The 115,107-nt window shown below is 53.7% G+C and overlaps 9 protein-coding genes across 15 annotated transcripts; 5 read left to right on the forward strand and 4 right to left on the reverse strand.

Annotated features, from left to right (window-relative positions):
* Positions 1–5,816: 5,816 nt before the first annotated feature.
* On the forward strand, positions 5,817–11,099 carry LOC117436961 (zinc finger and BTB domain-containing protein 8A-like). Of its 2 annotated transcripts, none has more exons than XM_034069140.1 (4): positions 5,817–6,074; positions 6,885–7,852; positions 8,792–8,964; positions 9,271–11,099. In XM_034069140.1, the coding sequence occupies exons 2-4, from the start codon at positions 6,913–6,915 to the stop codon at positions 9,601–9,603; spliced, it is 1,446 nt and encodes a 481-aa protein (XP_033925031.1). In that variant the 5' UTR covers positions 5,817–6,074; positions 6,885–6,912; the 3' UTR covers positions 9,604–11,099. The 2 variants fall into 2 exon arrangements, with proteins under 2 accessions (XP_033925031.1, XP_033925032.1); XM_034069141.1 differs by having other exon boundaries at positions 8,795–8,964.
* A 4,067-nt stretch (positions 11,100–15,166) lies between these two features.
* LOC117436960 (zinc finger and BTB domain-containing protein 8A-like) lies at positions 15,167–19,068 on the forward strand. Its single transcript, XM_034069138.1, has 3 exons — positions 15,167–16,138; positions 17,337–17,506; positions 18,709–19,068. Exons 1-3 carry the CDS (start codon positions 15,184–15,186, stop codon positions 19,030–19,032), a joined length of 1,449 nt encoding a protein of 482 aa, XP_033925029.1. The 5' UTR covers positions 15,167–15,183; the 3' UTR covers positions 19,033–19,068.
* An 8,807-nt stretch (positions 19,069–27,875) lies between these two features.
* ZBTB8OS (zinc finger and BTB domain containing 8 opposite strand) lies at positions 27,876–33,704 on the reverse strand. Of its 4 annotated transcripts, none has more exons than XM_031042628.2 (8): positions 33,507–33,704; positions 32,236–32,418; positions 30,841–30,865; positions 30,159–30,280; positions 29,862–29,944; positions 29,425–29,477; positions 29,139–29,175; positions 27,876–28,716 (listed from the first exon to the last, which is right to left on the reverse strand). In XM_031042628.2, exons 2-8 carry the CDS (start codon positions 32,321–32,323, stop codon positions 28,630–28,632), a joined length of 495 nt encoding a protein of 164 aa, XP_030898488.1. In that variant the 5' UTR covers positions 32,324–32,418; positions 33,507–33,704; the 3' UTR covers positions 27,876–28,629. The 4 variants fall into 4 exon arrangements, with proteins under 4 accessions (XP_030898488.1, XP_030898487.1, XP_005141964.1 ...); XM_031042627.2 differs by having other exon boundaries at positions 32,236–32,421; positions 33,418–33,704; XM_005141907.4 differs by having other exon boundaries at positions 33,418–33,573.
* Positions 33,705–33,873: 169 nt separating this feature from the next.
* Positions 33,874–41,296, forward strand: RBBP4 (RB binding protein 4, chromatin remodeling factor). Its single transcript, XM_005141905.3, has 12 exons — positions 33,874–34,026; positions 34,692–34,839; positions 35,386–35,531; positions 36,666–36,839; positions 37,252–37,367; positions 37,515–37,675; positions 37,794–37,920; positions 38,044–38,121; positions 39,219–39,295; positions 39,410–39,467; positions 39,564–39,674; positions 40,208–41,296. The coding sequence occupies exons 1-12, from the start codon at positions 34,011–34,013 to the stop codon at positions 40,271–40,273; spliced, it is 1,278 nt and encodes a 425-aa protein (XP_005141962.1). The 5' UTR covers positions 33,874–34,010; the 3' UTR covers positions 40,274–41,296.
* A 484-nt stretch (positions 41,297–41,780) lies between these two features.
* Positions 41,781–48,167, reverse strand: SYNC (syncoilin, intermediate filament protein). The gene is made up of 4 exons (XM_034069400.1): positions 48,128–48,167; positions 44,562–46,041; positions 43,388–43,512; positions 41,781–42,264 (listed from the first exon to the last, which is right to left on the reverse strand). Exons 2-4 carry the CDS (start codon positions 46,032–46,034, stop codon positions 42,195–42,197), a joined length of 1,668 nt encoding a protein of 555 aa, XP_033925291.1. The 5' UTR covers positions 46,035–46,041; positions 48,128–48,167; the 3' UTR covers positions 41,781–42,194.
* A 4,336-nt stretch (positions 48,168–52,503) lies between these two features.
* NHSL3 (NHS like 3) lies at positions 52,504–74,297 on the forward strand. 2 transcript variants are annotated; one of them, XM_034069121.1, is made up of 7 exons: positions 52,504–52,691; positions 68,326–68,481; positions 68,914–68,969; positions 69,945–70,062; positions 70,422–70,538; positions 70,641–73,472; positions 73,629–74,297. In XM_034069121.1, the coding sequence occupies exons 1-7, from the start codon at positions 52,511–52,513 to the stop codon at positions 73,649–73,651; spliced, it is 3,483 nt and encodes a 1,160-aa protein (XP_033925012.1). In that variant the 5' UTR covers positions 52,504–52,510; the 3' UTR covers positions 73,652–74,297. The 2 variants fall into 2 exon arrangements, with proteins under 2 accessions (XP_033925012.1, XP_033925013.1); XM_034069122.1 differs by lacking the exon at positions 52,504–52,691 and adding an exon at positions 59,042–59,287.
* A 558-nt stretch (positions 74,298–74,855) lies between these two features.
* YARS1 (tyrosyl-tRNA synthetase 1) lies at positions 74,856–79,069 on the reverse strand. Its single transcript, XM_005140302.3, has 14 exons — positions 79,039–79,069; positions 78,901–78,965; positions 78,478–78,624; positions 78,237–78,412; positions 77,961–78,090; positions 77,603–77,683; positions 77,180–77,272; positions 76,865–77,000; positions 76,616–76,701; positions 76,035–76,170; positions 75,785–75,879; positions 75,485–75,678; positions 75,233–75,374; positions 74,856–75,129 (listed from the first exon to the last, which is right to left on the reverse strand). Exons 1-14 carry the CDS (start codon positions 79,052–79,054, stop codon positions 75,019–75,021), a joined length of 1,608 nt encoding a protein of 535 aa, XP_005140359.2. The 5' UTR covers positions 79,055–79,069; the 3' UTR covers positions 74,856–75,018.
* A 105-nt stretch (positions 79,070–79,174) lies between these two features.
* Positions 79,175–106,108, forward strand: S100PBP (S100P binding protein). Of its 2 annotated transcripts, none has more exons than XM_034069135.1 (6): positions 79,175–79,195; positions 81,603–82,875; positions 83,082–83,179; positions 83,886–83,981; positions 84,392–84,448; positions 105,971–106,108. In XM_034069135.1, exons 2-6 carry the CDS (start codon positions 81,733–81,735, stop codon positions 106,020–106,022), a joined length of 1,446 nt encoding a protein of 481 aa, XP_033925026.1. In that variant the 5' UTR covers positions 79,175–79,195; positions 81,603–81,732; the 3' UTR covers positions 106,023–106,108. The 2 variants fall into 2 exon arrangements, with proteins under 2 accessions (XP_033925026.1, XP_033925025.1); XM_034069134.1 differs by lacking the exon at positions 105,971–106,108 and adding an exon at positions 89,308–89,731.
* Positions 94,552–110,276, reverse strand: FNDC5 (fibronectin type III domain containing 5). Its single transcript, XM_034069146.1, has 6 exons — positions 110,087–110,276; positions 102,654–102,769; positions 102,175–102,373; positions 100,582–100,674; positions 97,224–97,357; positions 94,552–96,273 (listed from the first exon to the last, which is right to left on the reverse strand). Exons 1-6 carry the CDS (start codon positions 110,163–110,165, stop codon positions 96,232–96,234), a joined length of 663 nt encoding a protein of 220 aa, XP_033925037.1. The 5' UTR covers positions 110,166–110,276; the 3' UTR covers positions 94,552–96,231.
* Positions 110,277–115,107: the final 4,831 nt, after the last annotated feature.

Here is a 115,107-nt window from a genome sequence, read left to right on the forward strand (position 1 = left end):
TGTAGTAGGATGGTATTCTCTATATTGTAAAGGTTAAGGGTTGATTTAGAGTGGATTTGACCTGGAAACCAGGGCAGACACCCAGGAGAACAAAACCATGCTGCTGCTGAGAGCGTAGCCAGTAAGAGTAAATCCATTTCATCTGACCTTAACTTTGCAGGTATTTAGACAAGAAGCTTCTCCTTCTCAATTGTTTTTACTGCAGCTTCATCTCTCAAAGAGCTCAGACTCCAGAGCTTCAGATGTGTGTCTGATGTCGTTTAGACTTTGGTAGTCTTGGCTTAAGCACACGTTATGGTGTTGTGTGTCCTGGTCTCTCCATTTAGACTGAGTGAACTGCCCAGTTCTCTTCAGCTTTTCATGGTAGCAGTGGAAAGCTGTCAGTCAGGTCCTATGGGAATTGTGGTGGTGGCAGATGAAGTAGCCACATTCACCACTGGTGTAGCTGAGGAGTAGTTGAATATAAACGTCTGAGCTGTGTGTATAAAAGAGCTCTGATGACCCATTTTGAAGCTATTGGGTAGGAAACCCTCAGAGTTTTTTACTAGTCTCTTTGTATGTAAATCCTTTTCTTCTTCTTTTACTCTATTTTCTTTCAGTCCTTCTCATGGTTTACGTTATTGTGTGAATTTACCCAAGTATTTGTGTTGTTTTGTTGTGTTCTACAAAACCCTCTGGTGTGGACCTCCTGCTTCTTTGCTGGGATAGATAAAGGTTGGTTTCCAAAGGAGGTGAGATCTTTTTTACCTTTCCAGTAGCAAACTGATAGAAGCTCTCCAAGATCAAGCTGGGTAGCTTTAGAAGAAAACACTCCACCACCAGAAAGCCTGTTTGCTTATGGATAACCTCCTGTTTCCTAATGAAGAGGCAAAACTGAAATATACTGTGAAATAAGACTGTTAATGCTTCTTTACTGTGGTGTTCATAAGTGTTTCCATGAAAAGGCAAGTTGTAGGAGTCTTTCTGGCTGGAGTAAGTGCTAGATCAGAAGCCTGTGGTTGACTAAGAGTGAGCAGTTCCTCCCACTTAACACAGCAGTGAGTGCTTCCTTAGGTTTTAGTGTAAAGACTTTACACTTGCCAAATGTTAGACAGAACCCAAACCCCAAAGAGTCCTCTGATTTAACTAGTTGGCTTCTTTTTGCCTATCTTGTGCTTTTATTTGACATACTGAAAACGAGCAACTCAGCTTCTCTGTCTGCTCCATCCTGCAGTGATGTTGTCATTTGCTCGAGGGCACTGATTCTGGTCTCACAAATGCAGTTGGGAATCCATTGCCAGATGGGGTAGGGTGAGGAGAGAAGAAACAAGCTGCTTTTGAAACAGTCACTTCCCTGGTGATTCCTGAAAACAGCAGAAGGTAACAAGACTCGATTTGAAAGGGTCTGGTCTTGAGTGTCACCTTCACAAGGAGATCCTGGTATCACAGGCTGTAGTTTCAGTTGCATGAGCTTTCAGTAGCCCCTACTCCAGGTCTTCTGTAGATCGGAGTTTGTAACAGCTGAACAGTGTCATAGTGACACAAATCATCATAGAAAATCACTGGGACATCATCTTTGAAACCTGAGGGCTCTGTACCCCTATTTTAGTCATCTAAATCAAGACCATCAATTACCAGCTCATGCAGATGCCAAAGTTGGAGCCACCCCTCTGGTTTTGGGTCCTTGGGGGTTTTGAATATGTGGGCTGTAAGTCCTGGTGGCACATTGCAGACCCCTCTGCAGCTGACCAGGGCTAAGCCTTTGGGGTACTACTAGATCTTTGTTGAGTCCATCCAACAGCAGAGGGTATTTTGGGGGTTATCTGCTTAAGGGTGAACTTCTGCATGTGAGAACACCTGGAAAGAGTCACAGATTATCTGTGCTGGGAGACAAACTTGCTAATGGAAGTGGGTAAGAATGTAAGTAGGGATCCAAACTGGTATTTGGTGGCCAAGCATCCCTGTTTCTGTTCATTCTAGCATGAAGGTGCCACCTCATTGTAAATATTGGTAGAAGCCACTAGACATGGACTATTGGTTCTGGCTGGTGCAGCACAAACTGGTGGGAGATTCAGCTTCTCCCATGGCTGACTCTGAAAGTGAAGACACTCAGAGTAGGGCAAACAAACCTCTTGTGCAAGTCTGTGTTGTAAGAGCTGCAGGAAGAGACCTTCAGCCCTTTTACTTGAGCTTTCCTTGGTCTTAGAGATTGTTCTTGTGTGTCTTGTGCGTAGGGAATGGCGCTGTGCTGAGGTGTGTGTACCACGGGGAAGGGGTGCGGGTGGGGGGTTCCCGTGCGGGGCTGAAGGTGACCACCACAATGGTGTTTCCTGTTGAACTGTCATGTTGTGCTGCTTGGTTTTCAGTGGAGTCCTTCAGCATTGTACTTAGGATGTAGTTTAGCCCTGTTCTGGTGACCGGGTGTTCATGTAAAGCTGTTTGCTGTGCTTTCCACTTAGGTTTTTGAATGTGTTTCCTCCAGTCTTTCACTGTAGATGCAACCTCCACAAGCTTTGAGAAGAGGATGTGTTTGGTTTACACTGTTCATATGGTGCTTGATGAAGAATCAAAAAGAAGGGGTTTAGGGAAGTTATTTCTAATATCATCTTTTTCTCAAAGGTTTTTAAAGGCCCTGCAGTCCTGGTCGCTTGAAGTCTTGGCTCGGCCTCACTGACTTTGTTTGGGATTATGTGTTTGAATGGACTTTTGCACATAATTGCACTGTATTTCATGAAAGGGATACATGCTGCACTGGTATTTGTGGTGCATTAAACATCTTGGTGCAAGACCTTGTAAATCCTCCAAATGTGGTCGTTGAATTCCCTGCTGTTTTGTAAGGCAGTTTCATAACTGAGGTCCTTTGGTCCAGATGAACTGAGGAATTCTTAGAAACCAACCCTTGTTTGTGGAAGTGACTTAACTATTCTGTGGATCTTGGGGCTTTTGGTTGTCTAGAAATAAACCTCTCCATGAGGGTTGCTTTGATTTATTATTTTACCATTCAGAAGCTGCCTGAGCAAACCTGGGAGCGTCTGGAAGAAGGCTCCAGTCTGAGTTCTGGCGATGAGAAGTGAATATATCCATTTCTGGTGACTGCAAGCAAGCAAGAGGTGGAGTCTTGGTAGGAAAGGATGAAAAGGAAGCTGCCAAATTGCAAAGGAGGGGGTGGGTTAAAATATCTTTTCTAGTAAGAGCCCTGGTGCCCTCAGTGCCCTCAGCAGTTGTAGTTTTATAATGACCTAAACTTTTCAAACCCTTTAAACCTTTTACTTTTTCATGTTGGGTGAGCAAAGCCACCCAAATGGGCAGCAGCCACTGGTCCTGGCTGGAAGAAAACGCTGTCCAAGACCTACAATACAATGGGTGAAGGAAGGGGAGCAGCCTCCCCAATATTCTCTCTAGGTCATTTGGAACCATATTGGCTATTTCACAAATGATGCTATTTAAAACCTGGATTTACCCATTGGTTTGGAATGTCCTGAATCAAAGAAAACCAGAATAATCCCTTCTTCCTTTCCACTGTTTTCATTCAAGCAGTGAAATCTGTTCACTTTTATCTTCCTGGGATCTGTAGGTTTAGACTTTTGGGTTCAGAAGTGCCTGGGAATTCTTCCTTTGGTAGTATTAAAGGGTTTTGGATCCAGCTGAAGTTGCCCATGAAACACCCCTTCAGGTGTTCACACAGCAGCTTCTTTGGGGTTTGGTGGTTGTTATAGGAGGGTGTTTGGATACTGGTAAACGAAAAAGAAAGAATTAAACCAAACCAAACCCCCAAAAAAGCCTCTCAAAATAATGTGCCATACACAGGAACTGTAAATGCTGGCCCCAAACACCCCAGGGCAATATACTGGAGCCCAGCTCTATGTTCTCATCTGTCCCATCTGAATCTGATGCATCCAACTCAGGTTTGCTTTCAGGCTTTCTCTGAATGTCCATCCTTGACATTTTGTTCCTGTTTTCACTCCCCTTTTGCTGTTTACTGAACTTTAAAATGTAGCAGATGATGATCATGAGCAAAAAGTGCTCCAGTACAAGCAAAATAAGGGTACTTCTAAAAACCAGCCAAGGTAATGCAGTATCCAGTGTGAAGCAGGTTGGATGAGAAAGCAGAGTACCAGCAGAAGGGGCTGACAGCCTCACTCTGCTTCCACAGGGATTTGGGATCAATAGTTCTATGTGGGAAGGAGCTGCTCTGAGCTGTGGCTCTCAGTGGTGTCAGCTTTGCAGCACTCACCATCAGTCTGGGACACGCTCTGGGGCTGTGTGACTGCAGCAGCCTTTCCAGGTTTAATAACTGATGTTTTCCATGGCTCAATAACAGAGGTGCTGATGTTTTCTCACGAGTGTACCTGCCCCCTTGCAGGATGTGTGTGAGGGTGGCAGAGGAAACCAAACTGAACCAAAGCTGGGAATCCCTGTGCATCACCCCCACACGTTTACCCTTTGTAAGGGGTGGGGATCACATCTTCAAAGTGCTTTTTGTAATGGTGTTTTTTCTACAGTGGGGCATTACTGAGTTCACCTTTATGTTGTGTGTATGCTATGTATGTTTATATTGTTGTATGTAGTCTGGTTCTTTTCTAGGTAAAGAACAGAAAACATTAAATAAATACTAATCTCGCAGTAAATCTACTTCCCCCCCTTTTTTCCATGGAAAATGAGTATTTTCCCATGTCCCTCTTGGTACAGGGTTAAGATTTGGGTTTCTGGTGAAGCTGCTCCCAGGTGATGCTTGTGCTGCCTCTGCTAATGCCACATCAAACCTCACATTACCCCCAGCTCTGTGCTCTGTTGAAGGTGGGCTGCTGGGTGTGCTGGCAGAGGGAGGATTCCTCCATGTGCTCAGTGCTTTGGGACAGGGAATTACCATTTCCTTTCCATCTTGAAAAGTGATCTCCTGGTGACCTGGAGGCCAAACAGGTTTGTATTTGTGCCAGAAGCAAGAAGGATGCAGCTGGGGATCTTCACGCAGAAATGACATTTGGTTACCAACCCCCAGGTCAGATGATGCAGAATGTGGGTACACCCCATGGAAGTGGCTTCAGTTGATAATTAACACCATTGCCCAGTGGACTGCAAAGATCCATGTGAAGTACTATGTAAATTCCAAGTGGTTTTGTGTTCAAGGATGATCCATCCAGCTGGTCAGGTACAGAGCAGGATCTGTTGGGGTCTTGCGCAAGAACAGGGCTCAGGGAAGATTTTAAAGCCCATTTAAAGGGAGACAGAATCTCCAAACCCACAGCTTCAGATGGTTTAAGAAAGGATGTTCATTAAACAATAGGAATTAGGCTGGTGGAAAACGTTGTTCAGAGAGCTGGATACAAGTTGAATATGAATAACTGTGTATGATACACTGGCAGGACGCTTGTAGCAGGGGAAAGAGTGTTTAGATGTCTTTTGCTACAGTGGGGAAAGGAACAATTGTTTCAAGACAGAATGACTTGAGTTATGGAAAAGAAGGCTGAAAAGGACACAAAAGATAAGGGAGGCAGAATGGCTCCCATGGGAAAACAAGTATTTGTGAGAAATAACTTAAGAGTGTCAAGAGCACCAAAAAGAGAAGATCTTGGGGGTAAGAAGAGGAAGGAGAAAGAAACCAAACTTCGACTGCGGGAAGGTGAGAGGCTCAGTGCTGGGTTTGCTCAGATCACAGACACGCACATGGAGGAGCCAATGCCGCATCTCGTGTGGAGGAAGCTGAGAAAGGCTTTGGGTGACCGAGGCTCCTGCTGCCCGTGGGGTGTGAGCAGGGCTCGCCTGGGGCACCGCCTGCCTCCGGGGCGCCGAGTGGGTGCGGGGCGGGCGGAGGCAGCCCCGGCTGCGGGCGGGCGGGCGGAGGCAGCGCTGGGCTGCGCCTGCAATCGGTGCGTTGCCCCTTTAACTGTGTCCCCGGCCCTCGGGCGGCTCTGTCCAACGCCCACGTCAGCAAATACCTTTTGTTTCTCTCCCGGTCGGGCTCTCGGGGCTGCGGGAGCGGCGCCTCTCCTGCAGCAGCGCCAGCCCCGCCGGGGGCCGGGATCCCGCACCCACCGCCCGCTCCGTCGGATCAGCGCCCGCAGCACCCGCCCGGGGAGCGGCGGCTCCGCACGCCGGTAAGGCCGCGCCGGGCGGTGCGATCGGGGGGCGGAATCGACGGCGGAGCGAGCCCCGGTGCGAGGGCGGCTCCGGGCTCGGCTCGCTCCGGTTCCCGTGCGCTGCGCGCTCCGGGCGCGGCTCCCCCGCGGAGCCCATCGCGGTTTGCGCTGCGCCTTGTCCTCGGCGGGCGCCATTTGCAGCCCCGGGCGCGGTAACAAAGGGGTGCGCGGGAGGGGCGGCGGGAGGGGCGGCGGGAGGGGCGGCTCCGGTCCCGGCGGAGCTCCGGGGATCCCTCTGGAGCCGCATCCGGGGCTCCGGTCCCGCGGGCGGCTCCGCGCCCGGCGCAGCCCTGCCCGGCGGACCGCAGCGCAGCGCTCCCTGCCCGCAGCAGCGGCGGCGCCGGGCGGCCGAGGGCTGAGCGGCCAATGACGGCTGAGTGACGGCGGCCTCCGCCAATGCCGGCCGAGCCCGGGCCGGGAGGGCTGCGCCCGTCGGGCGCCGCTCCGGGGCCCGGTTCTGGTCCGGTTGGTAGCCATGCGGTCCCGCTCCGGGGCAGCTGCAGCGCTCATCACCTTCCATATAGCGTGTGCGGCCTCGGAGCCCAGCGGGCGGCACCTCCGGCCCTGCGGCCTCGGAAGGAGGCGGTGTGGGTGCTGCACACGCGGCCCTGCCGCACTCGGCTGCTCCATCGCGGTTCTCTCCAGGGACCGCCCGTCTGTGCATGCTGTGATTCATATAAATCAGATTCCTCATAATCAGACCTGACACCGGTGTGTGAGTTGCAAACGCTGAAGCCGAGAGACTTGATGGTTTTCTTTATTTTTCAGAGCAACGCTTCGTTTCAGCTGCTCTGGAATGGAGATTTCTTCTCACCAGTTTCACCTCTTGCAGCAACTGAATGAGCAGCGCAGGCAGGATTTGTTCTGCGACTGCAATATCCTGGTGGAGGGGAAGGTCTTCAAAGCACATCGCAATGTGCTCTTTGCCAGCAGCGGCTACTTCAAGATGCTGCTCTCTCAGAGCTCAAAGGAGACCAGCCAGTCAACAACAGCCACATTCCAGGCGTTTTCTCCCGACACATTCACAGTCATCCTGGACTTTGTGTATTCAGGGAAGCTGTCTCTGACAGGTCAGAACGTGATCGAGGTCATGTCTGCTGCCAGCTACCTGCAGATGACCGACGTTATCAGCGTGTGTAAAACCTTCATCAAGTCCTCCCTGGACATCAGTGAGAAGGAGAAGGATCGTTACTTCAGTCTATCAGATAAAGATGGCAGTTCCAATGGTGTGGACCGGTCCTGCTTGTACGGCTCAGGCTGGAGGGCAGAGGGCAGCCCCCCACAATCCCACTTGAGTCCAGAGCAAGGGACGTGTATGATGGGTGGGAATGCATGGAGTGGTTTCAGCTACTACCCAACCCCTCCGAGGAACACCTCCCAGCAGCTGTCCAAGCACGAGCAGCGGCAGGACCCCGGGAAGAAGCCCCGACACCCGGGGCCACAGCCGCCCTCGGACATCCTGCACTATAAGCCCAGTAAGCTGGAGGAGAGGGCAGCTGAGCCCAGCGGACACAGTGCTCCGGCCGAGGAGCAAGTTCAGATTGAAGCAGAGCCTGAGTCTCCTCATGTGGGCTACCAGTACGGGCAGGGCTCTGATGTGATGCCGAGGAGCTTGGCTGTGCCGCAGCCGGAGCACGAATCACCCCGTTCCTCCAGTAAAGTCAAGGCTTCGAAGGCAGAGGAGCAGTACACGAACATGCCCACCATCCTGGGAGTCATGGGCAACTGGGCTGAAGGTGAGTGACCCTAAATGCTGCAGGGGCACGGTCACCCCTCAGCATAGGTTCTATCTGCAAGTAAATGTGCTTTACTGAGTGCACAGGATCCACAAAGCCAGCTGGTTGTCCCAGAATCTAAGTTTGGAAAGTTTAAGTACTAATTTTGACATTTTGAAGTCCCCCCTCAGGCATTGGAACTGCTCTGAGGTCTCCACACAGTTTCTCCTCTCCAGGCTGAACAGCCCCAATGTTCTCAGCCTGGCTCCATACAGGAGCTGCTCCAGCCCCTGAGCATCCTCGTGGCCTCCTCTGGACTTGTTCCAACAGTTCCATGTCCTTATGCTGAGGACACCAGAACTGCACACAATGCTCCAGGTGAGGTCTGACGAGAGCAGAGCAGAGGGGCAGGATCACCTCCTTTGACCTGCTGGTCACACTCCTTTGGATGCAGCCCAGGATACAGTTGGTTTCTGGGCTGTGAGCACACACTGCAGCTGCTCATGTTCAGTTTCTCATTGACCAACACCCCCAAGTCCTTCTCCTTGGGCTGCTCTGAATCTCTTCTCTGCCCAACCTGCAGCTGTGCCTGGGATTGCTCCGACCCAGGTGTAAGACCTTGCACTTGGTATGGTTAAACTCCATGAGGTTGGCATCAGCACACCTCACAAGCGTGTCTAGGTCCCTCTGTATGGCATTCCTTCCCTCCAGCATTGTCATAGAATCAGACTGGCTTGGGTTAGAAAGGACCTTAAAGCTCATCCAGTTCCAGCCCCTTCTGTGGGCCTCCCACTAGACCATGTTGCCCAAGGCTCTGTCCAGCCTGGTCATGAACACTTATTTAAGTTTAGACCCATTCCCCCTTGCCCTATCGCTGCAGTCCCTGATGGGGAGTCCCTCTCCAGCATCCTTGTAGCCCCTTCAGATCTAAATCTCTCTTTTCCAATCCCCTGTTCCCAGCAGATGAACTGCCCAGGATGAGGTTCAAGTGCCCGTTCTGCACTCACGTGGTGAAGAGGAAAGCTGACCTGAAGCGGCACCTGCGGTGCCACACGGGGGAGCGGCCGTACCCCTGCGAGGCCTGCGGGAAGAGGTTCAGCCGCCTGGATCACCTCAGCAGCCACTTCCGAACGGTACGTACCGAACAGCAGCGTGTGCTTAACGTGTCATTAGCCACAGTATGGATGGGTCTGGGTGATCTGGTTACTCCTGTAAAGAGGTAGGAGGGAGTTTGGGTTTGCAGAAGTCAGTTTGAGGCATATTTTGTGTGAAAGTGGATGAATTCGTTAACTGATGCTCACAAAGGTGCAGAGCTGAAGGAGGCAGTTACTGCCTCTCAAAACGCTGCCATTTCACACTACTCCAACCCTACTTTTGTCATCTGAAGCCCCACTTCTTTGTGGATACGTTATCAAATCCATTCCTTTCCATTTCCCCAGATCCATCAGGCTTGCAAGCCCATCTGCAGGAAGTGTAAGCGCCACGTGACGGAGCTGACGGGACAAGTGGTCCAAGAGGGGACAAGGCGTTACAGACTCTGTAACGAGTGCTTGGCTGAAGCTGGCATAGACAGTATCCGCATTGACTTGGAGGCGGAAGCACCCCTGGAATTCCCACCAGATGGAGAGAAGGATTCCAGGTGGCACTATGGGGAAGATAACAGATCGGATGTGGAGATCGTGGAGGATGGCTCAACCGACTTGGTTATTCAGCAAGTTGATGACAGTGAGGAAGAAGCAGACGAAAAGGAAGTAAAACCAAACATTAGGTAGCTGCAAGACAAGAACTAGGAATTCCCTGTCAGAGGGAGAAGGCACTGTCTTGACAATACAGCCTCCACCAGCCTGTTGTTAACCATATGGAGACAGTGGTTCCTCCTGAGCAGGTCCAGACTTGCATGTATCTGCGAACATGCTGTTGCATCTGTCCTGAGTTCTGTGATCAAAAGACCCATATTTGCTTCACCAGAGATGATCCATCCTTAAATCCTTACAAATGGATGAAGAAGAGAACTGAAGTACTACATGGATAACTGTACAGGAGACAATGGGTCACTTCTCAAACCCTCTTTCAAGACAGTGAGGTCTAAATACTTCACAAAGTCACACACCACGAGATTGCCCATTCTTTAAACTAGCAGCGATGTGGGGTTTCAATGTAACATCATCTGGTGATGCCATGAGTATAAATACCCTGACACCAGAATACAAAGACAACCTCTCTTCAGTGTTCAGAAATGACGATGATCTTCCATGAAGTCTTCAGATTATGATAAGGATAAAAAGGCAGCTAATTGACAAAAAGCATATCAAAATGTTCTAGCACATTTGTCTGGAAACACACTTTCTTGTAACCTTTCTTAGAGTCTGGAGATTCTTTAGCAGATGGTTCGTTCAAGACCTATTTACATACAAGAGAATAAACACATGAATGTTAGTCCTAGTCAGCACATCAGAGAGCAAGTGGTCACAGATGAGGATCATTACTTGATGCCAGTAGATGTTCTGTTCATTCTGGAAATTGGGAACTCAGACTGGGCTCTCTTTTAATAAGGACCAGTAAAATACTGTCTGGTTTTTAAACACCTCTCAGAAGTGCCAGACTGCCATGGCTGGTAACCCTGTGCTTGCTGATGGCAGTGTCAGCCTCTCCATGCCGCCGTGAAGGAAACAGTCCTTCAAGGTTACTTTAGTTGGTGTTTTCCCTTTGTCCCCTCTTTTATTTGCCAGTCCTGGTGGCAGAGCAATTTGTACAGTATATACCATAACACCAGACATGGAACCGAGGAGACCCATCTGAAACCATTGACAGCTCTTGTTTGTATTGACCTGTGCTCAGGTTAAACTGGTGAGTTTTAAGATGGAATCATTATCAGTTTCTATATCCCCAGTGTCATTCACTCACCAGGAGAATATACTTTAACCTTTCCCAGTCTGTACCATATGCCAATGAGAATGAGATGTACCAGGAGCTCTAGACATGATATTTGTGTCATTTCACCTACAATTAGACTCCAAGAAATGACTAAAGGTGAAGAAAGTTTACGTCTATAATGAAACCAGCCACTTGGGTTTGGTACTTGGGGAGTTTACGGTATAAATGGGAGAGGAGCAGAACAATGCTCCTGGGTGCTGCTACTCTGTGTTTGCTTGGGCAGACCCGAGCATGAGCACAGCCTTCATCCTGCAACCATTGAACTCATGCCTATAGGCTTAGAAAACTTTAATTCTTTTCCTTTATACAAGTTTGTAAGCATGTTTGGCTGAAAACTGGGGTTGATTACAGACAATCCCATATATACACTATATAATCTCTTTGCCAGGGACTGCTCAAAAGTCACTAGTTTATTTGTGTAAAAACTGTATGGCTTTATCACTATCATCCTTAGCAGAGAGCAGCATTTCCATGCCAAGCTGCAGATGGCAGCTTGTGGGTCTCGCACAGCAGATCGAGTGTGGCCTGCTAAGTTCAGTGGAAGCGTTGAGCACTCTTCCCTTGGAGAAGCATCTGCTTCATCTGCTCCATGGAGATGAGATAGGGTATTTTGAGTGTTCCTACAGGAATTATCTGTTGGCTTAGATTTGGGATGAGGGTAAAGTGTGGGGGCTTGGAAATCTTTCTGGTGACCCATATGGAAGCATCTTTTCCACAGAAGGCTTACAGTTGTTTTGATTCTCTGTTCCACATGGGTCAGGAGTCCATAGAGTGGACTGGATGGGACACCAGCAGGGTGATTCCTTGGAGCTAATTACTCCCCAAATACATATTAATAAATGGCTGAGAAACATTCCTGAGCAACCTCAACTAAATCAAATATAGAGCAAAGAAATATATGAGCGAATGTGGAATGACTTTTAGCAAATTTCAAGAGAGAATGCTTGCTGATACCAAGTTTAATAGATCTTTCCATTTCCCTTTACATGAAACACAATAAACTGAAGGTATCTGTACCTGCTGTCCCACGGGGGGGGGGCTGGGATTAGTCTCTGTGTGTGTTTGGGGATGGATTAAGGGGAGGGGAAAAGAAAGTGCTGCTGTAGGTGTGAAATCTGAGCTGCCAGCTATAAAGATGAGGCTGCTCCTGAACAGTGGGAGCATTCATAGGAGCAAAGGGATTTTGAGATCAATACTCGAGCTAATTGGGTACCATAAATCTAAGGATACTGAGGACCAAATGCTTCAGAAAATGATGTGAAGTGGCTATTAAGTGGGCAGATGGAACAATCTATCCATATGAAGGCATTTCCTTCTGAAATACAGGCAGATTAATCTGGCAAATAAGGGGGTTACAGCTCTGATACGTTATTTGCATTCTCAGCAGCATAACTAGATGGCTGTAGTAATGTTTAAAGTATCTTGCTAAGCTGTAGCTCCAGACTGCCATTCCCACAGGTCAGCTGTGGCTTGTGTTTTAAAGAGGTTACCAGTTTTACATTTGTTGCCTTCATTTCAGTTGTTGGTCCCTTATTTTTGTATTGCAAGACAAGATAAATGTTAAGTGCCTTCTGTTCTTGATGTCCTTCATTGTACATAGCCAGTCATATATTTTACTTGTCTTTCTCTTACATGAAAGTAAATCCTCTCTGTTTTCTGCTCATCTCACATCTGCTGACTGTCTCCATCGTGTTCCCGTGAGGATCATACACTACTCCTTTTCAAAGAGGAAAGTAAAGCTCTTCCAGAGCTGTTCCCACAGGGCTAATTTCCCTGGCAATAACTGATTTGAATGTGTGGCTTTTAGACCTTTGTCAGGTCTGAGGTAGGACCCCTGGTTTTATCTTTAAATGCTAGAGAAGGGTGGACAGAACTGCACTGGTTTCTGGTACTGGATGATCACTCAGAGTGTTTCTGTTCTGCTCTGCAGAGCCAAATAACACTGGGGAGGTTTAAGTTGTAGTGCAGTGCTGGGGCAGCAGCATCCACAACTTGGCTTGACAAAGCCATGGCTGATGGGATCTTGGCGCTGGCCTTTCTCCTCTGGAAGGTGGGATAGAGACACCCAGAGCTCCCCCACGGCCACAGGTCTGATCCCTCTCCAGTTGCTTTTGCTTATGTTTTCCTTGTACTTCTTTCATCTTCCTGTTGCTTTGAATGCTCTTGAATACCACTTTGTAATGCATGTTTTGATTCCTCGCTGGTTTTCAATACATCATTCTCCTGAAATTTGCTTTTCCATTCCCTGTTTCATCTAACATCGCAGGGATATCTGCTTCACATGACATTCCTTTTGGATACCTTGACTCCTTGTGCAATTCTGGTGTCTTTGTCCTTTTCTCCCCTCTCTCTGTCCTTTGTCACTACCAGGTGGCCTCTTGGGGACAAGGCATAGCTGTGGACTTGGCAGTGCTGCAGTTCATTGTTGGACTTGATGATCTTAAAGGTCTTTTCCAACCTAGACAATTCCATGATTCTTTTTGCTTGGCTTGTGTTTATTGCTGTGTTCATAAAACCACAGTCCAGAGTGAAGACACAGATTTATGGTCCTCTGGTTAGTGTCTCACCTTCAGCTATCTTACTTCCTGACAACTATCTTGCCATCCTTTTAAAAGCTGAATTCAAAACCTTTTCTCTTTCCCCTTTTTCAGGTATTCTACCTGCCACATAAACCTCTGGCTGTGGGGTGATGGTGTAATTCAATAAGCTACTAAGAAAAGCTGATAATACTGTTTAGTTACATCTTTTATATGTTGTTTAACTTAAAAGTACTCCCACACTGGAGTTAGTGTAACCTTTTGTCATGTCAGACTCCTGAAGCATGAGTCTCATTTAGTGCATCAAGATCTTTAAACACAGTAGCAACACAGAACAAATAACTTTGTAAGGAAAAACTTAGGGAGGAGCAACAGGAACAAGATTTCTGTATCTTGGCTTTGCTGTTGTAGTGAATGAACCCTTAGCGAGGTTCTCTGCTGCACTCCGACCTGGCACTTTTTATTGTGCAAGTGGGAAATGTGCTTTCCGTGTTCTGAGCAGGCATTGAGGAGAGGACTGAGCTGCAGAGGTTCCTTCTCAAAGTCATTCAGAGATCTCGAGGAGCACAATGTGCTCCATCTTTTAACAGGCACAAGATGCAAAGTGTCTTGTTGTCTAACGAGCATTCTGATTTGATTTTCCACACAGAAGAAACAGAAAGGACAAACTGTCACTGCACTCCCATTTGCAGTACTTTGCTTTAGGATTAGCTCAACTGCTTGAATACAGAACTTCCCGTTATAAACCTGCTCCTTTACTGAATCATGTACCATATCCAACACAAGGACAGAGGTTTCCCATTCAGGTCGTACCTTCCTTCCCCATACACAGATATCTGGACTGGGCTTTCCCAGCATTGTCTGCGGGAGGCAACGGTTTCCCGGGCGCCGGGTGGGTGCGGGGCGGGCGGAGGCAGCCCCGGCTGCGGGCGGGCGGGCGGAGGCAGCGCTGGGCTGCGCCTGCAATCGGTGCGTTGCCCCTTTAACTGTGTCCCCGGCCCTCGGGCGGCTCTGTCCAACGCCCACGTCAGCAAATACCTTTTGTTTCTCTCCCGGTCGGGCTCTCGGGGCTGCGGGAGCGGCGCCTCTCCTGCAGCAGCGCCAGCCCCGCCGGGGGCCGGGATCCCGCACCCACCGCCCGCTCCGTCGGATCAGCGGCACCCGGTGAGTGCCCGTTGTGCCGTGCACCGCCCGGTGGGAGCGGGCTGAGGGCGGCGGGGAGCGAGCCCCGGTGCGAGGGCGGCTCCGGGCTCGGCTCGCTCCGGTTCCCGTGCGCTGCGCGCTCCGGGCGCGGCTCCCCCGCGGAGCCCATCGCGGTTTGCGCTGCGCGTTGTCCTCGGCGGGCGCCATTTGCAGCCCCGGGCACGGTAACAAAGGGGTGCGCGGGAGGGGCGGCGGGAGGGGCGGCTCCGGTCCCGGCGTAGCTCCGGGGATCCCTTTGGAGCCGCATCCGGGGCTCCGGTCCCGCGGGCGGCTCCGCGCCCGGCGCAGCCCTGCCCGGCGGAGCGCAGCGCAGCGCTCCCTGCCCGCAGCAGCGGCGGCGCCGGGCGGCCGAGGGCTGAGCGGCCAATGACGGCTGAGTGACGGCGGCCTCCGCCAATGCCGGCCGAGCCCGGGCCGGGAGGGCTGCGCCCGTCGGGCGCCGCTGCCGCCGCCGCCGCGATGCGCTGGGGCAGAGGCTGCGCCCGCAGCGCCCAGTGCCGGCCCCGGGGCTCCGGTAGGCGCCCGGCTGCTGAGGCGGCTTTTACCGGTAACACGTACGATATCCACGTTTTTAAACATAGACCCATTTCTTTAATAACAGTACTGAGCGCAGCAGGTCTAGCTTGTCACGGGTCCCCTTGTTTTTCCTCTAGGACAAGGCTTTAGCTCCCTGCGGGCATGGAGATTTCTTCCCATCAGTTTCACCTCCTGGAGCAGCTCAACGAACAGCGGAAGCAGGACTTGTTCTGTGACTGCGATATCCTGGTGGAGGGGAAGGTCTTCAAAGCACATCGCAATGTGCTCTTTGCCAGCAGCGGCTATTTCAAGATGCTGCTGTCTCAGAGCTCAAAGGAGACGAGCCAGCCGACTGTAGCCACATTTGAGGTCTTCTCCCCAGAGACGTTTATGGTCATCCTGGACTTTGTGTACTCAGGCATATTGGCATTAACTGGTCAGAACGTGATCGAGGTCATGTCTGCTGCCAGCTATCTGCAGATGACTGATATCCTGAATGTGTGTAAGACATTCATTAAGTCATCCCTAGACATTAATGAGAAGGAGAAGGATCGGTACCTCGGCCTTTCAGCCAAAAGCACAAACAGTGACCCTGCCCATCCCACCCTCTATCGCTCCAGGAGGAAAGCAAAGAGCAGCCCCCGGCGCTCCTACTCCCCCCCGGATGAAAAGGCTGCTGGGACAAATGAGAACTCGTGGAGCAGCTACAGCAGCTGCCTGTCCTCACAGGTGATCCTGCAGCAGACAGAAACACAGCTCTCCAAGGGGGGCAGGAAGCCAGGCTCGGCCAGGAGACGCCGCAAGCACCTCGGCCTGGCCCAGAGCCGTGACTTTGCGCAGTGTAAACCCATCAAGGCCGAGAGGGCCGGTGGCACCGGCAGCGCCTCGGACACCAGCCACATCTCTCGTGTGAGAGAGGAGGCTGAATGTGATGCTGAGAATGATGGTGACCGTGATTATGGGTGTCAGGATGGATCGGACACGGTGCCGAAGAGGTGGTCTGTTGCTCATCTTGAACAAGAACTGTCCAGGACGCCTGAGTTTGCGGAGTTTAAGGCAGATGAACTATATACCTCAATGCCCAAGATTTTAGGAGTGATGAGTACTTGGAATGAAGGTAAAAATACAGTTTTGCAAAGTTTGTCTTTACTTGGAAGAATTCAAATCTTTGGAAGAGAATTTGTATGGCTGCATGAAAACCCAAACCATGCCTAGACTCACAGATTGTTTTATCTCCTCGATTGTAGCACCGGAGGCTTTAGAGCCAGAGCAGAGCATGAGAATTGCAACCAGAGAGTCTGACCCAGGTGTTCCATGAAATGAGAGCAATGTGTGGCACATTATCTGAACACACATGGTGGTTAATGAAGCTTCATAAGCTGTAGCTGACCTGGGGACCTGAATTTCTCCCGTGAGATCCCCAGTGCCTGGCAGAGATGGAGGCATTCACCCTAAACACAGCCCCAGGCTGTCAGAGCAGCAGGTCCTGTTCTTGACAGGATGCTGCATTCCCTCACAGACCAAAGCAGCTCACATTTCACAACCATTTGGCCATGCTACATAAAGCACCTGACTGACAGCATATGCCCAAATTAGATGTACCTGTAATTCATTACAATTGTGTAGTTTTAAGACTCTGTGCATCCTACTATATTGATTAGAGGTTAGAATGTTCAAGCTGTGAATGGTTAGCTGATGGGACAGTCAGATATGATTACTGTAGGTAATAGCTGTGTAGTTATGATCATGTGTATCTCTAAAGAATACCTGACTAAGGAAACCCTCTGAAATAGCCATTTAACAAGCTCTGTAAGAAATACTGGGGGATGATATTTGGGGGTGTTTCCTATTTAGTGACAAACCAAAGGGAAAATTAATGAGAGAATCATAGAATTATTTGGGTTGGACCTTAAAGCTCCTCCAGTTCCAACCCCTGCCACGGGCAGGGACCCCTTGCACTGGAGCAGCTGCTCCAAGCCCCTGTGTCCAACCTGGCCTTGAGCACTGCCAGGGATGGGGCAGCCACAGCTTCTCTGGGCACCCTGTGCCAGCGCCTCAGCACCCTCACAGGGAACAGCTTCTGCCTAAGAGCTCAGCTCAGTCTCCTCTCTGGCAGGTTAAAGCCATTCTGCTTGTCCTGTCCCTGCAGGCCCTTGTCCAAAGCCCCTCTTCAGCTTTCTTACAGCTTTCTTTAGGCACTGGAAGCTACTCTAAGGTCTCCCTGGAGTCTTCTCCAGGCTGAACATGAATCACTTATTTAAACTGAAAAGCAACCAAATTACTACACAGAATGACTCCGTGTTTCTCTGTCCCAGGTGACCTACCTCGGATGCGCTTCAAGTGCCCGTTCTGCACGCACACGGTGAAGCGCCGTGCGGACCTGAAGCGGCACCTTCGGTGTCACACGGGGGAGCGTCCGTATCCTTGTGATGTGTGTGGGAAAAGGTTCACCCGACTGGAGCATTTACGGAACCACTTCCAAACGGTACGGCACCTCTGTGGGAATCTGGCCTGGAAAACACACAAGGTTTCATTGCTACCGGCTGCTCAGCCATAGAATCATAGAATCATAGACTAGTTAAAATTGGAAAGGACCTTAAGATCATCCAGTTCCAACCCCCTGCCATGGGCAGGGACACCTCACACTAAACCAGGTCACCCAGGACTCTGTCCAACCTGGGCTTGAACACTGCCAGGGATGGAGCATTCACAACCTCCCTGGGCAACCCATTCCAGTGCCTCAGCACCCTCACAGGAAAGAGTTTCTTCCTTAGATCCAATCTAAACCTCCCCTGTTTCAGTTTTAACCCGTTACTCCTTGTCCTGTCACTACAGTCCCTAATGAAGAGTCCATCCCCAGCATCCTTGTAGCCCCTTCAGACACTGGAAGCTGCTCTGAGGTCTCCATGCAGCTTCTCTTCTCCAGGCTGAACAGCCCCAATGTTCTCATCCTGGCTCCATACAGGAGCTGCTCCAGCCCCTGAGCATCCTCGTGGCCTCCTCTGGACTTGTTCCAACAGTTCCATGTCCTTATGTTGAGGGCACCAGAACTGCACACAATGCTCCAGGTGAGGTCTGACGAGAGCAGAGTAGAGGGGCAGGATCACCTCCTTCACCTGCTGGTCACACTGCTGTTGATGCAGCCCAGGACACGGTTGGTTTCTGGGCTGTGAGCACACACTGCAGCTCCTCATGTTCATTTTCTCATTGACCAACACCCCCAAGTCCTTCTCCTTGGGCTGCTCTGAATCTCTTCTCTGCCCAACCTGCAGCTGTGCCTGGGATTGCTCCGACCCAGATGTAGGACCTTGCCCTTGGTATCGTTAAACTGTGTTAGGTTGGCATCAGCCCACCTCACAAGCGTGTCCAGGTCCCTCTGGATGGCATTCCTTCCCTCCAGCGGATCAACAGAACCACACAGCTTGGTGTCATCGGCAAACTTGCTGAGGGCACACTCAATCCCACTGTCCATGGCACCGACAAAGATGTTGAACAAGAAAGTTTCCAGACCTAATCCCAGGAAAACTGCAGCTCAACTTTAATGATTTGGTGTTTAAATTGGCAAATTCCATTTTCAATTTAATTAAAAAAAAATAACCTATTGGATGCATTTTCTAAAAATCACATTAAAAAAATAAACTTTTTTTTAGCTAATTGCTGACATTTTCCCATTTTCCATCTCTTTAGATACATCAAGCTGGCAAACTGATCTGCAGGAAGTGCAAGCGTCAGGTAACTGAGCTGACAGGGTGCGTGGTTCAGCAGGGAACAAGGCGCTACAGACTGTGCCACAAGTGTCTGGCAGAGGCCAGTTTTGACAGCATTCCCAAGGATTTAGATGCAGGACATTCCCCTGTCTCCTCCGGGAACAAACGTCCCAAGTGGGCTCTGGAGGAGGAACAGAAATCGGATGCAGGGACAATGGAGGAACCATATAATCTGGTTGTTCGCCATGTTAATGATGATGGTCCAGGGGAGGAAGATGAAAAGGTGAAACCAAATCTGAGGTAGATCTGTTTGTTCCTGTTGTAGTCAAGATTAAATTACTTGTGTCCTACCAACTAATGCTGGGTTATTGCTTCCATTGATGCGCGGATAGACTCCACAACTAGTTAAAGTTGTAAAGTAGGTATGCTTTTATTCAGCGCTGAGGTGCATGGGGATAGCTCCTCCAAAGCATGCACCCCTCAGGGTTGTTGTCCCTTTACACTTATTCTCTTAAGGTATACATAGACATGAGGTTGCTCAATCCGCCTATACATATTTATTATCTATCCCCGCTTCGTATTATAATGAGCCGGAAGGTCCTTTGCACTTGCGCAGTGCCCCTTCTGATCATGGGCAGGGGTCTCAGGATGAAGTAAATGAGTCTTCCTCCTGTGGGCAGGGGTCTTCAAGATGAAGTAAATGAGTCTTCCTCTTCTTAACCTTTTCACCTTTTAATCTTCAGACATGGACTTAGGGTTAGTTGGCGCCCAGTCTGCTTCTCCTGCCACTTATCAGTAGGAACAAACATCTGTGTTTTTGTCATGGTCTTAAGGCTTGATCGCCCAGTCTGCTTCTCCCTGGCTTATCAGCAGGACATTTCATCTGCTTTTGTCAGCAGAACTAGCATCTGCTTCTTCCCCTCCAGCAGTAATCAATGCCTTGGCAAGGTGGCAATGGCAGATACTTAGGACAGACAATACTTTTGTTTAAGCAAAGGAATTCCTTTAACTCCCTTGTACAATTTCTCTGTATTACCCCCCTGTACATTGGTTACCCGTGTATCAGTCCCCCCTTTTTCTATAAAGTGAGTAAATTCTTTTACTCTATTATTTAGGACAGACCTATCCATGTTCCTTCTATTGATTTAAAATTATACCTGGAGAAGGCCTTGGTTAAGTATATCTCTGAACCATCCAGTAACTCCTCATCCAATCCACTTCCAACAATTTTAAGCTTTTGCATACTCTCCTGCAGTTTTCCCAGCTTAGCATGGATTGGTTCAGAATGGTCAGATTACGTTCATGCAGCACATACCTTTGAAATCCTCAAAACCTTTTCTACAAGACACCCACTGTATCTTGCAGGACTCAAACCACCAGATGCCTGCTGCCTAAAAACCAAAACTTTTTCTACAAGACACCCACTGTGTCTTGCAGGACCCTAACTGCAAGATGCCCACTGCCTCCTGTGATTGTAAACCATAGGACGCCCGCTGCCTCTTGTTTTACACCTAAAACCTTTTGTACAAGACACCCACTGTGTCTTGCAGGACCCTAACCACAAGATGCCCACTGCCTCCTGTGATTTTAAACCATAGGACGCCCGCTGCCTCTTGTTTTACACCTTTACCCAAACCACAAGATGCCCACTGCCCCCTGTGTCTGTAAACCACAGGATGCCTGTTGCCTCTTGTGGGTGTACACCAAACTGACACTAGCAGTCGGGTATACACCTAATTAGGCCAAGCTTCATGTAGTATGTGCAGCACTTGTACTGCCCTTATCTCATTCAGGTAGTAAGTGATACCTGGATTTATATTCTGAATACAATTGCAACATTGTGTTAACACTCATGGATCACTCTATCTTTCACAAATTTGTCTGTTATTACCGCTCGATGTGACTTTCCAGGGAGCTTTTGGAGCCTTTTTGAATCCAGACGCTTTGTTCTCTAATTTTGATAGTAGTGAAAGTTGTGAGTAATACTTGGAACGGCCCCTTCCACCTTGGTTCGAGATCTTCTTCCTCTGTGGGTCTGAAAGATTTAATCTCCAGATTGTATATTATGTACTGGACTCTCCAGTCCTCTTCTTCGAGTTCCAGCCACATGGTTTCTTCTCCCACTTGGAGAGGCACTCCCTGTTGGACCCCATATGGTCTTCCATATAAAATTTTACATGGTCTAGCCTTTTCTTTCGACCGAGGTTTAGTTCAAAGCCTTAATAGAGCCAGTGGTAAGGCTTGGTACCAATATTAATTTATTTCCTGACATATTTTACCAGTCTGATGTTTTGATCAGATGAATCATCTTTTCTACTTGCCCACTGACCTGGGGCCTGTATGGTACATGTAGTTGCCAATCAGCTTCTAATTTTTGCTAGTTTCTTGTAACTATTTTGCTCTAAAGTGCGAGCCTCGGTCGGAAGAAATTGCCTCTGGTACTCCAAAACAAGGTATATCATACAACGATGTTCCAATTACTTGTCTTACATTATTTATTCTACAAGGGAATGCTTCTGACCACCCTGAAAAAGTATCCGTTAACACCAACAAATATTGGTAACCTGTTCTCGGTAACTCAGGAAAATTTATTTGCCCTCCTGAAGTATCTTCCAGAGTTGATTACAGGGAATTACAATTCGCCCATCATGTATCTGATCCCAACCCCCTTTTTTCCTGTCCTTTGAGATCTTCAATCAATTTTCTATCCTCCTTTGAATATCTAGGTTTAGATTTCTCAATTGTTAGTTTGCCATCAGGGATTAAAAAAATGATTTTAGATTGTTCAGCTTCTTGTTTGGCTTCAATATTGGCCAAATTATTTCCAGTTTCCTGATCAGAGTCACCAGCTTAAATTTAAAAACCAAAAAAAAACCATGAAGGAGATAACCAGTGGGCTTCTTTCTGTTCCAGAACTGCTAATACAACATGAGACACTAGTACAGTAATCTTTTGTCCCAAGGTAAATTTGCAAGCCTCTTCAATGTTCATGACAACTGCAGCCACAGCCCTTGGGCATCTGGGCTATCCTTTGCTTGCTTCATCCAGCTGTTTTGAAAAATGCACCACTGTCTTCTTATAGGGTCCTAGTTTCTGAGCAAGGACCAAAGCTATTCCCTGCTCTTCATAGGAATATAGCCAAAATGATTTAGTCACATCCGGAAGTCACAGAGCTGCAGTTCTCATTAGCTCTGTTTTAAAGCCCTCCTCTACAGGATCAGTCTATTCCAAAGAGAGAGGTTTCTTTTAACAGTTCATATAGTGGTCTTACCAGAACACCATAATCATGTATCCATGTCTGCATCATCCAGTCATTCCCAGGTACATACTCCTTGATGGCTGATGGTCGTGGTGTTTGATAAATGGCTTCTTTTCTAGCAGTTCCAACTTCTATGTTCTCCTGTTGTTTCATGTCCTAGGTAGGAAACTCAGGTTTGAATTAGTTTGGCCTTTTGTCTGGATACCTGATAATCATTCAGTCACAGAAAATTCAACAATCCCACCATTAACGAGACATATTCTTCCTTTGTTCCTGTAGCAATTAATAGGTCATTCACATATTGTAAGAGAGTCCCTCTGAGTGGTGGATTCCATGTTTCTAGTTCCAGTGTTAACTGATTTCAAAACTCGTCGGACTGGTTTTAAACCCTTCAGGTAATATTGTCCAAATTAGTTGAGTTTTCCTTACAGTGCCAGGATTTTCCTTATTCGAAAGCCAATAAATTCTGGTTTTCTTTGGCCAATATTAAGCAAAGAAAGAGTCCTTTAAATCCAAGACAGCGAACCATTTGATTATTATTCAATTTAGTAACAAATGCCTATACCCCCCTTCCTTGGCAGTTCTGTAAAGTCAATCTGCCATTGTTGGCCTGGTCCATTTGTTCCCTTTTAGATTTTTCCAGACTGCAGGGTCACTTATATTACTCTCCATTGCCTCCCAGGGCCATCTCTCTCCCTGGTTAGTTCCCCCAAAAACACAACAGTTACATTCAATGCTTTACAAAGAGATTTTTTTAGCAACTGTGGGAATTTCATATTGGACTCCAGTTTAATACATGATGTTGTATTGACTCTTTATATTTTTCTTTGATAATCACATTTGGGTCTTCTCCAGTTTAAGTCCAATTTTAGTTACTTTTTTTTTTCTGTTTCCAATTTTTCAGTTAAATTTCAGTTAAATTTACTGGCTTGCAGGCACGGGTTGTACAGTTAGTCATATCTCCAGCCTGCAGTATTCCAGCATACACAAGACCATCCTTTTCTTCCACAGAGGTGTGATGACTGATATCTAGCCGTTTGACTAGGTACATCACCAGGATTTATGTGACATTGGTATCCACCTGGGCAAATATATTTTGGTTGGCTACTATAGTACCACCTCCACTCTAAACTTCCACAATTAGTATCTAAATTATCATCTATAATATCACATGGCTCAAAAATTATTGACAGTGAGGTACTCGAATTGGTTATAACTTCATTATAACTTATTCCAATTAATCTTCCTTCTTCTGAATTTGTCCTCACTGAGTTTGATTATATATGCAACTGCCTGTCTTTGTTCCTTTGCATTCATAAAAGGTGTGGTAGATCAGCATTTGAGAGGTTACTCTCCCTTGTCTAGTTGTGGTAATGCATTCACTACAGTTGTTGTGAATGATTTTAGAAGCCACAGCATTTTCCCATATGGTTCCTATCAGAACCGACACCAAAAGAGGTCCGGTCAGGATCATAGTGCTCAGCGGTCACAGCCCCAGGGGTTGCAGCCCTCGGCAGACCTTTTCAGCTGCAGCACAGATTCCCTCCGGTCTTGCCCTCTCTGGTAGGTTAAAGGTATACCCCACAACAACTATTCCAACGAGGTGGTAATTTCACACCGAATGCAAAAAGAACTGTAATTGATTTCTCAAAAACTATTCGTGGTCTCCCCTACCAGTAATAATATACTTCAAACAACTGGGACACTTGGCTCTTAAAATAATTTCAACTATATCTGCATTTCCCATATCAAATTTACAGGAGTCAATATGAATTCTCTCAGTTACTTATCCAAGTCCTCTTGAGGGTCAGCTTGGTGTCTCCGGGTTCAGTCACAACTTTCCATTCTTTTATGGATCCTTTTATCCATGACGCATGTGTCCACCTTTTTCAGCAGTTCTTATCGCCGTTTCTGTAGTTAAAAGAACAAGAAATGGTCCCTCCCAACGAGGGGATAAACTCTCTTCTTTTTCAGCTTTTATGCCATTTTAGTTCTAATTCATTCACTGCAGCCGCCCCATGGCACTCCCCTCCAGGCAGTCTCACTTCCAGGGTCCAGACTCCCCATAGCACACACACCGATCTGGTTCCACAGAAGAGCCTACTCCCCCACGTCTGCTCAACATTCCTTCTCCACCAGTTTCAAAGCAACCGCTTTCTTTTTATCCACTTTCCATGTTTCCTCCTTTACTCCCAGTCCGCATTTATCAACATGTCTGTTTCCACTTGTTTGTCAATCCCGGCACCCATCCCATACTCAAACACAGGAGCTGCTCGAGCTCCCTCCTTAACTTTAAACATCTTTCCCCAGTATCACAATCTGAACAACATTCCTTTAGCTTTTAGTTTTTCCTGTTCTTTTCCAAAGCAAAAATTAAGGGATCAGGAAGAGGTATATTAATTTTGCACTGTCACATCTGCATACATTCCATTTTCCTTGTCACCTCAAAACAACATTAATTATAACAATGTATCATAATTCAAAGTTCCATTTTTGGGCCATTTTCCTTGATCTTCCAAAGTATATGAAGGTCAGCATTGGTTACAATATTTTACCAACGTTTTCTTGTTTACAGAGGCCCCAGAAGACCCTCTCAGTTCTTTCCAATGTGCCAAAATGTAACCCAATGGGCTTTTCTTCAGAATTTCCTTGTTTTGACCGGCTCCCATTTCAGCCAATCTTTTACAGATCTCTATAGCTTCTTTCTCAGTGCTCTGCAAATGCACTTATGAAAATATGAGAGCACCTACACATAAGTTTTACGATATTAAGGGGATCAGTACAATATCTCTGAGTTCTGCAGATCAGCTCCCCTGTTGTTAGATCATAGTTTCAGTTACAGCAAAATTTCCTTTGCAATCATGCCTCTTAAATTTTTTTTTTTTTGACATTTTTACAATTTTTTTTTTCCAGTTTGTGTTTTTTCCTTCTTCTTTTTTTTTTTCTTTTAATCTTATACACAGGACAGAGACAGGACCACAAAACATAGACACTTCGTCCGTCTCCGGCCGCTCTCCTCGCGGAGACACGGAACCGCGGATTGGGACTCCACACTCGCTTCGTAGCTATGCTACGTCTCAGTCACACAGAAACACAAAGTTACACATGGGATCCCCCACTCACACTATGGTTCCGCTTACCCTCCTCACGGTTCTCAGAATTTGAGATACAGCAGAAACCTGGTGGGTTCGCTTACCCTTCACCTGCCCCCCTAGCAGGTCCGTCCTGGCTCCCAAAACTTGGGATACAGCGAAAACCCGGGCTCACCCGATCTGCTCCCAGGATCGCTAGCAGCCGCTCTATCGGTCGGCGAGCCCCCCGCTTGCAAGCCATACCAACCAAGGGGAACTTCGCTGTGCGCCAGACGTCTCTGCGCGCCTTACCAGCAGCCCCGGGCCACGCGTACGCCTTACAGGCCACCTAAATTACCAAAACCTAAATTACCAAAACCCAAATCACCAAAACCTCAAACATACCGTTTCTCCGCAGCCGGCACAGGTTGTTGTCTGTCCCCGCAGTGAGCAGACGAGAAGTGGAGGTCCTCCAGGCAAACAGCCTGTGGCGCCGAGGATGTCCACCCCTTGGCCGATCCTGCAGCCGGACAGAGGCCTCCTGGCTGGCTCGCCAAATTGATGCGCGGATAGACTCCACAACTAGTTAAAGTTGTAAAGTAGGTATGCTTTTATTCAGCGCTGAGGTGCATGGGGATAGCTCCTCCAAAGCATGCACCCCTCAGGGTTGTTGTCCCTTTACACTTATTCTCTTAAGGTATACATAGACATGAGGTTGCTCAATCCGCCTATACATATTTATTATCTATCCCCGCTTCGTATTATAATGAGCCGGAAGGTCCTTTGCACTTGCGCAGTGCCCCTTCTGATCATGGGCAGGGGTCTCAGGATGAAGTAAATGAGTCTTCCTCCTGTGGGCAGGGGTCTTCAAGATGAAGTAAATGAGTCTTCCTCTTCTTAACCTTTTCACCTTTTAATCTTCAGACATGGACTTAGGGTTAGTTGGCGCCCAGTCTGCTTCTCCTGCCACTTATCAGTAGGAACAAACATCTGTGTTTTTGTCATGGTCTTAAGGCTTGATCGCCCAGTCTGCTTCTCCCTGGCTTATCAGCAGGACATTTCATCTGCTTTTGTCAGCAGAACTAGCATCTGCTTCTTCCCCTCCAGCAGTAATCAATGCCTTGGCAAGGTGGCAATGGCAGATACTTAGGACAGACAATACTTTTGTTTAAGCAAAGGAATTCCTTTAACTCCCTTGTACAATTTCTCTGTATTACCCCCCTGTACATTGGTTACCCGTGTATCACCATGAAAATGAAATATTGCTCCAATTCTAATACAAGGGGCAAAATACAGGCTATGAATGAGTTGGTGTCTACTTACAGACACGCAACAGTGAACTGCTTCTAAACATCACCCAGAGAGTACTTACTGGTTTAGATTTCATCTCAGAGCTCCTTCTGACAATGGAAGTGAACAGGGCTGCCAGCTGAAACCTGTCACTGCCACAGCTGTGTGTGGAACCGGCTGAATTCCAGGTCTGGTTTATAGTATTTAAGGAATGTTAAAAAAGGAGTGTTTTTCTAGCAAATTCCTGTCACCGTACCTGCAAGCAGAGCACTTCCCTGTACTCAGCTGTGACTGGTGGTGCCTCAGCCTTTGTACGAAGTTAAACTTTAACTACATTGATCTCCCGTTCCCGAGGGCGGCCATGAGGAACGGACTCACCTCAGCCCTGGCCGCCCTCAGCCTCTGTGGAGATCAAAGACGCCGCAACTCGACGCCTGATTGGCTCATCCCAGTCACCTGACCCCAGGCCAGCCAATGAGCTGTCAAAGCCGGCGCTGAGGGGCGGTAGCTGTGCTGTGCCGGGCTGAGGGGAGCAGGAGCGGCCGCCATGACAGTCACGGCCGTGCTGAGGGAACGCATCGGCTGAGCACCCCCCCGTGAATATTGTCCTTATTTTTTGTGTTATCAAATAGGCATATTCTTATCTTTATTTGCAGAAAAGTCTGCTCACCTCAGCAGAGAGCAGAGCACTTGGTTCATTGGTGTTAAAACTCTGCTGGCCAGAAGTACTCACACAAAAATCATTCATGGTTCCAGTCCAACTTTTATTTCAGCATTGGAGCTTTCTCAGAAAATAAAAGGGGTTTTAGGCCTTAATGTTCACAATATGGTTATAAACCCATGTCTGTTTAAGATGGCTTTATAACAAAGATGAGACACTAACTACCTCGAGGGGAGGCACTTGCAGCACTGAGAGGAGCGCAGCCTGAAGCACTGCTCACCTTTAACAATCATTTGCCATCCTGTGATTTAAAATGAAGCACTCATTTAATCATTTGTGATTAATGTCAATGCAGTGAAGTCCATAATCCTTTGACGTGAAAGGATTGTCTGTGTTGTCCTTTCTAAAGGAAGACAAGAAGCTGATCCAAATCATCTTTCTAACACGATCGGGTTTCACCACACTTGGGAATGACCCCCTCCAAATCTGGAGCATCCCTTTCATTGACAGCAGCAAAGCTGCCTACTTCTTAGTAATAACAGCAAGCTAATACTTGCCATTAGGATTCCATGTATGTATGTATTAGGATTCCTTATGAAGACAGGCCAAGAGCATTGGGGCTGTTCAGCCTGGAGAAGAAAAGCTGCATGGAGACCTCATAGCAGCCTTCCCAGTATCTGAAGGGGCCTATAAGGATGCTGGGGAGGGACTCTTCATTAGGGACTGTAGTGACAGGACAAGGGGTAACGGGTTAAAACTTAACCAGGGGAAGTTCAGATTGGATCTAAGAAATTCTTTACTATTAGGGTGCTGAGGCACTGGAATGGGTTGCCCAGGGAGGTTGTGAATGCTCCATCCCTGGCAGTGTTCAAGGCCAGGTTGGACAGAGCCTTGGGTGCCATGGTTTAGTGTGAGGTGTCCCTGCCCATGGCAGGGGGTTGGAACTGGATGCTCTTTCCAACCCTAACTATTCTATGATTCTATGTATGTGGTCACTTGCTTTAGCATTGCATATGGGAATTTATTTACAGCAGTTCAGCACCACCTGCTGGCATGACTTTGTTTGAAGGCAGAGGTGGCGTGGGTTGGTTTTCATCAGTATGGTTGGACTGTCCTTTCAATTGTCCAAAATTTGTCTACATTAAATCCCGACCCACTGCAAGGGGTTTGGACCCTTTATATAAAATATGGAGGAGGGATCACACCTCAGAATCTGAACACTTAGATCTACAAATGAAATCATGTAGTTGAACAGATCTGCCACCCTACAAAAAGGCAGTATTTTAGCTAGCAGCTCCACTAATTTCTCTATTTGGTTTATACAGCACATAAGACGTGTCAGCCTTAAAAGCTGACTACCAGCATTCCTGAGAGGCTCTGAAACCCTATAGTTCTCTCTCTTCTTCTCAGCATTCCCCCAAACCCTGACTAGTTATTTTTCCTGGCATGCAGGTATTTCTCTGTCTCACCATCCTCAAGTCAAAACACAGGCTGACATTCCCTGCAATTACTCCCTTCAGTTTGTGGCTTTAGTTGGCTAATTCCTTTGTTACTTCCATGGCATTAAAGAGGCTTTTGCCAGCCAACGACAAGTATTCACCGGACCACGCTTTTCTTGCTTTAAATATCAATGATGACAAAGACTTCTGGCTTTTCATCTTCACAGATCTGCATGGCTGAGTAAGTTATGGCTTTGACCTCTGTGCCCTAGAGAAAGAAGACACAAGAGCATGGATATTCTAAATGACATCGCATGTAGCAGTTCATATCAATACTCAGTATTGATCACCTTCTATAAATGCTATCCGGTTTAATAGCTTTTCCTCCCCAGAAAGCTGTAGCTGTATTTGCTCTGATGAGCAAGAAAGTTGGCACACTAATGCAAGGGCTTGGCCAGCCCTAACAGTGAATAAATAACTCTTCCCTTACTTGCCTCTTGAACAGTACAAATTCCTCCTCTTACCTCTCATCAAACATGAATATTTCCCATGCCAATACTTAAGTTTAGTGCCTTGCCACCCCTCAGATGTGAGTAGATCTCTGGAGAACTTGGAGGTCTGCTTTAAAAGACACCACACCTCCCCATCCCACCCCTAAAATGCCAAAGATGTACAGATGAACCTGCATACCTGAGGGTGTTTGGGTAAAGAGAACTCTTCTCCCCACCTTTAAAGGCAAAAAGAAGAGAGGTGGTTGGAATTTGGGTAATATTTACTAAATGTTGTAATTTGTTTCATTGATAAGCATAGGACAGTGAGATTTTCATTTCAGGCCTCAAAGGAAGAAAAGCCCAAAGTCTACTTTTCAGAAATCATCAGTGAACTGCACGTCACAGCACTGCAGAGTGTTAGTCTGAAGGCAATATGCATGTTTTCAGTAACCATATTCATTACTCAAGTCATCATTTAAGCTCACCCAATTGATCTTATTTTGAATTGCATTCGGTCAATGTAAAGCACTTTCACCTCCTGCAGAGAAAGCGAGAGGAGAAACATGTCAGTGTCACCTTCAACCTTTCAGGCCTAAATTCTCAGTAAATTCCATTTACAAGGGTTATATTCCACTGTTTAGATGGAATCTGAAGCAGCCTCACAGAGATACATTGCTACTTGGAGCATGGGAGGCAGCAGAGCCATGTAACAGCAGCTCTGTAATAGTAAATTGGTGTTTGTGGTAAGGAAGCTTAACAGTTTGCTTCTCAAGTCTTTCTGCCCCAATGTTTTCAATTCTCCATGTGTTGTGCTGAAGTGATCTGTTGCGTCCCTTTTTCTCCTAAAGCAATACTGAATTCAGAGCTGGTATTATCAGAGAATAGCCTCAATCTACAGATGGAAAAAGATCAGAACACTTACCCTGGGTATAAAAAACTCATTAGCACTGAATTTATACAGCCACTCGTCCAAGAAGTGGAAGAGAAGAGACAACATGTCATGGCCTGTGGGGTTGAAGCAGAGAGGACTGTCAGTTGGCTCCTGGCAAGAATGCCCAAATGTTTTTAAGACTACACATCAGGTGTCCTGCTTATGCTCTATTAGAAGATTCGGCTCAGTGATGCTTAAGTAGATTCTAATTAACTGCAACAACACTACATGTAAAACTCTGGTACCTTTCTACCCCCAGGTTCATAAGAGTTCCAATGAAGCATTTACCTTCTGCCTCCACCTCTACTGTATCCACAGGTTCCACAGTCTCTGTATCAGTCATGTAGCCAAACATGGCCATAACACACTGCTCAAAGGCCTCTTCCAAAGTGTCTCCCCAGGCATGTAGCCTAAAAAGACATGGGATAATTTACCAGACTGTAACAAGAAAAGAAATCCCAAGTAATATGCTGGTGAGCTATCAGAACATGGGAATTAATGCAGAGCAAGGGAATGAACAAAGTACTTGCTTTGCTATACCTATACATTTGGGCAGATTACAGACAGTTTCTGAGAAGAGTTTCTTGGGAAGATATGGAAAATAAATGTTGTCAGACCTCAAGAAAGTTCTTTTCTGATATGGTTACTTATGTCTATAAAAGTGAACTACTCAGAAGAAATTTGGTTCAAAAGAAAGATACTAAAAGGAGACTTCAAAAGACATTTCCAAGCAACAGAGGCTTAATCAGGAATATTACAATTCCTTAACCCTAGGAATATTCCACTAGAGAGGAAACCAGGCTTGATTCAGTGCTCCCAAAAGCAAAACCAAAATTGACCATCAAAAACCCCAGAGTGTGTAATTTCATAGTTCCATAGAGTGTACATCTGCAACCAGACTTCCACAGTTACTCCAGACTTACAGCAGTGGAAATAATCCAACTGTTCTATGGAGAAACCCCATACTTACTGCACATCTGCTGTGTGATCCAGGTCTGAGGGGAAAAGAAAAGGAGAAGGCATGAGATCACCAAACATAGTTAAAAATGAGGACTAAAAAAACCCAGAAAATCAGATCCTGTTGTTAGAACCTTTATATTCATTTTCAGATGTGAAATGGGGATTACCTGTTTGGAAGTAGATGAGAAAAAGCACAGGTAGAATCTTGGATTATTTCTGCCAAGCAGAAAATCAGTGCTTAAAGTAATCATGCCAGTGCCTTTCGTGTACAGCACTGTGTGCAAAGGATAGTGCTTGCAACACAACAGGCTTCTACATGTTAACTGCAAGAAAAGGGAACTTTAACCAGGAGTAAAGAGGCTTTGCTGAACTCTGCAGGTCTGAAAGTTATTCATGCAGAGGATGAGATTTGCAAATACTTCCAGCTCAGTAAAGAAATTTAACTGTCCACACCCAAAAAACACCCATTATGCTAAAAGGAGACTTTAAAACCATACAAAATAGAAGGCAATCTTCACTAAAACGATGGGATTAACATCCCAAGCGTGTCTCAAGTTTTACATGAACATCACTTATATTCACTCAGAGGAATGAAAGAAATCCAAAATTCCCCCAGGTTGACAGAAACAGAGCTAACTTGGCATGTAAAATTCATGCCACACCATGATCACTGACTGAAAGGCTCTTCTGGTGCTGGTTAGATCCTTCACACACTATTAATGGATTCTCAACAACAGTCTCTAAAGCAAACAAATTCCAGGGGATGTAAAAGAAGAATAAAACCTCTTCCAGTTATGGAAGCAGCGTGACTATTGTAGTAGGTCACTGTATTTCTGCACTGCTATCAGAGATCTGAACGCATCCTAAAAATACATATTCTAACAGCAACAGACACTGTCCCTCCAGACACCACTGAAATAGAAAGCACTCAGACACTGAGTGGGCTCCTGCCTTAAGCCAGCCCTTGGGCTGCCACCCACTGGCTTGACATCTTCTTAGAAGACATTCCAGGGGTGGGGAAAGGGAGAGATAATGATCTTGAAGTAAGGCATGTAGGTGGGAAAACACCCCAAAGAACACCAGTATGCTCCTGAATGACTCTTCCTAGATGAGATTAGAGAAATGTCCTCCCTTGCTAAGGAACAGCTTGAAAGGGGAAAGTTTTCAAGGTGAGACTTAACCCATTTATTTTTATCATGCTTTCTTTAGCACCCATAACAAGAAAGGCATTTATCTGTGATAAGCAGTAGAGCGCTCATTTCTGTTAACTCAGCTCCAGATGCATCCCACAGTCTAAACACACACAACACTGGCATATTAAGAAACCCCACGTGTGCCTAAAGAGCAGACCCTGCTGCTTTCCTTCCCCTCCCTCTCTCCATCACACTGTCACATGGACACTCACATTCATACTTCTTGGTGAGTGGTGGGTATTTGGCTTTGATGGCCTTCTGCTCCTCGGTCAGGTTGTAGTCCCTCTCATCAGCTGCCATAGCTGCGGGGCTGGAATCACACTCCTCACTTCCTGGTGCACGGAAGCATGGCCCCACCTGCCAGCGCTTCAATCCTGCCTCACTTCCTGGTGATGCTGCTGCAGAGAAGGGAGAATGCTGCTCAGTGTGGTTCCTGGTAGCAGATGGTCATGCCTCTACACAGGCTCAGGTATTCAAACCAAGATCCTAACGTTGTGTTCAGTTGTTTGCTCTCGAACCTGTCACCTGGGGAAGCTCAGGTTCAGCTCTGCACCATTTGTTGGTTATGTGCAGGCACAGTTCTTCCTCCTGGTTGTGGACAACATCAAGCATTTCACTCATCCTCAAGAAAAGCAATAATGAGACATAACTAAACATCATTTTCCGTCAGAGAAACAGCACCAGTCTAGCTTTCTCTTAGGACAAGGGTTGTGTTTAACCCTTCACACCTAGAAGCACACGCATGGCAAATACAAGCATTGCACAAGTGCTGCAGTTTTCCTGTGCTCCTTTCCTTGCAGAACACATTTGTGGCTTTAACTGAAACCCCAACCATAATGAACTTCATCAAATCTCCATTTAAAAGTCTCATTCTCAGCCCGGATCCATGCAAGCTTTCATCTGTCAACCTAACAGACATAAACTGGAGAACCTGATTAACTTGAGGCTTGCTAATTCTCCTCAGATTTCCAGATATAGTAACTACTTCATTTCTTTTTGGTGTACTCTTAAGATTTATCCCCAGCTGAGCTCAGGACTTCCCCAAATAATGCAAATGACAGATTTACAGATAACACATAGCACCGAGTCTGCTTTTAATCACCAATGGTTCTTATTCTGAGGCTCAGAAATGACTGCGGAGGATTTCCAGTTGAACATCTAGGTACCTCACAAAGAGAAGCCTGAACCGCAGACTCCAGTGCTTCTCTTGGGGAATAAACCCACGTTTAGCAGTAATAAACATGTTTTTGATTTAAAATCCATTAAATCTTGACTGTGGGCAGTCAGATCCACCACCGACCACCCCAGGTTACCCACAGCCACATCCCAAGGAGCTCGCTACTGCACTTGAAGCGAAGCAGCGACAGAAAAGGAAGCTATTATTGATTACATACAATTAATAACGCAAAAGCAGCTTGAGGATGCTCCGGAGGCGCCTGGGCAGCCCTGTGGGGAGGGCCAGGCCTCGGCCCCACACACGCACCGATCCGGTCCGGTTGGGTCCCACACGGTCTGTCCACGGCTGTGGTGACCGGAGGAAGCCGCTACCACAGCCACGGCCCTTTATGGCTCCCGGCCCCGGTTCCCTCCCCGGTACCGTCCCTCAGCGCCGGGCGCTGCCGCTTTAAGAGCGAGCGAGGCCCCTCCGGAAAATGGCGGCTCCCAGAGGAGCCTCCTCAGCCCCCGGCCGCCCCACCACGTGACCGCCGGGCGCGCTCTCTACCCCCTTGTCCCCGCCCCTCGCTCCTCGCCGATTGGCTGCCGCCGGCCGGCGGCGGGCGGTGATTGGCTGGCGTTGGCGCGCGAAGGGGTGCGCGGCGCCGGAGCGGCACGCAGCAGGAGCAGGAAACAATAGAGCCGCGGCCGGAGGGTCCGAGCCCGGAGCGGAGCCCGGAGCGGAGCCACCGCCGCCCGCTGAGCCCAGCCCGGCACAGCCCGGCCCCGTCCGGCCCCGAGCCCCCAGCCCCACCGCTGCCCCCGCCCCGCCATGGCGGACAAGGAAGGTAGGGCTCTCGGCACGGTGTAGGCCTCGCGGCGCGGCCTGCTCCGTGAGGCGCGGCCGCCGGCTTGAGGGGAGCGGGGCCGGCGCTCATCGGGCTCCGCTTGTGAGAGGGCCCTGCCCGGGGCACGGCTTCTCCGCCCGCCCCCTTCCCTCCGCCTTCCGATCCGGTCGCATCGCACCGGGCCCGGTGTGGCCGCCGCTATAGTGCGGACAAAGGGGGGTCAGTGGGAGGCCGCTGTGCGTCCGCTCCTCTGGCACCGTGGTGCAGATGGGGAGGGAATAGGGCAGCAGAAGGAGCTTCGGGAGCCGGCGGCGGCACCTGAACCGGTCCTTTCCTGCCCTCCTGCATTTGCACTTCGCGATTCCGGTTTCTGCCTCCTCCCGTGCCCCGAGTGTCAGAATCTCATTAGGATGAGCTGGTGAAATTTGGCTTCGTTCGTGGCAGTTCCAGCCTTACAGCCAGAAACAAGGGCTGGCATGGGCAGCAGGGGGGCTTGCATCATCTATGAGTATGTATGGCACCAGTTAATGGGGGAGAATAGTGGAATATAGAGTACAAAACAGCAAACCAGAGTGTGATGTAGTTGGCTCTCTAATCAATTGCCCGCTCACAGATAATGTGCATAAAGGCTAATCTGACACATTGTTCTTTTACTAAACCTTTAGCAGCCTTTGATGATGCGGTGGAAGAACGTGTGATCAATGAGGAGTATAAAATATGGAAAAAGAATACCCCTTTCTTGTATGATTTGGTAATGACCCATGCTCTGGAGTGGCCCAGCTTGACTGCGCAGTGGCTGCCTGATGTAACCAGGTAAACTCGGCCTGTTCCTCCTTTTTTCAGCAGAATCAATAGTAAATCTAGGTTCACTTTTTGTTAAAGTAAGGCTTTTCCTTTCTGCCTTAATCACTTTTTGTGTCCTTGCCAACAAGTTGAGGACTGTGAGCAATAGAGATTTCTTCTGTTTCATGCATCGGAGTTCTGTGTTTTTCCTCTTCCAGATTCACCCTTTAATAAGCAAAAACTTCCTAAACCCCAGAACTAGATCTAAACAGTGGTACAGCCACCGTTTTGACCTGAGCTTCCATAATAATGTTCTTGCACTGAGCATCCAGCCCCCTCAGAGCTGTGCTCAGGAGGAGCTGCTAAGGTCTCAGGGGAAGGAATGCTGTTCTATCAGTGTTGTGCTGTAGGAATTTTAGGTTAAGATCTTGAATTTCAATAAGTGATTTCCTCTGGAAGATGTGACTTTGGAGCAGAACAGTGCTAACTTTAAAGACTTATTAGTTAAACCCTGTTGTAATCAGCTCAGTGTTTGTATAACCCTCTTTTGCTCTTCATGTAATTCTTCCTTTGCAGACCTGAAGGCAAAGATTTCAGCATTCACCGACTGGTCCTTGGGACCCACACTTCAGATGAGCAAAATCACCTGGTGATAGCCAGTGTGCAGCTGCCTAACGATGATGCACAGTTTGATGCTTCACACTATGATAGTGAGAAAGGAGGTAAAGGACCCAAGATTTGAGCGTGTTTGTCTTTTCTTAACATTCAGGCAGCAAAGTTCAGAGTTTACTTCTAAACTAACCCATTTATTTCTAAGTGGTACCTGACTTACAGTCAAAAACCATAATATTTGTCCACTATATAATGTCTTAATGATGAAAGAAGGTGGCAGGCTTGTTGCACAAGTTTGCATGGGGGGGAAAACCTCACCCCTCCCTGTTTCTCATCACAGATTGACACTGAATTTCATGGAGTGCTGCTGCTTGGTATTTTTGTTACCACTTTCGCATTACAGACGCTCTCCAAGTGAGAAAGTCACTCCTGTAAAAGCATATTTTCTTTCAGAGGAGTATAGCATTTCACATGTTCTGCTCTTGTCTGGGTTCTGCTGCCTGCTGGCTGTGCCAGCTCTCTTGGATAAAAGGTTACTGTGTTTTGTTTGGTATGGCAGACTTGAATTTGATGCTTTCTGTGGGCTTAGTTGGCTGTCAGCATCACTGCAAGTTCACCATCTCTCATGTTTACTTGGTTGAATCAGTCTTTCTACTTGGTAAAAGTCCTTAATGATGCAATGTTTGCTCTTTTTGCTGGAAGTCTGGGTTATTGCAATTAACATTGCTAGGGTTTTGCTGTGCAATTCTGTGGAATACTGAATTACTGGCACTAAGTAATACTGAATTACTTGGAAAGATAAGGCAGCTTTAGCAAGCCCTATTCCAGTCCCATTTCTTACAATGTGGTGCAACAGGGTTTTTTTCTAGCAGAACTTTGTCTGTTCTGAAATGCTGATTTGTGTCATATTTGAAAGGGAATTAACAGAACAGCTGTTTTCAAATTTACAGCACATCTTCATTACAGATTAGAGTTTTGGACAGAAGACATTTGGGGCTTGTGGTGTTAAAGTTGAAAGAGTAGAATATTTTCAGGGAAAAAAGGGCTTTGACTTGGTAAAAGTCCTGATATTTTGATGTTACAAATAGAGATGTTTAAAACAACATCCAATTGAAAATGGGATTCTGCCTGTTAGAACTGTTCATCCAAAATAGGTGCTTGGTAGTACCAGTGATTGGGTCATGGATGTTTGTCTTGGTCTGAAACTGGCTTCTTATTTACAACTCCTGAATTCTTCTTTCCAGAGTTTGGGGGCTTTGGATCAGTCAGTGGAAAAATTGAAATTGAAATCAAGATAAATCACGAGGGAGAAGTGAACAGAGCACGTTACATGCCACAGAACCCGTGCATCATCGCCACGAAGACTCCATCCAGTGATGTCCTTGTCTTTGATTACACCAAACACCCTTCTAAACCAGGTGTCTGCTTCTTTATTATGCCTGTGCTTCAGGGATCAGCCAGCCCTTCCTTAGGCATGGGTGATGTAGTGAAAAAGAGGTTCTTTGACTCCTCTGTAGATAGTGTAGCACTAATTTAGACTGGACTGACTGCTTCTGGACCATCCAGACACACACACACAAATAGGCAGCTTGGAAAAATCTGCAATGTGCTTTTATTAAGCTGAGAAGACAGCTGAGTTGTCTCAGTGTATTCTGTTTTAATGAGGTGATTTTTCAGCCAGAGAAAATGCTCAAAAGGTAGAGAGAGAGAGATCCTGTTGAAAACATCAAAGTAAAGTTTAGTAAAGCACAATGAAACTCAATGGTTGGTATTCAAGGATGTGCTGGGAATTATACTAGGTGCTAGAGTTTTCACACTGTCTCTTTACAGACCCTTCTGGAGAGTGTAACCCTGATCTGCGTCTTCGTGGACACCAGAAGGAAGGTTATGGGCTGTCATGGAACCCAAACCTGAGCGGGCATTTGCTTAGTGCTTCTGATGATCATGTGAGTACTTCATATGGAGCTGGGGTACAACCTGCACCAAGTGTCCCTTGGCAAAGGTCAAAACCAGTGCATTTTTTGAGGGGGAGGAGGTGAGGAGAGTATCTCCTTCAAAGACATTATTTTAACTGTTTTTTATATGTTTTAAAGACCATTTGCTTGTGGGATATTAGTGCTGTTCCAAAGGAAGGCAAAGTGGTGGATGCAAAGACCATCTTCACAGGGCATACAGCAGTAGTGGAAGATGTATCTTGGCACCTGCTCCATGAATCTCTTTTTGGATCGGTTGCTGATGATCAGAAGCTCATGATGTAAGTGGGGTAGTGTCTTCAGAAACTGAGTTCTTCTGTCTCTCTTGCTTTCCTCTCTGCTCCTCAGTAAAATGGGATATAAATCTTTGTTTCAGTTCCATGTGTTTTCCTCTTACAGTTGGGATACTCGGTCAAACAACACTTCCAAACCTAGTCATTCAGTGGATGCTCACACAGCTGAAGTCAACTGCCTCTCTTTCAATCCCTACAGTGAGTTTATCCTGGCTACAGGATCAGCTGATAAGGTACTTGAACTTGGATACCTTGACCTTGGAAGTTCAAGCTGATACCTTGAACTTGGAACATGGTTAGCTTCTGGTGACTGAGTGGTTACTTCAATGAAAAATGGCTTTCTCCTTTTTTCCTAGACTGTTGCTTTATGGGACTTGAGGAACCTGAAACTAAAACTGCACTCCTTTGAATCACACAAAGATGAAATATTTCAGGTATAGCAACATGTCTTTGTCTTTTGTGCGCATGGTTCTACTTAGCTGTCTGCAAAAATGAAAACCATGGTTTTCTACTCCATGTTTTTATTAAATGCACTTAAACCCTCTTACATTCTTCTTATCTCCTTATAATTTTGTGGCTTGTTGGGGAGCTGGATAGTGCTTTCTTGGTGGGGGGAGAGCTCCAGTACAGGTAAGAGTGCCCAGCAGGCCAGGGGCAGACTAACAAGGAGCTGGTGTAGAGCTTTAACCACCCAGCAGGGTGAGATGCCAGCAGCACTGAGTACACGTGAATTATTCATGGCAGCAGATTGAAGCAGGGAGGCACAATGAAATGGCTGCAGTGTTTTCAGCTGCTCTGCTTGGTCCTGTTGGAAGGCTTTAGCCAGACCCATTCAAGGGGATCACTGGAACATTCTGTGACAATGAACAATTGCTAATTTTGCTGGTGTAAATATAGAATGTTAGCATCATGGGTAGCACGTGCAGAGCAGATACAGTATTTCCATCTCATGCCTTACTCAGAAGAGAAATATGCAGAGATTTTTTTGCAGAAGGATTACTAGTTAATCCTAGTGGTTACCCCTAAATAAAATTACACATGGAATTCTGAAATGTGGAGGTAGCGTGCAGAATGAGGTGTTCTGTTCTAATCCTGTGATCCTATTAAATGCTGTGTTTCGGAGAGATTTAGCTCTAGCAGAAGGACTAAATGTGAGGTTTTAGGCAGTTCAGCTTAATAACTGATTTCTTTTCATGTGTAAACTGTACCTTCTCCTTAAGGAATCTGTAGTTTATATTTGTGCAGTCCTCACTAAGGTAAGGGACAGCTCCTGCCCTTGAGAGTTGTTTGCACTTTGTAACACGTGGCTTGTGTTAGAGGAAAGGTTCATGTGGTACCTTTTTGATGCTCAAATGCCTTGTTGGTGTATGAATGTCCATAAACCTGTGTTAAGAGTGTTATTATTGGACATACCAATTTGAATTTTCACAGAGCTTTTGTGGTACAAACTACAGTGGTGTTTGTTGTGAATGTCTGTCACGTTACAGCTTCTCCAAACTAACTTCCTTCCTAAATTCATCCTTGCCTGTAGGTTCAGTGGTCTCCCCACAATGAAACTATCCTGGCTTCCAGTGGCACCGACCGCAGGCTAAATGTCTGGGACTTGAGGTAAATCCCAAATAACTCACGTTGTCCTGACAAGGTGATGTTAGGAATTGCATCACAATGCAAAAGCTGAACAACCAACCCCTCATCTTTCCATTTTCCTCTCTTTTTAAACAGTAAAATCGGAGAAGAGCAATCCCCTGAAGATGCTGAGGATGGTCCCCCAGAGCTGTTGGCAAGTCTTTTGAATCTCACTATTTTGGTCTATTACTCATCTTTGCAATGGAGATTTGAAAACATTCCCTATTTCTTTTTCTATCCCCAATGCTAGTTTATCCATGGTGGTCACACTGCAAAGATCTCGGACTTCTCCTGGAATCCCAATGAGCCCTGGGTAATTTGTTCTGTATCAGAAGATAATATCATGCAAGTCTGGCAGATGGTAAGTTGTTTGGGAAGGGGCAGGAAGTGGCAGGTGAGAGATGCTGTTTTTCAGCATCCCTGGTTTTATTTGCAGCTCTTGGAATTAGCACTGCATGAATCTCAAAGGGGCAGTGAAATCCACTTTAGGTTTGGCTGAAACAGTGGTTTACAAATAGATAGTTGGGGGTTTTTATCTACAACTGGGTTCACAGGGGCTTTGTTCGTACAGTTCTTGTGGAAGATGCTGCTAAGTGAAAGATCTCATAAATGTACAGGAAATAGTCTGTTCATTGAAGTAAATCTTGCAATGCTTTAACAAGGCAGATTTCCACAAGCTACAGTAATTTACAGGAGACTTAAATGTTCTGGAGATGTGGCTGTTCTGAAAAGGATCATTTGTTTTACTTCTTTAATGTAAATGGCCTTGAGGAACCAGGGATGGGTGATACCTGCAGGTGAAAAGCTGCTGGTTTTTGAATAGTTCTGGCAGATGGAATCCCATTTGCTGCTGTGGGAAATGCTTCTCCAGTTCCTCCATCTCTTGTCTTGCAGGCGGAGAACATTTATAATGATGAAGACCCTGAAGGAAGTGTGGATCCAGAAGGTCAAGGATCCTAGATGACAACTTTTTCCCTCTTTCTAGTCTTTTTCCTTCTCTTCCCTCTCAACCCTGATATTGACTTAACACTGGTTTTGAGACACACGTAGACTTTGTGTTCAGCCATCAATCTGTAGATAGCATCAACAGGCTTTTTAACCCAGCCCCTGAGGGCTTAGCCCAGTGCAACAGCCACCATGCTGTAGCTCCTCAGCCATATTCCTCTTGCACATAGGGCTGGCTGTCCCATTTTCACTGCCTTCATCACACGGAGCAGAGTTGGTTTTTGTTGGTTTTTCTTCTGTCTTTAGCTTGCTACAGCTGCAGACTTTTGTCTCATTTGAAAGGTTAAATCAGTAGAGCTACCAGAGTGTGCTTGAGCCAATGGAGATGATACAAGAGTTAATCCACTGGCAGGTCAGAGTGTGGAAGGTGTCATCCTCTTCAGTACAACTCTGAAATCTTAGGATTCCTTTAATCTGTACCTTGTGGATTTTCCTGCCTCTGCAGATACAGACTTGCAGATTCTGACTTGAACTGAAGTTGAATTTCTTCCTTTATCTTTTGGTCTCTACTGATGATTCTGGGTTTTTCATTCCTTCCTTCCTTTCCCTTTTCTCCCATCTGCTGGCTGACAGCAGGTTGCATTCCTTAGCTATTCCTGCAGAGCATCATTCACCTTCCATGTGTTTTGCTCTATTGTGTGTTTCTTGAGCTGTGTTTTCACTTCTATTTCTTTCCTTTCTGTGAAATGGTTTTTAAAACTTGGGGCCCCCAAGTTGTAAAGATGTCTGTTTTTACCAGCTGATGTACCACAGGTGGCATGCCCGGTACCCTCCAACACCATTGGTAGCTGGTATGTGTAAAGCAAATCAAACATGGATGAGCTACTTGTTTTAGGAGTTAGTCCTTGACCACTAGTTTCTGCACATCTTCACTAGGGTGTCCTGTCCACCAGCAGCCTGTTACTCTCCATGCTCCTCATGACTAACTGCGTGTAAGTGCTTCAGATGGAATAAATTTTTCTACGTAAGTGCTGTGAAGCTTTGGGCTGATGTTTTTGTTGGGTTGATGTTTTCCTTCTGCCTTAAACTCCCTTTGTGGAGAGGAAAATGCACCTCTTCAGGAAGCAGAGTGTGAGCTCTGCCTGTGTGTGTGTGTGTCCTGTGGGACAGGGGGCTGGTACAGGCATCCCTGTGTTTGTACCATGTGGATGCTTCTTCCCCTCTTGTTTCCACTGCTCTCTGTGTGAAATGAGAACTTAATATCCACAAGTTGCCACTGTATTGAGGTGTTGCTTCCATCTGGAGCGTGCTGGATTTTGGGTCTGCCTTTAGCCCTTGCCCCAGAAGGCTGGGGTTTAGTTAGTCTGCAGCATGAGTAGTTTGATAAAAGGATCCTGGTTTGACACAGTGTTTTCTCATTGAGACACACCTTTGACAATTAAAGTATCCTTAAACTCTGACCTTTATTTTCAGTGTGAGACTTTATATAAAGTGGGAACCTATTGTCCACAAACTAGTTTCTGTGGCCCGTGGTGGAGCATGTCCCAGTACAGCAGAGGCCCTTGCAATACAAAAGAAAACCCTGTTAAAAGCATAAAGCTCTTGCCTGTAAACTTTAAAACTCAACTGGGGAACACTGGCTCCCAGAGCACTGCTTCCTGGGCAGGCTCATACACTCCACCCCTGCACCAAGACGTGTTCCCAAACACAGCACAACATACATCTGTTCATCTATGTCCATGGTTCAGTGCAAGTATTTGCTCAGCAGTTTTACTACTCGATCACCAGCAGCACCTTGAGGAATACACACGAGTGATTGTGCAGTATTCCTGACTTCAGGCAGCTGCTGTGCCTCGGGTAGGGTAAGCAGCAAGAGGAGATGTCCCCTGCAGATCCCTCTGTCCCTTACTCCTGCTACAGAGAGGGGAAAAGTCCTTCATTCCTGACAGTCCTGGTCTGTTTTGTCTTCTGGTTTGCAGAGGTGGCCGTAGATTTCTAAGCAGCTCCTGTAGGGGTAGAAAGTCAATTCAGGGAACTGAGTGTTCATGGGAGTTACTCATGGAGAAAACAGGGAAAGGAGACAGATGCTATTTCTGAAAACCATTATTTCTCTTCACAGTATGAAAGAACTAACTGGGAAACACTTAAACTGGCCCAGTAACATGGTGTGGTGAGTGCTTGGATCCAACCTGGCCCTTCCAGAGCCCTTGGCAAACACCCCAGCTGTAACAGGGAATGTAATTTTTAATGGGATCCATGGGAAGAGGCAGCTCAGAGCTGTGAGATCCCTCTCGGTGCAAATGGAACAAGGAACCTCCAGGGATGGCAGTTTGTGTGGTAAGAGGCTGCACTGCTCTGCCCAGGCTCAAGTGCTGCTCTGGGCTTTAGGTCTGGGATTTGGAAGGACCCCAAGCAGCACAGACAGGGTCTTTTTTCCCCTTTCCCTTTGCTTTTTCCCTTTCCTTGTGTTGGGATCTGGGCTGAATTGTTAACACAGTCCTTAACCCATCTTGGAATGGCTGGTGCCATGCCAGGCTAACATGGAGATCTCTTCCCCTGTCCTTGTCATGCTAAAGTCTTACCTAGATAAAACCAATCTTACTGGTGGTAGGGAATGTGCAGTGCTTGAGCAAGGAGGTTTGGGTGGAGAAGGGGAATAAAGGATGCTGAAGTGAGAGTGAAGCTGCAGAGGATGAAATATGTCACACAGCAAAGTGGTGAGTGAAATAGTCCCCAAACTTAGGGCTATTTTCTTCATCCCGTGTGATGAAGACCTGATGAAACCAGAAGACAGCTCTCTCTCAAGGAACAGCATCCACAACAGCTTCCCAAACCTAAACCTCAGCTCCTTCACGTATATTCCAAAGGAAACCAGCACTTTATCTACTTCTGGGAAGGCAACTTCCACTGCCCCTGTGCCCAGGAATTTCCAGCAACTCCCTATTTGCTGTTGGGCAGAGGAGCTGCAGTTCCCATTGTGCTGCCCCACCAGCCCCTTTGCTCACACATGCCCAGGAACCAGGCCAAGAGCTGGTGTCTGGTAGCTCTGTGCCCACCAGCAGCCTCTTCACCACCATCCTCCTCCTCCTCCCAGCCCCTCTGCACCACCGGGATGAGACACAAACGCACTTGTAGATGGAGAGCTCCCGGTGGAGGCTGGTCCTCAGCTCCTCCAGCTCCTGGTTCTTGCGCTGCTGGAGCTGGACCCCGTTCTTCAGCTCCTTCAACCTGTCCTCCAGCTCCTCGACCTGTTCCTGGGGAGGAAGAGCATGAGAGTGGATTAGCTGGGAGAGGAAGGCTGTCCGTGCCTGCATTCCCATTGAGGGACCTGCCCGTCCATGGTGTCCATGGCTTAAAAGCCTCTGCATGAGCACCTTGGAGCTTGGGCTGGGATGTGCTGGGTCCTTCAGTTGCTCTCAGCTGGTTGGTTTTGACCCTTCAGCTGCTCTGGGTGTGTTTGGAGAAGCTGCCAGAACCTATGGGTCAGGGGAAGATGAACAAGGAATGTGGGAATATGGAAGAGTGGAACCACATCAGGGATGCCCCAAAGTCTGGTCCTTCAAGGGAGAGCAGACCCTGAAACCCAAGGTGAGCAGTGTGATGGGTGACCTGGTCCCCAGCCCAACAAGGAGGAGATGCCACAGAGAGCGAATGTTGGCTTCCAGAAGCTGCTCAGAGCCAGGCTGGGAAGGAGGCAGCGGATCCAAGCTGAGAACAGGGAGTGTTGAAAAGGGAGAGATTAATTGTGGAGCCTCTTTGCCAAATGTGCTCTTAGAGATATTGAATTGCCTCATCCCTCAGGACGAGGTGCAGCCAGAAATAACCCTCCTGGGAGGCCCCTGGGCTGCAGGCACAGGAGGTGGGACCCTTCCTGGCGGTGGGAAGGGCAGGATCTGCCTCTTGGAAGGAAAGCTGCTTTCAGTTAAAGCTGACTCCCCCAGAGCCTGAGCTCAGCCCTGTGCTATAGCACAAGTGGGGAGTGTGGGGTGCCTGTGCTCAGCTCCGGGAAGGAGCCCCCCATCCTTCTGCCACATCCCTGCTCACTGGGGCCGTTTCCAAGGGGCAGCTCAAACCCAAGTGGGAACAGCATCGGGAGAATCCTTTTTCCTGGCAGCTCATCGGGTGAAGCCTCAGCACTTTCCCACCACATCCCTCTTGGCAGGGGCTGCTTTTGACCTCGACCAACAGGAGATATCCCATCTCCTTACCCTCCCCATCCACCCCTTCATCACCCACACATCACTGGGTGCAGAGAACACCCCCTCCTCTCTGCCCCAGCCGTGAGGGATGCTCAGCCTCATACCCGGTACTGCCCGACCTCCTCATCCCGTTTCTGCTTGGCAAGGACGATCTGCTCCTCCAGGCTCCGGTTCTGCAGCCGCAGCTGGCTCACCTCCCCCTGCAAGGGCCGCAGGGCATCCTTCATCCCCTGCAGCTCCCCCTGCATCTCCTGCAGCGCCTTGGCCCCTGCCTCTCGCCTCTCCAGCAGCCGCAGCAGTTGGGGCTCGTAGTGCTCCTCCAGCCCCCTCCGGCTCTGGGCCACGAAGCTCTCGAACTCCATGGAGAGCCGGCGGCTCTCCTGCAGGTACAGGTTATCCTGGCGGCTCGGGGGAGCCTCCAGCCGCTGCCTCAGAGCCTCCTTCTCCTTCTCACAGGTCTCCTTGAGCTGGGAGAGCTCCCCGGAGAGCTGCCCTGCCTGTGTCTCCAGCTCGCCCCGGTAAGCAGCGTGCTGGGACAGGTCGTGCCGCCGGCTCTCCAGCTGGTACTGACAAGCCACACACTCCTTGGTCACCTTGAAGAGCTTCTGCTTGATCTGACGGATCTCATCCTTCAGGTTGTCCCTCTCCAGCTCCACCTGGGCCAGCAGCCGGCACGCAGCCTGGATCTCCTCATGGGCATGGCGGATCTCCTGCAGCGCCGGCTCCCGGAGCTGCCCCAGCTCCAGGATCAGGCTGTCCCGCTCCTGCTCCAGCTGCTCCACGGCTTCAATGCACTCCTGGAAGTAGTCACCCAGCTCCTCCAGGGTCAGGCACTTCTGCTCTGTGCCCTCTGCCCCCTCTGCGTCCATGTCCAGTGGGATCCCAGCCCCGGCTGTGTCCACGTCAGTTGGGATTCCTGCCCTGTCTGTGTCCATGCACAGTGGGATCCCTGCTCTATCTGCATCCATGTCCAGATGGATTCCTGCCCCATCCACGTCCAGTGGGATCCCTGCTTCATCCACATCCAGTGGGATCTCTGCTCCATCTGCATCTATATCCAATGGGATCCCTGTTCCCCCTGCATTCACGTCTAGCAGGATCCCTGTCTCATCCACATCCAGTGGGACCCCTGCTTTATCTGCATCCACGTCCAGTGGGATTCCTGCTTCATCCACATCCAGCGGGATCTCTGCTCCATCTGCATCTATATCCAGTGGGATCCCTGTCCCACCTGCATTCACATCTAGCAGGATCCCTGTCTCATCCACATCCAGTGGGACCCCTGCTTTATCTGCATCCACGTCCAGCGGGATTCCTGCCGCATCCACATCCAATGGGATCCTGGTCTCAGCTGCATCCTGGTCCAGCTGGGGCACGTTTGGCTCCAAGTCAGCATTCCCACCATCTGTTTGGAGGTCCTGGCAGGCGTCAGGGCTGTTCCCGGTCCGGGGCATCAGTCCTGGACCCACTGCAGAGTCCAATGGGCTGTGTGCAGGGTCCGGGGGCAGAGCAGCTCCTGCTGGGGGGGCTCCAGCTTCATCCAGCTGTGGCTCTGGAGGGGGCTTGGGCTCTGCCATCAGGTCCCTGGGAAGGAGAGGAGATGTGAACCATGACAGTAACAGCTCTCAGCCCTTCCTCTCCACCTGGTGAGATGCGGGTGCCTCTGTCACCCCCAGGCTGTGTCAATGGGGCTGTGCTGTGCTTGGACCCAAACTTGGCTTTGGGGTGGCCAAAACAGAGGGAGGAAACCCCTCTTCAAGTGACTGCATGGCAAAGGAGCGAGGGATGCCCACCTGCACCCCAAAACCAACAGCTACCCCAGTGCCAATGGAAGTGCCACCGTGCTGCAGCTGATCCACTCCAGCATTCCCAGTAATGGGATGGCAGCAGGGTGGGATAACCTCAGGGGAAGGGAATGTGCTGCTAAAGCGCAGGCGGGCTCCGAGATGGCTCCGATGGAGTCAAACACCACACACGAGCGGCTTCTGCAGCAGGAGCCGGGCGAGCTCCTCTTTGCAGAGTCATCGACCCCGACATCGTCCCCAGCCCCGGTACCTGCAGCTGCCACCACCAAATACCCACGTCCCCATCCACCCGGGTGCTGTATGGGGCTGGATGTACAGGACGATCCTCAGGGATGATCTGGGGCTTCTCCCGCTGCCCCAGGAGCCGGTGGGCTCGGCAGAAGGATGCTCTCACCTCCCGGCCACGCTGCTGAGCTCATGTCTAGTCATTCCCTAAGGAATGAGCGCAGCACTCGCAGCAACGGCTTTAAGGAAAGAACTGATTTTCACCGGTACTTTCTCTCCTAATAAGGGAGTTTTCAGCGGTGCTGACACATCCCAGCCCGGGCTCAAGGGCCGGAGAGGGGGCAGTGCCTGGGAAAGGTAGGGAAAGGCTCCGCTTCGGTTTTCCATACCCTGCCCCGCTGGTTCTCGGAGTTCCCAGCCCTGCTTTCACGGGCAGGGTGGGAGCGCAGGGCGCACATCCTGCCCTCCCAGCGGGGTGCAGGCCCTGCCGCACACACCCCCCCTCATCCCAGGGCTCCCCAACACCCCTTGGTACCCCAGAGCGGCCTTAACCCTAACCCCCCCCCCCGCAGTCACTTCTGAGGGTCCAGGGATGGTTCCCACCACCCCCCCCACCCGCACCCATGGGTGAACCCCAGCCCCGGGGGGGTTCTTACCTTCCTCCCCTGGAGCCCGGCGCCGCCGGCTCTGCGGTGCACATGGGCTCAGCATGGGGCGGGGGGGGACTATTAATAAACGGGGCTGGAAATCAGATTCCCGGAGCAGCCGCTTCTCCCGGACACCTCCTGCAGCGCCAGGGGCTGCTTCCCTCCGCCCCTGGAGGAGGAGGAGGAGGAGGAGGGCGGGGAAGGCCAACCCGTCTGCATCCCCGGCAGAGCAGCCGCAGGGGCTGCAGCCTGCCCGCATCCCTGGGGAGCATCCCCCCGTCCCCCTCCGGCTGTTCCCACCCATGATTGAAAGTGGGGGTTTGCTTTGTGCAGCCTCAACCCCCCCTTCCCCACAGGGCTGCGGGGTCACATCCTGCTGGGACAGATGCAGGGGGCTGGCATGGGGTGCCCTGGTGCGTCCCCACTGGGGCTGTGTAGGGTAGTGCCTGTAACACGGGCAGCAGGAAAGGGAAACACAGGAGGATGCAGCACATGGCCACCAAGTGTTGCGGCCTCATCCTGACCAGGAGTGGGGTGCTCCAGGATGCTGCACGTTTTTAAAGCCTATTAATGTATTAAACACCAGTGTCTCAGGGTTCTTTAGATGCCCCAAGTTGGCCCCACCAACAACCCAGTAGCAGCAGGGCGCAGCCTCTGCTTCCCCTTCCTCCCATAACCCATCCCTGCCTCCTCTTCCTCCTTTGCTTTGGGGATGGAGGAGGTGGCAGGTCCTGTGGCCACACTCCTGAGCCCCCAGCAGTGACAATGCCCTCAGCCCTGCCCTCACTGCCACCTTCGCTGCTCACCACAACTGCTTTCCATAGCGCCCATCCTCATCCTCCCCACCCTGTGGCATCCCAAACCAGCTCTTTGGCACTTATATTATTAGCCGAAATGTATCTAAACCCCATATTTTAGCCCTGCTGGCACGGGTGCTACAGCCTGGGCTCACAGCACAGCCACCCCCATGGCACTGGAGCCAACCAAGCCTACCTTGGCCAAGCCCCGGTCCTGGCACTGCTCAGGAAGTCAGCCCTCGCCGCTCAGGAAGTCACCAGCTTACGTGCCCCAGCATCACCCAGCAACACACCCGGAGCTTACAACATCACCCAGTGCCACCCGTCACCAGCGCCACCAGCACCACCAGCACCTTGCCCAGCCAGGCTGTGAGATCAGGTTGGAAACGCCTGCGCTTGCCCATCCTCCGGGAGCAGGGCTTTAAAAGGCAAAGGGACATTTGGGTGCGTTTTTTCCTTCCCTTTTTTTCCTTTGGATCCCGTTGCTTTTTCCAGCAACACCTTCTCTTGCTCCCTTTTTTTTCCATGAAGCGCCTCTATTTGTGCCGAGACTTTTGACTCAATAGGAGAGGAATGCTGTTAATTCACACAACTTGCGGGTATAAACATCCATCCAGAGCTGGAAGCACCAACGGGAGAAACCCGTGGGTCCATTGGGTGGGCTGGGACCCAGAGACCCTCGGAGGGGCCGACGGCCAAGCCCTGGCTGGGTTGATGTGATGCGGTGCCAAGGGCAGGGTGAGGATTGAAGCACCTCAGCTGTTCTCAGTAAGAGGATACCCGGCCCCGGCCCCGCACGGGGCTGTTTTGTGGCTATAACCAGGCAACAGTCGGCTCCGGTGTCACAGCCGGACCCCGGAGCGCTCGGCACGGGCTGGGTCCGGCCGGCACTGGGAGCCGCCGTCACCCGTGATCCGGAGCGGACTTTGCCCCGGTAAACAGAGCTGGCACTGGGAGTCACCGGCAGCGAGGCCAATGGGGGGAATGGGAAAGGCAGAGGAGACAGAATGTTCTGCTGTGGGATGAATGGGTCCGGGCACTGTCCCACTGCTGGACCTGGGGGTTGTGGGGAGCAAAGAGCAGCTCTGGGTCACTTTGGCTCCATTCCAGTGACTTGGTGCTGCCATCCCCTTTCCCGGTGGATCTTTTCCATCCCATCACACACAGTTGATCTGCCCCAAGGGCAGGGACAGAGCCGGCTCCATGGCCTCGCTACCCTCCACCAGCTCTCCTGGCATTGCCCCCCCCGGCACTGCCCCCCCGGCACCACCGCAGCAGCTCTGTCAATGGCTCTGTGCTGTCCCCCCAATGTTTAGGTCTTGAGGGAGGCTTGGATGGCTCCGAGTCCTCTCTGGAGCAGCACCAGTGGTGCTCAACCTGCCCAGACCCTGGTGCTGGGATCTAGCTGCTGATCCTGTGCGATGCCCCCATCCCAGCACCCCCTGCACGCTGCTCACCGCAGCTCTGTGCCGGCTGCAGCAGGATGAATGGTGCTGGATCCAGGGAAGGAGCTGATCTCAGGGAGAAGGGGTGATCCATGCAGGAGCAGGGAGCGATTCCAGGGATGGATCCCGGTCCTTTGGGGGCAGCCTGGCTCCCTTCACCTCCTGCCTCAGTTTCCCCAGCTGAGAGCTGTCCGTGACCTTCCCACCTTGGGGCCCACCATGGGCATAGGGTGCTATGGGGATGCTGCTGTGGGAGACAGTACAGGGTGAGTGCCAGGAGCTGGGCTCATCCTGCACCCATGGCAATGCTGGATCCGCCTCGGAACTCCCAGTGCAGCCTTGGGGCAGATCCTGCAAGGGGAAGGCAAGGTCACCCCATGGGGCTGGAGGAGGAGGAGGAAGAGGGGCACAGCTCTGGGACAGAGGTGAAAGGGGGAGCCCGAAGGTGCCGTTCATGCCACAGGGACCTTGGGAGCCAGAGCCTTGCCCCCAGGCCACAGGCGCCGGCGGCTCTGGCTTATCTGGTGCTGGGTCCCTGCGGCAAGGAGGGACGAGGAGAGCCCCGTTCCTGCCATAGCTGCTCCTAAGGAGATGCCGGGGGAGCAGAGTGGGGATGGGGAATGGGGGGGGGGGGGGAGGGGGTTCTGCTCCCACATTTTCACTCCTTTGGCTTTCTCTTCACTCAGCCTTGGACAGGGATTTAAACACACCCCACAGAGCACCGTGAGCTGAGGCTGTGCTGACCTCCCTGCAGGCTCTCCCGTTGTGTTGGATCCGGATGCTCACACAGTGGGAGCTGCCTCTCGTGGTTACCTGGCCGGACACTGCAGGTGCAGGTGATGCTCCCGGGATGCTGTGATGGAGCCTTCCCTTCCCAGCACAGGCAGGAACAACCACTGCTAATTCCTGTCTCCAAGAGAAAACAGCTCCTTGCCTCTGAGCAAGGACACGTTTGCCTTTTCCAGGGACATTTATGGCCCAGGCACCTTGTAGAACACCCGTTTGGGAGGCAGTGAGAGCAGCACTGATTGAACCCATCCCAGCAGTCAATCCCCACGTCCCAACGATCGCTTGCAGGGTCACTGCTGCCCGAGTGCCCATGGACACGGCTCATCACTGGGATTTTCCATATCCTGGGGCAAGCAACAACAGCTCCAGCTCCGGATCCAGGGCCCAGGGGAGGGATGTGGAGCAAGGAGCTCCTGCTCAGGGATGCAGCAGGATGGGAAGCAGCACCCATGGGGCTCAGCAGGGTGGGACAGCAGCATGAGGCCCTTATCCTGCCTGCCTGCAAGTGAGGTGTTAATGAGTAATGAGGGAGCTGCCATCAGTGCTGCTGCCCAGAGAGGGGCAGGGAATGGGGCAGAGGACGAGGAAGAGCCGTCCCCGGCTGCACTGCACTGGTGCTGCCCCAGTGCAAGGGGCAGGAGCTGAAGTGTGTGATGCCTTGGCTGGTGGCGGATGTGTTCTGCCACCTTAGGTGATGTTTGGGATGTGACCTCCCAGGGACCAGGCACTGGGGGCTCCTGGGGCAGCCCCCACCTCTGCCTTGGTAGGATGTGGAAAACGGGATCTTTCTATGGAAGCTGATGACTTGGGGGTCAGAGCCAGTGGTGGGAAGTCAACACAACCACCCTCATTAGGGATCAGCTTTCCCTCAGTGCAGTCCACAGCATGCCCAGCCCACACTGTGGGAAGGAGCCATTCCCCTGGGATCATGGGGGGACAGGAGGGTGCCAGGAAATTGCTTCCCAACTGTTTCATCACTCACTGAGCTCTCCGGTCGTTATTCAAGGGGATGAAGGAGAGGAATGGGAAGCACAGACACAGAAGCCTGGTGAGCCCCAGCCCCTTGCAGGCATCACCCCAGGTTTGGTGCTGCGTCCCCATCTCTGATCACAGAGAGCAGCAGCACTGAGGTTTGCACAGTCTCTGAACCCCATGGGAGGCGGAAGGGCTGGGAAGCTGGTGCATGGACAGGCTGCTCCCTTTATAAACCCTTCCAGTCATTTCCAATGGTTGGCATCCTCCTCTGGGCCTGCAGCCAGGCCCTCGCGAGCTCCGGGAAGGATGCGGCTTGAACACAACGATGCAGCTTTCAACATCAGGAAACACATCCAGGGACCCAAACCTGGCTGAGCTGGGAGCACGGAAATGCAGCAGGATCCACTGGTTTCCTTGCCAGCCCCATATCCCCATGTCCTGCCACCAGCCTGCTCACTGCTGGGATGCGTTGCCACTCCAGCCCAGAGCATCCTGTATTCCCCTTGCGGCTGGATCACAGAATCATGGAATCACAGAGTGGTTTGGGTTCAAAGGACCTTAAGATCATCCAGTTCCAACCCTGTGCCATGGGCAGGGACACCTCATGTGTCACCATCCCTTTGCAGCACTGGAGCAGTGTGGCACTGGGTGTTTCACACCCAGATCGGATGCTCTTTGGGAACAGCATCCTCCTGGGTGCTGCCATTGGCAATGGTCACCCTTGGGCCTGTCAAGTGAGGGATGGTGGTGGCTGTGGGGAGCTCTGTGCAAGGACATGGCCACCAGCTCCAGGTCCTCTGCTGGGGATGGGGGTGGCACCGCATGGGATGCATGGAGCTGCAGACCACGGCTCCAGGGATGGCACCGCATGGGATGCCATGGAGCTGCAGGTCACGGCTCCAGGGATGGGGATGGCACCGCATGGGATGCCATGGAGCTGCAGGCCATGGCTCCAGGGATGGGGATGGCACCGCATGGGATGCCATGGAGCTGCAGGCCACGGCTCTGGGGATGGGGATGCTGTGGCTCTTTGCTCTGCTCCCGCTCTGCTTTGCTCCGGTTCCCTCCTCTGATGCTCGGGATCACAGCGGTGGGAAAAGCGGATCCCAAAGGGTGGGAGCAGCCCCCGGGGGGGGGCGCACACCGAGGGGGGGGTCACCCGGTGCCGGTGCCACCGGAGCCACCTGCGGGCGGGGGGGGGGGGGGGGGGGGGGGGGGGGAGGGCCCCGGTGTGGGCGGAGCCTCCCGCACAGCTCCGCCCCATAGAAACTTTCCTCCTGCGGCGGGCGCCGGAGCGGGGCCGGGGCCGGGAGCGCGCCCGGGTCCATGGGCAGCGGCCGTCGGGGCCGCGCCGGGCGCTCCCCGCGGCCATGGCCGCAGCGGCCGCACCTGCGGAGGGCGGAGAGCGGAGCCCGGAGAGCGGCGGAGCTGCGGCCCCGCAGCGGGGCAAGGCCCGGGCCGGGTCCCTGCGCCGGGCACTGAGCTGGCTCCGCGGCAGGAGGAGGAGGAGGAGGAAGAGCGGCGGCTCCCCCGGGGGGGCGGACGGGAGAGGTGAGGGGCGAGGAGGGCACGGGGGGGATGGGAGTGGGTGAGGAGGAGTCGGGTTGGGGACCATGAAGGGGTTGGGGTGAGGCCACTGGGGGTGGTGAGCAGGGACATGGACGGGGTGGCCAAGGAGGGGTTATGGAGGGGTCAGATTGGGCCCATGGAAGTGGACAAGAAGGTGTTGGGGTGGGGGGCATGGAGGTGGCCAAGGAGGTGTTAGGGAGGGGTTGAGGAGTGGTTCTGGCAGTGGCCCAAGCGGAGTCACAGTGGTGGCCATGGAGGTGGCCAAGGAGAGCTCAAGGTGGCCCTCGAGGTGAACAAGGAGAGGATGCAATAGAAGCCAAAGGGGGCCGGGGTGGTGACCAAAGGGAGGTCTCCGTGGTGGCTGGAGAGGAGTTGAGGTGGTGACCAAAGAGTGCTCACAGTGGTGGCCAAGGAGGGTCGGTGGTGCTGGCTGTGATGGAGGTGCTGGCTGTGATGGAGGTGCTGGCTGTGATGGAGGTGCTGGCCGTGGTGGCAGCAGAAGCAGCTGAACCGGGGGTGAAGGACGTGGTGGCCATGGTGGTGGTGGTGGTGGCCATGGGGGCTGTATGGCCGCGGTGGCTGCGGCAGCAGCAGGCAGGATCCAGCATTCCCTGGTGCAATCTCGCCCCGGCCCCGAGGGCTGGTGCCGGTTCACTGGGTAGGTTCTCTCCCCGCTGAGTCAGAAGGTCACTGGGGCTGAGGGAAACCTGGAGGGATGCCAGACGCTGCCTCCTCCTCCTCCTCCTCCTGGGAAGGGTGTTTGCGTGCTCCAGGTGTGGCCCTTCCTGCCCTAGATATGGCCTCACCCCAGCCCGTCTGTGGGGTGCTGCTCCATAGCCCAGCCACATCCCTGCCGCCTGGACCGGTGCAAGGTGCTGGGGGTGCCCTTTCCTCTTTGCTACCCTGGGGCTGTGTTCCAGGGATCCATGGGCTCAGCCCATGACATGGGTGCTGTGCTGGGTGCTGACGTGCCTGGTCACGCTCTTCCCCTTGGTGCTTGCCGTGCAGCAGTCGGTGTCCTGGTGCGGTGGAGGTGGCACCGATGCATGGGAGCAGTGCTCAGCCTGTGCCATCGGGGTCATGCTGCTGCCCTCGCTGCGGGGACATCACCACGGTCATGTCAGGGGAGAGGCTGCTCCTGTGGCACCCAATTGCCTGGGACTTTCTGCCTCACTCTGCCCCAGGGGGTGAATTCCCATCACCCAGAGCATGTTCACTGCTTGGGAAAGCACACGGAGATCTCAGATAGGGCAGGAGCGGCTGTGGGGACACGGAAGGGTCTTGGGAAGAGGCTGAGCTCTCTGCTTGAGCCGCTCCATCGGATGCCGCCGGTGCCGCCTCCTGGCCCATCACGCATGGACGCGGCTGCCACGGCCCAGCGCTGAAACCTGAGCAGTAAAAGAGATGTGCTGGAGCATGTGATGTTCCTCTTGCGGCGCAGAAACGCCTCCAGCAGCGCTGCCAGCCCTTGCCTTGCCTTTTATTTCCTCCCCCATAAAGCCATAACATCACCAGCTGAAATGCGGAGTCACTGCTTGGGGACCTCCGGCCACAGCATCCCTCACATGGATCACAGGATGGTTTGGGTTGGAAAGGACCTTCAGATCATCCAGCTCCAACCCTCTGTCCAGCCCAGCCTTGAACACTGCCAGGGATGGGGCATCACCAGCACAACCTGCTCTGTTGGATATCCCTGCATCCAGGAGAGCTGCCCCATCGCCTGCCCGTGGTCCATGCTGGTGATGCAGGGGCTGTGCAGTGCCATGGCTCAGCCCTGGGCTGCCGGACCGTTCCCTCCCCTCTAGGCTGTGCTTTTGGCTGTGCTTGCTCCGTGGTACAGGGTGGAGAAGCATCCTGGATGTGCCCTGCACCAGTTGGGAATTGTTCTGTATATCAGCTGGGAGCTGTGGGATGGGGAGAGCTTCAGCAGGTCCTGGTGGCTCCGGGTGCCTTCCCTCTGGGTGTGCAGTGCTGGAGTGGTTTGGATCAGGCCATGGCCCATCAGCTCCATCGCTGCTGTTCCTGCAGGTGGCTTTAGTTGTGGAGTGGGGACCTGGCATGTCCAACCGTGCCTGTTACATCCTGGTTGTGGGAAGGGACTGTGCGGGATGCTCAGGATGGGGAAGGGAGGAGAGAAGCTGTCCTAGGGAGACATAGGTTAGGACCAGTTCTCAGCCTGGGCATCTGCTCGTTCATGACCTGGGTGTTGGTGAGGTTGGAATTGCTCAGCACTGAAACCATGGGAGCAGGAGGATGAAAGCATTTCCACTTTGGATGAATCCCATGGGTCCATCTAATCAGGGATCCTATCTGTGGCTGCCCAAACAGCTGAGCTGTGTAGAGGAAAGGCACAGTACAGTAATCCTGCTTGTGGGCAGTTCCAAGCTCCCTCTCCCGTAGGGAACAGCAGCAGTTTTGGGGCTGGAAGCTGAGTCCTCTCCCATTTCCCATCTGGATGCTCAGCCCTGCTTGTGCCCCATTGGCTCAGCATCCCCCTTTAGGCCAGTCTAACCCTGCTGCAGGCTGACTGCTGCTGTGAGCTGCAGGGCCACATCCTGCGGTGTGCAGCAGCTGCCAGGGTGCTGCCAGCCCCGGGCTGTTTTACCTGTACACAGCCCAGCTCCCAATGACCCCATCCCCACAGCATCCCAGTGCCTCACCATTCCCCTCTGTTTGTTTCCACAATAACCTTTGGAGGCAGAGGAGCCATTAACCCCTGGGATGGAGCTGAGGCAGGGATTGCAGCTGGGCTGTACCAAGGGTCCAGTGTGGAGTGAGGCATTGGGGTGCTTGGGCTCCGCTTTGCTCCTGGGTTTTCCTTGCTGGGAGCAAGGAAGCTGAAAGCTGTGCTGAAGGCAGCCTCAGTGGCACCATGGCAGAGAGGCTGCTCCTGAGTCCTGCCACCTGCCAGGGGCTTTAGTCTGGATTTGGCTCCAGCTTTATCCTGGTTTCGCAATAGTCTCCTTAATTCACACAACATTCTTGGGAACTCTCTGATGAAGTGAAGGAATTGATGTTCCAGAAGGATTAAATTGGGGTTGGATTCTTTTCTCTCCCTTTCTGATGCCAGATTCATCCAGCAGCAGATCTCCTGACTGCGATAGACACATACCGTGGGGTTATAAATAAAGCTCTCGATGGGCCCAGCTGCTTTATAACATCAGCAAGTGCTCGTACACGGCACGAGGTGGCTTTGCTCTGCGTGCAGTGGGGTGGCAGCGACTGGGCTGCACTGGGGACTGTGCTGGTGGCACTGGGCTCAATGCTGTGCAGTGCTGGAGGCAGTGTGGGGCTGCCCCTGTGTGCTGGTCTGATAAGAAGAGATGTGCAATCTCGCCGGGCACTCGGTTTCCTCCATCCCCTGCTGCTGTGTGCTGCTTGCTGTGCTGTGAACATGGGCTGTGTGGTTTAGTCCTGAGCCCTGCTGCTTGCTGTGCTGTAAACATGGGCTGTGTGGTTCAGTCCTGAGCCCTGCTGCTCCTGCTCCCAACGTCATTCCCGTGTATGTGTGGGAATGGATGTGTTAACGTGCACAAGGCAAAGAGTGACACTTAGAAGATGTGAGCAGCAGGAATGCCCTGCCTGGCCTGGCCATGGCGAGCGGCCCTGCCATGAACAAAGAGAGGTGTGTCTGCAACCACAGCTATTCCACCTGGAGACAACTGGAAGAATTACCCTCGCGAATAACGTTCCATAAGATCCGATAAAACTATTTCGCCGGAGTCATATTTCCCTTTAGGAGGAAGCTCTTATTTCATAAGACAATCTCATCATTGACTTGTGCTCCGGCAGCGATGGAACATAAGCTGCTGGGAGGTGAAGAGCTGGGCAAGCACCAAGTGAAAAAGCATTTCCCTGCCAAGCCGGAGCCCGAGCCTTGGGCTGGTCCCTGTGGCTGCTGCTGTGCATGGGTTCAAAGCAGCTCATCCAGAGCAGGGAGCTGAGCTCCTGCTGCTCATGGGCCCACGCTCCGGCTGGAGCAGGAAATCATCTGAAACCCTTCTGGTTATGTATTTCTGTTAATGATTGGGGATCTCAAGTGGGCTTTGGTGTTACCTTTGCCTCGCTGAGCTTTGCTTCCCTGGGAAGGGAACAAGGGCTGAATTCCTTTCTCATTCAGGCATCTCAGCTCCTGCTCTGTTTGCTTGGCGACAGGGTTAGGAAACACTGGGAATGATGGGGAAAACACCAGGAGGGAGGAATCGTTCCCCTGAGCCAGCACGGAGGGGTCCCTGCCCCTGGTGTGGGCTGGCCCTGCTGCCTGAGGGAGTGTGTGACTGTGGGACATCAGATGTGCGTGTGGCGGTCACACTGTGATGATGATGGTGATGGTGATGATGAGATAAGTGTCTATCTCATGAGCAGCTTCCCCCTGCTCCCAGCTCCGTGCTGTTATCAGAGTGCTCTCAGTGAATATGGCTTTGGAGGCAGCATCCCTTGCCCCCACTTCCCACCAGGCATTCCACAACTGGGTCTTGTATCGTGTCTGCTGTGCTGGCAATCGCATGCCAGGGAAGCTGTGGATGCTTCCCTTCTCCTGCCGTGTTTTCCCAGTGGATTTCTGGGCGCTGTGATTTAACCCCAGCTCTGGGAGGAAGGATGAGCACAGCCAGGGGCAGTGCAGCCTATCCGTGGGTTTCCAAGGGGTTTGTGTCTATGCAGGTCTATGGGGATGCTGGAGCTGCTCCAGCCACCAGGACTGAGCCATGGGCCTCAGGGGGAAGCAGGAGCCAGGTTTCCACGTGGCTCTGAGTTACCCCATTGGAATTGTTCCAGCTCAGAGAAGCCGCTTGGATATTTATGGCACACGTGGGCTTTGCTGGGCTCCTGGGGCTCAGCTCCTGCTCGGAGCCCCCTCGGTGCATCCGAGGCTGCGGCTGGGGGCGGTGAAGCTCTGGTGCCGGTGCTGCCAGCATCCCCGAGGCAGGTGCTGGAGCGGTGGGCGTCTGTTTTGGGAAGTGTCTCGCTGTATCTGGGGCAGTCGCAGGCTCCAGCCTCTCCTTTGCTTGCAGAGAGAGAACTGGAGCCTCCTGTGTCACTGGGGAGGGGACTGCGTGGCATGGGGGGGGGTCTCTGCGCCCTGCTTTGGAGCCGCTGTGAGGGGATGGACATCCCAGGGAGGTGCTGGGCAGTGGGAGGAAGCCCTGTCCCAGGCTGGAGATGCCCCTTGTTGATCTGAATCCTCATCCTTCCCCCATCGGTGGGCAGAGACCTCTCATTTACTGCACTTTTGACCATGGCCGTGTTTAATCCTGGCTGCCCTGAGACGGAAAAGCTGCCCCTTGAACTGGGTACAGCCAATAATGGGAAAGAGGGGATAGCTTTCCACTGGATCCCCCATTCCCTTAACAGCTCCCACTGCAGACGGAGCAGCAATGACTGGGGACAGGCCCTGTCGGGGGCACAGGGTGGTCTCTGCTGTGCCTTTGGGGCAGCAAACCAAGCTGGTGAGAAACAGAACCATCAATATTCCACTGGGGAGAAGGAGCCTGAACCCACTGCCCATCACCTCGGAAGGTCAGCACAGAGCCGCCGCTTGAGCTTTCCGCTTTATTCCTGGTTTTATTCCCCGGTTTTGTGCCCTTCCCGCAGCGCCCTCCTTCCTATTTATCCCAGCCTTTGATGAATCACCTACAGAACTAAAACATCGCCAGCAGGAGCTGCCCCCTCCCTGCCCTCGCAGCATTCCGTGTTCCCATTGGAAATGCAGAGGGAAAGCCGGGCTCGGGAGGGAACAGGCTCGTGCCCGTGTTTCGGGCTTGTCCGTGCAGGGTTGGGGCCGCGCTGCCCATGCTCTGAGCTGCCCGTTCCCTGGCCGCTCACTGCTGGAAACCCCCATTCGGTCTGGAGCAGCAGGGAGGGCGCAGGATGGAGGTGCCAGCACCATGAGCTGACCTGGACGCAGATGTCCCTGGGTCCCCCAGTTGTGTGACTCGTTCCAGTGCCCATGGAGAGAGTGGCAGGGGTTACATTAACATCCACCTTCGGGCATGTGGGTGCTCGCCCGGAGGTTGCGCTGTGCTTCCTCCTTGGAAACCCCGTTCTAGCCTCGGCCGGGGTGTCCCTATGGGGCTGGGACCCCCCAGGAGCGGGGCTGTGGCTTCAGTTGGGGCTGTGCTCAGGGGCAGACTCAAATGGTGGCCGCTCGGTGGAGCGTGGCGAACTGCGGGGAGGTGGGAGCGGGGATGGAGGCGGGCGCCGGGTCCGGTTCTGCCGACGGTTGGGGACTGATCTCCCTTCAGCCGCCTGCGTTGGGATGGGGCTGGGAGGGGGCAGTGGGATCCGAGGGATGACTCGGGCCAGGCCCCTCCTCTCCGCCTGTGCCATTGGCTCCGGCGCCGCCGCCTGCGGGAGCCGAGCTCGGTGAGCAGGAGGGATGGGAGCCGGCGGCTGAGCCGCTGCGAGCCGCGGCCGCCCGGGCCACGCCGGGGCCTCGCCATGTAACCCCTCGGCCTCCTCCACCGGCTGCGGTGGAGGGCGAGAGCCGCTCATGGGCAACGCGCACCGCAAGAGGAGCCCGGCGGGCGCCAGGACCGGCTCCTCATGGCTCTTCGGCCGCACCGGGAAGCCGGGTACAGGTAGGAGCCATGGGGGGGCTGCCTGGGGACGGGTCCCGGCTCCGTGGCTCCTGCGGGAGCGTTCGTTGCCCTCTGGGCTCCGCGGTGTGGGGCTGGGCTGGAGGCTGCGCTGTCAGCCAGCACAGGGGCAGCCCCTCCGGCTGCACGCAGGGGCACCGGCCGTGGGCTCGCCTGCGCTATCAGCACCCGCTGAGCTTTAGTTCTCAGTTTGGGTCTCCAAGCCGTGTCCCAGAGCAGGGACTCGGGGCTGCGGCGTCACCTTCCTCCCTGTGCCTGGGGAGCGGCGGGTTTGGGAATGTTTGTGGAGAGCACCGGGATGCTCCCCACCCTGTATCCATCCTGCACAAGTGTCCCCCTCACTCGGGGCCTGTCTGTCTGTCCATGCTCTGGTTACTCTGCTGCTTTATGCTCTGGCTCAATGGATGCAGTTGGAAAGCCCAGGAGGAGACGTGGGGCAGGGAAAAATCTTGTCTGTGGGGAAATAGGGGTGGGGGAAAGGGTCCTGCACTGGTCTGGAGCCACGTATGGAATCACCAGCCCTGCAGGGTGCTGGTCCTGGTGATCTCCCTCCATGGTTCCTCCTCTGGAGCAGAGCGATGCAGGCAGGAAAGGTCTCTTGCAGAAACCTCATCCCCATCCCACAGTTGCTGATGTCCCTGTCGATGTTGTTAAACTGTCCCCACACCACAGCCTGAACCAAAGAAGGGACTTGATGGGCACAAGAGCAGGGTCTGGGGCCGGTGGGAATGGGATGAGACCGAGAGGGGTTGAGGGGATGGTTTCCCTGCCAGCCCTGTGTGACCCCTGTCCCCACCATCCCTCCCATTTCCCTCGGTCTTTACAGCCCAGGTGAGCTCAGCTGAGCCTTCCTCAGGGACAACAGGGCTGGAGCCAACCCCTCACAGGCTTGGGGGGCCGGGATGGGGAGAACCCAGCAGCGCTCAGGCTGTAGCACCCTGGGGAAGCTGAGGCACCAGTCCCCAGTGCCCTGTAGCTGTGCAAGGACAGCATCTCCTCTGCTGCAGGCTCCGCTCTGTCCACCTCACCCCCACCACAGTCATCCTATGGCTGTGGTCTCCGTGCAGGAAGGGCTTGGTGCCACCATGTTATAGCTGGGTTCCTGCTCTGCCCTGGCTCTGCCCTGACCTGCAGCGATGCAGGTGATGGGGTGAGCGCCTCCCTGGGCGAGGTGGTTTGTGAGCATCCCCAGTGCAGCTCTTCCCTTGTGCTGTCCCTATCCAGACCTCTCCGTTCCCCACCAGGCTTGGGTGTCCCTTTGCCAGTCCCTAAACTGGGACTGTGGGGCTGCCAGTGTGCTGCCACTGCTGCCCTTCTCTAGGGATTGATGCCCGGGGGAAGGATGCCCTGTGCCATATGGGACCGTGCCATAGAACTGGGGGGCAGACCCTGCAAGGCAAAGGCCATGGGGTGGAAGGTGCTGAGAAAACATGGGTCGAGTTGTGTTTGTTCTCTGCAGCAGCTCCATGGCAACCGTGCAGTGGCCACAGAGCCAAAGAATTTGCATTGTGTCGCTTCAGCATTTCGGAGGGCGCAGTGGGATCACCGGCTGGGGGCAGGGTGCCCAGCACCCAACCACGGGACCCTGCTGTCGCTCTCCTCTTGCCCCTGCCCTGCCCACAGACCTTGGGTGCTTCTGGAGTTTGGGTCAGAAGCTAATTGCATATGGTGGGCAACTGGGTCAGCATCCCCCAGTTCTCACCTCTCCATCCCTGGTTGCTTTGGGAGCACTGGTTCGGTCCCATTGTTCCCAGTGCTGGCAGGTCAGGCCTGGGCAGGCACCAGCAGCTGCCTTTGTGCTTCCACCATGTGCAGGGTGGTGTTGGGCATCCTTTGATGCTGAAGCATCACAGCAGCAGTCCCAGGCCCAGGGCTGTCCAGGCAAGAGCATGGCTGAGGGCTAATGGCTCTGCCTGCTGCAGGCAGCTGCCTGCAACCTGCGCCCTGCCTGGGTGTCCCCACTGTGCTCCATCAGTGCCAAACCCACATCCCTGTGCTGGAGCAGAGCCCTGCTTGCTCCGGGTGCATCCCCTGCCTCTCCTCCCTGGGATCATCCACAGCAGGAGCTGCTGGGGAAGGTCCTTGAGCACGAGGGAGAGCAAAGCCTCCTTATCACCTCCTTATCGGGATGGCCCCGCCGGGCCCGGCTGAGTCAGGGTGAAAGAACGTGGCACCCAACCAGGCTGCACCCATCCGATGCACGGGTGCCGGGCCGGCTGCAGGCACACACGGTTCGGGTCAAGCCCATGGCCATGAGGCTCCAGCAGCAGCTCCAGGGTGGGCTGAGCGGCTCTGGGTGTCTTCCAGCTTCCCGGCCGCTCTCTGTGCCAGAGCCATGCTGGGCCGGCTCCGTAAACAGCCCCGGAGCAGATAAGGGCAGGGGCCCGCCCGGCATGGGATGAGCCGGGATTTACACGGGCGGTTCTCCAGCGCGCCGGCAGCCAAACCCTTCCCGGTGCCCCTGCCTGGTCCTGGAGCACGGGAGGGGGTGAGGATGCTGGAGAGGGGCTCTTCATTAGGGACTGTGGGGTAGGACATGGGGTGATGGGTTCAGACTGAAACAGGGGAAGTTCAGGTTGGATCTAAGGCAGAAGCTGTTCCCTGTGAGGGTGCTGAGGCACTGGCACAGGGTGCCCAGAGCAGCTGTGGCTGCCCCATCCCTGGCAGTGCTCAAGGCCAGGTTGGACACAGGGGCTTGGAGCAGCTGCTCCAGTGGAAGGGGTCCCTACCCGTGGAGCTGGAGGAGCTTTAAGCTCCCTTCAACCCAAACCACTCTGATTCCATGATCCATGGATGTCCCAGGCAGGAAGCTGCCTCCAGCGCTCAGCTCTGACATGCCACTTCGTGCCCACTTGGCAGGCTCCCCGTCACCAAGGGGCAGGGATGGGACCTGCCGTTGTGTTGCTGGTTATCCCCCTCCAATTTGGTGGCAACTCCAGCCCCATCTGACAGCTCCTGTCCTATCTCCTCCCCTCATCCCACATCACTGTGTCCATCTCAATCCCTGTGGAATACGGGCAGCTCCTCACTGCTCCCTGCCAGCGCTGCTGAGCCAGGTACCTGCAGGCAGCAGTAGGGTTGGGAGCTGCTCGCAGGACGGTGGATCCCTGCATGGAAAAACCTGCAAGGTCTTGTCCCTAATCCGTCTCCTGGGTTTGCTGCTGTGTGGAGCCAGGTACCTGCAGCGACAGGCAGGCTTACAGAGCACCGGGTACCGGCAAACACGCCAGGCATGACGGCACGTGCCATGGGGATGCACAGGGAACCGCCTGCATGGGAGCTGGAGGAGAGGACAGAGGGAAGGTGAAGCTGTGATAAAGCTGTGGACTTTGGCAGGAGGAGGTGCTGGGGTCTGTCCCCATCCTGCCCCTGTGCTGCCTCCGAGGCTCTTCCCTCTCCCACCCTGTGCTCCCCACCTGGGCCCATCCCGCCTGGATCCGGCTCCTGGCCATGGAAGGCTGTTATTTACCTTCAAACCTGTTTGGTGGCTTCTTGGGGAGGGGACGAGCGTGGGGTGGGGATGTGGTTGGACTCGGATGGAGGCTCCGCTGGGCTGGAACAGGGGCTGCCATGAGGCACAATCCGGTGTTGTGGTGGTCCTGCCCGGGGCTGGGACCCCACATGGCTGCTGCCAGACCCTTGCCCTGGCTCTGTGCTACCACATGGAGCAGGAGACGTGTGTCACCACATGCACTGTCTGTGGGGCATGTGCAGGGCAGCAGAGAGGTCAGGGCCGAGTTGCACAAGTGTTATGATGCTGCCAGGACAGCAGCTGTGGCTGGGTGATGGTTCTGCTCTGAGCCTTCATCCCTCGCCATGGCCCTGCTCACAGGGGTGATGCTTTCTGCACCGGGACTTAGAGGAAGAAAACTGACCCGAGTCTGTTTTCCTGTCTGAAATGAGTCTGATTTCAGCCTCTGCGTGGGATTGGGCTGGAGCATTGAGCCAGCAGCATGCACCGGGTTGGGTTTATTTGCTTTGTGGAGCTGTTTTCCTGCCTGAAGCAGCAGCCCCCATGCGAGGCCAAAGGCAAGGAGCAGCCCCCTGGGCTCGCAGTGGGGGCTGTGTGATCACGGCCATGATAAACATGAATGTGCTCTTATCCTGCCTGCAGTGAGCATGGTCCTGTGGCGTGTCCAGGGCACAGATCCTATGCAGAGGGAACAGGGGTGGCCAGGGTGGTTGTCACAGCCCCTCAGCAGCTCAAGGCTGGGGCACAGAGCAGGGCAGGGTCGCCCAAGCGGGTGCCAGGTCCCAGCTGGGATCATGGAGCTGCCTGAGCTGATGAGGCCAGGGAAAGATGGGCACGCTTGGGCTCGTAAAGAGCTGTCATCGATCCTGATATTCCAGGGAGATATCCCAGCAGGGCTGCTTGCACCATCCCACCAGCAGGGGAACTGGCTGCAAGGGGAGAGCCTGGTTTGGAGGGGAAGAGGGGCTGGTGCTGGAGCACAAGGGCTGGATGTTGGCACAGAGCACAGGGGCTCTTGGAGCTGTGGCAGGGCCCCCATGCTCATTGCTGTCTCTTGGGGCTGGAGTTCATGGTTCACCCCATTAGTGTTACCTATGGCATCTGCAGCAACCGCCGCTTTGCTCCCCTTCAGGATGGGAGCAGAGCAGTCCCCAAGCCCTGGTGCACGCCTGGGAGCAGTGTGGTGGAAGGACCCCCACAGTGTTGGGAGAGCATCATCCCTATGGGGCAGGGGTGTTCCTGCTGCCTCCTCACCCCCAGCTGTGGGAGGGGGGAGCAAGGTCTGCATCCCACCGAGCAGGACCCAGCAGGCAGGATCCCTCCCCTGGGGACCTCACAGCCCCTTTCCCCCCCCCTGCTCCCACTCCTCCCCATTCCTCCCCGGTGAGTCAGTGGTGGAAGGGGCAGGCCGGGAGCTGCTGCCTGTTCCTGCCTCCTGCCGCAGGACCCACTGCTGTGCAGGGAGCAGACAAGTCGAGGCAGTGCCGTGCAGGCAGAGCTGGATGCTTGCAGCTGGGTCTGGCCTAACCTGCTGCTTGCAGGAGGCACAGGCCTGGCAGGGACAGGAGCCAGGATTGTGTCCTCCGGCCCTGCCCAAGTGAAGAGCAGCATCGGGGCTAAGCCAGGGCCAGGAGGGAGCTGGACCAGCACCATACCCCACTTGCAGCATCATTGGCCCTGGGCTGTATGGCCCCAGGTGTGCTCCTTTGGGGTCTCAGCTCTGGTCCTCCCCTTGGGCAGCCCTTCCAATTCCCACCCTAGTGTGGTGGGTTCCCTGGTGTTCCCTGCCCCTTGCTGTCAGTTTGCCTCACTGATGGGATGCTTTGCTCCCTCTGGACCATTGCTGGCACCGACAGCAGCAGATACCAGCTCTGAGTCAGGGAGAGCATCCTGGAGAGGGTGCCCGGCTCTGAGGGACCTCCAGCTCCTTCTCCAGGAGGATCTGCTGCCATGTGGATATGAGACACGTGTGTCAGATCAGTGCTGCTGAGCCTGGAGGGGATGGGGCAATCCAGGGCATGGCACAAGGAATGCACAAGGGACAGGGCACCTGCTCCAACTGGGTGTGCTGCTACCGGCACCAGTGGCTTCCTCAGCCCACCAGGATCCTCAGGCTGTGCCGCAGGATCAGGCCTCTCTCCCTCCTGCCTTTCCCCCTGTTCCCCATCCCCTTTGCAGCAGGTTTCTCTGTTGACACATGAGGCAAGGAGGATGCAGTAGTGAAGCTTGAGGAGTGGAGGGGAAGCAGAGGCTGCTCTTCACGTACCACCATGCTCCAGCCCTCACCATGATGCTCCTCCATGGCCAGGCTCTGCTCCAGCCCTCACCATGATGCTCCTCCATGGCCAGGCTCTGCTCCAGCCCTCACCATGATGCTCCTCCATGGCCAGGCTCTGCTCCAGCCCTCACCATGGTGCTCCTCCATGGCCAGGCTCTGCTCCAGCCCCGGTTGGGTGGTGGCCGTGGTGCCCTGCCCGGATTATCCTTTGGGGATTGCAGAACGATGCTGAGCTCCTCCTGCCCCAAGCCACAGAGGTGTCTGTGTCAGCAAGGGATGCTCCTGAGGCCCTCTGGGTCCTTGCAGGTGATGGGGCCCATACAGGGAGGAAGAACAGGGGCTGTCTGTTGGCATTGGGAATGTCCTCACGGCAGCGTCCATCAGCAGACCTGGGTCCTGGACCCCTTCACCCATGGGAGGCTCTGTAGGGAGATCCCAGGCTCAGCTCCATCTGTGCAGAGGTGGATCCCGGAGGGCTGGAGATGGGACTGGTGTGTGGTTTGGCTGTGTTTGCCTGAGGCCCTCACAGGGCTCATGACGAGCAGCCCAGAGAGGAGAGGGCAGCACGTGGCTGCCTGCTTTGTGCATCCTCAGCCCTTTCATTATATCCCTTTTCCACTTGTACTGTGCAAAGGGCTGGGAAGCGACTGCCTGTGGCTGCCGGCACCTTCTGGGTGAGCCCTTCCTGCCCCAGTGCTGGGTTATCCATAGCAGGGCACTGCTTGTGTTTGCTGTTAGGGGCATGAAGGAGATGCAGAAATCCTTGCTAAGCCTGGATCTGCCCAGCCAGGGACACAGAGGTGCCCTTGGCAAGGTTAAACTGTCCTTGGGCTGCACATTCCATGCCTGAGGTCTGGTGGGACCCTCGTGCTCTGCTTTGGGTGATGCTGCTCTGAGTGCAGCCCAACCTCTGTCTTGCTGCGGTAAACCCTGGGCACAGCCCATGGGGAGCTGGTGGGCAGGAGAAGGTTATGGCTGGCACCAGGACCTCACTGCTGCTGGGTCAGTACTGGGAGATCTTCACCTTATGGGGCAAGATGCCTGTAGGTGGGAGGGATGGAGCTCCCTGAGGGACCTGGGGCTGATGGACAGGGCAGATCCCCTCCTGCTGGGGCACTGGTGCTGCAGGGATCCTGCCTGCAGCCCCCCCAGGAGCACACAGCCGCTCCTGTGCCCTCAGTGCCATGGGCCATGCCAGCGCCCGGCCACTGGCACTTCTGCCCCTGCCTTCACGTGCCCTGTGCCCACTGGTTAGACTGGTCCAAGAGACTTTGCTCTCCCATCGCGCTGCTGGCTCCTGTGACCGTGACAGAGCCGTGCTGGGTGCCCTGTCCCTAAGGACCAATGCTCCATCATAGCTCATGTACCCCCGCCATGGGCTGAGCCGTGCGGGGATCGGGGCTCTCCCTGGCAGGGCTGAGGGGCTGCTGTGGGTGCCAGGTCCCGGGGTGCAATGGGGATGAATGAGGAGCAGGAATGCCAGGGGAATGCCGGCACCATCGGCTCTGCTGTGCCATATCCCAAGGGCTGGTGCTCACCGGTGGGGAAACTTCCCAGCTCCTCCCGGCTGTGGGAGCGAGCAACTGGTTTGAGGGATGCTGTGCCCGGTGGGGAGCAAGTGAGGGGGGTCCTGGGGGTCAAACAGGGGGGAGATGGGGAAGTCCCATCCCTGAGGCTGTGGATGCGGTGGCTGTGGCTGTGCCGGGCAGGGAGGAGGCGGGGGCCGGGGGGTGACGGGAGGCCAGAGGAGGAGCCCCGCTCTGCTCCCGGAGCAGGGTGTGCGCAGCCGGGGCTGTCCCCTCCCCGCACCGGAGCCCGTTCGGCCGCTGAGCATCCTCCTGCCGTGCGGATGAGGCCGGGCAGCGGCAGCCTGGAGCACGGCACGGCCAGAGCCGCCCCGGCACAATAGGCAGAGCCCCGGAGCTCCTCCCCGGTACCACCATGGTGGTTTTCATGGGCAGGAACCTCTCCTCGCTTCTGGCTTTCTTCAAGAAGAAGGGTGAGTGCGGGAGGGAGAAGCGCTTTGTCCTTACACAACCCCGGCCCCCAGGACCCCCCGGTCCTGGCACCGCAGAGGGCAGGGATTGGGGCTGCCATCCCAGGGGGATGAGCAAGGAAGGTCACCCCAGCCCCAGCATCATCCACTGGGAAGTTAATGGAGTAAATCACTGCGCTCCACTCGCCGGAAGGCGGCTCCGAGTGTGCGGGAGGGGAAAAGATGTTGGGCGAGGGGCTGCTGGAACTGGGAGAGAAAAGGGCTGAGGGGAAGAGGAACGTGATGGGGGGGACGTGTGTGGGTATTTGTGTCCCCTAAGGACCCAGCACCAGCACAGGGGTCCCCTGTGCCACCACCTGCGCTCCCAGCCTGGCCATGCTCCTTGTCCACTCGCCATGCCGGGATGCTGGGGAAGCAGAGGCCAGCATGGCGCGGCATGGAGAGAGCCGGCTCCATTGTTAGGGCCTGCTCCTTTGTGTGCCAGAGCGCAGCCACCTCAGTGCCTGGCCGGGAGGGGACAGGGGCCATGGGGCCACAGGGGATGGGTGCGTGGTGCTGGGGATGCTGAGCAGCAGGTGCCTGTGTCCCTGGGTGCGGCCGCAGCTCCAGTGCTTCCCTGTGCTCATCCTGCCCCTTCCTCAACCCCAAACTGGGGGTTTCCAGGCAGTTTTGAGGCTTCGCAGCAGGCAGGGGCAGGCAGGGATGGGCAATGCCAGGAGCAGCCCCCAGCCAGCACCTGGAGCCTGTTGTGGGCACCCCCGGGTGCTGGTTTGCAGGAAGGGGGCTATGAGATGAGGCATGAGTCGCCCTGTGCCAGCCCTGGTGTGGCTCATGGGAACCCCAGCACCCGGGGGACTCAGTGGGAGGATTTGGGTCCTCTGTGGTCTCAGTTTCCCCTGTCTGGGCACAGGATGAGCCTCTGCTCTTGTTTTGCAAAGCCTGGGGATGATGTAACCGTCCATAGGGAAGGCACCGGATTCCCATCCTTGTTTCATCCCCCTGCGCTGCCCCTTCTCTGCTCAGCTGCCCACAGCACCCCCTGAACTCCCTGCCACAGAGGTGCTGGGGAGGAGGAGGATGCTGTGCTCCAGCCAGTGGGGAGAAATCCCTGTGGATACAGCCCAGCTGCGGCTCATTGACCAGCCAGGCAGAGCGGAGCAGGATGAGGTCCCCATGGGCTTGGTGTCATCACCCAGCGCAGGGGCCACATCCTGTGCATCTTGGGGTGTGCTGCCTGTGCCCCCCCAGCCACCCCGAGCCCTCTGTGTGTGCAGGCGCTGCCAAGGGGGAGGCGGAGAAGCGGCTCAGTGTGCAGTACACGGCGGGTGAGGGATGTCCCGACAACGTCTTCTTCCCCTCCACGCGGCCCCCGCACCTCGAGGAGCTGCACAACGAGGCCCAGCAGGGGTTGAAGTCCCTGCAGCACCAGGGTAGGTGCCATAGAACCAATCCCAGCCTGGTTTGGGTTGGGAGGGACCTTAAAGCTCATCCAGTTCCAACCCCTGCCACGGGCAGGGACCCCTTCTACTGGAGCAGCTGCTCCAAGCCCCTGTGTCCAACGTGGCCTTGAGCACTGCCAGGGATGGGGCAGCCACAGCTTCTCTGGGCACCCTGTGCCAGCGCCTCAGCACCCTCACAGGGAACAATCCCTTCCTTAAAGCCAACCTCATGGATAGCACCGGGGGTGGCACAGGGACACAGAGGAGGACACAGCATCAGCTCCTGGCTGGCTGGGCTGCATGGGCGGTGCGATGGGGCTGACCAGAGTCCAGTGCTGGGGCTGGGGCAGTGCTGACGGGGCCGGGAGCCCTGTCCCTGCCTGGTGGCTCCGCAGGGATTCAGCCCCTGCCTTCCCTCCGCAGAGAAGCAGAAGCAGACCAAAAGTGCCTGGGACCACGGGGACACCAACAGCCTCCAGGTGAGCCCTGAGGAGCTGGCTCTGCCCCAAGGGTGCCATGGGGCTGAGGGGCACAGGGTGGCTCCTCTGTCCCCCATGGCTGTGTCTGGGGGCAGGTGGGGAACCAGCCCCATCTGCAGGACCATGGCTGGGGGGGGGTTATAGGCACGAAGGGGCCGTGTCCCTTCCTGCTATCCCAAACCACTGTCACCATCCCTGTCCTCAACCTTCACATGTCCTGCCCTGCTCTCTGGGGCTGTGCCCCAGGACCCCCACCCTGCCCACATCCCTCTGTCCCCCCTCGCACCCCACCGGTGCTGCCGGTGGCCCTGAGGAAGTGGGGGTGATGGGAACCGGTATCCATGTCCATCCCCATGGCCAGGCCCCTCCCTGGCTGCTGACGAGGGGGAGCTCCCCCTATCTTGGCTGTGCTTTGCTGCTTCCCAGGGCTCTGACCCCGCTGCCAGCACCTCCCTGCCCCTGTTTGCCCAAACCCGCTGGCCCTCGGCCCCATTAACCCCTTGGAAGCTGGGAATGGGGAGCTCAGGGATGGGCAGAGCCCATGGAGAGCTCAGGGTGGAGGGGCCGGGTGGTGTCACACTGATGTGTCCATCCCAACCTCCCCCCGTGCTCCGGAAGGATGGGGGACACGGAAGGCTCTGCCCATGGCAGGGCTGTGCTCAAGGGGTGCTGCTGCCTGCCTGTCCCTGCCCCCCACATCGCAGCCCCCCAGCTCTGGGGCACAGCAGATGCCATGGGGCTGCTGTCAGCTTGGTGTGGTTCCCAGCCCTCCATGGGGCTGTGGGGCCGTGTGGGGTCCCTGGGGCCGGTCCCGGCCCCGCTGCTGGTGGGAGGACTCTGGATGCCGGCGCGGCTGACTCAGCCCTTGGCCCTCGGAGAAGCTTTTGTCTGGGCTGCAGTTAGAGGCAGGGAAGGGGCCGGGCAGGGGTCGGGGCAGCTCCATCCCCATTGCCTCAGTGCACTCCCTGCCCACAGTCCTGCGCATCCTCGGAGGATGACAGCGCATCCATCCGGAGCCGCGCGGCCTCCAGTGCCATGGACAGCACCTCCGAGGATGCCCTTTCCATCCGCTCCGAGATGATCCAGCGGAAAGGTACCGGGGGGGGCACAAGCCAAGAGGGTGCGATGGGATCCGGGGTGCATGGCAGGAAAACCAGGCTCTGCTTTGCCATGGCCGAGAGCCAGAGCAGGGATCTGGGGCCCTTGGGGAGAAGTGAATCACTGGGGCTGAGTCAGAGCATTAGGGCTGGGCGAGGGGGACAGACGGACACACAGACACTGCCTCCTCCCTGCTGGGCCTCCTCTGGGCGGCTGCTTGGCAGCTGCTGGTGCCTCTCCAGGCTGCTCCGAGCGCCTGAGCCCGGCTCGTCCTGGAGCATCTCTGGCAATGGAGGGGTGCTGGGACACTGGGAATGCCCCCGAGGCAGCTGGACCCATTCATGCCTCTCACAGGTTCCACCTTCCGCCCGCATGATTCCTTTCCCAAATCCTCGGAGAGGGCTGGCAAGAAGAGGAAGGAGAGGAGGACGACGGTGCTGGGCATCCCCCAGCATGTCCAGAAGGAGCTGGGTAAGCATCAAGGGGAAGGAGGGGGATTTTTAGGGTCTGGTCTCATTGCCCAGGCTCTGTTTGCCTTGGGATCACACTGGGTTCATCTCTCCCTGCTCCCAGGTCTCAGGAACAGCCGGGAAGCCAAGGGATGCATTGAGGCTGATGGGCACGGGGGCACCCGAGCAGCACAGCCCCTGCTGAACGGGGGGCAGGTCTCCGGTGACGCCATCCGCATCCCCACCATTGACGGGAAGCTGGAGCCTGTTCCCGGAGGAGCCCGTGTCTGCCTGGGAGCCTTGGAGGAGGCAGATGCGGCTCTGCAGAAGCACATCAACCGGGTTTACTACGATGACACATTGCTGGGGAGGAAGACAACGGCCAAGCTGTCCCCGATGGTGAGGCCGAAGTCTCTGGCCGTGCCGGGCATGACCACCAACGCCAGCCCCCCGGAGCTGCTGAGCCCTGTCATGTCCATCTCACCCCAAGGCACCTACATGTCCAAGATCATCCCCAACGCCATCCTGCCGCCCATGGTGGACGTGGTGGCTCTGACACGCAGCAGTGTGCGCACCCTGAGCCGCTGCAGCCTCGTGGCCTCCAGCCCGGCCTCCGTGCGCTCCCTCACCCGCTTCTCGGAGCGCAGCACCCGCAGCCGGGAGCACTCCTCCTCTAGTGACACATGGAGCCACTCGCAGTCCACCGAGACCATCGTGTCCAACAGCTCCACCATCTCCTCGCAGGGGGGGTCTGAGCCCCGGCAGCCCCAGGCAGGGCCATGTGGTGAGGGGGATGCTGCTGCTCGCTCCGACACCGACCAAGTCAGCATCTACAGCTCCACCAGCTCCTGCTCCAAGCCCAACTCCGGCCCCGTGCCCACAGCCCCCAGGCTGTTGGTGCTGGCAGGGAGCAGTGGCCGCGCATCCCCTGCCTACAGCACAAGCAGCCAGGCGGAGGGCTCGGACACGGGCAGCCTGGCCAGCGAGCGCTCCTCCACCCGCAGCGTGTCCCTCAGGAAGATGAAGAAGCCCCCAGCCCCACCTCGCAGGACCTATTCACTGCACCAGGCGGGTGATGGGGAGCCCAAGGGGCTGGGGCTGCCCCCCAAGCCCGACCGGCGCTCCCAGCGGGAGAGCAGCGCTCCCTGGTCCCCGCCCCCAGAGCCCTTCAGCCCTGCAGCTGAGGATGAGGTCTTCTCCCCATCATCCCTGAGTGAGACCAGCAGCCTCCGCTCCGAGAGCCTGGCTGGTGCCAGCTCCCCCGAGGCACCGCGGGGCAGCCCCGGGGTGACGGTGGTGCTGAGGGAGCCGCAGGCTCAGCCCAAGTGGAGCTGCCCCGATGGCTCTGACCGCACCATGTCCCCCTCCAGTGGCTACTCCAGCCAGAGCGGGACCCCCACGCTGCCCACCAAGGGGCTGGGACCCCCGTCTGTGTCCCCGGGCAGGGCTCAGCCACAGAAACCAGACCGGCTCTGCTCCCTGCAGTCACCTGTGCTCTCCGTGTCCTCATCCCTCACCTCCATCTCCTCCTCAGCCTCGGACCCCGCTCCCCCCGAGCCGCTGCCGTGCCGCTCGGAGCGGTTCATCATCCCTCCTCACCCCAAGGTGCCCGCTCCCTTCTCCCCCCCACCCACCAAGCCCCAGCACCCCACGGCCGGAGCTGCCTCCCGGTTGCCTTCACCGGACCCACCGGTGCCCAGCGCTGCCCGCACGGAGCCTTCAGCCAAGCCCAGCACCAAGTCCCCGCCGCCATCACCACCTCCTGCCTACCACCCACCTCCACCGCCGGCAAAGAGGGCAGAGGAGCCCCCCCCGGCCACCAGCGAGGCCCCCACTGACACTGCCTGGCCCCCGCCGCCGCCGCCGGCTCCCGAGGAGCACGATCTGTCCATGGCAGACTTCCCCCCTCCGGATGAAGCCTATTTCTGCAGCCTCCCCGATGCGGCGACCGCGTCCGGGCAGAAACCGGCACCGAGCCCGGAGGCTGCTTCCTCCTCCTCCTCCTCCTCGTCCTCCTCCTCCTCCACCGCATCCTCACGCAGCCAGCAGCAAACCCCGACGGCCGCAGCATCGCCGCCGCCTGCCCCTGCTCTGCCCCCTCCTGAGGCCGCGGTGCCACCACCACCACCTCTCCCCGTGCCCTCAGCTCCGGCTCCGCTGCCCCTCCAGAAGGTGGCCAACGGCCTGCGGGCAGACCCCAAGAAGGAGCCGGTGCCGCGGAGCAAGAGCAGCCCCGTGGCCAAGGAGGACGCCAGCCTGCCCATCGTGACACCCTCGCTGCTGCAGATGGTGCGGCTGCGGTCTGTGAGCGTGGAGCCAGGCACCGGCACCGGCACCGAGGAGCGGCCGGCACCGCAGAAGCCTGTCCGCAGGGCTCTGTCCACACGGCAGCCCCCTCCTGCCACAGAGGCGGTGCCTTCGAGCCAGCTCCATCACGCAGTGCACCTCAAGGCTGCTGCTTTGGCCGCCGGGGAGGCTATGGGGAAGCCGGTGCCGCAGGGACCCGAGGGGCCCCCCGGTGATGGGCAGCTCTCCCCCAGGCACAAGTCTCCAGCATCCACTGCCAGCTTCATCTTCGCCAAGAGCTCCAAGAAGCTGGTGCTGGAGACGGCCCCGTCCCCCATGGCACAGGCTGACCTCAAGAGGAATCTGGTGGCTGAGCTGATGAGCTTCTCGGGGCAGCGCTCGGCTGCAGCTCAGCAGGGCCCCAGCAAGGCTCAACCCCACCGAAAACCCGGCAAGATCCCTCCTCCGGTAGCCAAGAAACCTTCGCTGGGTCCAGGGCCGGTTCCTTCCCCGCTGAGCCCAAAGGCGCTGGGCGCAGAGGCACCGGGATCCCCTGTGCTGGATGGGAAGGCCACGGGGGTGCCGGAGGAGAGCAGGACTAAGAGCGAGCCCATGGGGATGGAGGGCAGGAGCAGCGCGGAGCCACCGGCTCAGAACCTCCCCACACAAGGTACGTGGGTCCAGCTCAGCACCACCATGGGCTGATGCTGCTCTTGTGCTCAGGATGCTGAGCCTGGGCTGCGCTGGGGGGCACTGGGAAGCACTGGGCCAGGCTTGGGGCAGGGAGCTCAGGGTGGCTGATGGGCTCTTCCCTCCTGCCTTGCAGATGGACGGGGAGACACAGCCTGAAGGACGGAGCTGCAGGACTGGTGCCCCCGTGGACAGGAATCCAAATCTCTCAGGGACCTGGGCAGGTCAACGGATGAGTGTGGAACTGTCACCTAACTTAATACAGGAAGCAAACAGCCTTAGCCTCCACGGCCTTGATATTTATGCAAAAATGGTGTTGGTTTCACTTTCCTAAGTACTACAGCTTTACTTTGCTTTCGTTTTTTACTGGACTCGAGGCCCGTGCCCGGAGCCAGCACCTCCCTCCCTGAGCAGAGACAGGAGCACAGGGGCTGAAGATGCTGGAGCCGCTCTGCTCCCGGCCAGCGAGGAACTGAAGCACTTTGGACGAGGGAATGGGAAGGCTTCGGCCACAGCAGTGCCTGAGGGACACAGGCAGGAGCAGCATGAGATGGAGGCGCTGGTTGGGAAGGGACCAGGGCCCTGATGGAAAGGCAAGAGGAGCTCTTGGCCAGCACTGATCACTGGTGCAGGGGGAGCCCCTCTGGGCCCCAGGGTAGAGCCTTGCTTTCTGTTTCTGTAGCTTGGGTCATGTTCTGATTTCTTTGATTGTAAAAAACACCAAACCCAACCAAACCAAACCAAACCCAACCAAGCCGCTGCCGAGTGGCTGCTCTGTACCCGGCTGGTAAACCTGATGAGCGAAGCTTCCTGCCTCCTGTGCTTCCTGGCTTATGGCCACGGCCTCACCACACAGCACTGCCCTTCCCACTGGCACCGAGCAATGGGGCAGGCACAATCCTGGCCCTGCTGCCTGCACAGAGGGCTTGGGCAGCACCAGACCCCAGGAGCAGCTCAGCCCCCTTCCCCTGCAGACAGACCCCAGCGCAGTCAGCTTGACATTTATTGGGGTTTACAACAGACAGATGGTTGCCCAGTCAGTGTTTAAGGCCTGTGTCCCCCCCCAGGGCTCCTGGCCATGGAGCAGCACCAGCCACGGCCACAGCCCCAAGCATGGAGATGGGGACGGTGCCTGCCTGGTGCTGGGCAGCTGCCCCCAGCTCTGATAGCAGCAACACAGGTTTGAGCAAGCAGCTTTCCCTTTCTGCCCTGCTGCAGCACCCACACACTGTGCCAGTGGGGACCAGCAGCAGAGCACCCAGTCCATACTGGGAGTGAGCCAGTGGTCCCAGAGTAGAGCCACAGCACAGGTCACACAGGTCCTTTAGGTGCCACCGCCAGCCCCAGCTGAGCAGGCCAGGGGGATGCTGGAGGCAGCTCTCCATGAGAGCAGGCTGCAAACTGAGTCCCAGAGCCCCCAGGTCCTGCAGGGCTGAGCCCCCAGCTCAGAGCACCGGGGAGGAGATGGCAGAGGCGAGGAGAGGCTGAGGTGCTGGTGGGACCCAGGCAGGAGGCACTGGCACTGGTTAGCTGATGCTCCCACCCTTGAGGCTCTTGCAGGAGACTCTCCCCAGCTTGGTCAGGAAGTTTCTCTGCTTCCACTGGGCCACACAGTCCTCAGAGACACGGAAGTCGGCCTGGGGGGCAGAGCAGGGGGCACAGTCATGCTTGGGCTGCCAGCAGCAGACACAGCCACTAAGTGCCAGCATTTGGGGTCACACAGAGACAGTGACATCTCACCTGCAGCTTCTCAAACACCTTCTTCTTTGGCTTGAGCTCCTCATCGGGCTGCCCACCCTCATACCCCTCCACGTAGACGCGCTCCCCAGCACAGCACCCGGCCGGCGGGTCCAGGGGCTCCACCAACCGTGGCTCCCCCAGGCTGCAGAGGGGTGTGAGGGAAGCAAGAGTCACCCTGAGGCACCCTCAGCCCCACAGGGGGTCTGGACTGCACCCCTGGAGGGGTATGTGCCCCCTGTCCCCTTCTCTCACCTGGAAGCACACAGCACCATGCCCTGCGACTCCACACCCCTCATCTTCTGGGGTTTGAGGTTGCAAAGCAGCACCACGAGCCTGTCCTGCAGCTGCTCCTTGGGGACAAACTGCACCAGGCCACTGACCACAGTGCGGGGCTCAGGCTCCCCCACGTCGATCTTCTCCACGTACAGGCTGTCAGCATCCGGGTGCTGCCATGCAGGAGCAAGGTGAGGAGCAGGGAAGGGGACAGACCCCTACAACCCCCGTGTGCCCCCATGTGAGAAGGTCACTCCCCTCTCCCCGTTGCACCCACACCTTTTCCACACTGATCACTTTGCCAACGCGGATGTCCAGCCGGGATGGGACCACGTTCTCCGGCTCCGAGTTCTTGGTGCCCTTCTCTGCAGGCTCTGCAATGCAAAGGGAACATTCACACCATGTGGCATAAACCCAGGGAGCTGGCCAAGCCCTGGGGAGCATGCAGAGACCCTGAATTCCCTGGCTCCATCCCAACCCATCCTGCTTGGCCAGGACCCATTTCCCCGAGGTCCCAGCACCTCCTTACTGGCTTTGGAGGGGTCAGGATACGCTGCGTTCGTCAGCTTCTTCAGCTCTGGGCTGTTGAATTTCTCTCTGATAGGGTCAAGCAGCTTGTTCAGGGCCACTTCCACCGAGTTCTTGAGGTCCCCAGGATGCACAACCTGTATCATGACAAAGAGACAGGTTCCTGCAAGGTTTCCTCCAGGGCAGAGGAGTGACAGAACCTGAGTCACTGAGGCCAGAGAGGTGGGAACTGCACAGAAAGCAGGGCAGGGAGATGAACCCCAACCCTTGGCCTCATTCCCACTTGGACACCAAAGCCCCTTTTCTGGACAGTTTTGTTTCCAGCTTCACCTGGGAACAGCTGAAAACAGCCCAACTGCTGCTCTGCTCCCAGATGTGGCTGCCGTGGTCCTGTCCTGCACCAGGACAGTTGGCACCACATCCTTCACCCATCCTCTCACCTTTGGGCTCTCCTGAGTGGGAGCACCCTGGCCACCCTGCAGCCCTTGGGCTCTGCTCCACACCTCTCCCAGTGCTGTTCTGAGCCCTCCAGAGAGCCCCCAGGAGCCCCAGGGACAGTGCTCAGTCCCCACTGGCACTCACCTGCTCAGCAAAGTCCTTCTCCAGGGCCTCATAGGCTGTGTAGGTTTTGTTTCCTCCCCATTTCTCCTCTCGCAGAACCACAAACTCTGCCACACACACATGTTAAGGCTCAGATTAACTCAGCAAAGACTCCCTGCTCAGCCACATAACTCACCCGCCCCAGGGCTGGGAGCAGCACCCAGGAGACACAGGTTCCCATCCCCTCCTCCTGCCCACAGGAAAAGCTCGACCCAGTGCCAAGCCCCTCACCTGACTTGAGGGGAAAGAGGACGTGCTTGATGAAGGAGAGGACCCCGTTGTTCTCCACGTTCCCTGGCTCACAGAAAGCTTTCTTCAGCTTCTTCTTCACATCCTCCTTGCGGTCCAGAAGATCAATCTTTGAGTCCTGCAGGAAGAGATTTCCACAGCCCTTTACCCTGTTTCTCCCCCAAAAGAGCCAGCTCGTGCTGGAGTTGCTGCAGCTTCATAGACCTCAAGAACCCTTGGGGTGCAGCCTCTCCTCTCCCAGCCATTAACCTGTCCCCCTGCAGAACCCTTGACCTCAGCCACTGCTCAGGGACCAACCTCTTCTGAGGAGCTCATTTTGCTGCCTGTCAGCCCAGGAACCATGGGGTTCATCAAATGGATGCGCTTGGCATAGCCCAGGGAAGGAAGGTACTGGGAAAAAGCAAAGTGACAAGTCATGGGTAACGCTCCTCTGAAGAGCAGCTTTAACTCACAACCCCTGCGTGCTCCTGGCCCGGGATAACTGGGGACCCAGAATAACAGGACCCCAAAAGCTATCACGAGCTCATAGGGTGCAAAGAGCCACAGCCAGGAGCGTGTGGCAGCAATCCAGAGCACTGCTGACCAGCAGAGCAGCAGCAGCAGCTGTGAAGAACACAATCAACATCACAAGCTCACTTCTCCCAATGGATCAGTGAGTGTTTGAGCTGTGCCCCAGCCACCAGCACAGCAGAGAGCTCAGAAACACCCCCATTTACTGACCTTCTCTGCAAAGGTGAATATCTTCCTCTGATCAACTCCTCCAAACTGGGCATCGACCTTGAGGTATTCCTCATCCAGGGCCTGCAGAGACACACACAGAACACTGAGGCTGGGCTCAAGATCCCACACTCCAGCTGTGCTCAGCCTCCAGAGTCCTGCCTGTCCCCCAGGATCTGCCCAGCCTCTGCCAGGGCATTCCCACCCCAGGAAGAACAGGAGCTCTGCAGGCTGCCTCCTGTCCTGCAGCTCTGTGCTTGGCTTATGCTTTGTGCTGCTGCCGGGTGGAATATTGGGATGGAATATAAGGACCTTAGACTTCAGCCTCATGTGTCCCTGCACCTGCCTCACCACAACCTACCTGCAGGCTAGGGTAGAGCAAACCACTCAGCAATGGATGCTCCACCTCCTTCACCACCTCTGCTCCTGCCTTCTTGGCGTCGTGCTGCGTCACCATGGACGAGAGGCGATACACGTCCAGCGTGTATTCCCTGTGGAAGGGGCAGCACCGTGAGCACCAGGGAGGGGAACACCTTTTAGTGCTGCTTGTGGCTCCATCGAGGAGCCAAAGGCTGGAGACCCCTCCACTGTGTTCCTAAAGGAGCAGGCTCGGAGCTCTCCCTCCTCACAGCCTCACCTGCTGAGCTGGTAGTCAGTGCCACGGACAAACTTGAGCTTCTCCAGGGGTACCCCGATGCTCTCCAGCACGGCTTTGATCACGGTCTCATAGTAGCGCGTCCGCAGCTCCAGCAGCTCCCAGGGAGCCTTCATGTTGTCCAGGTACGCATGGAGGTCAGCGAACAGGATGGTCACCTACAACAGAGGGGGTCGGTTCCCATCCAGCCGCTCGGTGCCAACCCCCCCTCCCGGTTCCGTACCTCACATCCGGCCTTCAGGAAGTCCGCGATCTTGGACATGGGCACGAAGTAGGCGACGTGCGGCTTGCCCGTGGTGGCTGTGCCCCAATAGATCCTCAGCTCCCGCTCCTTCAGGATGCTCATGAGCTTCTCCTGCCCCAGCACCTCCTGTGCGGGAGGAGCGAGACCCGACTGAGCCCCCGGGGAACCGGATGGGAACCGGATGGGAACCGGATGGGAACCGGCTGGGAACCGAGCCCGAGCCGAGCCCGAACCGAGCCCAAGCCGAGCCCGAACCGAGCCCGAACCGAGCCGAGCCCGAGCCGAGCCCGAGCCGAGCCCGAACCGAGCCCAAGCCGAGCCCGAACCGAGCCCGAACCGAGCCCGAACCGAGCCCGAACCGAGCCCGAGCCGATCCCAGGCCGCACCCCCCACACCGCACACCTGCAGGTTCCGGGTGATGAGCTCGTACTTGTCCTGCGGGCCGGGCACAGGCTCCATGGCGGCGGCTGCAGGGAACGAGTCGGTGTTACCGGATCCCCCCCCCGGCCTCCCCGGTACCCCCGGCCCGGCCCCACCAACCTCGGCCCGGTTGCATCAGCCCCGCTCGGCGCTCGCTCTGTCGCGCCTGGACGTCACTTCCTCCTCCGGAGCGCCGAGCTGCCGATGGGGAGGGGGCGTGGCCGCGCTCCGCCAATCAGCGCCTCGCAAGGGGCGCGGGACGTTAAGATGGCGGAGGGTGAGCGCGGTGGGGCCCGGTCCGGTGCCGGCCCCGGGGCCTCCCCCGTCCCTCTCCGGTCCCTCCCCGGTCCCTGTGTCCCCTTTGCCCCCTTCCCGTGGGGCTCATCCCGGCTGCGGCCCCAGCCGCGGCTCCGGGGCGCACCCAGAGCCCGCCCGGCAGGGGCGGGCCCGGCTCCTCCCTCAGGCGCCGGTTGGTGCCGCGGGCCGAGGGGCGGTCCCGTAACGGGTGTGAGCGGAGCCGAGGCCGGTGGAGGCGGCAGCGCTCCGGTAGCGTTGTCCGTGGGTGTTGGTACCCGCAGAGATACCTGAAGGGGCTGCGGGAACCTGGAGAGGGGCTTGGGACAAGGGCCTGTAGGGACAGGCCAAGGGGAATGGCTTGAACCTGCCCGAGGGGAGACTGAGCTGAGCTCTGAGGCAGAAGCTGTTCCCTGTGAGGGTGCTGAGGCGCTGGCACAGGGTGCCCAGAGAAGCTGTGGCTGCCCCATCCCTGGCAGTGCTCAAGGCCAGGTTGGACACAGGGGCTTGGAGCAGCTGCTCCAGTGGAAGGGGTCCCTGCCAGTGGCAGGGGTTGGAGCTGGAGGAACTTTAAGGTCCCTTCAACCCATCGCAGTCCAATGCTCTGTGATAAAACACGTAACTCTCCAAGGAGCCTTCCTGTGGCAGCCCTGGGAGAAGGGCAGGCCCAGAGCAGTGGGGATGCGCTGGCTCCAGCACGGTCTGACTGCAAGCAGCAGTGCTGGAGTGAGGGTGGGCTGAGAGGGGCAGCTTTGTCTTCCATCAGTTTCAGAGCTGTTAAAGCTGTTACTGAGCGTTTCAAACCCCTCCAACAGCGCCTGCATTGCACTCATTGGAAGGGCAGGGGGTTGTGTCTGGGCTCATGCATCCCTATCAGCAGAGTTCTGCATCACCTGGTGTCGGACCGAAAGTACAGCCCCAGCGTAGGCTGCGTTTGGGTGACTTGGGAAGGTCACAGCAGTGGAGGAACCAGTTCCCTGTCTGCAAGCACAGTGTGTAAACATCCCCAGATGTACTTTTTGTTCCAGCTAAAAGGCTTAAAGCATTTTGGTTCTTTTTTAGGTCCTTATCAGTTAGGAGCTAGATCCTGCTGCACTCTGGGACCCGGTCCAGGTTTCATTTACTTCTATTTGCCTTTTGAAGCGCTTGGAGCTAAATTGCAGAGCTCCAGACAAGCCCTGTGAGGGCTGCTCATGGCTCTGTGTGTTCCTGCGTAGGTTTTGTATGTGTGTAGCTGATTCCCAAGGTATTTTCTTCCTTCATTGTGGAAGCATTATCCTGACAGTGCTGATTTCTATTGGTTGGGCAGAAAGAGGAGGAAGCAGCAGAACTCCCTGGGGTTTATTCCCCCCTTGGTTTGGAAGCAGTGGAAAGACAAAAGGGATTTTCCTTTAAATCCCTTGGTCACAGAGGACAGGAAATACCTTTTCTTAGCCCAGGTTCTCCTGCTGGGTGAGAGTCACAAGCAGGGTGTCCAAGTCAAAGCTTGATGTTAGTGTGAGTCCTCTCCGGGAGGAAAACAGGTTTTGTTTGTGACTGCTTCTAAACTATGGAATTTTACGGGAAGCTTCTTTATCTTCTCATCTCTCCCTACAGAACATGCTGTGTGTGAGTGTGGTGACCAAGAGCTGCTGAGTGTCCTCAGAGCTCCCTAGCAGTTACTTTGCTTGCTCAGTTTTTCCTGACCCCCCCCCAAAAAAGACTTTCTTTGTTTGGTATCACTGAGGGGGTTGAGGCCCTGGGAGCTCTGAAGCTGTGTTTAACACCTCCAGGGTGCTCTGCACTTCAAATGTGAGGTCCTAAAGAAAGTAACCTGGGAATGCTGGTATTGGAGTGACTGATTTACAGCAGCTCTGGAGGAGATGGCAGGGGCTGTGTTAGTGATTAGGGCTTGAGAAAGCCAAACAACCTTGTGTGTGAGAACACCTAGGGAATAAGGCTGTTAATGTGTGGTGTTAAGACCAAAAATGGTCTGGAGTAGAGGTGCTGGAGATTGTGAGTTAACATTGTGAGTTAACATTGTGAGTTAACATTGTGAGTTAACATTGTGAGTTAGCATTGTGAGTTAACATTGTGAGTTAGCATTGTGAGTTAGCATTGTGAGTTAACATTGTGAGTTAGCATTGTGAGTTAGCATTGTGAGTTAACATTGTGAGTTAGCATTGTGAGTTAGCATTGTGAGTTAACATTGTGAGTTAGCATTGTGAGTTAACATTGTGAGTTAGCATTGTGAGTTAGCATTGTGAGTTAGCATTGTGAGTTAACATTGTGAGTTAACATTGTGAGTTAACATTGTGCCTCAGCTGGGAGCTTTGCTTTCCCCTTCACATCGCTGCTGCTTTGGAAAACACTTGAGGTTCTTTTCTTTAAGATACTGGTTTTCCTGGCAGGTTGGAGCTGACTCCTGCTGCTTTCCGAAGGCTGATCAAAGGGCACCAGCGTCAGATGAACCTGAGAATGAGCTTCTAGAGCTGTAAGCAGAAGGCACAGGGTCACTGAGACACAGGAACCAGCAGCAGCATGGACAACCATTCCCCTCACTCCTCTGGTGTTTGTCTCTGTCATGGATTTAAGCTCACTGTTGACAGTACAGTTCCCGGGGCCAAAAGGCTGTTGGATTCCTCAGCACAGGTTCAGGCCCTGCAGTCAGCAAAGAAAGCCTGTGTGCTGAGTCGTGACTGTAGCACTCCAGACCCAGCAAGGGAACTGCTCTGTTCCCCAGGCCCTGCCTGCTTTCAAGGGTCCCCTTGTTTTCTGGATGTTGCTGACCACAACAACCTTGTTGCCAGTTCTTCTACCTCAAAATATGATGATGTGGTTATTTCTTTAGACACCAGCAGATGTTTTGATGGTAGTGAGCCAGATGATGCCTTGTTGGAACTGTCAGACGGTGAAGAAGGGAATTCTCCTTTCAATTTCACTGAGGAAGAGATCCAGGAAATCTTGGCAGATGATTGTGTGGAATCTGAGCAGCACCTCACTAGAGAGACAGCTCTGAGCCAAAATGTGGATGGAGAGAGTGAAAACAATGAGAGCAGCAGGAGCAATGGGGCAGCAACCATCAGGGAAGGTGTGAACACAGAGAACCCAAAGGAACCTCTGTCCAGAGAGTCTTCTTCAGTCAGTTCTGAAGGTTATCCCAGCCTTCTGAGTGAAAGTGCTGGTTTGGATGGGAACCTCCTGCAGTCAACCCAAGTAACTGACATGTTCTTTGACCTTGACATCCAGGAGCTTCTGAATCTTAGCCCAGTCGATGCTGCTGATGTGGATGAGCTGCTGGAGGACAACTGTTTGGAGGAGGCTGAAAAAGAAGCTTTAGGAACAGTCAGCAATGATAAAGCTGCTCATAGCTGTGATCTTGAAGCTTCCTTGGAGGAGCTGATGTCCAATGGCTGGCAAAGCTTGAGGAAGACGCCTGTTACCAGCAGCCCTGTACCTGACAGCTGTGGTGATGGTGGGGGAAGATGTGTGCCCTCTGCCGACCACAGTCCAGCTGAGGATGGTTCAGTGCCTCTGGTGCTGATGTGTTCCACACCATTTTCTGTGTCTGAGAGCCAAGAACTTCCCAAAGCATCCAAGAGCTGTTTGTCAAGGAAACTGAGCTTTCCAGAGGGTGATGAGGGGGATTCCGCAGAAGCTGAACAGCCATCAAACAGCATGGAAGTAAACACACATCTTCATTCTTGTAGCTAAAACGTTTTCAGTCCCATTTCACTTTGATATTTGCAGTGGTGTCCATGTGCACACAAATGTGCCTTTTTACACAGAAAGGAAGGGTTTTCCAAGTGGGATTTTATAACTGTATAATTGAGACTTACATGGAATGATTTTTAACTGGGTGTTAATCCCCTGTTTTCTTACCTTTCTAGTCAGGTGATAGAGCTCGAGGCCAGATTGAGCAGGAAGAGGCAACCAGTGGGAAGGAGCCTGGCAAAGTTATTCCTGTGCCACAGGAGGAGGAAGAAAGGTAATTTCTTAAGAGCCTGAAAAATGTCCCTGTGGTTTCATAAACCAGTTTGGTTGGTCGTGTGCTGCTGGTTTTGTGTTTCCCTTATTCCTTCAGATGGACTGAAATGGGGGAGAGGGGGAATACTTTCACCTGTAAGATGCTATGAGAGGGGGAAGAAGATAGTGCTGGTCCAGGTGACAAAGAAGGCTGGTACCTGAGTCCTGGGCAGTGGTGTGCAGGGTGGAAGAGGAGCTGTTTGTGCTGGCTCCTTGGCTGCTCTCCTGCAGTGGTTTCCTGCAGGTGGCAGCAGTAGAGCAGCTCCGGGCACTGCACAGGGGTGGTTTCTTCTGCTCTCGGATGCTTCTGGGCCTGGACTTGTCACTTTGGCTCTTCCCCGTGGTTGCTGCCCTCAGACGTTCTGTGTTGCTGTTCCCAGTGTGGCCTAAAGTAACGTGAAGAATCTGCTGCTTCTGGGGACTCACTGCAGGTTCCTGCTTTGTTGGTCAGGCAGCAATGTGCTGGGTCACACAGCTGCCACTCCTGCCTTGCTCTCAGTGTCTTATCTTTGCAGCTTTACTCAAATAAATACTTTGCAGTCATAGAACAGAGCTATCAGAACTCATTTCTGCAATAGCTCTGCAGGGTGCTTCTTACACTCTGTCTTCTCTAATCTAATTTGATAAATTGTCTATAACCCCCCCCCCCCCAACTTTTGTTTTTAAAGCCTGAAACAATGGACATGCACTTTAGAAGCAGAGTTTGAACCTTTATATCCAGAGTGTGCACATCTATATGAAGAAAGCTGCAGCTCCTGCAACAGGTAACCCCCAGATGGCATGGGTAAGGCTGTGCTGGTGGTGGAGGGTGGACATCCTGGCTTGCTGAGCTTGGAGGCTTTGACATTTTGAACGTACTTGTTTTTCAAAGGGAAATAAAAGACTGCTGCACTTGCAGCTCCTGTTCAGCCATCAGTCTTGTTCTAAGACTGATTCAGATGAGTTTCATAGTTTGGGAGAGCTGGGAAACATCACCCAGGGGGCTTGTTGCAGTAAATCAGGGATACTCCCAAAACAGGCCTGTGTTACTTGGAAGAGCAGAGCTGAGCTCTGGCTGGTTGTGATGGGAGGAAACTTGTTCTTGTCAGTTCACAACTATGAACCCAGACTCAGGGAATCTTCAGCAGAGATTTGGATTTACTGGTGAAACCTTCAACATTGCTTCTCCCAACAGTCTCATCCAAGAGCCATCCACTGCAGAGGGTGAAAGGAAGGTGTTTGTAAAGAGCAGGTAAGAGCTGATGGGTAGAACTGGGATGTTCTGGTAGCTTCCAGAGCTGGCCTCCCACTGTGGCTATTCTGAGTGTTCATGGGTGCAATAATTGTCATTTCTTGAGGTAGAAGGAGCTGACAGTTCTGTGACTGGGTGCACGGAGCCTGCACTTATCTGGGCAGCACGAGCAGCTGCGTAGCCACAGGGCTGCTTTCCAGAGTATGAATACAGCATAAGTAATGAAGAGAGGACTGTGCAGGGAGAGCTCAAATGGCCTGTTTTCCCTTTCTTTCAAATTAAAAATGCAAGACTTCTGTTGTGAGTCACAGAAAATCAAGCTCCAAATGCAGGAGGCTGCAGAGTGGAGCAGGGATCTGCTTTGCTGGGGAAGAAAGTTGCCTGTGCTACACACAATTTGATTTTCTTATTAGTGCAAGCCTCTCATTCCAAATAGCTGTAGGCTTGGAATTCAGCCCAACAGACAGCACAGGCTTTCCCAGTTGCCACTGGAACACCTCCTCAGTGGGCTGAGGGTAACCCTGTGTGGCACTTCTTGGCACCTGGATCTGCAGCAGTGTCTTGCGTGGGAGATGCAGAGAGGCAAAATGATCCCAAGGAAGTTCTAAAGGAAAATGAGCAAAGGAATTCCCTTTGGGAAGCAGTAATGAATACATAGCTACGAATCTTTAGCTCTGTTTTGTGTTGCAAATCTGGTGTTTGTCTTATGGTAGTGCTTGACTTTGCTATCCCTTCTTCCGTGTAATCTCTTCCTGTATCCTGTCTCTTGCTCCTTGCTTATATGTTGTCTGGGTGAATTACAGGCTGGCTACAACAGAGGTTTTGTCTTTCCACTTACCTGCATGGCACCTTGGTTTCTCTATAAATACAGCTTCCTTATACATGTTGGGTGATTGTGTGCTAAAAGCTGCAGGCACATGGGCAGTGTTTGAACATCAACTAGTGGGAAGAAATCCTTTTGTATTGAGAGTAAACTTCTCACATCCAGTGAGTTGGGAGATAACCTGTGGTTCTGGCTGGGCTTCCTCTCTAGTTTTAGATGAGACTTAATCTAATAGATTTATTTGCAGCTTCCCATAGGAATCTAAATGTTGCTGAGGCTGCGTTGGAGCAGCTGGCAAAATGAGATGAGATTTGAGCATCTGCTTGTAAATGCATGGCTGGAACTGATAATTGACCACAAAAGCTTTCTGCCAGCTGACCATTTGCTAGCTTCACACTTCATTATTGCCCTTTATCCAGCAGTAAATGGAATCATACCCTTCTTGATGAGATTTTCCTCGGCAATTCTGGCTGGTTCTGTATCAGGCTGCAGAACTCGTGAAGCTCCTGCTTTTGTAACTGTGTCTCCTGTCACTGTGTGTTCACACTTTGCTCTCAGCAGTGTTTGTAGCTGGATAGGCCTATTTTTAAATGGGCAGGGGAAGGACAAACTGAACAGAAAATGCATTTCCTTCTCTTAACTGTCTCTTGCTTTTCACTCAAACATCTATATTTAGAATCACAGAATGGTTTGGGTTAGAATGGACCTGAACATTACCCAGTTCCAACCCCTGCCATGAGCACGGACACCTCACACGAAACCAGATCACCCAAGGTTCTGTTCAACCTGGCCTTGAGCACTGCCAGGGATGGGGCAGCTGCAGCTTCTCTGGGCACCCTGTGCCAGCGCCTCAGCACCCTCACCATAAAGATCTTCTTCCTTATCTCCAACCTGAGCTTCCCCTGTTTCAGTTTGAACTCATCACCCCTTATCCTATTGCTCCAGTCCCTCATGAAGATTCCCTCCCCAGCATCCTTGTATCCCCCTTCAGACACTGGAAGCTGCTCTGAGGTCTCCACGCAGTTTCTCTTCTCCAGGCTGAACAGCCCCAATGTTCTCAGCCTGGCTCCATACAGGAGCTGCTCCAGCCCCTGAGCATCCTCGTGGCCTCCTCTGGAGGAGATCTCTTGAGATCTGCTTTCACAGGCCACTAACACCGCAGCTGTGCTTGTGAGACGGTGCTTGCCCCATCTGCTGCTCAGGCGAGGTATTCTCCTGTTGTTTGGAGCAGGAACACTTGAGTGCACCTCCAGGCACCTGGGAAGCTGAGGAAGCTCCTGCCTGGCCTCCGGCCACTGCTTTCCCCAGGTGTTTGTGCCAGCAGCTCTCCTCGAGGCTCGGTTGGTTTGATGGAGGTTTATGATGCTTACAAACTGATAAATTGTTTTCTTGGAGCCCTCTTGAATCAAAGGGGGAAGAGGAAATACCTTACAAAGAGTCACAGACCATCTGGCCTTGGTGTAATGACAAAGATCAGTGTCTTTAAAACACAAACACACAAGGTTTAAAGAGGTGGAAAGGGAGAATAGTGGGAGAGAACATATGGAGAAAGGAATCTGTGAAACACAAATGAACACTGTGCTAGCAAGCTCTGCCTGGAAAGAGCCCTGCTGCTTGGGACTGAGCTGCCTGAGGAGCATCGTTCATCTTATAAGAGTTGTCACCTGCCCAAATTCCTTTTGCTGGGATGGAAAGCGTGCAGGGAAGGTGCAGGACTTGAGCTGTGCTGGCACAGAGGAGGAATTGCATTTATGGCTGAGCCCAGGAGGGAGATTTCACTTCAAAGCAAGGGAAGTCCACCTACAAACTCTAAATTTCAGGGGGATGTTGGATGGGATTTGGGATAAGGGTGAGGTAGGAGCTGATAAAACAGGGAAGCTTCTGGTGTGGGGAGTGGTGGGAGGCATTGAGCTGCTCACAGAGTGAGGTACTGGTCCAGGGACCTCTCTAGTGGTGAACCCCATGGCTTTGGTTTGCAGGTGCTTTTGCTGAGATAATCACAGCCCCCAGTTTCTAAGTGAGAGTGGAACTTGCTTGGAGATCTAAATCTGTAGTTTGGTCTCAGCTGTTGTGGAAGGATGTGGGATGCACTGCTCCTGAGGAGAAAGAAACCAAATTGCTTTGAGGTCTGTTACATGGCAGTTCAGTGTATCCAGGGTGTCACTGTCTCCTTTTCTCATGTGTACTGGCCATAAGGATTTTTACCCTCACAGCTCTGGGTCAGAGGGTTACCTGAGGCACTGAGATAAAGGCAACCCAAGTATTTGACAGCATTAGTCTGCTCCTGGGCCTTTGCTTCTCCCAGAGGAGCTGGTGTGAAGTCCTCATGAGTCACGGGGATGGTTTGCACAGCTTCTCCTTCCCTCAGCTGCAGGGGTGAAGGGTGCACCCACTTCAGCTGTGACTCAGAGATGAGGAGGGGGATGGCATGTAGGAAGGCTGGGAATCTGTGGAAAGTTGTGATTCCTCTTTGTCACATCTTGCATCAGCTCATTGCAGACACCGTGAACTGGCGCGTGACGAGGGACAGTTTGTGCTATGTGAGCTGCCCCAGGGTGCTGCCCTCCCAAACAACGCAGCCCAAAGCCACGGGTTTCCCAAGAACACTTTGAAACCTCTTCTAGGACTATCTCTTTAGTTTTCTTTTGACAAGAAGTTATCTCTTTGGGTAACTGAAAGCTGAGAACTGCAGTTTATGGAGGAGATCTGGATTAGCTCAAATGACTGTTTCCTGGGAAGGAAGCAGCATTAGACAGAACCATGATTCCATTCATCACATGTTGGAATCATTGCATTTTGACCAGGCAAGGACACACACCCTGTTCTGCACTGAGAGCACCCTGAGACACTGGACTTCAGCAAGGGCAGTACTGCAGGGAAGTTACCTTTCCCTGCACTGTAGTACCTGTTCTGGGGAACAGATGGAGAACACACCAGTGAGGTTGGAGTTCCTGGTTGGTTAATATTTTATGCTATAAATTCAAGGATTCTTGCATTCTGCTGAACCATCTCTTACCAAAGGTTCACTGTGTGAGGCCTCCAGAGCTGCTCTTTTGGGTAGAGGTGCTTGTTTTGTGTACACAGAGCTGTAAGACCTCATGCTTGAGTCATGAGTAAGGGTTGGTTGCTACTGACTCATGTAACTCTAAAGGCCTGTTGGGAGCAGCCTGTATGATCCAGGCAGGACACAGCTTTCTGAATCCACAGTAAGTAGACGTGGGATGTAATCCAGGTATCTCTCCCCAGTTGTTGGCATGAACAAGTTGTTTTGCTGGCTTGAGACCTGTCTGGTCAGCGGCTGTTCTTGCTGAGCAACTGCTGTAGAAATAAAGCTCTCGGTGTTGTGGATGTGCCAGCCCCGTGCCAGGCAGATGCTCCTTCTCCAAAGCAACTGTTCTGAGAGTGCTTTTGCAGTTTGTGCTCCTTCAGATGGATGTGCTGTTTAGAAATGCCATGTCCTGAGTGATGCTGGTGCTTGTGCATGAATAACAAAGCAATGAGGTAGCAGGTTGTTGCTGTTCAAAATGCAGGAGGAGCAAAGCAGCCTCTAATGCTGTGGACAAGCTTTGTAACACTCTGAGGCCTGGAGATAACCAAGCTCCTCAAAATGGAATTTGCTGTTTACTCTTGTTGCTCAATAACTGCTTAAAGGTTGTGGGGTTTTGTCTTGGTAAATCAGAACGTGCTTAGATGGAGGAAATGGGTGTTTAATGTGTATAGCATTTGGTGAGAACAACTTGCTGCTGCTTTAGGCTGCTGTGTAGTTGAGCCTTCAGCCTTCTCCGCTAGACCAGGGAAGGGAGAGCTTAGCAGAGGAGGTATTAAAGCACAGGGCAGTACTTTAAACTTTCATGTTGTTACTTACCAAGGTGCTTGCTTCCAGTGTGGTTTCCCACCTAAAGCCTCCTCACAAGAGCATTAGGTACCAGCTGCAAGCCCCAAAGAAGGGGGCAGGCTTTGTCAGAGAAGATGCTGTCCCAGCCTCTCATTATGCTCCTGTTGTGTGTGTTTTAACTGTTTCACTTACCTTTTGCAGAAATGACCCAGGGTGCAACAAGAAACCCATCCAAAGGTACAGCCTTGCACAGAGGGTGAACAAGAACGTGGCCAAACACCATTTCCAGAGCATTCCTGACCACTTCCAGTGCTGCCTTGTCACAGCCTTGTCGTGTTTGATTTTGCTGCTGAGGGACTGTGCTGAGTCTTGTTCTGCATTTAGAGCTGTTGTTAATGGTTCTGGTTTTGAATGGTTTGTATCCTGATAAATTGTTTTATGATCTGTTTTTAATAAGGCCTATGGAAGTTTCTATGTGTTAGAAACATTCGGAACTGGTTTTGAAATGCAATTTAAATGTGATCTGGTTTCTGTAGGATTTTGGCATCAGTGGTGTCCTTTGAATTGAAAACAACCTCCTCATGGAGTAAGTAACAAACATAGTTGGTGTTCAAGGCTGTACAGTTCATGTAATATTTCAATGATGGACACTGGAAGATGTGCTTCGGAGGGGAAGGATTCTTTAAAGCTTGGTCCCAAGCCTTGGCATTGAATCTCCTACAGGGAGTTGGATTCCTTTGGATAACATGGAAGTTTTAAAGTGTAAAACCAGCCCATGGCTGCTGTCCCCCTCCATTGACAGGGTTGTGGTGGTTTGTAGCTGGTGCTTTGCCTGGTTTGGTTTTGTCTTGTCTTGTTCTGTTCTTTCCGACCTGAGGTTTGTTTTGATTGGTTTTACTTGCTTCATTTGTCGTTTTTCTTGGAGAATCTCCTGCAACATTTTTACCTTTGGTTTATTCTGTACCTGCTGGATGGAGCTTCCTTCCCTGCTGTGTTATTGTGAGGCTCTCCCCTTGCACTTCCTGCTTCCTGGAACTGCCTAGGACACTGTGACCTTGTGTTCTTTGAAGCTATGCAGTCCAAGAGCAGCCTCTGGTCTCTGTGCTGCCTCCATCTCCTTTCCTAACAGAGCATAGGAACTCCAAATTGTTTGGAGGATTTATTTAACAGAGATACAGGTTGATCTCTTCCTGCACAGGCCATATAAACCTTTTAGGTGTTTATAGGTGGAATTCAGAGAGCAAATGACATCTGTTCATAGAGGAAATTGTGCTGTATTTTTATCATAGTCATTTTTTGGTGATACTTTTGGCTAAGGTGATTTTAAAGAAATAAAATGCAGGTCCAGTACTAATGGTTTTCAGTGTTGTGGTTCATGTACTTCATTACTTTGCCCTTACAGGAGGAAGTAGCTTTAAAAAGCAGGTGAAGTTTGTCACTGTCCTGGATGTGCAGTGACTGAGGCACAGAGAATCAAAGTAATTTGTCCAAAGGATAAGCACTGAAGCTTGGAACAGAGCCTGGTATTGCCTGAGTGCACTAACCCCTCAACAATGCTGTCTCCATTAACAGAGTAATCCATACACAGCAATTCCAGCAGGAAGGAATGTCTCTTTTCTGATGGGTTGTTAAGCTGTGGGTTGGTGCATGCCCATTGTTGGGTCTTTGTTGTCAATAACTGATCTTTCCTAGTTAGTATCATGTTCTTAATGCTGGTGTAATGACCTACCACAGGAGACTTTGTTTGCAGAGAGCCTGGTAGTGAAAGAGAAGGTGACATCAGTTGACAAGTGTGGGGTTATGAGCACATAGTGGTTGTTGTCTTTTAAACCAGTGAATCCCACACAAGTTGAAGAGGCCTCTCTGAAAATAAAACCATTTCCTTGTTCTCAGGGCAGTTTCATGTGCTGCCAACATTGTGTCTGTAAAGTCCAGCTCCTCCTAACGTGCAGAATGATGTTTGTTTCAGATCTCCTTGATGCAGACACTTTGAGAAGGTGAGAGGGGACAGGAGGAGTCTGAGTGCAGATCTTATTCTCCCTCCCCTTGCAAAGCAGATGAGCTTGCCTGCTGGAGGGTTTATTATCTGATATTAAACCACTAACAGACTGGCTCTTGGAAGGCCCAGAAGTCACTCAATACACTGCTGGGACAGCACAGCTCTGTCTCAACCAGTGATCGATGGGCACTGCTGATGAGCAGTGATGGAAGAGAGGAGGAGCAAAGCCACAGGCAATCTGCTCCCTTTGCTGTGCATGCTGAGGTGTTGCCTTTAAGCATCTGGAGATTTCCATCCTGGCTGTCTTGATTTTGTTACATGGCTCTTTATGAGATTATTACTGAGAGATGCACAGCGCTCAGGTTGGTGTTTATATTAGCCTCCTCTTAAGGCATGCCTTCTGCTGCCTGTTCAGCCATGCTGAGCAAATGCAATTACTCTGAACAGCAGCACCTTACTGGGACAGCAAGATGCTGGTGTGGACGTGTGCTGTGGCCCAGACCAGCTCCTTTGTGCCACAGGACCCCAGGCAGAAGCTGGTACCTTCTCCAGGACGTGTGTTTTGTGGTCTTTGTGAATGCACATCTCTCACATGAATGAGCAGTGCTGTGGAGCAGCTCTTTGCAAAGGCTTTAGGCTTTGGGCAGTCTCATTGCTGAAGATTTCATTCTTTGGCATTGCAACTGTGATTTGTATATACTGAATGGTGGAGATGAGATCCTGCATGAGGAGGGGGAGATTGTGTGTTAAGCTTCTGTGGAAGGATGTCTGCACGTTTTCTACCTGAGTGTAGCCTGAGGCTGTTTATGATCTTTGCTGTAGTAGAATCCAGCAATATCAGATCTGTTTTGTTTGAGCTCTGGGATGAAATGTCTTACCATTAAAAATATAACAGCATCCATCACTATCACAGCCTGAAACAGCAGCTAGAAACAATGAGACTAAAATTATACTACTGCCATTCTCTCAAAGCTGGCCAGCTCTTCCCTGTGTTTATGCTGTGAGGGAGCTCTGAACAGGAGGAAGAAACTGTGTCCTGAAGTGTGAAATAGTGAAAGCTGATAATATTCCTTTGGTTTGAGAGGATGTTTAGTAGTGTGCCAGCTGTATCCTCTGCAGAACAGGTCTGGATGGCATAAATAGGTTCTAGTTAGCAGTTGGTGGCACTGTGTGGGGGTATTTGTCAGTTAAAAAGGACAACAATGTGCTGCAAAGTGTCAAATGGCATCGTGGGGCTTTGTCCTTATTGCCACTCAATGGCTCTGCACTGTGTATTCAGATTGGAAGCAGAAAGCTGGCTTTTCTGCCTGCCAACTTTGACTCCATCTGGGATCTAATATTCAAGCTGTGTCTTTCCTGGCTCTGTTGCTAATAATAAAGAGTCTTCACTTGGAAGTGAGTTCAAATGGATGCTGATGCATGGGCTGACAGAATCCAGCTCACACTCCTTGAGACGTGTGAGCTGAAGCACCAACAAAGAGCAACGTAATCATTTGAATCTGTCAGATCATCAGATGATTTAATAGACACCAGATTTATGGAGGAAACAGAAGATATTTCAGCCTAACAAGCATGTTGATGATCCAGCTTCTTAACAAATGCTAGGAAGCTGATTAAATTTGGTCAGCAAGGCTTCTGCTTCCAGACTAGCCAGTAATAGCTTATAATGTGCCTTTAGGAAGCTTTCCTGCAAACAGGGGGAAATTACATTTGGTGCAACATATGGTACAATCTCCAACTCTGGAGAAGTGGAGTCTGACTACTCAATTCAATGAATTGCCATATTTTTATCAGCAGAATGGATGTGCAGCTGTGATATATGCTTTTGAGGGATGTAACCTTTAATATCTTTGGCAAATACTGGCATTAGCAGTCTGTTCCTCTCCATTTGCATCTCCTCCAGAAAGCCATTACCAGCTGAGATTATACTAACACTTTCTGTAGCTGTGTAGGTGTTTCCTCCTCTGATGCTATTGAGCTGTCGGGGAATAAAATGCCTCTTGTTCTCATTTGCCTTGGAGGAGATGGAGAAGGTGCAGGGGGAGGTGGTTGTGAAGGGGCTGATGCTGTGTTGGGAAGGGGAAGGACATGCTGGGCAGAATTGTTTGCTCCACACCACCTCCTGCAGCTCCCTCTCACTAAACTCGTGGGGGAGGAATATATTGGCTCAATGGTACTTTTAGGCATAATATTGCAGTGCTTGGAAGGATGAAGGCAAGTGGTGCTTAGCTTTAAACATGCACTGCGTATGCTGGCAAAGGGCTCTGTTTGCAGCTTCTTGCTCCTTACTGTTCCCATAGTCCCTGCTCAGCTGATTCTTGGAAATCAATGGGATAGTGCCCAGGGGTGGAATGGCACTGGGGGAGCTGGCTGGAAGGCTGCTTTCCTTTCCTTTTGAGATCCATGGGGAACCAGTTCTTGCTCTCTGGGATCCCTGTTGTGCAGCCCACTCCTGCTGCTGCTTTTTAGCACTTATTGAAACCTCCCTTTGCCAGCTCCTGCTTCCAACAAACACTCAAAATCAGTGGGGAAATGTGGGTGGCCTTTAGGGTGCTGCCTTCTGTGGCCCAGCATCACTTTGCTCAGCACTGACTTGTTTGGTTTGCCCTTGATCTCTTTATTGCCTGTAAACCACCTTAGGAGTATCTTTTGGCAGCCTTTGACAGCAATGAGGTACCTCTGCCAAAGATGGGCTTAGGCTGAAGCTCACGTAGGCCCAGAGTCTTAATGGTGTCTGACTCATGGGTTATGGTGGAAGTTGATGCTGAAGCAGCAGTTAAAGCTTTGATGTCTGTGACCCTCAGAAAAGATCCTCAGGAGCTTTCTTCTGTAACAGGAAACAGCTTTTCCTAAAGTGTGGACCTATTGCATCAATTCAGAGTTGATAAAAACACTCTTGAAGAGAATCAGTGGAATTAGGTCGTTGGAGTCCCTCTCTGATGAGTTGCTGCCAGCCTGCATTTGTTTCTCCTCACTAATGGCATTATTGCCTTTTAAAGCCTGCACTTATGGAACATAATGATAACCTCTAACCTCCTGCCACACTGCGTTTTGAGCACCCAACTCTGCACCAACATCTAATTCTTCTCTACCAAACAAGGAGTGAGCATCTCCCTTATCATTTTGCACATGCTGTGCCATCTGTCCTAAATCTCCCTTTATAGGGGTATGGATTCCAAATGGCATTTCTCCCTTCAGAGAGAACAGACATGTCTGAAGAATCTTGCAACATAAATAGCATTACAGCTGTACCTAGCAAGTTTCCCCCCTCCCCTTATCCTGTGAACAGTGAACTCTGGTTCTGGTTTTCTACACCCGGCCACTGAGAGAACACTTCATGCTGTAGTCTCTGGGCAGTACATTGGCAGTCTCCCTGTTCCCGTGTGTGTGTGCTCAAAGCAGGTGAAGATGAAATGACTTCATTCAGTCGTTACAAGGACACGAGATGCCTTTAATCTTTTATTGTACATTATAAAATGTTTATTGCTCTGTCTGTATCGGAGGTGGTGACCTCTCCCTCTTGGTGATGGAGGAGTATGTTCTGGCAAAGGATCCACTGAAGAGACCTTTGGGGTTGGCCTGCCTTTGGTAACTGGCACCAGGGAAGCCCTCACTTGTTCCCCACCACATCTCCATGTGGACTTCCTGGTGCCTTTCTCTCAAACTGACTCTTTTGGCAAGGCTGGTGCCAGTGGAAGAGGAGAGGTGGCTGAACTCTTCCTGCCAGCCTGTTTCTGTGCAGGGCCTTTGAAGCCAGGCTCATCTGAGTGCAGGTTTGTACGAGGTTTGATCCCTACTCAGGCCAACCTGGTATCTGATGGACCAAGTAGATTCTTGCCTCATCCCCTAGTGCATATGGAGTGGGCTTGTGGAGTAATTAAATACACATACCCCATGGCACACTACAAAGAGTAAATCTTCTTCCATGTGATGGACTTGCCTCTACCAGTGTCTGAGCACCAGCAGTCCTGGGGATCCTGTTAACTTACAAACAGCAAGCACTTCATAAGAGAGAACTCCAGCCCCTTTCCTGTTCCTTGTCCACCTTTTGCTGGAGAGCTGCCTCCAGCAGATCCCTGCATTAGTGTCACAGGAACAGGGCAGACAGGCTGTGTAAGGACAACCAGACCTTCCCACAGGAACCCTACTAAAAGAAGCAATTTAAGTACTTAAGCCCTCAGAAAAAGGTCCCTTGGGCAAGAGCCTTTAGCAGTAAATGGCTGTTGCCACTGGAGACCTTTGCATAGCAACCGGTATCAGGAGGTTTGTCTTTTGTTTTTTGCTGACTGGCTACATGTTTGTGGACCTTCTCTCACACTGGGCCCAGCTGAAAACACCATGAAGAAAATGGTTGAAATCATCCCTCTGGTGTCTGGTGGTGTCCCCTCTGTGCCCCAGTGCTCGCTGTGTCCTGATGGTCTGAGATGAAGAGCACCAGTGCAAGACAGGAAGGACAGCAGTGATGGAGACGTGCTGCAGCTTAACCCAAGGACACCAGGGAAGCCTCTGCAGTGGGAACGAAAACTGGGATCTGCCTTTTCTTCTGGCTTGGCTTTAAAAACCCACCTGCAAGACGTGCTACACAACACACATCCACGGAACAAAGCAAGCCAAGAGCACCCAGCTGGCTGCTCATTGTGTCTGTGATGAGCTTGTCTTCCTTCTCGCTTGGCGTGACAGTGACTGATGCCTGAGCTCCCCTCAACGCTGTCAAGATGTAGTGACAATGAGACAACATAAAGATACAACAAACCCTTGTACTTCCAAAGACAGGAAAACTCTTCCAGAAGACGGAGTGTGAGGGTGGAGGGACGTGTGTGAGTTGTCCATCCCCAGTGATTCATGGCTCCAGGTGGGATCACTGGCAGCAGTTGTCTCACTGGGGCTTTTCCATCTTAATTTTGGGGTTTCAGGGTTTTTGGTTGTGTGGTTTTTGTTTTCCCCAGGATTTTTCTTTCTGGACATATGTTTTGCAGAACAGAGACGAGGAGGTTTGTGCCAGCAAGTGACCATCACTAAGGTCTCTTTCCGTCTTGCTCCAACAGTGTTTCACCTCCCTAGTCATCAAGGCTCAGAGGCAGGAAGTGAGAGTGAGGAATGGAGTCCATCTATCAGACGGCAGGCTGTCATGCTTCAATGATGTTCACTGAGGGCTTGTTTTTTGGAAACTAGAAGAGGAGGAAAAAGGGAGAAAGGATGAATAGGAATTACTAAAGAGGAGGGAAAACCCATGTCAAAGCTCAGGGCAGTGTGCTGGTCAGGTTTTGGGTTTGTAAAAGTTCTTGTGCCCATCCCCTCAGGATGATGGAAGTGCAATGTGGAGGGTTTAGGGTTGCATGTTCATCACTGTCTGCTTCTGAATGGGCATAAATGAGTGGGTTATTTCAACTGGTAAATGTGAAGCGGTGGGGATAGAAACACAAGGAAGTTTAATTGAAGTAAGTTGATATAAAGGATAGGCTTCAGTCTGCTCCCATTATGGAGGTGGCATTCCTTTAAGCAGCCATGCTCCTGCTGATCAGTTCTTCTAAGAGCTATTGCTCTTTACCCCATGGCATCTAAGGGCTGCTGCAGGGTTACGGACCCGAGCAGCTCAGGCACTGCAGCATCCCTCAGTGCATGTTTCATATGGATTGAAATCTCTTTTCCCTGCTGGATGTGCAGATGAACAAACAGCAGAGGTTTAGGTTGGACCTAAGGAAGAAATTCTTTCCTGTGAGGGTGCTGAGGCACTGGAATGGGTTGCCCAGGGAGGTTGTGAATGCTCCATCCCTGGCAGTGTTCAAGACCAGGTTGGATGAAGCCTTGGGTGACCTGGTTTAGGGTGTCGCTGCCCATGGCAGGGGTTGGAACTGGATGATCTTAAGGCCCTTTCCAACCCTAACTACTCTATGATTCTATGAATCCAGGAGCAGGAGTGAAGTGCTGTGTCCTGATGTGCCTGGAAGGCTCTGACCGCTAATGAAGCCGTGGTGCTGACATGCATGGATGTGAAAGGGTTTTCCTTCCTGCATCTCAGCTGGAGGGAGGGAGGGGGTTGGGGGGAGGCTGTTTGGATGCTCTTTGGTGTAATTGAGGCAGGAAGCTGATGCTCTGCCCCGTGCCAGCAGCCTCTCACCTTGCTGCGCAGGAGCCCTCCGCTCTGGTGCTCGGGGGTGCTGTTCTCTGAGGCGTTCTTCACCTTCTCCTTGCTGTTATTTGGCTCATTGTCTTTGATGATGTCGTACTGTCTGCAGAACAGGGCGATCACCCCTGACAGGAAGAAGCATTAGTGATCACACAAACGAGCTCAGCCCCTGGAGCTGCAGAGATCACAGACCCTGTGCTTGCCAGCCGGCTCTGTGCCTTCCGGGGCAGAGCTCAGCAGCATTCCCAACTGCTCCTGAGGATCATTGTCTAACAGAGCTCATCAGCCCTCTGGCTGTTTCCTTCTTGAGACCTAATTCCATGCGAAACTAGTTAGCAGGACAGAAGATTTAAGTCTATTCCAACTTCCCTGGCATTAAACAGGACGAGTGTTTCAAGCCCTACGTTTTGACAGTGATCACTGTGTGGTTAAATGGGAGTTTTACTTTGCAAACACAGGAGCTGCTGGAATCTGTGGTTAGTGAGAATGTGTCCTCTGCTCCCTCTCCCCTTGGGGTGAAGGGAAGGATGCGGGGCCAGGGATGAGGGGCAGGTACCTGCGTGTGATGCATCCATGGCCCTTGGAGCAGCAGGACATCTGCAAACATGCAACAGTGACAGCAGCAGGAGCTGCCAGTGGAAATTTCCTCCCCACACACAGAGGCACATGAGGAGAGAGCAGCCGAGCCTCAGGAGACTGCAGGTGCCTTCCTTAGCAGCTTTCATGGGGCATTTTGACCGAGCAACTTCCCTGCCTGCAGGCTCCAAACACGGAGGTTGCGCAGACCCAAGCAGATGCTGCTTCTGCCTAATAGCAAAATGCCTGTAATGCTTCCAGATCATCCCAAACTGCTTTAGAACGTGGTACACACAGTGGTTTGAATTCTGTGTGTGTGAATTAATGGCTGGTCCTGGCAGAGCAGGTTAACATCTGCCACGGTCCCACCTTCTGTGGCTCCTGATGGTAAAACTGAGGCACAGGGCAGCAAAGGGCTGTGAAAAACACCACAAGTACATCACAAGAGCCTTGTCTCAGGTCAGAGCCCTGGGCACAGCCTGCTTCCTGTCTGCATTTGCTAAAGCATCATCATCATCCATTCAGGTTAAAGCCTTTTGGGTTCTGTACATGTAAGAGCCCACCAGATGTAAAGAGATTTCCCCCACCCACCCTCTTTCCTTTTTTAAATGCAAGTCATCTCTCTAGAAGGGAAACTGTGGTATTAGCAACTGCTTTGTTCTGACATTGATCTGTCTTTTAGATGATGCTACAGTGGGAGATGAATCAGTTATTCAGTCGCTTCATGTGCTTATTCAGGATCGGTTTTACTGGCAGGGCATTTAAATCTGAATGTGCACAACTAAAACTTGCCATAAATGCTGAACAGAACAGACACTGGAGGGTCTGGAAACCTTTTAGTTTAGTTTAGGCTTTCATTTGGTTATCATCTTGAGCAATAATTGCTGCTCAGTCTCTGGAAGTGCAAATAACTCGTGGTAAACTTGGCACTTGCCAGGGCAAACCGAACCTTATACATGGATCTGATCGTGTCACCGGGATCGGCTTGTAAGAGACCTTGCAGGATACAGGATACAGTTAATTCCTCCATCCCCCTCTTTTGGGACACATCTCTGATCAGTGTCTGGTTTCCTCTTCACATCTCTCCCCAGAGTTATCTCAGCAGCATCTGGTACAGATGGGCTGTATCTGTTGGAGTAAACTGGTGCAGCCCCTGTTGAGTCAGGCTTGTGACAGGCTACAGCAGTGGATTGACAGAACACCCCTTCTAGAGGGCACAACGTGATGCTACCATGGGAAATACAAGTTGCCAAAGCTGTCAGCTCCTCAGTGCTGTTGTGGCAGGTTTCTGCCCGAGGAAAACCCTCTGTGTGGTGCTTCATACGCTCTGTGGGTGGAAAAGGGGCTTGACTGGCACAAGAGGGTTCAGCACTGAGTGGCACAGGCTGTGTTTTATGGACCAGAGATTTACCACGGGGCTCATTTCCCTTCCTGTCAGTCTCCTTGGCTCACAGGTGCCCATTTCCTCTGGAGCTCTGTGTTCTGTGCCTCGCAGGGAGCAAATGCTGTTTCATTACTGCTTGAGGTGGCAGCAGGAGCAGCAGCTGACTGGCGGCCAGGGGATGCTGGGGCTCGAAATAGAAACCAGACATGTGCAAACTTTATTTCCCATTAACTCCTGCATGTTATTTGCCAGCTGAGCAGGCTGAAGGGCTGGCTACAGCCGCTCCAGACGTGCTGAGCTGCTGGGGCAGGAGTCACAGGCGTTTTCCTCTCCCTATTTGCTAGCTTAAAACATAGGAGTGAGATGTTCCTCTCTGCAGTTTCTCTAAGTTCTATTGAAATGTGGTCCCAGACTTGGAAAACTCTTTGGGTTCCCTTTGGAAATGAAGTTTACATATACATGCATATTACACAAAGTCATGGTGAGGGATCCTCATGTTCAAGGATGCTCCGATAGAGGCTGGGTTAAGGTCTGTGCCTCGCTATGCCCATCACATCCCGCGGCAGAGCAGCCCTAGGATGGTTTTACTGCTCCTTCCACAGCATTGTCTGCTCTCAGCTGCAGCTGATCTTGCTTATAAAACCACATCCTGCAGCATCCGTCCTGTAGCAGAGGCTCTGCTTGGATTAAAGGATTAATGGCTGTGAGGGATAAGGACTAGAGTGGAATTTCAAAAGATTGCCAAGAGTTTGGTTCCAAAAGACCCTTTGGGATGGCAGCTTTCAATTTGTGCTGTTCCTTCCTCCTCCTGCCATGCCACACTTACATAGACTTCTCCTTTCGGTTCATGTGTTTCTGGTAACATCCCTCCTCTTCCCATTAAATCCTATTCTTTGTACGTTGATAGTGGCTGCTGAGAGGATCTGGTTCATTGGTGTTCTGATGTTTGGGGCCATTTGTTCTTCCATTATTTTAATTGCTCCTGAAGTGGGTTCTAGTGTGTGTTATAACAGTGGGGGTTGAGAGTGAGACTCTTACATTTCTCTTTTGCATGAGAGTTGGAGGCATATAACAGCCAGAGCATTACAGTGTATCACTGCAGGCATCCTGTTGGATGGCTGAGGGTGTTATCATCAGTGCATGATACGAGATTACAGGATTAGCCATGGGGAATTAGGCCTGTTATCTACATCCCCCTGGACTACATCAAACCACTGATTCACCTGCTCGTGGCACTGCCCAGCTTGTGGTGCTGAGGGATGCTCAGTACAGCTGCATGTGCAGTGCTGCCGGTGGGAGGGAAGGTTCCTTTTCAGCTCTTACATGATTACAAACCAAGGGATGTTTCCTAAGGGTATTTCATGCTTTTGACAGAAGGATTCAACTGACCTGCCCACATAAACAACACCACAACAATGATGAGAACTTCCCCTGCTCGCAGCTGCTGGTTTTTCTTTGCCATCTCCTTCATTGTCACCTCATCTGCACAAGGGGAAAGAGAAATCATGAAACCCAACCACAGGGCTCAGGCTGCTCCCATGCCCAGCTCCACTCATCAGTGCATCAGGGTCTAGCAGGGAGAGAGCCTTCACCCCTCGGTCATGCCACAAGTTTCCTTCCTCTCCTTCCTTTCCTTTCCTTTCCTTTCCTTTCCTTTCCTTTCCTTTCCTTTCCTTTCCTTTCCTTTCCTTTCCTTTCCTTTCCTTTCCTTTCCTTTCCTTTCCTTTCCTTTCCTTTCCTTTCCTTTCCTTTCCTTTCCTTTCCTTTCCTTTCCTTTCCTTTCCTTTCCTTTCCTTTCCTTTCCTTTCCTTTCCTTTCCTTTCCTTTCCTTTCCTTTCCTTTCCCTCTCCTTTCCTCTCCTTTCCTTCTCTCCTTCCTCTGAGCTTGCAGAGCATCAGCTGCAAGTTCATCTGCAGGAGATGGGCTGGGGAGGGAGCAGGGAGATGGCATCAACAGGCACTTACCATAGAGGAGCTGCTATGGGGTAAATCCCTGTGCAGCTCTGCTCTGCCTCTGGTGTCTGTTGGTGCCGTCTGTGCCTGTCCTGAAGCCCCACATGCTCCAGCAGCTCCTCTGGGTGGAGCCTGGTGTGGTTTTCCAGTGGGATTCAGGAATGAGCAGAGCCTTTTGGCAGAGCTTCATGCACCTCCTCAGCTCCAAAGCACTGAGATGAGAGCTCAGCCTCAGGAAAGGGGCCCAGCACTCCTCTCGGTGCCTTCAGATGAGCAGTGATTCTGGATTTACAGGCACCAGATCATTCTAGCAGCAAGAGTGAAGAATTCACAGCATCCCAGAAGCACCAAGGGCCCCACAATGGCTGGGTCCTCAGGGGACAGGCATTCACCCTTCCTGTCCCAGCCCTCTCTGTAGGAGAGGTTCTTGCTGCCAGGAGGATTCATCAATCAGCTTTGGCTTAAGAAGAGCAAGTGAAGGAGCTGCCCCAGAGGAAGCTCCTGGTTTCCCCCATGGAGGTGTTCCAAACCCGACTGGACAGTGAGGGTTTGCATTAGGTGATCTCAGGAGGTCCCTTCCAACCTCATCTCGCTCTGATTTGGCCTGAATATTTGAAGTGGGAATCTCTGGGTGAGTTTTCCCCTGCTCTCCTGCAATCCAAGCACCAGTGAATACCCTGTGAGCACAGTGGTGCTGTGCCCAGTGCCATCAGGGGTCTGGTTCCACAGGAGTTCACAGGCTGCTCAGGAATTTCCCCTGGCATTCTCCACTTGCAAGGATGCTGGGACACAGCTCCCAGCCTGGAAACCTTCTCCTCTCGCTTTGCCTGTTAAACCCCATGTGAAATGGGGGAGATGAGCAGGCAGCCTTAACAGCATCTCCCTGTCAGCCTTGTCTGCTGGGGACACCCGGGACATGTCCACATGGGGACCCTGTGCATTGAACCCAGCTATTCCCAGTGCACAGGGTACTGCTTCCCTGCTCTGCTCGGGCATCCCAGGGGCCACACAGGAACTCACCCACACTTGCCTTTGTTTTTAGAGGCTAGTTTCTCAGCTTCCCTGGGGGTCTTGAAGAGGACGGGCTCACTGGCCGGGCTCTGCCCCTGGATGCTGATGGCCTGGACATGCACAATGTACTCGGTGTCCTCCTCGAGGTCCCAGAGGGCACAGGAGCGGGTGGTGGTGTTCACCTCCTGGATGAAGCGCAGCATCCGCACGTCCTTCTTCTGGAGGCCGAGAGAGGAGAGCAGAGAGTGATGGAGAGACCTCCCCTGTGTGCTGCTGCCTGAAGACCACTGCTTCCTGCCCTGTCCACCACGGACATGGAGACCATGGGGCCCGTTCCTCTCTGCAGCTACCAAGAGGACAGGGACTCACATCCTCTCCCAGACCACGAGGGACAGGACAAGAAGGAATGGGCTTAAACTGCAGCAAGAGAACTTGGAAAGTGAGGGTACCTGGGGTGAAGGTGGATGTGACCGAAACCAGGCAGCTGGAGCACCATACCTGCTGGGAAATGGCAAATCCAATGACAACTTCATCCTCCAGAACATCCCAAGTCACAACGGCTGAGTTGGCTTTCAGGTGTTTGACTGTGACATTGACTGGAGCTGATGGGCTGTCTGCAAGGAGGGAGAGCAGAGCCTTTACACAGGCAAAGTCACAGCAGCAGGAGATGGAGCAAGGGCAGGGAAGGGAGTGGGAAAGGACCTGGCTCGGGGTTCTTCCTGCAGCTGGATATGGATCTACAAAGGCAGTCTCAACCAGCAGGGAGGTTCTAGGAGCTCTCTGCTGAGAGCATGAGCTGCATTAGACACATGTAAAAGAACTGACCCTCGGGGAGGGTTTGTCAGCAGAGCAGGGCACAGAGCAGCTCATTCATCTCCCCCTTCCCAGCCATGTACCATGTTCTGTGCCCTGCTTCCTATTGCAGCCCAACAGTGACAGCTGGGAGGAAATGCAGAATCTGCTTGTGAGCCTGGGAAGGGAATGCTCTGCTGAGCACTCCGGAGCCTTGGGATTCAGGAGTAGTAAACAGAGCGTTTCCTTTGCTGTCCCCTGTCTGACAGAGGAGATATGATGCATGTTTGGTGCTTGAGCTGCTGCCTCTCAGGTGGCCTGAGAGCATCCAGCAGCCACCCCCTCACAGTGAGCAGGGCAGAAGAGGCAGCTACAGCACTGATGGGCCATTGGCAGGGGAAAGGGCAGAACATGAAAGCAATAGCTGGAGGCTCCTGTTTATTCCTCACTCCCATGGTTTCCAGCTGCAAGCTGGACCTGGGTAGCTGTGGGCTCCTTCCCAAGGATGCTGCCAGTGTGAAGCCTTTCCTGGCATCTCAAGGGGAAGGTTGTACCTGATGGGCATGGCACAGTCCTCCCAGTGCTCAGTGCAGCCCATTGGACTCCTGTTCCCTCTCCTGTGGTCAGATTTAACTCACATTGTCCACCTTGTGCCCTGAACCCCAAGGCACAACGAGACTGCTGAGGCCCTGACTGCACTCAGGAGGTTGAGCAGGGTGAGGAGGAATCATTCTTTCTGACTTCCATCCTATAATAATCCCTTCACTGCTTCATAACCAGTGCACAAGGCTGCCCTGCTGGGCTGTGGGTGCACGTGTGCATGGCTCCAGTAACACCTGTTGGATTCACAGTCCCAGCCGCTGGAATGTGGCTGAAAATACCCTGCAGTGTTGGTGTCTCCTGACGGGTGACTTCACTCCTGGTGAATGTTCCATCGGGAACAGAGACAATAATGGGAGCACAGAATTCCCCAGCAAGGTCAGTGCTGCTCCACACTCAGCAGAGCAATGACCTTATTCCTTTCTCTCATCCCCAACCAGCACCCAGACCCTTCGGGGCTCCTCTGTGTGGAGACCCACACCCAGCAGTGACCCTTGGAGGGCCAGACCCCGGCTGATTCCAAGAGCTCACTGCAGGGTGCCTGGCCAAGTTGACATGGATTTGGGGCTGGAGGAGCAGCAGCAAACAGTTGTGTCCTCCCTCTCTGCAGGTGATCAAGTCAGTATTGAGCCAGAGCATCCTCATCTCTCAGGGGCTCACCTTCATGAAATGAGGCTCTTGGAAGATGGGAGCGTTCACCATCCCCCTGCAGCAGCAGGGCCAAGAACAAGCTGAGCATGGGAGATGGGGCATGCTCCTCATGCTGAACACCAGTACTGTCTGCGCTCAGCTCCCTGCTGTGGCACAGGGAAGAGACGTGGATCTGCAGCTGCTCACCTTCCCCTGTGACCAACACCAAGAGTGGGGTCTAATTTTAGGCAGGGGCAGCCAGCAGATGGGAATGTGACAGGGAAGGTCATGCCTGTGTCATGCCTGATGAATTTACTGGAGCATAGGGAGGCTATGACGGAGAGGTGGGAGACAAAACCATCTCCAGGCTGGCACTTTGCCCTTCTCTGGGTCCCGCTGTACATTAATCCCAGCATGGATGGCTTTCCTGGGGGGTGCATTTCCTTTAGGAGCTGTCACTGATGATTTGCCCAGCTTAGGCTGGGGAGGCCTTTCTGAAGAGGTGAATTCACCCCCAGCAGCAGAGAGCATCAGGGAGGAAGCTTGAGGCTGGCAGAAGGGAACGCACATCACATTGCACTGCTCTTGGTGCCCGAGTGCCCTTGGAAACCTGTGCCCCTAAGGGAGGCAAAGCAGGAAAAGTGCCTGGAGATTCCTGATGATGTAAAACGTGGGGAAGACCTCACAGAGCTGGAGGAGAGCAAAGAACCTCTCTGGGAGCTGGGGAGGGTGCTGGGATGTGGGGCAGGAGGGAAGCACTGGGCAAAGCTGGACTTGGAATGGAGGCAGGGGAGAAATCAGCTGGTGGGGGTGTCAGGAGTGTGGTCTGGAAGCACCCTTATTAACCCCTGAGAGAGATGGGGTGGTTGAAGGCAGCAGTCATACAGTGGGATGTAGGGCAGCAGATCTGAGCCTGCCTTTCCTTTCAGTGCCGCAGATTAGGAGCAGCTACACTGAAATCAGTGGTGTCAAACCAGTGCAAAAGCAGCGTGAGAGGAGAACGAAGCACAGCTCAACAGGAATACAGAGCCAGGAAATCAGTTTCCTGCTCCCAGAGCTGAGCGAATAATTTGGAACCCAAATTTTAAGCCATGAGGATGAACTCCCCCCCCTCCCCCCCCAGGCAATGAGCTCATGGCTGCCTAAAATCCAAGCACCCTTCCAAGAGATCCCACTCTGCTCTTGGCTCCTTGGGCTCCTTGCGGCTCTTCCTTAGTGCCAGCCTGGCTGAGGGCAGGTGGAGAGGATGTGATTCCTGTTTCCCAGCTGGCTGTATGGGGTCAGCATCTTGCAGGGCCTTGAGGTACCAAATCCAAGTGTTTGGTTCTGCCTAACCTCATCTGTGACTCCCGGAAGCTTTGCTTTTGTGCCTGCAGCAGCCAGGGAAGCTGCTGGTGTCCTGGGAGCAGGCTGGGATGGTCCCAGGGGCTGTTCCATTGCAGGGAACAAGCCTTGCATCGAGCCTTCCTCATGCGTGTTTGCTCCAGAGATGCTGAGCCCATCCCCTGTCTGGTCTGTAAGGGACCTATATGGTGTAAGAGGCATCAGCTTCATCCCAGCTGCGGTGGCTGCTGGAGCCCATCGGGAACAGGCAGAGGATCTGCATGGCCAATTTGGCTTAGGGCTGCGTGCTGGGATCAAAAGCTGCTCTTGTTCTCCTATCAGCACGAATTGCAGCCCTGCTCTAAGGGGAGGCTCTGATTAAGGAAGATGAAATCATGATTTTTAAACATGAATTCCAGGCTGCTTCCAAACTGCTCATGCTTAAACCGTCTCTGGTTTCCTTCCCACAGGGACCCCGCATGGGCTGAGCCACAATCCTGCATCCCCCTTGGGCCCTTCTGACAAGAGCAGGTCAGAGCTGCCACTGCACAGCGAGGAGGAACGAGGGATGAAGATTACCTGTAATCCCCTTTCATGCTGAGCACTCCTTCCAGCCTCTCATTAAACACTTTGCTCATTGTTAATGGGGTTTTATTTAAGAGAGAGGCAAAAAAACCCTTCACACTTTGGAGCTTTGGGCTGGTTCCTCCCTGGCCTTTCATCATCTGCTGCTGGCGTGAGGAGGAGGAAAGCACCCCCTGCCCCTCCTGTTGATGGGGTGGGGAGGGAGAAGGGGGAAGGTTTGCATCCATCCCACTGTGGCTGCTGATTGAGGGTGGTGGGGTGAGTAACGGGGGTGTCCTGCCTGGCACCTCTAGCGTCAAGGTACAGACATGCCTGGGAGATGTGTCCTCTGCCGTGGGCCTTCTCCTTTCTGTTCTCCCTCTGAAGCTGCTCCTACAGTGGGGCAAGGGTTGGGAGCTCAGCCCTGCAAACTGCCAGAGATCCTTGCTTAGAGCTAAAGGAAGGAGCTATGGGAATATCGGACCCTTGGAGATGAGCTCTGCCTGTGGCCAGGCTGCAGGTGTTGAATGAGGGGGTATTTCCCCAGCCAGGGCTCCCAAAACTGTTCCTTCCGAATTCAGCTCTCCTGGAAACCCCAACCACTTGGAAGTGCAGTTTCCTCCATGGCTGAGGCCACCTTCAGTCACAGCATTTACCAGTTCAGTTCACTCATCTCCTCCAAGCTCCTTTCCTGCTGGGAAAGGCTCAGCTGCTTCCAAGCCCTCAGCCATGGTCCAGCGAGCAGAGGGCCTGCCAGCTCTGACATGCTCTTTCAGTCCTATCAACCTGCAAGCTGCCTGCCTTTTCCTGTGGGAAGCAGGGAATGTCAGCCTTAAATCCCTGTAGTTCTTTATCCCTGCACCACAGCCTTCCCTGAGGACACAGGAGATGGAAGGACACGACCTGCCAGGGGAAGAAGCATCCCATGAGGTCCTGTGCGATGTTCTCTGTGAAGAACTGGGTGAGTGTGAGTACAGAAAGACCTGGTTTTGCTGCTTTTGGAGCCTTTCTTTGCTTTCCCAGCACAGCTTCCTTCAGCAGATGGGATTCCTTGTTCTCTTTATGGGTTATGGAGCAACGGCTGCAGCTTCCCTGAGTGTGTTAATGGATGGAGCCTGCCTGGGAGTGGGAAGAAGCAGGGTCCATCACTGCACCCCACTACCATGGGGCTCTTTGGTAAGCTCTGACTGTTTCAGAGCTGAAAGACCAACTGGAGGTCCTCCAGGCCTGGCAAGAGGCAGTTATTCCCTATGGACAACCCTGTGCAAACAGGATATCAATAAACCAGCACCTCCTTACTCCCCCAGAGCCCCAGTGCCAAATCCCCATGGAGCAGGTGCCCAAACGTGCATTGGGAAACGCTGCCAAGGAGGATGGAGCTTGTTCCATCCAGGGATGCTCCATGTGTCCAGCCTGGCCACTGGGAAGTGTGTCCTGCTTGCTTCAGGGCAGAACTAAGGAGTATTTCTAGTTTGGAGGACACTCATACTGCCAGGCCTCAGACTCCTGGGGTCCCAAAGGCAGGCAGGTCACACCAGCACCATGGCTTGGGTTTTAACGTTGCCAGCCCCAAGCAGAGTCATTGCCAGGGCCTGGATGCTCAGGAGGACTTGGTACCAGGGTCTTCTCAGGCTCCTCTCCAACTGGGTCACATCAGAGCAATAAGAGAGAGCTCTCTCATAGGCAGGGGCTGAGCCAGCCCTGGAGCTGCTGGTACCCAGAGCCTGCTGCCTGGTCCATGTCCTTGCATCCAACGATCCCATTTCTCTTGCACACGTACAGCTTTGCATGCTCCACTGCTCAGTGCATGGATAACGCCTGTGAGCACATCCCTGGCTGGGAGAGAGATCTGTTTTCCACATGTGTATTCCCAGCAGAAGACCTTCCAGGTTTGGAAGCGGAATGGCACAAACTTGGCTGCTTTGCACGGCAGCATCCCTGCTGAGGGGCTGACATCCCTGCTGAGGGGCTGACATCCCTGCTGAGGGGCTGACATCCCTGCTGTGGGGCTGACATCCCTGCTGTGGGGCTGACATCCCAGCTGAGGGGCTGACATCCCTGCTGAGGGGCTGACATCCCTGCTGAGGGGCTGACACCGGGTGAGGAACTGCCACATTCCAATGACATCTCTCCTGAATGGAATGCAGGAATCAATGAAGTGCTTATGGTGCCTGTCAGCTGGCCAGGAATGTGTAAGGCCAGGAATGTCCATGGCCAGGAATGTCTGTGTCTGCTGTGAGACAGGAAAGGGCTGATGTGGCTCTGCTTTCCATAGAGCTGCTTTCTTGGGCCTACTGCTTGTTCCTGGTTTCCATCCCGCCGGAACAGGGGGAGCTCCATTTCCCTGGCTCGGAGGAAGGGACCAGCACACCCAGTATGACACGGGTCAGGAAACAGCACCCACATTCCCTCCTGGGAGCCATCAGCCTTCACCTCGCACATGGGGCACTATTGTGAGCCCACCTGCATGGGATGCAAGAGGAGGGATGGCCGAGGTCTATCCCCACCTGCCCCTGCTGGGAACTAGTTCCTGTCCAGGGCATTCCCGATGGCTCATGGCTTGCACACCTCTGAGGGCACATCCTCAGGTAGAGCTGGTGGTGATGCTGCCACTACCCCTGCCTGACCTTGGGAACACCATTCCCTATCCTCATTCCTCTTTTCCCAGGGACAGCACACGTTGGAGGACACGTTGGACAGCCCTCAGTGGAGGAGCCCATGGGAAGAGGATCCTGAGGGTGAGTGGCAACAGCCCCAAGGTCACAGAGCTCCAGAGGCCAGAACTGAGCCTCTGCATCCCCCCTGCACACCATAGCCATGAGCCAGGGCAGCAACCGGTGCTCACCAACACCTCACAGCACCCAGCACTGCTGCAATGGGAGCAGGAGGCCTTGTGGGCAGCTCCGTGTTTGCTCTCTGGTGCTGACTGAGGTGATCCAAGGATAAGGAGAGCAGGGAAGTGGCCCAGTTCACAGCACACCAGGAGAGCTGTGACGATCGCAGCCACCTCCATTGTGCTGCTGTGTTTTCCTCCTTGCTCAGTGTTCCTTTGGGCAATGGTTCATTAATGAACCCGGGGCTGTTGGCTGTGAAACAGCAACTTCAGGTGCCCACGGTTGGCCGAGGGCCTGTGTGACAGCACTGAAGGCATCCGGGGGCTGCTGCAGCCGCAAATGTAACTCCAGCAACTCCCGGGCGCAGGAATTCCCACTCCCTGCATCCCTGAGAGTCACCCCATGCTCCTGGAACGCCAGATATGCCTTTTGTGAACCAAAGCAGCTGCTCCAGCAGCATCTTGCAGGCAGCAAGGGAGGGAGGCAGCCCTTGGGCAGGCTGCACGGCGCAGGGGAGGGCGTCTGGTTCCACCAGCACCCAGGCAATGGATGCTTGGTTCCATCAGCACCCAGGCAATGGGTGCTTGGTTCCAGCAGCACCCAGGCAATGGGTGCTTGGTTCCAGCAGCACCCAGGCAATGGGTGCTTGGTTCCATCAGCACCCAGGCAATGGGTGCTTGGTGAAGGCTCAGCCTGAGCAGCGGAGCTGAGCTCATGCTGAGCCCTCCAAAACCACAGCTTCCCGAATGATCCCAGCTTCAGATCCCAGCTCCTTGGGCCTGCTCCGAGGTGCCAGGGCTCTGCTGTGCTCCCGGGCAGCCCGGGCACCGTGGCACCGAGGAGCCGTGGCGAGGGCAGAGCAGATGTGGGGTTGCCCCCTTGGCCCTGCTTCACCTGTGCCTTGAGCCGGTGCTCAGTGTTCACCTCCCCGGTGCCAGCGCTGGAGAGGGGCTCTCTTCGGTCCCCCCGATCCCGTTTTCACCCCACATCCCTGGTGCCTTCCCATAGACCCGTGCCTGGAGCACAGTGGGGTGAGACCCTGATGCTTCCCGTGCCCCGGTGCTGCGTGGCCACAACCCCCGTGCCCCCCGCACCCCGTTACCGGCGAGGTCCCCCTCGGTCCAACCCGTGCCCCCCTCCGGGACCCCCCCTACCCGAGCATCCCCCCCCGGGGCCCGGGGCCCTTACCTGCCCCCACCGCCCGCAGACCGGCGCAGCTGAGGCACAGCAGGAGCGCGGCTCCGGTGCAGCCCAGGAACGGCTCCATCCCCGGCGGCCGCCGCTCGGCTCCGCTCCGGGCCGGGCTCGGGCCCCGCCGGCGGCGCCGTTCAGCACCGCGGAGAGCGCCGGGCCCGGTGCTGCCGGTACCGCCCGATGCTGCCGGTACCTCCGGTGCTGCCGGTACCTCCCGGTGTTACCGGTACCGCCTGGTGCTGCCGGTACCTCCCGGTGTTACCGGTACCTCCCGGTGCTACCGGTACCTCCGGTGCTGCCGGTACCGCTGGTGCTGCCGGTACCTCCCGGTGCTACCGGTACCTCCCGGTGCTGCCGGTACCTCCGGTGCTGCCGGTACCTCCCGGTGCGCTCGGGCTCGGTTCGGTCGGGCACGAATGGGCTCCACCGGGAGGCGGGGGCAGGCGCGGCCCCGCCGAGCCCCGGCTCCGCCCGCTGCAGCGCCGGGCAGCCCCGCTCCGGTCCCTCCCCCGGCCCCGTTCCCTGCCTCAGTTTCTCCCGTCCATCCCCTCCCGGGGTCCGGTCCCAGCCGGGGTCCCGGTTCCCTGCACCCCCCGCGGGTCACCGGGCTCTGAACGGCGCCGTAACCGGAGCTGTGGCCGTGGCTGATGGAGCCGGCAGCGGCCGCAAGCTGCAGGGGAGCGGGTACCAAACCTGATGGGGGAACCCTCTGATCCCCTCCGTGACCCCACACCAGCAGTGGGGCTCCTGCCCCAGTGGATGCTCTGGTGCCGCGGGTCTAACCCTGGTCCTCACGGGGTGTTCAAGCCGCTCAATGCCCGTCCTGGGTCCCATTGTGCCGATTGAGTCACAGCTGTAATTACACACTTGGGCTCTTCCAGTGCCTTCTCTTCCCTCTCACATCACCGGATGCCATCAGCCAGCCCCGTCCTCACCCCCAGACCCCATCCTGGGCTGGGCTCCAGCAGGAGAGCACATCCCCATGACACAGAAAACCGTCCCTAAACCGGTGCTGTGGCCCAGGCTCATTGCAAGGGGCCCCTTTTGGCCTGGGCTGCCTCCCGTGCAGCCCATGAGGGCCATGGATGGGGTGTGCAGAGATGCTCTTGGATGTCCCCCAGTGAGGACAGTTCCAGCCTTGGGGTCCGCAGGGGATGATGATGGGACAGGGGATGCTGGCAGAGCCGGAGGACTCTGTGCTGCTGCTCCCCGGTCCCTAGAGCCATAGTTATGGCCAGGAGCAGCTCAGTCAGCCCCCGCAGCACCCCAAGGCCTGGGGGGACCCTGTGTGCTGCAGGGAGCACTGCGAGGGCCACGCAAGACGGAAGCGGGGCCACAAGGGGCTGGGGCAGAGCTGGGCTGGGGTGTGGGGTCCTGCGGGGTCTGGGCAGGGGGCACAGGATGCTGTGGGGAGGGTGCTGTAGGTGCAGGGGATGCTCTGGAGTGCGGAGCACACGGCAGGGAGCTGCAGGGCGATGTGGGGTTGTAGCGGGTGCTGTCTGGGTGCTGAGGATGATGTGGGTGCAGGGGGTGCAGAGGCCCCGGCCTGGTAGGGTGCTGGGTGCAGGGTGCAGGGTGCTGTGTGCTGGGTGCAGGGTGCTGGGTGCAGGGTGCTGAGTGCAGGGTGCTGGGTGTAGGGTGCTGGGTGCAGGGTGCTGAGTGCTGGGTGCAGGGTGCTGGGTGCAGGGTGCTGAGTGCAGGGTTCTGGGTGCAGGGTGCAGGGTGCTGGGTGCAGGGTGCTGGGTGCTGAGTGCAGGGTGCTGGGTGCAGGGTGCTGGGTGTTGGGTGCTGGGTGCAGGGTGCAGGGTGCAGGGTGCAGGGTGCAGGGTGCTGGGTGCAGGGTGCAGGGTGCTGAGTGCAGGGTTCTGGGTGCAGGGTGCTGGGTGCAGGGTGCTGGGTGTTGGGTGCTGGGTGCAGGGTGCAGGGTGCAGGGTGCAGGGTGCTGGGTGCAGGGTGCTGAGTGCAGGGTGCTGGGTGTAGGGTGCTGGGTGCAGGGTGCTGAGTGCTGGGTGCAGGGTGCTGGGTGCAGGGTGCTGAGTGCAGGGTTCTGGGTGCAGGGTGCAGGGTGCTGGGTGCAGGGTGCAGGGTGCTGGGTGCAGGGTGCAGGGTGCTGAGTGCAGGGTTCTGGGTGCAGGGTGCAGGGTGCTGGGTGCAGGGTGCAGGGTGCTGAGTGCAGGGTTCTGGGTGCAGGGTGCAGGGTGCAGGGTGCAGGGTGCTGGGTGCTGGGTGCAGGGTGCTGAGTGCAGGGTGCTGGGTGCAGGGTGCTGGGTGCTGAGTGCAGGGTGCTGGGTGCAGGGTGCTGGGTGTTGGGTGCTGGGTGCAGGGTGCAGGGTGCTGGGTGCTGGGTGCTGTGTGCTGGGTGGAGGGTGCTGGGTGCAGGGTGCAGGGTGCTGAGTGCAGGGTGCTGGGTGCAGGGTGCAGGGTGCTGTGTGCTGGGTGCAGGGTGCTGGGTGCTGGGTGCAGGGTGCTGGGTGCTGAGTGCAGGGTGCTGGGTGCAGGGTGCTGGGTGCAGGGTGCTGAGTGCAGGTTGCTGGGTGCAGGGTGCAGGGTGCTGGGTGCAGGGTGCTGGGTGCAGGGTGCAGGGTGCTGGGTGCAGGGTGCTGAGTGCAGGTTGCTGGGTGCAGGGTGCAGGGTGCTGAGTGCAGGGTGCTGGGTGCAGTGTGCTGGGTGTTGGGTGCTGGGTGCTGGGTGCAGGGTGCAGGGTGCAGGGTGCTGGGTCAGGGTGCAGGGTGCTGGGTGCTGGGCTCACAAGGTGCTGGGTGCAGGGTGCTGGGTGCTGGGCTCACAAGGTGCAGGGTGCAGTGTGCTGGGTGTTGGGTGCTGGGTGCTGGGTGCTGTGTGCAGGGTGCTGGGTGCAGGGTGCAGGATGCTGGGTGCAGGGTGCTGGGTGCAGGGTGCTGGGCTCACAGGGTGCAGGGTGCTGGGTGCAGGGTGCAGGGTGCTGGGTGCAGGGTGCTGGGTGCTGGGTGCAGGGTGCTGGGTGCAGGGTGCAGGATGCTGGGTGCAGGGTGCTGGGTGCTGGGTGCAGGGTGCTGGGTGCAGGGTGCTGAGTGCTGGGTGCAGGGTGCAGGGTGCTGGGTGCTGGGTGCTGGGTGCAGGGTGCTGGGCTCACAGGGTGCTGGGTGCTGGGTGCAGGGTGCTGGGCTCACAGGGTGCAGGGTGCAGGGTGCTGGGTGCAGGGTGCTGGGTGCTGCTGTCTCCTCTCCGTCCCCTGTGCTCCTCATCCCGGCGCTCCCGAAGGCCGCTGCTGCCCTCTGCCGACCGCAGCGCAGAGCGGGGGGGGCTCATCCCGGACCCATCTCCCCTCCGGTTCCCCCCGGTTGGGGTCCCCCCATCCCGGCCCCGTGGGGTCCAGACCCGGAGCCCACCCCCCCCCCGGGCTGGAGGCATCGCCCCCCGAGCAGGATGAGCTGGGGCAGAGCTGGTCCCCACCATGGCTCTTGGAGGGGGGTTCACATCTGCAGCTGCTGCCGGGGGAGGTGGCACAAAAAAGTGGGTACCAAAGTGCCCCCCCCTGCCCCCCATGGGCATTCCCGGCGCTGGGAACCTCCTTGTGCCCAAACCACCCCACACGTGCCCAGCTCCGAGCCCGGCGGTGCTGAGCACACGGGTCCGGGTGCCAGTACAGGGAGCAGGACCCGTGTCCCCGGAGGCCCGATGGGGTGAGGTGGGTGTGCTGCAGCCTGGGGATGTGGGGACGGGGGATGTGGGGACGGGGGATGGAGCCACGTTATGAAACATCCCCGCATCCCACTGGAGCTTTAGAGAGCGGCTCCTGATCCAGATGGGATCGGGCATCACAAAGGGCTTTGTGTTCCAGGAAGCCTATTAGAGATTTAAATGATACAAATGGGCTTTTTACCAAAGAGCTTCATTATCGGGGCATTTGCTTTAATCCGTGGCTATGGCTGCAGCCCCACAGCCCCCGCAGGGCCCTGCGCACTGTGGGGACAGGGACGAGTTTGGGGTCACTGTGTGCCCATGGGGAGGGTCTGCAGGCACTGGGGAGACCCCAGTCGGGTCTCCTGCTTCATCCCCTCTTTGTGTTCTCCTGTCCCAGCTCATCCCAGCGCCCCCGTTTCCCTGCTGGGCACCAACCCTCGGGCACGGTCCCATCCACCCGTGCTGCATGGGCACATCCGAGGATGCTCCAGCACACGAGGCCTCAGGGCTGGTGCTGGATCCCTGCATCCCACAGTATCCCGCTGGGATGTGCCCAGCCCTGGGCACCATCGAGCCCCGTTGGCTTGGGGGCAGCAGCCGGGGCCGCACCTTGGGGGCTGCGCCGTGTGCACCCCACAGGCACAGGGATATGGGGATGTCCCCTCCTTGGGTCTCCCCCAGCCCCATCCCACCCTGCCCTGCTGCGGCAGAGCCTCGGGGGCTCCACAGCTGCTATGGCAACGGAGGATGCTCCCACAGAGATCCCTGCAGGAGAAGGGAAAGAGGAGGAGGGGAAGGGGGAATGTCCCTGCCCTGGCACCGCCATCACCCCACGGCTATTGCAGCATCCTCTGGGTACCAGCGCTCCCCACGATAGGGCTGATCCCTGGGGTCAGGAGCCGCGGTGCTCGGCCCCACTGCAAGGAGCGGGGAGTGATGGAGGGGTGCAGGGGGCTGGAGGGGATGGGCTGGGGCCGTTTGCTGCAGGGACCCCATAATTCACCAGTGACGGGTGGCGGAGCCCCCGCTCCCGCATTATCCTCCCTCTGGCTCCCGCTCCAGAGCAGGGATTAGGGGGGTTTAGGGCAGGGTTCCAGTGGGAAATGGGATCCTTTCAAATCAGCCTGCGTCAGATGTGCCCTCGGACCCTGCGGGGGGGATTAAACTGGACATGCAGATTACGGGAGCGGAGCTGGCACCCCCCGGCCGCATGTGGGGCATCACCCAGGGCAGGAGGTGCCCATCTCCAGCCCCTGGGACCCCTGCAGCCCCCAGGGCACAAACCCCTCCCTTCACTCCCGTTTGTGCTCACCCAAAGCCCCAGTTCCAGTCCCCATCCCACCTCTCACACG

Source organism: Melopsittacus undulatus, chromosome 14 (assembly GCF_012275295.1).
Source record: "Melopsittacus undulatus isolate bMelUnd1 chromosome 14, bMelUnd1.mat.Z, whole genome shotgun sequence".
Taxonomy (NCBI): domain Eukaryota; kingdom Metazoa; phylum Chordata; class Aves; order Psittaciformes; family Psittaculidae; genus Melopsittacus; species Melopsittacus undulatus.

Coding starts and splice junctions, on each gene's coding strand:
- LOC117436960 (XM_034069138.1), top strand. CDS start 15,184: ATGGAGATTTCTTCCCATCAGTTTCACCTCCTGGAGCAGCTCAACGAA. Junction 16,139..17,336: donor GATGAGTACTTGGAATGAAG/GTAAAAATACAG, acceptor TCTCTGTCCCAG/GTGACCTACCTCGGATGCGC. Junction 17,507..18,708: donor TACGGAACCACTTCCAAACG/GTACGGCACCTC, acceptor CCATCTCTTTAG/ATACATCAAGCTGGCAAACT.
- ZBTB8OS (XM_031042628.2), bottom strand. CDS start 32,323: ATGGCAGCTGATGAGAGGGACTACAACCTGACCGAGGAGCAGAAGGCC. Junction 30,281..30,840: donor GATCACACAGCAGATGTGCA/GTAAGTATGGGG, acceptor ATGTCTTTTTAG/GCTACATGCCTGGGGAGACA. Junction 28,717..29,138: donor CTTTACCCAAACACCCTCAG/GTATGCAGGTTC, acceptor TTCTTTCTCTAG/GGCACAGAGGTCAAAGCCAT.
- FNDC5 (XM_034069146.1), bottom strand. CDS start 110,165: ATGGAGCCGTTCCTGGGCTGCACCGGAGCCGCGCTCCTGCTGTGCCTC. Junction 97,358..100,581: donor GGTGTTGTTTATGTGGGCAG/GTCAGTTGAATC, acceptor TCTTCCTGTCAG/GGGTGATCGCCCTGTTCTGC. Junction 96,274..97,223: donor GAGGGCTCCTGCGCAGCAAG/GTGAGAGGCTGC, acceptor CTCCTCTTCTAG/TTTCCAAAAAACAAGCCCTC.
- SYNC (XM_034069400.1), bottom strand. CDS start 46,034: ATGGCAGAGCCCAAGCCCCCTCCAGAGCCACAGCTGGATGAAGCTGGA. Junction 43,513..44,561: donor AGGAGGTCGGGCAGTACCGG/GTATGAGGCTGA, acceptor CTTCCTCCCCAG/GAACAGGTCGAGGAGCTGGA. Junction 42,265..43,387: donor CGGGAGCTCTCCATCTACAA/GTGCGTTTGTGT, acceptor CTACCCCTACAG/GAGCTGCTTAGAAATCTACG.
- YARS1 (XM_005140302.3), bottom strand. Junction 77,001..77,179: donor AAATGAGCTCCTCAGAAGAG/GTTGGTCCCTGA, acceptor CTCTTCCTGCAG/GACTCAAAGATTGATCTTCT. Junction 75,880..76,034: donor TCCTGACCCCTCCAAAGCCA/GTAAGGAGGTGC, acceptor TTTGCATTGCAG/AGCCTGCAGAGAAGGGCACC.
- S100PBP (XM_034069134.1), top strand. CDS start 81,733: ATGGACAACCATTCCCCTCACTCCTCTGGTGTTTGTCTCTGTCATGGA. Junction 82,876..83,081: donor AGCCATCAAACAGCATGGAA/GTAAACACACAT, acceptor TTACCTTTCTAG/TCAGGTGATAGAGCTCGAGG. Junction 84,449..89,307: donor AAGGTGTTTGTAAAGAGCAG/GTAAGAGCTGAT, acceptor TACCTTTTGCAG/AAATGACCCAGGGTGCAACA.
- RBBP4 (XM_005141905.3), top strand. Junction 35,532..36,665: donor CTATGATAGTGAGAAAGGAG/GTAAAGGACCCA, acceptor TCTTCTTTCCAG/AGTTTGGGGGCTTTGGATCA. Junction 38,122..39,218: donor ACAAAGATGAAATATTTCAG/GTATAGCAACAT, acceptor CCTTGCCTGTAG/GTTCAGTGGTCTCCCCACAA.
- NHSL3 (XM_034069121.1), top strand. CDS start 52,511: ATGGCCGCAGCGGCCGCACCTGCGGAGGGCGGAGAGCGGAGCCCGGAG. Junction 68,482..68,913: donor GAAGTCCCTGCAGCACCAGG/GTAGGTGCCATA, acceptor TTCCCTCCGCAG/AGAAGCAGAAGCAGACCAAA. Junction 68,970..69,944: donor GGGACACCAACAGCCTCCAG/GTGAGCCCTGAG, acceptor CCCTGCCCACAG/TCCTGCGCATCCTCGGAGGA.
- LOC117436961 (XM_034069140.1), top strand. CDS start 6,913: ATGGAGATTTCTTCTCACCAGTTTCACCTCTTGCAGCAACTGAATGAG. Junction 7,853..8,791: donor CATGGGCAACTGGGCTGAAG/GTGAGTGACCCT, acceptor CCCTGTTCCCAG/CAGATGAACTGCCCAGGATG. Junction 8,965..9,270: donor TCAGCAGCCACTTCCGAACG/GTACGTACCGAA, acceptor CCATTTCCCCAG/ATCCATCAGGCTTGCAAGCC.